Raw genomic sequence first — 144,179 nt, 5'->3', positions numbered from 1 at the left:
AACCTAAAGATGTTCTCCAGGCAAAATAACAGGAAACAAATCCATCAGCCCATAAATACTGACTCTATTTCAACTGATGACCCACAATGTTTTTTAGAAAAAGAAGAATGTTTTTGGCTGTTTTAAGTCTTCTTCCATTTGCATTAGGCTACAGAAATTAAAGTTGTGCCACATATGTATTTTCACTTGGTTTTTCTTGCATCACTCGGTAAGGAAAGAATTTCCATTTGAAAACAAATAGTTCAGTCACTTTTTTTTCTTTTGTGCTGCACAGCGAAGATGTCAGGCACGTAGGCAGTCAGTCAGCCAAACAGTGTTATTAAGTTTTGTGCAATGCTTCAGTTTTCCATAAAACCATAATAAAGGATCTGTTTTATGGATTCTCGTCAGGATGTTAAGCTATATCCAAATTACAGTTACAGTTCAGCTCATTAATTTTGGGGCATTATAATAGTTGTCTCCTGTGTGTTTGTGTGTGTGCATCTGTGTGTTAAACTGACTGGTCTCTTAGTGTAGTGCTTCAGTTCTTTTCATTTATGATCAGCTTGCAGAGGCGAGCTTTTTTTGTTGATTTGTTTGTATCAATATGTAATTAGAAACCAAGAGCCACTGTAGTCTGGCCCAGGTGTGTGTGTGCGTGTGTGTGTGTGTGTGTGTGTGTGTGTGTGTGTGTGTGTGTGTGTGTGTGTGTGTGTGTGTGTGTAATGCCATGAAGTTCCTTTATGTGCCATAATTATACTTATGAGGCACTGACAACAGCCCTGCAGTCACTGAAGTACACAAACACACACACACATCAGATGTGCGCACACGTATACACACTCTTTTTTCCACACATAAACACACACAGGCGGTTTGCTGGTTAATGGAGCTCTTCTTTTCTTTAATGAGCGTTGCAGTCGTTCTTCTCTCCACTGTCCCCCTCATTACCTCCGTCTTCACTCGCTTCTTCCCCCTCTTCTCTGCTCTTTTGCACCTGTGCCTCCCTCTTCATCTTTTACTTTTTTATTGTGTGTTACTTTCCTTCTTTCATTCATACTTTCATTTGATTGTCTCGAACAGCAACAGGGGAGCTCATGTGATGTGTTCCCCTGTTGCAGTTTTCTTCTTGCCCCTCTTCATTGGCTGTCTCAGTTCACAACCCAGTTGTCTTTCCTTATGTCTTTTCTCTGTCTCTCCTCCCTCCCTTCTTTCTTCTCACTCCATTACTCAATACAACAAATAGCATAGTGTCACAGCAACATAATTCCACTACTCCAACAATTGTGTTTTAATTTATCTAAATTATTATTAATAATAACTCTGTCAGGGGCAGCCATCTGTTCAGACATCTAAATTCTTAATCCTCCCTGATCCTGGTTCTTCCAAAGGTTTCTTTGTGTTACAAAGGGGATTTTTCCTTCCCACTGTCACCTTGCTCAAAGGTGGTCATATAACTGTTAGAGTTTATTGTAGGTTCTTTACTATATAAAATGCCTGAGGCAACTGCTGTGATTTGATACTATATAAATAAAATTGAATTGAATTGCCTTGTTCTTTACACAGAGAAGAACCTTTCTCCTGGCATCGCTTTCAAACATCATCATCATCCAGTCTTTTTCTAACTTTATTTTCATGAACTTTAACAACTTTAATGGCCTGTAGAATCTGAGATGTAGCCCTTGAATTTTCTGCAGTTTGTATGAGAAAACTCTGAGGTTTGCATTTGGGAGTTACACCAGGGAGTCCACTGAGGCTTACTTTTCAGAGGAGCTACAGAATCCAGAAGTGAAGATGTAAAAGTATTAACAAGATAATCAACCTCTGTGGGAGGTCAGTTATCTTTTTCAGGTAGCTGCTCTGCACTGTGTTTGCACAAGGCAATGTTCACAATAACAGTGGATGAATTATAATTCAACTTTTTAGAAAGACATTTTTGGTGATGAAATCTATTCCCCACTGCTGCGCAATTCAAAATTTACAATATCATAAATTTAAACGTTATTATAAAATGTTCAGTTTCTGTGCCATTTATCAGAACAAGATCTATGGTGTTATTAACCCTCGTATGGTGTTCAGGTCTGTGAGACCAGTTTTCAGTTTTTTTCAAAAGAAAAATTAAACAATTAATTATTTTTTCAACCTGAAATTCATTGGCTTTGGCTTATTTTCTGTGAAGAACATAAATCCAAACTAATTTTCAATGACCTCATACTGTACCTGCCCCCACGCATTTACATTACATACAAGGTGTTGGGGTCCACTGGACCCAGGTCTAATAAAAGTGTTGAAAGTGTAGGTCCTGTGTTCCCACACTCTGTCCTCCTCCTTTCTGGTGCTGCTGATAGTGTTTTCTTCCCCTCCTGCTCCGCACAAAGTTGCAGCATTGTTGAAAATTCAACTATCAACACCGTCTGCTCTGACATTCCCACACATTTTACCCTCTTTCTTGAGGGATCCAAGTTTTATTTTCTCATACCCTGTCCCACCTGCAAATTAGGGGCATAATACTATAAATAAGACTTTGCCAGTGTGGTTCTTTATCACAACTGATCAAGATGGCAAAAGATTATCTGCTGCGAGGGCCATCCAATTGATTTTGGAAGAGAGAGGGGCTTCTGATGATGATGTTGACAAAGAGGTTTCAGAATATTTCACATTTCTGAAAATTCAGAGTCTGACAGTGACTTTGAAGAAGAGGATGAGGTTGAGCACCATTTAGTAACAAAACGAAGACGAGTACCCCATCTGCAGCCAGCTCCAGGACCAGAACAAGCCCACCAGACAGCAAGTGAAGAAATATGGATGTCAATAACTGGTGAAATTGAATGGTCTTCTTGCACAAGAAATGAGCCACCCTGCAGAGCTGTTACTGTGATAAGCCAGGGCCAACACGACTGACAGTTACTCATGTGCAGGACATCAAGTCTTCATTTGAGCTTTTCATCCCAGATTCCATCCAGAGAATTATTCTGGATTGCAGTAATCTAGAAGGTACCGGTAGGCGTGTTTTTGGAGAGAGGTGGAAGGAGACCAAATTCATCTAAGAACCCCAAAGGCCTACTTTGGGGTTTTTATCCTTGCAGGAGTTTTCAGGTCCAAAGGGGAATCCACAGAATCCCTGTGGGATGCAGAAACCGGCAAGAACCTTTCCGTGCATCAATGTCTCTGGAAAACTTCCACAAAATTTCCAGGATTATCCGTTTTGATAACCGAGACGACAGACCAGCTCAACGGCAGAGAGACAAGCTAGCTGCCATCAGGACAGTGTGGGATAAGTGTGTGCACCACCTCCCCCTGTTTTACAACCCTGGGCCTAATGTCACCATTGATGAGCAGCTGATCCCATTTAGTTGTGAAACATATTGCTTCACGTGTAAATGTGTTGTCTTTCCACTCACTCCACTCGATTATAACATATTTTTTTTTATAATATTTTATAAAAAAAAAAAGAGAAGCACATCAATTCATAAATGTGATCTAACAAAGGTAAAGGGAAAAAAATTAACCATGTTTGCTGTTCATGTGGCTTGTAATTGGGATGAAGTAAACATCTGTTGAGTAATTTAACACAAAATTGTTTGATAGTGTTCATTTGGAAAGCCAAAACTCTAGCGGGTCCACCAGACCCATGAACACTGGCTGAGTAACAAAAATATGAACGCCACACAAGGGTTAAAGGGTAGGTAGGTTCTTTTACATTTTGAAAGAAGCCAATTGAGTCTAATAATATTAATATAATATTAAATAATTGATGAAATGTATTTCATTCTATGTGGATGTTAAAATAACCCACAATAATTATTTTATCACTAAATCAGATAAAAAGTTTAAGAAATCAGACAGAAAGAGTAAGGCAGAGTTAATCAAATTGTTGATCAATTATTAATTTATGTACTAGACTGGACTTAAAAGAGAGAGACATAATATTTAATAATATACATTTCACTGTTTTACTCTTTGGTGCACTTGTGGATAATATATTGTTCTTTGTAATTTCTTGTGTTTAAATCATTTTTTGCCAGTTTGTGGTTTGTTTTTGTTGGTTGAACAGATACAGTCTGTAAGGGGATGGGACTTTGGGGGGATGGCAGCAGGAGAGAAGCTGCAGAGAGGCATGTAATATGTCTTTCAATGCACATATTAAAAATATATGTAGCGTTGCTTTCTTCCATTTGCACAATATCTCTAAATTTATTACTGTTTAGGCTGGACGACTGTAATTCATTATTATCAGGAAGTCCTAAAAACTCCCTGAAAAGCCTTCAGCTGATCCAAAATGCTGCAGCAAGAGTCCTGACAGGGACTAGAAAGAGAGAGCAGATTTCTCCTGTTTTGGCTTCCTGTTAAATCCAGAATTCAAAATCCTGCTCCTCACATACAAGGTCTTAAATAATCAGGCCCCATCTTATCTTAATGACCTTGTAGTACCATATCACCCTATTAGAGCACTTCGCTCTCGCTCTGCAGGCCTACTTGTTGTTCCTAGAGTATTTAAAAGTAGAATGGGAGGCAGAGCCTTCAGTTTTCAGGCCCCTCTTCTGTGGAACCAGCTTCCAGTTTGGATTCAGGAGACAGACACTATCTCTACTTTCAAGATTAGGCTTCAAACTTTCCTTTTTGCTAAAGCATATAGTTAGGGCTGGACCAGGTGACCCTGAATCCTCCCTTAGTTATGCTGCAATAGGTGTAGGCTGCTGGGGGTTTTTCTTCATCACTATGTGTTAACAGACCTCTCTGCATTGAATCATCCATCCATCCATCCATCCATTTTCATCCGCTTTGTCCGGGGCCGGGTCGCGGGGGCAGCAGCCTAAGCAAAGAGGCCCAGACCTCCCTCTCCCCAGCCACCTCCTCCAGCTTATCCGGGGGAATACCAAGGCGTTCCCAGGCCAGCCGAGAGATATAATCTCTCCAGCGTGTCCTGGGTCTGCCCCGGGGCCTCCTCCCGGTGGGACATGCCTGGAACACCTCACCCAGGAGGCGCCCAGGGGGCATCCTTGTCAGATGCCCGAACCACCTCAGCTGGCTCCTTTCGATGTGGAGCAGCAGCTGCTCTACTCTGAGCCCCTCCCGGATGGCCGACTTTCTCACCCTATCTCTAAGGGAGAGGCCAGCCACCCTTCGGAGGAAGCTCATTTCTGCCGCTTGTATCCGCGATCTCGTTCTTTCGGTCACTACCCACAGCTCGTGGCCATAGGTGAGGGTAGGGACGTAGATCGACCGGTAAATTGAGAGCTTCGCTTTTACACTCAGCTCCCTCTTCACCACGACGGACCGGTGCAGCCTACGCATTACTGCAGCTGCAGCCCCAATCCGTCTGTCGATCTCCGGCTCCCTTCTCCCATCACTCGCGAACAAGACCCTGAGATACTTGAACTCCTCCACTTGGGGCAGGAACTCATCCCCGACCCGGAGTGGGCACTCCACCCTTTTTTGGCTGAGAACCATGGCCTCAGATTTGGAGGTGCTGATCCTCATTCCCGCTGCTTCACACTCGGCTGCGAACCGCTCCAGTGCGAGCTGGAGGCCCTCACCCGATGAAGCCAACAGAACCACATCATCTGCAAAAATCAGAGATGAGATTCTGAGGCCACCAAAGCGAAAGCCCTCCGCCACTTGGCTGCGCCTAGAAATCCTGTCCTTAAAAATTATGAACAGAACCGGAGACAAAGGGCAGCCCTGGCGGAGCCCATCACCCACCGGGAACGAGTCCGACTTATTGCCGGCAATGCGAACCAAGCTCTTGCAACGGTTGTATAGGGATCGAATGGCCCGTAGCAATGGGCCAGACACCCCATATTCCCGCAACACCTCCCACAGGACACCCCGAGGGACACGGTCGAATGCCTTCTCCAAGTCCACAAAACACATGTAGACTGGTTGGGCAAACTCCCATGCACCCTCAAGTATCCTGGAGAGGATAAAGAGCTGGTCCAGTGTTCCGCGACCAGGACGAAAACCGCATTGTTCAGAATCAGAATCAGAATGGGTTTATTGCCAGATGTTGAGGTTTACAACATTAGGAAATTGCTGCGGTGCTTCAGTGCAGACAATAAGAATTAAAGTGCTATGTAGAAAGAAAGATATGTGCATGAGATATACATGAGATATATACATGAGAATAAGAATTATGAGTGCTACGTAGAAAGATATATACATGAGTGCAGGTGGTGATCAGTGCCAGACATGAAATGATGCAGTGACACAGCGTAGGGTCATGTGTTAGTGGCGGGGACAGTCATGTGGTTATTGTTCATGTGTCCAACAGCAGAGGGGAAGAAACTGTTCTTGTGGCGAGAGGTTCTGGTGCGAATGGACCGGAGCCTCCTGCCTGAGGGGAGCAGGTCAAACAGACTGTGTCCAGGGTGAGAAGGGTCAGCTGAGATCCGGGCTGCACGCCGCAGTGTCCTGGAGGTGTACAGGTCCTGCAGAGATGGGAGTCTGCAGCCAATCACCTTCTCAGCAGAGCGCACAACACGCTGCAGTCTCTGTTTGTCCCTGATAGTGGCTCCAGCGTACCACACGGTGATGGAGGAGGTGAGGATGGACTCGATGATTGCAGTGTAGAATTGCATCATCGTCCGTGTTGGCAGGTTGAATTTCTTCAGCTGCCTCAGGAAGTACATCCTCTGCTGGGCTTTCTTGATGACGGAGGTGATGGTGGGCTCCCACTTCAGGTCCTGGGTGATGGTGCTACCCAGGAAGCGGAATGAGTCCACAGAGGTGATGGGGGTGTCAGTCAGGATGATGGGGGGGAGTGGGGCTGTGTGCTTCCTGAAGTCCACAGTAATCTCCACTGTCTTCTGGGCATTCAGCACCAGGTTGTTGTGGCTGCACCAGGACACCAGACGTTCAACCTCCCTCCTGTAGGCAGACTCATCCCCGTCAGAGATGAGCCCAATGACGGTGGTGTCATCTGCAAACTTGATTAGCTTGACAGACTGGTGGGTGGAGGTGCAGCAGTTGGTGTACAGGGAGAAGAGCAGAGGAGAAAGAACACAGCCCTGAGGGGAGCCGGTGCTGATGGTCCGGGAGTCCGAGACATTCTTCCCCAGCCTCACGTGCTGCTTCCTGTCCGTCAGGAAGTCAGTGATCCACCGGCAGATGGGATCAGGCACATTCATCTGGGAAAGCTTGCCTCGGAGATGGTCTGGAAGGATGGTGTTGAAGGCAGAGCTGAAGTCCACAAACAGGATCCTGGCGTAGGTTCCTGGGGAGTCCAGATGCTGCAGGATGAAGTGTAGGGCCATGTTGATGGCGTCGTCTACAGACCTGTTGGCTCTATATGCAAACTGCAGGGGGTCCAGGAGGGGGGCCGTGAGGGTCTTGAGATGGGAGAGAACTAGGCGCTCAAATGACTTCATGACCACAGATGTCAGAGCCACGGGTCTGTAGTCATTTAGTCCAGTGATCCTAGGTTTCTTGGGGACAGGGATTATGGTAGAGGACTTGAAGCAGGCAGGCACATGACATGCCTGCAGTGAGGAGTTGAAGATGCCAGAAAACACTGGGGCCAGCTCATTTGCACAGTGTCTGAGGGTGGCAGGAGACACACCGTCTGGGCCGGGAGCTTTCCGAGCATTCAGACTCCTAAACTGCTTCCTCACATCTGCTTCATGAATATGAAGAGTTGTGGTCGGAGGAGGTGGTGTGAAATCCTCTTTTGTGTGGGGTGAGGGGGCGGGTGTTGCAGGTGAACAGTTTGAAGGTGGTGATGGCTCTATGGAGGGGGGAGAGGTGGGGGAATGAGTGTCCAAAGTGTCTCTATTGTTGGGGCCGTTGGAGGTGTGAAGGCTGCCTGATGGCTCGTCAAAACGACAGTAGAAGTCGTTGAGGGTGTTGGCCAAGAGCAAGTCATCAGTGGAGTGGGGGGTTTTAGGCTTGTAGTTGGTGATATTCCTAAAACCTTTCCACACAGAGGCCGAGTCATTCTCTGAGATCTGCTGCTGCATCTTCTCAGAGTGCTGATGTTTGGCAATGTCCACTTCTTTAGTGAACCTGTACTTGGCCTCTCTGTAGCAGTCCCTGTCTCCGCTTCTGAACGCCTTACTCTTTTCCAGCCACAGCTTTTTGAGTTTAGGAGTAAACCAGGGTTTGTCATTGTTATAACTCACCCTGGTGCGTGATGGCACAATGCTGTCCTCACAGAAGTGGATATAGGAGGTGACAGTGTCCGTAAACTCGTCCAAGCTGTTAGAAGCAGCCTTCATTGTGTCCCAGTCTGTGGTCTCCAAACACGTGCGAAGCTCCTCCACAGCCTCGTTGCTCCACAGTTTTTTGGTCCTCACGACAGGTTTGGAGAGCTTCAGCCTCTGTCTGTACGCGGGGATTAGGTGGATCATGACGTGATCAGAAAGTCCGAGTGAAGCGCGCGGCACCGCGCGATAGGCCCCGCTGATCGTACTGTAACAGTGGTCTAATGTCCTCTCCTCTCTGGTCGGGCATTTAATATACTGCTTGTATTTCGGAAGCTCATGGCTCAGATTGGCTTTGTTAAAGTCCCCAAGAGCAATGATGAGAGAGTCCGGGTATGTCCGCTCCGTGTGGAGAATCTGCTCTGCGAGTGCGCACTGAGCTGCTTGCGCATCCGCGTCTGGCGGGATGTAAACAGCGGCCAGGATGAATGAAGCGAACTCCCGCGGAGAATAAAACGGTTTGCAGTGAATAAAAAGATATTCCAGAGAGGGAGAGCAGTGCTGAGCAATCACTGTTACATCTGTGCACCAGCCACTATTGATGTAGAAGCAGACACCTCCACCTTTGGTTTTACCGGAGAGAGCGGCCTGCCGGTCCGCGCGCAGCAGATGAAAGCCCTCCAGCTTGAGCGCGCAGTCCGGGATGTCCTCACTGAGCCACGACTCCGTAAAACATAAGACACAGGAGGAGGCAAAGTCTCTGTTCATGCTTCTCATCAGGGCCAGTTCGTCTATCTTATTCCAGAGTGAGCGTACATTAGAAAGGAAGATCCCAGGAAGGGCCGTTCTCAGTCCGCGTTTCCTCAAACGCACGAGTACGCCGGCTCGCTTACCTCTCTTTCGACGTCTCACTTTCCTGATCAGAGTCAGCAGTAAATCTGCCGCAGATGCGACAAATATTGGAAATAAATCCACAGGCGTTGTAGTCCTGCAGTTAAGGAGCTCTTCTCTGGTGTACGAGTATCCAGAGGAGTTCCCAGACACTCCTCCTGTATCCGAGGTTCGACTAATGGACGAACTCTCCTTTCCAGCACCCTGGCATAGACTTTCCCAGGGAGGCTGAGGAGTGTGATCCCCCTGTAGTTGGAACACACCCTCCGGTCCCCTTTCTTGAAGATGGGGACCACCACCCCGGTCTGCCAGTCCACAGGTACTGCCCCTGATCTCCACGCAACATTGCAGAGGCGTGTCAACCAGGACAGCCCTACAACGTCCAGAGCCTTCAGGAACTCGGGGCGGACCTCATCAGCAGCAGTATCAGTGACGTTTATATAGGTTTATATTAAATCAAGTGCCTTTTTACTCAATTAAATTTACTGCTCTTTTTATATTTTTTAAATATAAAAATATTGAATCATATCTGTTATTAATCTCTGTCTCTCTTCCACAGCATGTCTTTATCCTGTCTTCCTTCTCTCACTCCAGCCGTTCGCATCCAGCAATGTTCCAACAAAACCAGGCAGTAACAACTAAGGGATTTTGCCATGCTGTGCTGACTTGATCTCCAGGTCCATGCATTTGTGTATTTCCTATATTATTAATAAATACTAATTAATTCATCAAGTGAGGAGACCCTGTCTGTGATTTTCTCTGTGAAGAATGATGGCATGTTGATTTTGGGCTATTATGATCACAGCTTGCAAACCACCACTTCCTGAATGGCCCAGAATCCCTCTGATCATCATTATCTTCACTAGTTTTATGCGTGGCGTGGACAGAAGTGAGGGCAATGTTCTCTTTTGTAGCTGCAGTAGTTACCATGGCAGTGCATCTGTATCTTAGCCATCTTACCATCATTAGCTGATAAATATAGCTAAGCAAAAGCGCATCAGGCATGTACACTGCACACACGTACAATTAGTGCATGTCTACCTACTGAGCAATTTTGATACATGCCCCACAACCTGTTTGTCTCATTGCTGCCAACATTTGTCACAGCTGACTGAAAGTTAATGAATAGCAGGATACTAAAAAGTATTTATTCACTCAGATCAGGTGTCGTTTCCTTGTATTAATGATTAATCAAATAATATATTTCAGGCAAAATTCTACATTTTACATATTTTTTCCATTCAGGGCAGAATCAGCAGAGTAAGTTACACCGTGATTAAAACCATAATCAGTGATCAAGCAACACAGACAATTTGTAGAAAAATAACATCTGTTATTTGCCCTCACCTGCATTTTTACTAGCACACTAAACATATGAAATAATTGTATTGCAGTCTGTTATGATATGAGTGTAATGTAATGTGCACTGATTTCATCCATGTGGGGAAGTTTTCCATCTTAGAAATCCAAATAGCTTAGACTAACTGTTAGGGTGAATTGTTAAATGTTGCCATTGTTGTACTCAAAATTGTGAACCTTGTTTAAACTGCACGATCAAAGACATTCGTCACGATCGGGGGCGATCGTGGTTCTAGAGTTGGGCATTCGTCTTGTAATCGGAAGGTTGCCAGTTCGAGCACCGGCTCCGACAGTCTCGGTCGTTGTGTCCTTGGGCAAGACACTTCACCCGTTGCCTACTGGTGGTGGTCAGAGGGCCCGGTGGCGCCAGTGTCCGGCAGCCTCGCCTCTGTCAGTGCGCCCCAGGGTGGCTGTGGCTACAATGTAGCTGCCATCACCAGTGTGTGAATGTGTGGATGATTGTGTATAGTGTAAAGCGCTTTGGGGTCCTTAGGACCAAGTAAAGTGCTATACAAATACAGGCCATTTACATTCTTTTGTTTCTATTCTCCTCCTCTGCCTGTTGGAGGGTGGGAGAGGCAATGTGTTAACCGCAGGCACATTATATGTAAGGTTCTTATTTAGTAAAGAATGTTCACTTCCTGCCCTTTATAGGCTCACCTGTGTTTGTATATGGTGGACCATTAAAGGAGCTAAGCCATATATGAGGGGTGAGGGGAGATGACCCTTTGTGATCTGCAGGAAGGCCCCCCCCCCACACACACACATACAGTGCCTTATGACGCACCACAGGGGTTTTACAATGGGTGTTTGTGAAACTGTTTGTCACTGAATAAAAGGTGGCAAGGGGACACTGGGAATGGGAATTGTCTTGGATCGGGTGAGGAGCTTCCAGCTCCAAAAGCCTGATCCGATCAGCTCCCCTTGCAAGTTGAAACCGATCGATCTCTGTTTGTCTTGCTTTGTTCACGGGAATAAGTCTCTGAACCGGCAGGGCCTGCATATTCTGTTCAATGTTATCATGTTTAGTTTTTTGGGTTTGTTTGTTTACTTGTTCCTGTTTTTAACACTAAGATTTCGTTGTTTGTTGTATTCTCTGGCTTCTAGATTTGTTTCCTTTATTAGAATACAGTGAATTTTAGTTTTGGTAATACTAAAGCTTTTTCCCTCGTTTATCACGGGTGTTAAGTTCTAAAAATAACCCGCGATAGGTGGAATCCGCGACGTAGCGAAATTTATTTTTGACAATTATTATAGATGTTTTAAGGCTGTAAAACCCCTCACTACACACTTTATACACTTTTCTCAGACAGGCAGGAACTGTCATGGTCCTGGGTCCCCTGACCCAGCGTTTTTAGTTCCTTGTGATGTTTGTATTATTGTACTTGGTGTGAGTTTCTATGGTTTCTAGTTTCGATCCCTTGCCCTTCATGTTTCTCTATGTCCCCTCTGTTCTGTGTAAGTCTGTGTCTGCAGGTTTGAGTTCCCCTCTGTGTCTCTCGGTTCTTAGAGTCCTCTGCCTTATGGTTTATGTCTCTGTGTTTCTTAGTTGCTGTCTCCACTGTGTCAAGTTTGCGTCTCTGTGTGATACTTCCTGTTTTACTTTGAAGGTCCGTGTCTTATGTGAATGCGTCCTGCTTTGCTTGTCTCGTCAGTCCTGATTTCTCCCAGCTGTGCCCTCCTTCTGTGTCTCATTCCCTCGTTATCCCTCTGTGTATTTAAGCCCTGTGTTTCTCTTTGTCAGTGTTGTAGTCTCCCTCATGCTGTGTGTGATTCTCCCCGTGGTTCCTGGTATACTTTATGTTTAGCTTTCCCAGTTTAGTTTAGTACTGTTTTTGTGTTTCACCTTTTGCCAGCATTAAAGCTGTGTTTTTGAGTTTACGTTTTGTCTCCGTGAGTTTGCGTTTGGGTCCTCTCCTGCCTGCCACACAGCCGAAACATGACAGGAAGATTTTAATACTTTTCTCTCTTGTTTAAACCTCTTCAAAGTTCAAACCTTTGTGGAAATATAAGTCCAGTATTATAGAATGATACCAAAGATCAAACCCTGTTTTCAGGTCCAGAACATGGGAATAGAGCAGCTGCGAGAGAATTCAACATTAATGAATCAATGGTACGGAAGTAGAGGAAGCAAGAAGAATGAGTTGAGTAAAGTTTGACTTATCTGACTGTTTGGTTTCACTTAATGCGCCTTATAATGCTTTGCCGTTGATACTGTTGTGTTTGTTGTCTTCTGCTAGCGAAGATTTATGTAAATTTGACAAGCTGGACGTATTCTGTACTGTACAGGAGACACAGCACGAGATTGGCTGTAGACCATTTTCAGTCAATCAGGACGCAGAACACAATCACAATGCGCTGTAAAAAAAAAGCCACAAACAAACAAAAAAAAAAAACATGCAAAATTGCACCAAAAAAAAAACATCTGCGAAACAGCAAATAACTTTGTTATTTCTGTTTCCCCTGTGCTCTTATCATGTTGAGCATTAGTTTCTTGTTTCCGTGGTTACCAGTTTTCTCATGGGTTATATTCTGTTCTACCTGATTGTCTACACCTGTGTTTTATTTTTCCAAGGTGTCTCCACTCTGATTCCACATCGGTTATCCTTTTGTGTCTATATAGCCTCAGTTTACTTTTCTCCTTTGTGAGGTGTTATTACGATCAGTCGTAACAGAGGGCAACTGTTTTGTTTGTATTTTTTTCTGTTCCTGTGTGTGTGTGTGTGTGTGTGTGTGTGTGTGTGTGTGTGTGTGTGTGTGTGTTTTTATCCGTTAATATAAAGGCATTCTGTTTTACATCTGCCTATGTTTGGATCATCAACCTGCATCATAACATGAATACTGAATTTTTAACTTATGACTAGGAATACTATCATAATACCCATAATAGTATTTACAATATATGTAGCCAGGTGAACTAGTACTACGCATAAAAAAGATTCAAGAAGGGGTGACTGTGTTTTTAACTGCTTGCCTGTCTACCAGAGGTATTTGTAGGGTTGTCATGGTGATGACTAGACCTCGCATTTTGGGGGTTTGCTGTCCCATTAAGAGCTGCCCTAAACCAGAGCACGCATGCACTTAAGCTTGCGTCCCGTTGTGAGCGGAAGCATTGGACAGTTAGAGGTTTGCAAAAGCTACACATAAGGGTTCTGAACGTGCGACGGGTGTATGTTTAATGGTCACGTGCTGTGAGAAGGACTGAAAAGTGGGTTGGCAGGGGAGATCACTTGCTGCGCATGTACTTGTCCTAGCACAGTGGCTGTGTAGAGAAACCAAAGTCTCTACTGTTGTCTATACTGTTTGAATTTAATGTGCACATATGATAGTTACTGTTGTTAAGTTCATTACCCTGAGGCTCAACACAAAGAGCGAGGGTGAGTGTTAGAGCTACACTCCAGAATGGGAAGCATCTATGAATACACCAGGAAGATGTACTCAAGAGCTGAAGACAGAGGTGAACAAGAACAAGTAGAAGTATCATGGCAGTCCTTTGGGATGTACTACGGACAGACAGTAAAAAGTGGCTGAAATTAAGATATCCTACGAGTAGCTAGAATAAAAACAGCTAGCACAGGGTACAGAACAGGGGTTCTGATCATGGCATCACAGGAACATCACTAAGTACAAGATCCAAGACAGTAGTCTACCACAGCAGTAGATCTCCACTTGTAGACTGTGGAAAGGTGTATATAATAGCAAGATGTAATATGTAAGTAAGTTTAGGGATGGGTATCGTTTAGGTTTTATCCGATACCGGTGCCAAACCGGTACTTTTGAAACGGTGCCGGTGCTTGAACGGTGCTCGAAGAATAGAGAACACAAACTTTCTCCAAAAACCTCTCATGTTCAGCTGTTTTTTTTGTAAAAAGATAACAATGTTAGCCTTTTCTGCAGCTATGGGGCATATATGGTATCACTCTTGGCTGGAAGCAGTGCTTAAACAATGGAAAAAACACAAACTTTGTCCAAAAACCGCTCATGTTCAGCTGGTTTTTTGTAAAAAGATAACAATGTTAGCCTTTTCTGCAGCTATGGGGCATATATGGTATCACTCTTGGCTGGAAGCAGTGCTTAAACAATGGAAAAAACACAAACTTTGTCCAAAAACCTCTCATGTTCAGCTGTTTCCCAATTTTTCTTTGGTCATTTTAGCCTTTTTGGCCAGGGTGAAGGGAGTATCTGCCATCAAACAAGAAGACAGCAGCATGTAGCTATGATGATGTTTGCTAGTTCACCTTACATGCATTAATGTAATAACGTGGTTAGCCTACTCAACGTAAATTACACACGAACAACATTAAGCTACTCACGCAGAGAAGAACGGTGGCTGCTGCTGCATCATCATCCATCATCATTTCTGCTACACTGGCAGGGCTAGGGGCCAGGACTCTCCTCTTCGGGTTTTTGGGGGATGTTGCTAACTCCGGGTCAGCTAATAGGCAACCCACCCGCAGTAGATGCCATAATGACACCGGATACTGGTACCCATCCCTAAGTAAGTACAGCATACACTAAAAGACACAACCAAGTGGCACACAACTAACCACCCGTTTAATTAAAATTTACCATGTCCCAATGGGAGACACCATCAAAGGTGGTTAGAACAACAGGGCTAATGTCCTGTGGGACTTCAAGTTCCACACTGACAAATAGGAACTGGCCAGCTAACTATGGAGGACCACAAGAGCAACGCGCATCGGAATAAAGATTTGTGCTTAAATAATGAATTGTAGAATAAATTCTGCATTTGTAAATTCATTTTTGAATTCCAATTTAATAAACTGCATTTCAAAAACCTTTTGAAACCACACATAATGTTAGTCGACAAAGAACAGAAGCTGCAGTTGTCATAGATGTGGCAGTAAAAGGAAATATTAGAAAGAAGCATAAGAAAACAGAAGTATCAAGGGTTGAAGAAACAGCTGGCACAGATGTGGATGGTAAATAAAAAAAAAAGGTCCAAAGTGGTCCCAATTCAATACACTGGGGGAAGTCCAGTTTGTTATATTAAGTATCGAACTTGCAACACAAACCAGAAGATGGAGACCGGCCAAGATTTGAACTTTATCACTAATAAGTTTATAAGACTATAGCGTTGTCCTAAGAGTTTTCCACAAAGTAAGGTCCTTCAGTTTTCTTTTTTCTCAGTAGCCTTAACCAGTCATACAAGGCATCATGCAAGTTTAGGTTTTTCCACAACCAAATGAATATCTTATTAACCTGTGACTGCTATCATTATGCATGTTTTACTTGAGATTCACACTTTAGGTTGGTCCACGTTTTAATTTACATTTGCAGCTGTAGACTTGTGAATATTTCACACTAAATTTTCTTGGTATCAGTAAATTTACAAGAAATATTCACAAGTGCACATTGAGTTCAGTTAAAAAGATCATGGGCTGTCACATCTAAGTTTATGTGGTGAGTCATGCATCTGCAAGGTTTTCTTTGGCACTTGAATATTTTTTTCTTTCCTTCTGCATAGAGCAGGTAACTTCTGTGTTTATCTGACACTATCTGACACACAAGAGTGTCTTTTCTGTACAACCAGCCAGCCACAATATGTTATTAAGCATTGCTTCAGTATTGTAAGAAAATAATAAAACATTGAGTTTATCGACTGCATTCCAGTTGCAGAGCATATGTCCATATTCTATTTGCAGTTCTTTTCTTTATGTGGTTGGATGCTTAAATGATTGGATAGATGGTTGGTTGGCTGTTATGCACTGCAGATCAGCACTATTGAGTTAGTTGAATCTGGTAGAATCTATTCTAGTTCTCTAGAATTTCAAGTGAATGTGCAAATAAAGCTGACACTATCAGCCGGCTGCACACCTGGAGACACAGAAAGAGAAGGGGTGAGAGAGAAAAGGTAGAGACGAGGAGAGAGGGGTGAGATGATGCTTAATGTGGTGTGTAATGCTGTTTTTCTGTCTGTGATTGGCTCCATTTAACCCCAAGCAACCTTCTCTCTCGTCCCCTCCCCACCTCTTCACTAGCCAGGTGGATCACTGTCTGAGCTGCTGCCAACCTATAGGCTAAACAGATTGTATATTAGGAAGCATACTTTTGCAGTTATCTCAACCTGCTTTTGAGCAGATATTCATTTTTATCTGTCCTCACCCATTCACTGTTACCCGACCATGCTGTGTCAGCCACATCTGCTACAAATCAGCACAAACCAGAACCCATCATAGGTCACACAGAGGGAGAGTTGGATAAGTGGAGCATAGAGGAAGAAAGGGAAAGGAGCAGCAGAAATAGAAGCTAAGAAAAGATTCCAACTTGTAACATTACACAGATCTATCAAGTGGGGAAATTTGTCCATATGAATCTCAGTAACACATATGGCATCATAAACATTTAACACCTAGGCTAAAAAAGTGAAATACTGGAAAGAGACAGGTGTGGTATGCTGCAGAGCCATTCAATAGTGCCATGAGCAAGAAATCATGATCTGATAAGGTGGATTTTTTTCCCCTATACGTAGAGTACCCTGCACCGTCAGCAATCATATTCATAGTGGCTTAATATCCCAGGGAATGTGGGTGATTAAACATTCGTCATGCTGAACTGATCATTCGTAGCAAAATTTTAAATGGTCCCAAAAAGAAAGGGATTCCATTTTAAAATCTATCAAAAATATGCTCACAGCCAGAGGGCAGAAAACATAATGGTATCATGATAACATTTAAATTCAGCTCTGCTTGCCATAGAAACAATTATGGTTTTAGACAGATTTCAATGGAACATCCATGACTAGCTGCATATTGACAACTGGTGGATGGGGCCATAATAACTGCCCTAGGAGGTGAGTTCTTTTGTTTTTTACATCCATCTTGATACTAGAGTTATTGGTAAGGATACTCGATGCTACTTAGGGATGGGTATTGATAAGATTTTCATGATTCCGATTCCATTTTCGATTCTGTTTAACGATTCGATATCGATTCTTTTTTAAAAAGGAGAACACTAAGGTCGATTAGCTTAGAACTATGTTTTACATCTTCTCTTTGAACAAGATAGAAATTTAGGAGTAACATGGCCTTACAAACCCAGCAGTGAGATCTTAAGAGATCCATGTCAGGGCTCTGTGTGCGGGCAGGCGGAGAGGAGGATCCAAGCGCAGGACTCGAACACAGAATTATAAATCAGAACCTCAGCTTTTATTGCTGACATGAAAACCAAACGTGAAGTGACGTGAATACAGAAACCAAAGAAACACACAGGCATAATCTGAGGGTACGACACAACACTGAGCACAGGAAAACACAGGGCTAATATACACAGGGTGGTAATCAGCGAATGGGCAACAGGAGGGAGACAAAGCTGGGAGAGATCAGGGTTAACGAGACGGGGGGAACCAAGCTGCACACACTAACATAAGACAAAGACTTTCACAATAAAACAGGAAATATGAATTACTAAACAAGCACGCAGACTTGACACTGAGAGACAGACAGACAGAATGACACATGGAACGTGAACTAAACTAAACGTGAGATATAACCGAGAACAAATCCTTAAACAGAAACAAGAAACTAATAATAATAATCATCATTACTACGAGAATAAGAAAACAATCCATGAAGCAGAATTAAACCGAAATATAATAAACTCAAAATACTGGGTCCAACGGACCCAGAACCGTGACAATCCAGCCTACGGCTCTTCAATGGGGTGTCACTGGGTCCCCAGGAAAAAAAATTGTAAATGTAAAATAATAAAATAAATATTCTTCTGTAGCAATAACAAAGTATAACATAAATTATTCTGTAGCAATTACACAAGAATATCCAGTAATGTCCCTGCCTACAATTAAACACATTCACTTACTGAAAATCATCTGCTGTGGCAAATAGGTGCAAGCCTTTTACCACAAACTGAGTCACTGCTGGGTGACATTCGTCTGTCCTGGCCTGAAAGGAGACGCTACCGGTAGACTGCAGCGAGAACTGCCAGCATCTGAGCCAGACTCTGTCTGTCTCATCATGGTCACCTACACTCAACAAAAATATAAACGCAACACCTTTGTTACTGCTCCCATTCCCCATGGGATGGACGTAGAGACCTAAAATTCATTCCAGATACACAATATAACCATCCCTCCCAAACAGTGGTCACAAATCAGTCCAAATGTGTGGTAGTGGGCACATCTGCTATATTGAGATAATCCATCCCACCTCACAGGTGTGCCACATCAGGATGCTGATCTGACATCATGAGTAGTGCACAGGTGTACCTCAGACTGCCCACAACAAAAGGCCACCCTGGAATGTGCAGTTTTTTGCGCTATTGGGGGTCTGGGGACCCAGAACCGGTCAGTATCTGGTGTGACCACCATTTGCCTCATGCAGTGCAACACATCGTCGCATGGAGTCTATCAGATTGTCAATTGTGGCCTGTGGAATGTTGGTCCACTCCACTTCAATGGCTGTGCGAGGTTGTTGGATATTCGTGGGAACTGGTACACGCTGTCGTATACGCCGGTCAAGCACATCCCGAACATGCTCAATGGGTGACATGTCCGGTGAGTATGCTGGCCATGCAAGAACTGGGACATTCTCAGCTGCCATCTGCCCTGAACAATGTGAACCATGATTCATCCGTGAAGCGCACACCTCTCCAACGTGCCAGACGCCATCGAATGTGAGCATTTGCCCACACAAGTCTGTTACGGCGACGAGCTGGAGTCAGGTCAAGACCCCGATGAGGACGACGGGCATGCAGTTGAGCGTCCCTGAGACAGTTTCTGACAGTTTGTGCAGAAATTGTTTGGTTGTGCAAACCAATTGTTCCAGCAGCTGTCTGGGTGGCTGGTCTCAGACGATCTTGGAGGTGAACCTGCTGGATGTGGAGGTCCTGGGCTGGTGTGGTTACACGAGCTCTGCGGTTGTGAGGCCGGTTGGATGTGCTGCCATATTCTCTGAAACGCCTGTGGAGACGGCTTATGGTTGAGAAATGAACATTCAATGCACGGGCGACAGATCTGGTTGACATTCCTGCTGTCAGCATGCCAATTGCACGCTCCCTCATTGCTTGTGGCATCTGTGGCATTTTGCTGTGAGACAAAACTGCACATTCCAGGGTGGCCTTTTGTTGTGGGCAGTCTGAGGTACACCTGTGCACTACTCATGATGTCAGATCAGCATCCTGATGTGGCACACCTGTGAGGTGGGATGGATTATCTCAATATAGCAGATGTGCCCACTACCACACATTTGGACTGATTTGTGACCACTGTTTGGGAGGGATGGTTATATTGTGTATCTGGAATGAATTTTAGGTCTCTACGTCCATCCCATGGGGAATGGGAGCAGTAACAAAGGTGTTGCGTTTATATTTTTGTTGAGTGTAAATGCACAGTAATGGCAGGTTTGTAATAAGGCAGATCGCGCTAACATAATATGCACTGTTAGTTGATTATTTACCTGCCGCATTAACGGGAGAGGACGTGCAAACGTTACCGCTGCTGCTGGGTTGAGATTCACGAGTCCGGAGCGGAATTAAAAACACGACACTCATTTAAGGTCATCGCGTGTTTTGTGAGCAAATGCTTTTGCATATTCGTAGTGTTTCCTCCCTTAAATGAAATCTCTACTTTGCAAGTATTGCAAGTTGCCCTGTTGTCATCCGTTCTCGTAAAGTATAACCAAACTTTTGAGCGTTTGAGCCGCCGTGTTTCCTGTCAGGTAAATGACGCTCTGCAACGTGGTGACGTCATTCGGGGCGACTGGAATCGATAAGGGAATCGTTTGCAAAAATGGCAAACAATTCCAAGGAATGGAAACAGTGGGAACCGGTTCTCAACAAGAACCGGGTTTCGATACCCATCCCTGATGCTACTCAATTGAAAGTTGTCTTGACACAATGACCCATACCTTACACAAACTGGAATCATTTAATTTAACCTCGGTGCTGTATTTTTGCTTTTTAGTGCCTTTGAGGGCATTTTTAATAGAACTATCTAACCCATAATAATATAATACGCTTTGTGGTACCAAGCGTTTGTGATCCTGTAGCTCAGGAGGCCCAAATATCATCACTTTTGGCTACAAAAAGGCAACATGCCAAACAGCCAAAACACTGTGTAAATGAAAGCACTAGAGCTTCCTGTCAATTAAGAAAAATACTATTTACAGAACTAACCTTGAAGGTCCTCAGAGGATTGAGTTAAAACAGAAACCTTCAGTTACTTAATAGCTTAACTTGATAGCTAAGTCGAACCCTGAGCTTGTAAATCCAACAATTTTCAGCTTTAAAAGTAGTACGTCACGAATTTCAGAAAACACATTGTAAAATGAAAGCATTTTGTCGTGAGAAAGAACCCTTCACAAACAGAGAGATGTGTTTAGGGAAAATGTAATAAACGTTGTGGAATATTCAATTTGACAGCAACATGCTGCAGTTTATTTGCACACTGCCAGCAGTCTGGTTTGAGGACTAAAATATTTTTCTTTGTCTTCACTTCTTTCAACTTCAACCCCCACCCGCCCCTTCTCCATTCTCTTTCTCGCACCTCCTCCCTTTTCTCAGTAGAGTCGTGTAACAACATTGATTTGATTACTCTGTGCAGCTACAGTCTTTCTTTGTTATCATCCTTCATAAATGTTTAAAGAGCATTAAGGAGACAGAAACAGACCAGCTGGACAGAGGGGATATCTTAATGCTTACACGACCGTTTCTCTCTTCCCTTTAGAGATTAAAAGCTTTACTTTGTTTCTTCTGCCTGCTACTCATCTTTACTCATCATCATCATCATCATCCCTCTCTCTTCCTTTGCCATCTGAATTCTGGAGATTTATTTTTGTAGGTGATGTCTAAGTGATGTGGAGATAATGGCAGTGACGAAGCCAAGTAGAAAGGTATGGAGGAAAAAAGAGGAAGATAAGTGTATAAAAGATTCAGTAAAATGTGATTAGCATTTCAAATGAGATAAAATCATTTTATTATGAGTGGATCTATCATGCCAAATAATATATATATATATATATATATATTTATTTTTTTTTTTTTCTTGCCTGTCCCGTTTGGCTCTTTTGCATCAGAATTGTTGTCTAAAGGCAAAGAAAGATGCCCAACGGATTTACTTTACCAAACTGACCATCCCAGCCTTGCCGTAATGGTCCATTTGATTCACCTTTTATTGTTTATTTTATTTTCACTTACTGAATACGGGACAGACTTGACTGGGGGAAAGAAGGGGAGAAAGAAAGAGGGAAAGAGAAACAGCTGGGAAGAGGGACGGGGGAGAAGGGCAAAAGACAAAAACCAACAGAACGGGCAGAGAAAAAAAATGCATATATCAATCACCTGGATCACCTGCTGAGAAAGAAAAAAGAAAGCAAGCAGAAGAGAACAAGAGTAATAGAATAAACAACATCACAATGATATATGGGAATATGACAGTAAATACTAAATATTAAACATTATTGTGCAGCACATAAGATCAACAGAACACAGTGTGCTTTGAGGTAGGAGCCAAAAAGGGTGTAGTTTGTGGGTGTGATCACCCGTGTGTACACCTGTGAGCATGGACGCGCTTGTTTTTAAAAGGTTCCTTCATGTAATGATCTGCTAGAGGGTGTGGGGGGGCCACAGCCCCGTCCTCCAGGGCGTGAAGCAGGTATGGAGGAGATCAAAACTCCAGACATCCAGAGGCCCCCAGAACACAAGAGACCAAGGAAGACCAACAGAGGGGCAGCTGCGCCACTGTCCCGGAAAGAGCTGAGGAGAGTCCCAGATGAGGGCTCACTCAGCAGCCGCGGAGCAGAAGCCAGGGGGAGTTGCAGTGACGCGCCCGTGAGCTCCGCCGGCAGCCAGCTGCGCCTGAGTGACCGAGCCCCAGGCCGAGAGGCTGGGGGCACCCCACCTCCGAAGTGGCCCGAGCGAGCCCCAGGCTCCAGGCCCCGATAAGCGGCCGGCAAGGAGTGAGCCGGTGTGTACCTGGACGCCCATCCCCGGACACAAAGAACCACCAACGCACCGATGTCTGAGGGGTCCGCCACTGGCAGGGGAAGTGGTGATAGGGGGAGATAGGCCTCCAAACCTTGGAGGGCCTGAGATGTCCCCAGAGAGGTGGCGCCTGACACCCAACCTGACATATAGACACAGACATACAGGCACACACAGATACAAACATCCATTCCCACCCTCATGCTCTCATATGCACTTACTCCACACTCAACCAACGTGGAGACAGACATAAAGAGACGTTGTACACACGATCACACTCCCCAAGCGTACTCTACAAACCGGGTCTAGGTGCCCCCGCCCCTGGAGGGGGGAACTGCACCCAGACCCAGGTGGTGTTTCCCTTTTCCCTGCGGTGGGGGGAGGCAGACCGCCCCGACTCCGCAGCAGCAGGAAGGCGCCACACTCCAGACCGCAGTCGGATGGCCAACTCCTCCTCCTAGTCCTAGCCCCCCTGCTCCAGCAGGTCGCAGAGAACGGGGGTGAGAGAAGACTCCAAACCTCCCTCCACCCGCTCATTGTAATGTTGATGCATGTGTGTTCTAAGGTGCATTTAAAACCCAGGAGGGCATGGAGCTACCTGCCAGAGAGCAGCAGGTAAGCGCATGGTCCCTCCTGCTAGCCCTCAATGTCTACGTGTATTTAAAATTGAGAGGTGGGCAACGATGCCAGGGGTGGGGTGTACACCCTGATGGTACTTTGGACTCCGTGTATCGTGCCCACCCCCAAGATCCTATATGTATGTGTAATGAGAGTGTGAGTAATGTGAATGTCTAAGTTGTGGGATAAAATTGAGGCAGAGGCAGCCAGAAGGGGACAGAGGGGGGGGGGGGGGGTAGCCTCCTCTGCACCCTGGTGACATACCCCTACTCCAAGGCCCTGCATGTGTGGGTGGTTGTGGTGGAGCGGGAAGAGGGAGGCAGCTGGAGATGGGGAGGGAAGGAAGGGAGGGGCAAGTGACCCCTCCCTGGGGCCAGCTCCCCCGCTGACCCCAGTAGGCACCCCCATACTCCGCGACCCGCCAGGGAAAGGGGGCCCAGGCCCATCCAGACCGGGCCCAGTGCAGCAGCGCCGCCCGGCCCCACAGAGCCCGGGACAGTCCACCCAACCCCACCACAGAGAAAACTGCACCCACCCCACCATCCACTCATCTTCCAGACTACATAAGACAATAAACACCCAGGCTGAGATCTTCCTCCACCTCTCCTGTATCTCCCCCTCCTGCAGAGGGAGCTCCTGAGGAGAGGAAAGCTCCTGCAAGATGTGACAATCTCCCCCACCAGTTGAAGAGCCCCCCAGGTGGCTCGACGCACCGGCGGCACCCTGCTCCAGGGCTGGGCCCCCATGCACCCACCCGCCCACAACCCCGGCAACACACCAACCAGGACCCAAGCCCCCGAGGCCCGGTCCGGGTCCCAGCCCAGAGACGGAGCGCCCCCAGAACCTCACGCCCATCCCGGACCCACCCAGGGGCAGCCAGGCTACCAGGTCAGTAACCACGTCCGTCAGCACAGACCCTCCCCTAGCCCCGCTGCACGCAGCCGCGAGGAAACAGTCACCGGAGAGCCAACAGAGCCCCTAACCGGACATGACCGCTACCCCGGGTGAGCCCCCCAAGGAAGATGCCTCCGGGGAACCCCCCGACGCCCTAAGCCTGTCCCTACCCCCACACCAATCACAACAGTGAAGGCGGGACCAAACTATGACCCCCCACCCCCACTAGGTGATGGAGCTGATCAAAGGAGCCCAGAGCAATTGATCTGATGTGGTGGCAGAGGCTGTATCAAGACTAATGTAATCTAATAGATAATTTCTATATTGGTTAGAATTAAGATTATTTTTATTTTTCCAGTTCATGAGGACTGTTTTCTTGGCTATGCATAGGGCAGTGAAAACCATATGGGCGATATTCTTTTCTGAAGTGACATTATCTAAGCTGCCCAACAAACACACTAAGGGGGAAGTTGGAATGTTACATTTCAGACACTTTGATAAGTCTTCACATATCTCGCGCCAAAACTTCTGAACTGGTGGACAGAACCAAAGAGCGTGGATATAATTGTCCGGTGAATTGGTTTGGCAGTGTGAGCAGTTGTTGGTAGACGTAAAGTCCATCTTGAACATCCGATGACCTGTATAGTGCACTCTATGTAATATTTTGTATTGAATTAATTGAAGACTGGGATTTCTAATTAGATGAAAGGTTTTTAAGCAAATCTGAGACCAGAAGTTTAGGTCTAAGTTAACTGATAAATCTGCTTCCCATTTTGCAATAGGAAGTGATATTGATTCATCTGTTTTAGAAAGCATTCTGTATATTTTGGATAGTAATTTGGGGGTTTTAAGAGTAAGAAATTGAACCACACTTGGTGGTGTTTGTAGTTCAACTTGACCCGGTTTAAATTTCTTTTTTACTATGGATTTAATTTGTTGATATTCTAAAAATCTTTTCTTGTTGATCCCATATTGTGTAACTAGTCCGTCAAATGAAATAAATTCTGTTCCTTCTAGTATATGTTCTAAATATTTGATTCCTTTATCACTCCAATCTGAAAAGTTTATCATATTATTGTTTTGTAATATGTCAGGGTTGTTCCAGATAGGTGTACGTTTGCATGGGATTAATGAAGACTCCGTCAATTTTAGAAACTCCCACCATGCTGTCAGAGAAGAGCTGATGTTGATGCTTTTAAAGCATTCATGTCGTTGGATGTTTGAGCTGATAAATGGTAGGTCTGAGATCTCTAGATTATTGCAGAGTGCTTGTTCTACATCTAGCCAAGGTTCATCTAAGAGGGTGTGTTTTAGCCATCCTGAGATAAACTGAAGCCTGTTGGCTAAGAAGTAGTGCTGAAAGTTAGGCAGTTCTAGTCCTCCTTTATCCTTGGTCTTTTGTAGTGTTTTTAAGCTTATACGTGGGGGTTTATTTTTCCAAAGGAATTTGGACATACATGAATCTAGAGATCTGAACCAATCTTGTGGCGGTTTAGTTGGGATCATTGAGAATAAATAATTTATTTTTGGTAAGACCATCATTTTTATAGCGGCAACCCTTCCCATGAGTGATATGGGTAGACATTTCCATCTAGCCAGATCATCTTCTACCTTCTTTAAAAGTGGGATATGGTTTAATTTAGTTAGATCTGCAAGCTTGGGAGAAACATTAATACCTAAATATTTTATATTTCCCGATTGCAGTGGTGTAGAAGAGGAATTATGGAAGGAGCATGCCAAATAATATTACAGGCACAATGCATTATGACTGCTGTGCTTGGAAATTGTTGTCTATACATTTTCTCCTGCTTATCTGTGTTAGGAGCAGCAGTCTAAGCTGAGATGCCAAGACTTCCGTCGGCTCAGCCACCTCGTCTAGCTCTGCTGGGATAACACTGAGGTGTTCCCAAGCCTGCTGAGACATCATCTCTCCAGTGGGTCCTGAGTCTGCCTTGAGTCGTTTCCCAGGTAGACATTCCTGAAAGACCTCATCCTGGTGTCATCCAGGAGATATTATTTCAGGGTCTTTTTAAAGTGCCTTGAGGCAACTATTGTTGTGATTTGTTGTGTCAGTCTGCCCCAGGGCAGCTGTGGCTACAACTGTAGCTGCCTCCACCAGTGTGTGAATGTGAGAGTGAATGAATAGTGGTATTGTAAAGCGCTTTGAGGGTCTTGAAAAGCGCTGTATAAATGCAATCCATTATTATTATTATTATTTGTGCTATTTGAACTGAATTGAACTGAATTCAGTTGAAGTCGGCATCCTGGTCCAACTGACTGAGCTCCACATCCAGTATCAGACACCTTTGGGAGCAAACTCATTTCTACCGTTTGCATGTGCACTTTTATTTTATTTTTTATTGTTGCCGTAGGCAAGGGCTGGAATGTAAATCAACCACCAAGCTTTGCTATAACACTTAGCTCTCTCTAACAAACCTGGAACATCAGCTGCAACTGCAGATGCTGCATCTTTCAGTCTACTGCTCCTTTCTTCCCTTACTTGTAACTAAGAATATATCATAATTAAACTATTTTACTTGGGCCAGCAATTTTTTCCCCATTTAGAGTGGGCAGTCTATGGCCTCAGGCTTTCAAGTAATAATTTTCATCCCAGCCACTTCACACGGTGCTGCAAACAGCCACAATGAAAGCTGGAAGTCGCCGTTTGAACTTATCAGAGGAGTCACATCATCTGCAAAAGGCATGACCCTAAAATGATCAAATCCAGTACACTTTGTACCTGGGGCTAGCCTAAATATTTTATTCATAAAAAATTATGAACAGACAAAAGGCAGCACTGGTGGAGTCCAGCACTCGGTTCAAATATCCTAGAGAGGATAAAAAAGGCATCAGTGTTTCACAACCTGGACAAAAACTGTGATATCACTTGTTCCCAGATCCTCGTCCTACAGAGGGCATGTCAGTGGGACTGGAGTCTTTGAAGTACTCAACCTTATTATATTCTCAGTTGCAGATATATATCCTGACTGTATACAGGAAGGCAAAAGTCATGCTCCATGTGGCCTGCCTAGTGTCCATCATTTGGTTTTAGGATTACCACCACGAAAGGTGATAATCAGCTGACAGTTAAACTCCTCTTTACACACATTGTTTGAAAGGTTAATAAGACTAAAAATGCACAGTTTAAATGACACTCCTTTTACATTTCTTTTTGCCATTCGAATCAGCCTTTTTTCTGTAATGTTTATTACATGTACACAGAAGTTATTCCAGTGTCCAAGGATCAAACATTTAATGGTGACCTTAGTGTAAAGATCTCCACTCTGGAAATTTTACTGGAAGGCAAAACCATTTCAAAGTGTAGTGTGTGTACGTTTGTGTGTGTGTGTGTGTGTGTGTGTGTGTGTGTGTGTGTGTGTGTGTGTGTGTGTGTGTGTGTGTGTGTGTGTGTGTGTGTGTGTGTGTGGGGAGAGGGCCAACAGGCAGTGATAGAAATAGGTTTCTATGTGTCTATAGGGAAAGGGGGGAGGAACTGATGGAGGTGGATTTGGATGTAAAGAGAAGCTGAGGCTTGAATTCAAACAGGGTCATTGGTGAGAGATGAGCCATGGAGGCGGAAAAGAAGAAGACTTTAAAATAAATGGATATGAATTCCTTCATGTAGACAGGATCAACAAGAAAGGAGGTGGGGTGGCACTTTACATTGATAAAAACCTAAAGTACAAAAGAATGGGAAGAATGACAACTGTTATTGATGGAGTGATGGAATGTTTATCAGTGGAAATAAGTATAGAAAAAAGGAAAAACCTAATTGTCAGTTGTATATATAGAACACCAGGATCTAAGATTGAGATATTTAAGGATAATATGGAGGACTTATTTACAAATATAAATCAGAAAAGAATGTTCATTTGTGGGGACTTTAATATTGACTTATTGAATCCAAATCATAATAAGAGTACAGAAGAATTTATTGATTCCATGTACAGCATCGGTTTATTTCCACTGATAACAAGACCGACCAGAATAACATCTCATTGTGCAACTCTATTAGATAATATATTTACAAATATAATAGAAGGAAAGATAAAAAGTGGGCTGTTAATCAATGATATAAGTGACCATTTACCAGTCTTTGCATCGTATAATTGCCATTATAAAGTGAACAACGATGGACATAAGATTATTTACAAAAGAATAAGAACAGAGAAGACCTTAAATTGTCTTAGAAATGAACTTTTAAAGCAAGATTGGAATATTGTGTATGAACAAACAGAAGTTAATAAAGCTTACGAAGGATTTTTAAGAACATTTAACACATTACTTGATAAAAACTGCCCAGTAATTGAAATCAATAGGAAACACAACTATGCAGGAAGACCATGGATGACAAAAGGACTACAAAATGCCAGCAAAAAAAAGAATACCCTATATCGAGAATTCATAAAAAAGAGAACAATAGAAACTGAAATGAAGTATAAAACTTACAAAAATAAATTAACTAATATAATGAGATCCTGTAAAAGAGAGTATTACATTAAAAGGTTAGAACACAATAAAGATAACACAAGAGATATATGGAATGTATTAAACAGAATAATCAAAAATGAATCAAGGAATAATGATTACCCTGGGTACTTTATAGAAGGGACAAGAAGTATTAATAACATGGAGGAGATAGTAAATGGCTTTAATGAATTCTTCGAAAACATAGGGCCAAAACTGGCAGAAGAAATAAAGGTTGATGGAATAGAAAGGGACACTGGTGAAAATATTGAAAGGAATAGTAGCTCAATGTTTTTAAGAGCAGTGGAAGAGAAAGAGATTTATGACATGGTTAGAGGACTTAAGAACAAAACCAGTACAGACTGGAATGATATTGATATGGTAACGGTAAAGACAGTTATTGATGGTATCGTAAAACCATTAAAATATATATTCAACTTGTCGTTTCAAAAAGGAGTTTTTCCACAAAAAATGAAAGTTGCTAAAGTTATTCCCATTTACAAAACCGGTGAAAGACATAATTTTACAAACTATAGACCAGTGTCAATACTCTCCCAGTTCTCTAAGATACTGGAAAAACTCTTCATAAAAAGATTTGACAGTTTTGTGGAAAAATATGAATTAATGACAGATAGTCAGTATGGGTTCAGAAACAACAGATCAACAGCTTTGGCACTGATAGATTTAATGGAAAAGATAACGGAATGTATGGATAATAAGAGGTATGCGCTCGGAGTTTTCTTAGATCTAAAGAAGGCGTTTGATACTGTTAATCATGAAATTCTATTAAAAAAACTGGAAAAGTACGGGTTTAGGGGAGTGGTTTTGGAATGGTTAAAAAGCTATGTAGGGAATAGGCAACAATATGTACAAATAAATGAATATAAATCTAATTTGATGGATATAGCTTGTGGAGTACCTCAAGGTTCAGTACTGGGTCCAAAAATGTTTATTATGTACTTAAATGATATCTGCAGAGTATCGGAGATTTTAAAGTTTGTAATATTTGCAGATGACACAAATATACTGTGTGCAGGTGGGGAATTGCCACAGGTTTTGGAAATGATCACACAGGAATTAACGATATTAAAGAAGTGGTTTGATATAAATAAATTATCATTGAATCTCGATAAAACCAAATTTATGTTGTTTGGAAACCAAAAGAAAAACATCGAAGTAGAAATATGTGTTGACAATGTATATTTAGAAAGAGTAAATGAAATAAAATTTCTTGGGGTGATCATTGACCACAAGCTCTGTTGGAAGCCACACATTACTTATGTTCGGGGGAAATTGGCACGGGGCATTGCCGTCCTGGGAAAAGCAAAGCATATGTTGGATCAGAAAGCACTGCACATTTTATACTGTGCTTTACTACTGCCATATATGAGCTACTGTGTAGAGGTCTGGGGAAACACATACAAAAGTAACACACAAACAATAACTATAATACAGAAAAGGGCCATTAGATTAATAAATAATGTAGGGTACAGGGACCATACAAATGCACTCTTTGTCAAAATGCAAGCTATTAAATTCCAAGACTTGGTGAAGCTTAAAACAGCGCAAATAATGTATAAAGTCAGAAATAAATTGCTTCCCAAAGAAATCTGTAAATTGTTCATAGAAAGAGAAGGTGGGTATAACTTAAGAGGGAAATGGAATTTAAAAATACAAAGTGCTAGAACAACTTTAAGAACTATGTCAATCTCAATTGCAGGAGTTAAATTATGGAACAGTCTAACAGAAGAAATAAAAGACAGTCAAAACATAAAACAGTTTAAAGTAAAATATAAAAACCTAATTTTAAATAAGTATAAGAATGAAGAAAACGGGGTTAACCCAGGACGGTAATGTTGCTGGAAATGGTGTTGCGGTTCTTTTTTGGTTGTTTTTTTGTTTTGTTTTGGTTTGTTGTTTTTCCATAACTTGTGTATCTGCAAATATACACATTCTGTATTTTTCATATGAAAGAAACTATACTGTGGTGGGGCTTGCTAATTTCTTGTTTTTGATTTATGTATGTTATGTTTTGTTTTACTTCATATGTTTATATGTTTCATATGTTGTTTGTTTAATTTAAGACAAAAAAAAATTAAATGAATGAGAGGTAAAACTTGAGGGGGTAGGGACAAATAAGTAAATACTTCAGCCTACTCCTTTTCAAACAAATAATGGAATGATATTTTGTAATGATTGTGAAGGCACATGTTTGAAATGTTTGAAATAAAAATGAACTGAACTGAACTGAACTGAACTGAAAATACTCAGCACTAATTCTAGAGCTGCTGCTCAGAATGACAACTTTGGAGCAGACATGACATACACGCATGCATGCACATGCAGACAAACAAGATTAGAGGTCTGTATTTGAGTCTCCTACTCACTAACATATAAAGAATCTTGCCTGTGTTCAGAGTCCAGTCTTTCTGTCAGCAGCTTGTCACTAGCAAAAATCAGAACCGACTGGCTGCTCCTCAGCAAAGAAACCCACCTGATTATTTAATAAGCCTAACAATGGACACGGAGCTTTGTGTGTTTGTTCTGGTAGTTGTATTGGTGTAAGGACTGCTTATGTTTCTGACCCAGACAAACGGCAACTTATTAGTTTGATGTTCAAAAGCTTGTTTGGGTGTTTAGGGCTGAAAGTTAAGTTAACCACCCATGACACAAATAAATGCTCACTTTTCTACTTTGTATCACAAATGACTACAAGACAGTATTTATTCAGCTGAAACCCACTTTATGAAAGCTTTTATATTTCCTCTTCCAAACACCTGGGGTTCTATCGTTGTGAATCAATGGCGCATGGCACAGACGCACAGGGCGTGGCAAGTGATTTGTGGTCATTTTTATGACCTGAGGTGCACAGTGTTGCAAACAGCATGAGATGCAGTGATAATGCATTGATGGGTTTTGCTTTTATAGGCGGGAGAAAGTGATGATACGACTGGTCATCACCACACAACTTATAAAATGAAGCTACCTGACATCGTCCGAGTGCATTAAAGACATTTAATTATCTTTTATAAGATAAGATAAGATAAGATAAGATAAGATAACCTTTATTAGTCCCACACGTGGGAAATTTGTTTTGTCACAGCAGGAAGTGGACAGTGCAAAAGTTATGAGGCAAAAATTAGAATACAATAAGAATAAATACAGTACACAACTGTACAGAATAGAATAAAATACTATATACAGTAGAATAAAATAAAATAAATATACAATAAGATAAAAATAGAATACAAATACAAATACTATATACAACTGAGTAAAAATACAACGATGACAGAAAGGATTATTGCACTTAGTGTTATTGCACATGTATGGATGTGTGTGCTTGATCAGTTAAAGTCTTTATTATGGAGTCTGACAGCAGTGGGGAGGAAAGACCTGCGAAATCTCTCCGTCCCACACCGTGGGTGCCGCAGTCTCCCACTGAAGGAGCTGCTCAGTGCTGTCACAGTCTGCTGCATGGGGTGGGAGATGTTGTCCATCAGGGATGACAGCTTAGCCGCCGTTCTCCTGTCATTCACCACCTCCACTGGGTCCAGAGGGCATCCTAGAACAGAGCTGGCCCTTCGGATCACCCTGTTCAGTCTCTTCCTGTCCCCAGCAGAGATGCTGCCGCCCCAGCAGACCACACCATAAAAGATAGCAGAAGCCACAACAGAGTCATAGAAGGTCTTCAGGAGTGGGCCCTCCACTCCAAACGACCTGAGTCTCCGCAGCAGGTACAGCCTGCTCTGCCCTTTCCTGTAGAGGGCCTCTGAGTTATGAGTCCAGTCCAGTCTGTTGTTCAGATGAACACCAAGGTACCTGTAGCTGTCCACAGCCTCAATGTCCATACCTTGGATGTTCAGTGGTTGCAGTGGAGAATGCTTGTGCCTGCGGAAGTCTACCACCAGTTCCTTGGTTTTACTGGCGTTGATCTGGAGGTAGTTCAGCTGGCACCAGTCCACAAAGTCTTGAGTCAGTCCTCTGTACTCCTTGTCGTCCCCATCAGTGATGAGGCCGACTATTGCAGAGTCATCAGAGAACTTCTGCAGGAAGCACTGGGTGGAATTGTGGGAGAAGTCTGCAGTGTAGATGGTGAAGAGGAACGGAGCCAGAACCGTTCCCTGTGGGCCCCCGTACTGCAGACGACCCTGTCCGACACACAGCCCTGAGTCCTCACATACTGTGGTCGATCGGTGAGGTAGTCCAGGATCCAGGTAGTGAGGTGATGGTCCACTCCAGAGTTCACCAGCTTGTCCTTTAGAACCGAGGGAAGAATGGTGTTGAAGGCACTGGAGAAATCAAAGAACATGATTCTCACAGTGCTTCCAGCGGTCTCCAGGTGAGCGAGGGAACGATGTAGGAGGTGAATGAATTATATTTGACTCTGTACATTTAATGAGAGTGTATTGTGGATGAAAGTAATTTACACCATATACATATAGGTATGTGGCTTCCTGAATATATGAGTGATGTCACTATCACGTCTTAAAAGTTCTTTCTTTCTTTCTTTTTATTCATATCAGAATGATTATTTTTAATGAGACAGATTTAGCCTCACTGAAATCTTACAGGAGTGAGGTGGCTGTGGTTTGTTGAGTTGGGGGCTGCTGTTGCCCTCCTCCTCAACTATGTCTGTGAGAGCAGATTTTTGCCCGGCTCCAAGCTTGACTGACATCTGCTATGTATTATATGCAATAATTTTTGATCTTCCTTCTTATGGAGTTATTGCTCTGAAAGAAAGTATCATTTATTTCTTCTAAAAAAAAATCAAGGTATATTATACACGATGGTTTTGAACAAATAGTCACTCCAGGCTCCCATGTAAACGCTCCAGCGTTTCCTGGCTCTGCTGGGTGCCAGGCGGTTCTTGGGTGCCTAGGTCCCTGTTCTCAGCTCGTCCCAGGGTGACCGGCCTCTGGCGGGGCCAGATGCCCGTCGCCTCTGCTTTCCTAGGACTCTCGTCCTTTGGCCGTGGGCACCCCATCTGGGGCCTTTCTCCTTTTTCCTGCTGGGATGGACACACAGTTGTCACCATGATGTGTGGTCTCACATCTTCAATGCTGTTGTGGATTGGATGGCCCGGATCTCCTGGGTCTATCCCTGAGGGGGCATCAATACAGCTTCTCACTTTCATTATCAAGTATATTTTGTGAGAAAGACACATAAACAGACACTTAAACACACACACACACACACACACAGAGCAGATGAAGATTGATTTATCCATCTCTGTATTTTCATATTTTTCTGTTCCCAGTACTGTTTTTTTTTCTTTGTGCAGCAGTTGGCGATACATCATCCTTTTTCCTCCCCCTAACTTCCTCCCCCTGCCCATCAGCTTAGTATTGTCACACTACAGATATACTGTAATAACTGAAATAACACTAATAGAAATTAATAAAATAAAGACACAAGAGTCAAGGGGAGTCTACAGAGAATTTATAGAGCTCATCTGAAAAAAGCAAAAAGTGTTTTTCAAAAGCTGTCAGACAAGACGGGATTTAAAAAGGAGGAAGAAAAATAAAATTATGTCATGGTGGCTACGCCCAGTTTTACACAGACTATTGTTTTGAAGGCATAGTTAAAGAATAAGAGACTTCATGTGATCCTTGGAAAGTCGGTGCGAGTATAACAATACTACTATATTACTTTCAGTGTTTGCATATGTGCTTGTTTTCATTTATGCCGAGATCAAATGAGTTTTTAGACAGACGAGTGTTTTCATCAGTCCCACACTGACAGCTTCTATTAAAAACACCCTTGGATTCATTCTGATCACAGTTTGACAGGAGTAATTTCCGTGGCATGCAGGATGAAGAGATGGAATGCAGACACAACTTAATTTAAACATTTTAATGTCTTTTTTTCTACTGAAGAAAAAAAATGTAGTTACTTGCTGCATCAAAGCCATATAAACATGTAAAATCTTAGCTTGTAAATAGCAGCTTCAGTACAAATCATTCACAGCTTTGGGTTGAGCTCAGCAGTGTCTCTCATTGTTGGTGAAGACAATATTTCAGTTAGTTGAATGCCCTAATAAAGGTATTGTAACTGAGGTTTGGAGCTTGCTGTATCAGGCCATTTGTGGTGGCTGCAATCTGTCCTGTACTTAAAACTATAGCCTGAAGGAAAATCTAGATGCATCTAAAGTCGATTGAAATAACAGCAATCCCCGCATGCTGCGCTTGTGCATCATAATGTATGTGCATTCTTATTACTGTGGCCATATGGCTGAGCAAATGTGCCAACTAGCAACTTTGTATCACTCTTCGTTTGGAGTTTTGATCAATGCGCATTTTTTCAGATGCATAAAAATGTTATTTCATCATCATCCATCTGTATGCTCTGCATGTAGCCTCACATTTTGCAAGTTAGTGTGGTTGTCAATCTTTTTATCCCCCAGGGGTTATGTATTGCCCATGTTCACTGAAATCCTCATGTCGCCACATCATTAAGCATTTTCAGACGTAATATATTTACACTGTACGATTTCTGAACCTGAAAACACTGAAATCACATGCAGTTTGTTTCATTTCCAAAGCTCGTACTTCTATTGTCAAACACTCTTCAGCTGTTAATGCTGAGATAAAGCACCTCATGTCATCCATGCTGAATGACATATTTCAGTGCTGCGATGTTCTTTGACATAACTCAGCTGCAAATTATGGCAAAAAACAACTAACAACACTGTGAGCTCATTTTACGTGATGCTAGACACTTTAAACATAAATCAATGTTGCCAAATGGCTGCTCTCTGGGAGTTTAAGTTTAACCTGATAAAGTGTGACACATACATTCACTTTCATTTTAATGCTCCCACACTGCCAAACCTACTCTAACACCAAACAAGCTGTACCCACAGCCCCTCCTTTATGAGAAAACAGCAAGGATGAATGACAAAAAATCTGTGTGGCGCATTTCAGGTGCAAACACAGGCCTGACTGTCGACGGTTCTTACAGAATAATCTATGTCTAGCATAATTGTTAGTTAATTATACACTGTAAACCCCAACAGTCTACCTGACTTATAAAGTTTGTGGATATAACAATTAAAATTCCTCACAAAGTTGAAACAACTTAAAACTTTTCTGTTCGGTTAACGATTCAAACAGTTATAATTGTACATGGCTTAGAAGTTAAGAGTAAATACTGCTTTCTTAATTATGATTTTTGAGTAAATGTTTTTTTCCGAGCTCCGCATGTGGACGTCATGACGTCATGACGTCTTCTCTCTAACCTGAACGATGTTGACAGAAAATTCTGTTCAATATGGCTGCCCTTCTCGAGCGACTGGAGAACACATTTGGAGAAACTTGTAAGTAAAACGGAACCTTCGTTATGTTTATTTTTTCCGTAAAAAAGCAAGTATATTAATATGTTGCAGCCAATAACTTGCGCTGTTGTGTTAAAAAGCACAGACCCAGGTGGTGAATAGTTGTTCGCGGTTGTTCGCGCTCTTTTTCAAACATAGATTATGTCGTCAGTTTTACAGTTTTAACCGATTAAAACACAGTTTTACGAAGAATCACACATAAAGAAAGGGTCTTAGTGATATTTTAACGACCCCTTGCCAACGCAAGAAAGTTGGCGTTTTTACAACAGCAGCCTCACTGTTCGGCAGGTTTTGTTTTTTTTTTCTTCTCATTAGCATCATTCAAAAGTGACTTAGCTAGCAGTGGCAACTTCTATCTAAAACAATTGAAATATAGCAAGGTGTTGTATATTTAGTGTGCTGATAAGGTTTTCAATATTTTTATTTTTTCTTCCAAGGCTGAAGGCCAAAGACAAAAAGACAGAAGAAAAAAAAATTCAGACTGCAATTAATTTCAGGTGGAGACAGTAAACACAGGTGAGTTGAAAGATCTATTGAAGAAACCATTCATTAAGTCCCTTAAGGTGAAGATTTCATATATTGATAATGATAAAATTAACACAAATTAAAAGTTTCACTGATAAACACACAATTTTTCCTTGCTTTGAACCCCATGTTCTATATTACGGAGCCCCCCAGGGGACATGGGAGAAAAAAAAAATTAGGGAGGAAAAAAAAAAAATTAGGGAGAAAAAAAAAAATTAAGACGGACTTTTGCGAGATCTCGCAAAAGTATTGCGAGATCTCGCAATAAGTATTGCGAGCGCTCGCAAAAGTATTGCGAGATCTCGCAATAAGTATTGCGAGTGCTCGCAAAAGTATTGCGAGATCTCGCAAAAGTTTTAGCCGCATTCTTCGGAGGCCGCCAGCTCGAAGCCGACCGGGAGGTCGAGGCACGATGTGCCGGGAAAGCGGTGTTCCTCCCGGCTGTAGTAGGTCTCGACCGCCCGTTAGCTTCGAGCTAGTGGCCGCCAGCTCGAAGCCGACCGGGAGGTCGAGGCACGATGTGCCGGGAAAGCGGTGTTCCTCCCGGCTGTAGTAGGTCTCGACCGCCCGTTAGCTTCGAGCTAGTGGGTGTCAGATCTCCAAAAACGTCGGAGCTCTTTTGCAAATATGTGATGTCTTGTAAACCGAGCAGGTATCTGACATTTACACAACTACATTCACGCCTCAAAATATCTTAAAAGTGTATTTTGTGACCCAGAAAGAGTAATATTACAACTAAGTAGCTGCCGCCATTGTTGGAGTTTTGCGAGATCTCGCAATACTTTTGCGAGCGCTCGCAATACTTTTGCGAGATCTCGCAATACTTTTGCAAGCGCTCGCAATACTTTTGCGAGATCTCGCAATACTTTTGCGAGCGCTCGCAATACTTTTGCGAGATCTCGCAAAAGTCCGTCTTAATTTTTTTTTTTCTCCCTAATTTTTTTTTTTTCCTCCGTAATTTTTTTTTCTCCCATGTCCCCTGGGGGGCTCCGTACTATATAGATCACAGCTCTGATCTGGAGAACACTATTTTAAAATACTGTGTAGGGTTTTTGTCAAATGATTAAGAAACATACTCTCTGTCACAAGAGACAGAAAGGTTGTATCTTAAAAGAAAAGTCTCCAAAATTTAGTAGAGTCTGATGTCATGTAGTTTCATAAACATGTATTCTCCCCAAAGAATGACACCTGAAAACTTTGCGTTAAATGAACTTTTCTTTTCCCTTTTTAGGAGGCGCCTGATATCAACGTGAAACGCACTGCAGTACTTCGTGCCCTTCCTGTATACCTGCGGGAGGAGGACCCAGAATTCTTTTAGACATGTAATGTAAGTGTATTTTTGCATTACTTAAATTCTGCCAGTAAGATAAAATGCTATGGATTTTTTTAAATACAATTTAATACCCTAGCAGCTACCAAATTGTACAAACAAAATACCCTCTCTGTAGAAAACCCACACACACACAGGTCAGGAGCAGGGCACAGGCGTATCACAGCACTATGGCTATGCTGCAGGTGGCCCAAAAACCAGGCTGAAGTCAAGATTTAGTTTCTTTTTGAGATAAAGTCATGAAATAAAAAATTACTTTTTTTTTTAGAAAAATAATAAAAATACAAATTATGTAATGCAAGAAGCTAACACGTTAATGTACATTTTTCAAAAAAAGTAGAGTACCCTAACTCGTTACAAAGTAACCCACTACACTGCTGAATGTTTTGCTAGATTACAGGTCATGCTTGTCACATTCTCTCAAACCAACCTTACTTATTTAATTGGGGCGATCGTGGCTCAAGAGTTGGGAGTTCGCCTTGTAATCAGAAGGTTGCCGGTTCGAGCCCTGGCTCCGACAGTCTCGGTCGTTGTGTCCTTGGGCAAGACACTTCACCCGTTGCCTACTGGTGGTGGTCAGAGGGCCCGCTGGTGCCAGTGCCCGGCAGCCTCGCCTCTGTCAGTGCTCCCCAGGGTGGCTGTGGCTACAATGTAGCTGCCATCACCAGTGTGTGAATGGGTGTGAATGTCTGGATGACTGAATGTGTAAAGCGCTATACAAATACAGGCCATTTACCATTGATACTGTGTCTATTCCAGGCGCACGCATTGGATGAGTCGACCCTCATTGACACTCCAGTTGCCCTTCTCACAGTGGTTACCGACGGCGCTTCCCAGTCCAGTCCATTTTACTTCCTCAAGCATGGCTGTTTTGGTGAAAGGCGACTAGGTGATGCGTGATATTCCCAGATTTGCAAATGCATTTGCTTTATTGTTTGGCTTGATCTATGCTCTGCATTTAGACTACCCCAGGAAGCTGGTTCACACATTTGCCTTAGTCCAAAATATCTTCATGGGGCTTGATGACGGCAAACCCCTGAAACCCCTGCCTACATGCTCTTAAGGAATATAAGGCAATGTTTGTTAGGACACGCACTCTGTTACTGAGCACTTTGTTTGAAGCACTTTAAGCACTTTAAGTTTACTACAGGCTTTGGGTGGATTTAACTCCATCAGTTTACCTAATTTTCCTATACTTGACTGCCTTATCTGGTTATTTGGAAGCTGATCGTCTTTGTACCCATTTTAAAAAATTGTTTTTCATTTCTATTTAAAAAAAAGTGATTAGTATTTGACTTTTTGTTTTGCATTTTTGTGTATTTTGAGAAAGATGCAATTAGGACTGATGTCGTCCTTTGTGAGTTTATAAAAAGATAAATGTTCTACACAGAATTTATAATGCTCACTTTATGGTGCCGATGTCCATGTTAGTTGTTTTATAAAAACATTTGTGATGTTTTTAAATTTTCATGAAAAAATGTTAAATAAACAAAATGTAAAGTAACTGAATTTCCGTACTTTTTTTTTTTTAGTAGTCTACACTCACAACATAAATATCTTTTAATTAATAATCAGATAATTTGAGTTTAGGTTGTAATATAATTGCATTGTGTTGCATCAAAATAACAAACTACAAGAAACACAAAAATATTGAAATTAAAGTATACAGTCTTTGAGTAAAGCTCAATTAATAAAATATAAAATATAATTTAAAATTTTTAGGTTAACAATAAATACAAATTTTGAGTACCCCATACTTAGAAGATATGAGTTTTTGTACTTAAATCTTTTGAGGTAATCAGTTTCCACAAAAGTTTTAAGTTCAGTCAACTTGTTCGGGTTTACAGTGTAGCTGAAGAAGAGTTTTTAAAACATCTGCAGCATAATAACATTACCTGGCAGTGTAGCTATCACACACAGAATCACAGCATTACAGATATCTTGAGGCATGCTCAGCCCTCCAGCTAAGAAAATCCCAGAACTCTCTACAGCATTTTGAGTAGTAGAAACATTTTGTCACTCATCCAAGAAGAAGAAGTCACTTGGATGAGTGATGAAACGTTTCTCCCACAGATGAACAGAATCAACTTATGGGAGTTTAAAATGGCCTGTATTTGTAAAGCGCTTTGGGGTTCCCTAAGGAACACTAGATTCAGTCACACACACATTCACGCACTGGTGATGGCAGCTACATTGTAGCCACAGCTTCCCTGGGGTGCACTGACAGAGGCGAGGGTGCTGGACACTGACGCCACCGGGCCCTCTGACCACCACCAGTAGGCAGAGGGTGAAGTGTCTTGCCCGACGACACAACAACCGAGACTGTCGGAGCCGGGGCTCAAACCGGGAACCTTCCAATTATAAGACAAACTGCCAACTCTTGAGCCACGATCGCGAAGTTTCTTGCCTTAGTTAGTTGTAAGGCAATGAAGAAATAATAAGGAAACATTTAATTCAATTCAATAATAATAAATAAACATTGTTCTCTCTCTAAATGTCTAATTTACCCTGCCCTAACTAAACTAATAAGCTCCTACCTAAGACTGATTATCGATTTATTGACTCAAAGTGATGTAAAAACAGCAGTTAGCAATGATTCTACGTGATTCCCACATCCAGAGCTGGAAAGCTCAATTTAAGCTCCCAGGAACGAAACAAGGCTATGGAGCAATTGGAGCAGCTACAACACCCACATCACTGCTGTAGCTGTAGCTCAGGAGCTAGAGCAGATCATTTACTAATCAGAAGGTTGGTGGTTTGATCCATGTCAAATATCCAGGATACTAACTCAAGTTGCTCTCTGCTAATCAGAAGGTTGGTGATTCAATCTCTCCAGTCTTTGCAAGCCAAATATCCTTGGGCAAGATACTAACCCCAAGTTCCTCTCCAATGCATTGGAGTATGAATGCGTGTGCATGTTAGATAGAAAGCACTTACTTAGAGGAGCATAGAAAAAAGCACTTTTCTGAATAGGTGTGAGTAGGTGAATCAGGGAAGTTGTGCAAAGTGCTTTGAGAGCTCAGATAGAGTAGAAAAGTGCTATATAAGAACCATTTATCTTATTCCTCCAGTAACTCCGTACCTGTCCTGGATTGGCTCCCAGGTGGTGCTCAGATGTGAGGGAATCCCAGCTGCTGCACTCCTCCTTCTGTTTAGTAACTCTGTGTGACTATTGATGGGTCCTGCTCGTCCGTTTTGATTCTGTGGAGGTTGCCATGTTTCTTTATTCTGATCCTCAAACGGAACTTATCTCCTGTCTTTTGAGAGGGTTCCCTCTTCAACAGAAGCCTTCACTGTCACTTCTTGCCACAGTTTTTGTCAGCTTGAGTCGTGGACTTCTCAGACCCTCTTGTGGCACCTTCTGTGTAAGGGAAGAGTGATCAGTTAGTTAGGCAACTGAGTTCTCCATCAGGGTGTGCTGGCTTCTGTTTCTGCTCCTCACAGTTTAGTGGGAGAGGAAGCTTCACCTCCTGGGTTTGTTACCTCAAACTGACACTCAGGCTGAGGCAAACCACTGCACCTGAGAGGACACACAAAATTCTACCAGATTTTCAGGTCAGGACCCTAGTACAGGAAGTCTAAATCAGCTCTCTGTTTAAAAAGTCCTAACCTCTGATCCTGAGTCTTACCCAGTAAGTAGGACTCATTCTTATATAATGTTTTTTATTCTCCCGAAGCAAGAGCTATTCACACTAAAATGGATTAACACTTTTAAAAGGTTTTTAACTTTTCGTAAAGGGCAAAAAAGGAATATCCTGAATTTAAACTTCTTTAATGCAGGATATGTTATTAAAGCAGTTTAACAGGAGCAAAGAAAAAGCATAATCAAATATTAATAATCGCATCATAATAATCAAGTCACCTAAATTTTACTTAGCATTTGCTCAGAGTGAGAACCAAATATTGGTTGTAGTCTTTGGATTGTTACAGTGTTACAGAGATTGGAGAGGAGAACGGGCACATCCAGGCCTGAAGATGCACATCTGCTGGTTTAGGTACAACCCAATCGGAAAGGAGTCAACTCTGGTAGGAAACAATGAAGATCCAAATCTTCTTTGAGTTATACTGTAACGTGGTAAAAACGCATGGAAAAAAAATCATAAAAGCAATGTTTTTTTCAAGAGTACTTATGGGGACTAGAAAGGGGGAGCATGTTTCTCCTATACTGGCTTCTCTTTACTGGCTCCCTGTTAAATCCTGAGTTAAATTATGCTCCTCACATACAGTAGCAGATCTTAAATAATCAGGCCCCAAAAGTGCATGGAACTAAAACATTTTTAACTCAATCCCTCCTCCATTTCAGGGGCTAAAAGTAATTGGACAAATTAAATAACTCAAAAGAAAATGTTCATTCCTAATATTTGGCTGAAAGCCATTTGCTGGCAATGACAACCTGAAATCTTGAACTCATGGACATCACCAAATGCTGGGTTTCCACCTTTTTAAGGCTCTGCCAGGCCCTTAGTCCGGCTTCTTTCAGTTGCTGTTTGTTTTTTTATACACTGTAGATAAGTGCGTGCAGTTATCAGAGGATGCTGAATGTTAAGTCCCCATGAAAGAGGCAGGGGCCCACATCAGGGCGGGGCTGTTCAAACAAAAGACCACACATCAGGTTCTCACCAATTAACCAAGGAGGAAATTATGATCCAGACTCAAGTGATAGATCAACAATTATTCTGTCACCAGTGAACAGTTCTGATAGCAACGGTTCATGTAAGTAAAAAAAAAAAGTAAATAAAAAACAAAACAAAACCTAAAAAACAAAAACAAAAATTGAAAAAACCCTGTTCCTTCTATTATGTTTCTCATTATTGTGTATAATCCCTGCTCTTATGCCTATTTTTACTACTTTGCTCTGTACAGTGTCCTTGAGTGTCCTGAAAGGCGCTTTTAAATAAAATGTATTATTATTATTATCCATCCACCCGCTTATCCTTTTCAGGGTCGCTGGAGCCTAGCTGTCATAGGGCGAGAGGCGGGGTACACCCTGGACAGGTCGCCAGTCTGTCGCAGGGCTAACATACAGGGACAGACAACCATTCACACTCACACCTATTGACAATTTGGATTATCCACTTAACCTATCCCCACAAGGTGCATGTCTTTGGACAGTGGGAGGAAGCCGGAGTACCCGGAGAGAACCCACGCAAACATGGGGAGAACATGCAAACTCCACACAGAAAGACCCCGGCCTGATGGTGGAATTGAACTCAGGACCTTCTTGCTGTGCGGCAACAGTGCTAACCACCGTGCCACCTTGCATAACTACAGGGAGTGCAGAATTATTAGGCAAATGAGTATTTTGTCCACATCATCCTCTTCATGCATGTTGTCTTACTCCACGCTGTTTAGGCTTGAAAGCCTACTACCAATTAGGTGATGTGCATCTCTGTAATGAGAAGGGGTGTGGTCTAATGACATCAACACCCTATATCAGGTGTGCATAATTATTAGGCAACATCCTTTCCTTTGGCAAAATGGGTCAACAGAAGGACTTGACAGGCTCAGAAAAGTCAAAAATAGTGAGATATCTTGCAGAGGGATGCAGCAGTCTCAAAATTGCAAAGCTTCTGAAGCGTGATCATCGAACAATCAAGCGTTTCATTCAAAATAGTCAACAGGGTCGCAAGAAGCGTGTGGAAAAACCAAGGCGCAAAATAACTGCCCATGAACTGAGAAAAGTCAAGCGTGCAGCTGCCAAGATGCCACTTGCCACCAGTTTGGCCATATTTCAGAGCTGCAACATCACTGGAGTGCCCAAAAGCACAAGGTGTGCAATACTCAGAGACATGGCCAAGGTAAGAAAGGCTGAAAGACGACCACCACTGAACAAGACACACAAGCTGAAACGTCAAGACTGGGCCAAGAAATATCTCAAGACTGGTTTTTCTAAGGTTTTATGGACTGATGAAATGAGAGTGAGTCTTGATGGGCCAGATGGATGGGCCCGTGGCTGGATTGGTAAAGGGCAGAGAGCTCCAGTCCGACTCAGACGCCAGCAAGGTGGAGGTGGAGTACTGGTTTGGGCTGGTATCATCAAAGATGAGCTTGTGGGGCCTTTTCGGGTTGAGGATGGATCCAGGCCGTCTTTGTTACTTCGGAAACATGGCTCGAACAATTTCTCTTCAACGACGTAATCCGATAACAACCGATCTCTTTACCCGTCGGCTTCCACAGTTACAACAATACAACAGCTTCTTGTCATTTTTGTGTTTCTTTTTATTGCTGTATAACTGATTTCAATTGAAAGCCTACGTGCGCTAGTACCTCTTGCCACGAGTTCCCAGAATTCTTTGCGGTTTTACCCCTGAGTGACGTCACATTTTCAATCTCTATTAAAAGGAAGTTTTTCCCGCTGTCACCAAAGCACTTGCTCAGAGGGGATAATTTAATTATTGGGATTTTCTCTGGGGTTTTTTGTATCATGGTAGGATCTTTGCCTTGCAATATAAAACACATTGAGGCAACTGTTGTTGTGATTTGGTGCTACATAAGTAAAATTGAATTGAACCAGAATTCTATTAGAAGTCATTATGAAAGACCGGACACATTGGCAGTCAAGATAAGGAAATGTCATGTTGTTTATTTATTATTCACAGGTGAACACAGCAGAGGCGTGGAGGAGTTCATACCACACATTCGGCACATTCAGCAAGGCAAAATGTCAGTGACTAATCAGAAATAGAAATCCTTCATGCAGGGACACATAAATGCCCCAGGTCAGAAACACTTTTTCACCAACACAGTTTGAAACTTCTGTCACTATCAGTCTATAGATCTCTATAAACTGGTGTTTACTTCTGTTTATTTGCCTTTTTCTTATCTGTATGCAGGAAAGCCTGCTTGGAATTCATGTGCCTATGAAACGGTCAGTAACAGTCCAAACATTTGAAAAGCACAGGAAGTATCAGGACGATCAACACTAAAATGCTTGAGAGTTGGGAAAGCCCTGTGGTAATGCACCTCCTTTATTCTGGCACTTTACTTTAGGTAGGGAGGAAATGTCAGTTTGTGTGGAGTGTTCTTAGCCCTCATCGATGTTCTTTAAATAAAGTATGTTTATCACTACCTGCTCACCTCCAGGGTCCAAGCTTTAGTTTGGAATTATCCACAGAAAAGGTTTACATTTGACAAAATGAGAGAGAAAGACCGATCCATCTAATTTGGTTTAAAATGGAGCACTGTAACAAAAAATAATTTCCCCCAGGGATCAATAAAGTATTCTGATTCTGATTCTGATTCTGATTGCCTTCATGCTGCTGCCTCTTCTCGGAGTGACAACTTAGGGTTGTCACTGTGTGTGTGTGCGTGTGTGTGCGTGTGTGCGCGCGTGCGTGCGTGCGCGCGTGTGTGTGCGCGTGCGTGCGTGCGTGCGTGCGTGCGTGTGTGTGTGTGCGTGTGCGTGTGCGTGTGTGTGTGTGTGCGTGCGTGCGTGCGTGCGTGCGTGTGTGCGTGCGTGTGTGTGTGTGTGTGTGCGTGCGTGCGTGCGTGTGTGTGTGCGTGTGTGTGCGTGCATGTGAGCATCATCGCCTCAATCTCCATGACAATGATATCCTATTCAGCTAGGCACCTGCCAGGATAAGAGGTGAGTGTGGAGGAGTTCAGTCAGTCAACCAGGGAAAAAAAGCATCAAAATGGCCACCCCACCCTCACCAGGTGTTGGTATACTGAAAAGGATCAAACTTCCAAAAATTCATTCAGCTAAATTTACCCCTTGAAGTCACCCAGGGTGCAGAAACTGCAGTAGCCATGGCAACACATTGCAGACAGTGACCAGATTGTGCAGCTGTGTTGAATGGGAAAATAAACATCATGCTTAAGAGACAATACCACTACAGAAAACATCACAAACATCAATTTATCTGTGATGCAGGGAAGTTTCACAACGGTGTATGTGCCTATATGGACCTGTGACCTGTTTATAGGACAGGTTTTTTTGTTATCTGGTAAAAGGATGACTCGACAGACGGAACCAGTCTGAAGCAAGCCCTCATTGAGGAGCAGCGATTCCACAGTTCCAGTTAATTGGATGGCGAGCCAACCCAAAAGTGAACAGGATTTGCTGAGGTTTTATTTCAAGCCAAAGTTTCGTTCCCATTGAAGCTTCAGATACCTGCAGGACTACGAACTTTCTTCCTTCATCGGAGTGTGGTAGGACAAACATTAAACAAACTGAACGGGCCCCAACGATCCATCAGTTACCAGACATTATTCACTCATACATTTGACTCAGAGAAAGCTGTATGCGCGCACTTTTATTTAGTTTGTTATTTTGGGGGGAAATATTTTGTATTTTATTTCATTGCTTTCATTACATTTGTTGCAGCTGCTGTGTGTCAAATATAACAAATTTGTGAACAGTCTACTGTGGTATGGTCTCTCTTTATTGGTGTTTATACCTTGGTCGATCCTAGATTATCTGATATTGTCTAGTGGGAGTTCGGTCATTCTTAATAATAATTCGTAAGTTGGGTTACACAAGACAATAGAACAGCAGTCCCCAAACTTTTTTGTGCCATGGACCGGTTTATGCCCGACAATATTTTCACGGACCGGCCTTTTAGGTGTCGCGGATAAATACAACAAAATAAAACTAGTACCGGTACCGAAAAAAAGAAAATTTATTCATAACACACGTGAAAAGACCCAGGAAAACCGAGTTAACGATAAAAACGATAACAAAATAACGCTGAAAACCGATAAAAACCCTGAAAACCATACATTTCATACCTGACCCTCAACTCTCACGGCCCGGTACCAAACGACTCACGGACCGGTACAGGTCCGAGGCCCGGGGGTTGGGGACCGCTGCAATAGAACATACCCTAAATGCTTAGTGGTTTTGCTGAAACCATATTATGCAGTATGAGTGGATACGGCTACTTTAGCAGAGTTCATTTTTAGCTTTTTAACATTGGTCCATATTATTAAGAAATAAGTAACCTACTCTTACTTCAAGGATACTAACTAGTATGTCTTTTATTGAGGATCTGAGTGATCCATGAGTGATCAGTCTTGATTTGGTAAGGTTTAGGCAAGTAATTTGTACTTTAATTTGCATTTAAAGGTTAAAGCATTTCAACTATTTGGCTTGGTTTAGGAAATAATCATAGTTGAGATGATGGAAATAAGACCATATAAACCTCCAACCTTTACACAAAAGTGGATGTGTTGCTGGGAACATGCCAACACTCAACACATTTTAACTCTTGAATATCCAACTGACTTATTTCCAGGCCACCTACCGCCACCATTACTGAGACTAACAAGCTGATCTACACCACGGCAGCAGTGATCACTGAGATGCTTAGCTACAAGTTGAACAGCCACAAGGAGTAGTACCCTCCACGGAGAAGGAGACTAGAGGCCAAAATCAAGGTAGCACAGAGGGAGGTTAGCCAAATATCGAAGCTGCAGAAAGGTGCAATGCAGAAGGTGCCTAAAAAGTACAGCAAGCTGTCCATACCTGAGGCCTTGGAAAATGCCAAGCAAAGACTCACAGCCTTGACCAGCCGCTTGAAGAGGTACACCACAGAGATAGAAGGCAGGACAATAAACCATCTGTTCTGCACAGAACCAGCCAAGGTGTACTCTCAGTGGCAGGGGAACAATATGAGAACAGCACCACCAAGGCTGGAGACAGAGCAATACAGGAGAAGGACACAAACCATAATGGCAATGCTCAGTGGCTAGTGGATGTAAGAGCAGACCACAGCAACCTCCCTGAACAGGGTCCAGTAACCATCACAGTGGCAGACACCCAAGAAAGGGTCTCCAGTATGAAGAGTGCTGACATGGTTCCTACTAGCAGCACAAATGAACCAGCTACTAGTCGATGAGAGACACCCAGAATGGCTAACTGAAGGCCAGACAGTCCTGGTCCCCGAGGACACCCAGAAGGGACTGGTCCTATCCAACTATGGGCCAATAACCTGCCTCAGTACCAAATGGACGCTCCTGTCAGGCATCATAGAGGCTAAGATGAACAGGCACATGGGTGGCCTTGTTCATCTTCACTCAATACATGAGTGGGGCCCTGAAAGCAACTGGCAAGAATACCAGAGGGGCAAAACACCACCTACTGGCAGACCGAGCAGTCAGCTGAGACTGCAAGACCAGAGTGACCAACCTGTGCACTGCCTGGATTGATTACAAAAAGGCCTATGACTCAATGCCCCACAGCTGTATCCTGGAATGCCTAGAACTATACAAGATCAACAGGACCCTAAGAGCCTTCATCAGGTACTCAATGGGGATGTGGCGTACAACACTAGAGGCCAACTCCAAGCCCATAGCACAAGTCACCATCAAGTGCGGGATCTGCCAGGGAGATTCTGTGTCCCCATTGCTGTTCTGCATAGGCCTGAACCCCTCAGTGAGATCATTAACAAGACTGGCTACGGATACCGACTACGGAACGGAGCAGTTGTCAGCCACCTCCTGTACATGGATGACATCAAGCTGTATGCCAAGAGTGAACGAGACAGCGATTCACTGATCCCTACCACCACAAGATATACAGCAATGACATCGGAATGTCATTCGGACTGGAGAAATGTAGTCGGATGATAACAAAGAGAGGGAAGGTAGTCTGAACTGAGGGGATCAAACTACCAGAAGGCAACATTGCAGACATAGAGGACAGTTACAAGTACCTGGGGATCCCGCAGGCAAATGGGAACCATGAAGAGGCTGCTAGGAAAGCTGCAACCACCAAGTACCTGCAGAGGGTCAGGCAAGTCCTGAGGAGTCAGCTGAACGCTAAGAACAAGATTCGGGCCATCAACATGTACGCCCTGCCCGTGATCAGGTACCCTGCTGGGATAATAAGATGGCCAAAGGAGGAGATAGAAGCCACTGACATCAAGACAAGGAAGCTCCTGACCATGCATGGAGGGTTTCACCCCAAGTCCAGCACCCTGAGGCTGTACGCTAAGCGGAAGGAAGGAGGCCGGGGACTGGTGAGTGTCAGTACCATAGTCCAGGAAGAGGCAACGAACATCCACGAGTACATTAGGAAGATGGCCTCAACCGACCGCATGCTCAGTGAATACCTCAGGCAGCAGAAACCAAGAAAAGAGAAGGAATCATCATGGCAGGATAGGCCCCTGCATGGTATGTACCACCAGCAGATAGAGGAGGTCGCTGATATCCAGAAATCTTACCAGTGGCTGAACAAAGCTGGACTGAAAGACAGCACAGAGGCACTAATCATGGCAACACAGGAACAAGCTCTAAGCATGACATTGATAGAGGCTGGGTTCTATCACACCAGGCTAGACCCCAGGTGCAGGCTGTGTAAAGATGAGACAATCCAGCACATAACAGCAGGGTGTAAGATGCTAGCAGCAGGGCATGCATGGAACGCCATAACCAAGTGGCCGGCATAGTGTACAGGAACATCTGTGCCGAGTATAACCTGGAAGTCCCGAGGTCAAAATGGGAGACGCCCCCAAAGATGGTGGAGAATGACCGAGCTAAGATCCTGTGGGACTTCCAGATACAGACGGACAAAATGGTGGTGGCTAACCAACTGAACATGGTGGTGGTAGACAAGCAGAAGTAGATGGCAGTAGTGATCGATGTAGTGATACCGAATGACAGCAACATCAGGAAGAAGGAACACGAGAAGCTCGAGAAATACCAAGGGCTACAAAACACCATAGTGGCAAACCTAACGCTACCCCTGACATCACTGGTGACCTGGTGGATGGTAAGAATTCAAGAGTTTGTGATTATTTAATGTTTAACTTTTTGAACCAGGCTGTGAATACAGCTTAGCAGTAAAAACAAAGAAACTTTAGCTGTTTGTGATTGTCAGTGGCATCTGTGTATGTTTCCATAGTTTGCATAAGAATCTGAGACTTCCACTGCATGAAGAAACGTTTTTGCGATGATTTGGTTAATTTGATTAAATTTACTCCTATGGGAGGACTTTGTATGTAAATGTGATAATAATATTTTTTCTCATTGGGTACACTATAGAGAACTGGATTTAATGACATTCACTAAACATGTCTGAGCATTTACGTCGATTCAAGCAATCTGGTAATCTAGTTACGCAGAACATATGGCTGAGAAGTTGAACTTACTATTGCCACATATTATTGCTCACTGCTCCAAAGAGCACAATGAGTTTTACATGTATTTACATTACATTTATAGATTGAATAACACAGCTTTTTGCTGATGGTCTTTCAGGTTTTGCTAGATTAAGCTAAAATGTTTCTCACTTCAACACATTTTGACTAAGGTGGCCTAAATTTAAAAAAAACAACTTAATGAATCTTTTGTGTGTGTGGGTTTACCATTTTCATTTTCAAGTTTTCCAGTGTCTAAGAATCAACATTCTGTTTTCATTGCAGCATAACTGGTTTTAACATGAGATCTTCAAGAGACAAGAATCCCAAACCCTAACCACAGCTAGCTGTTGAAAAATATCACCTCTGGAAAGATGCTCTATCTCCAAAGTGACTTCTGTTTTTCAGGGCACTCCTGAAGTCAGTGTAACAGATATTAAAAAGAGGAAGAACTGTGGGCAAAAGGAATCTCAGTTAGGGTGTTACTGTGTTGATGCATCTTTGTTTATGTGTGTGTGTGTGACTGAGAAATGCAAGAAGCGTGTGTGTGTGTGTGTGTGTTTGAGTGCTCTGATGCATGTGTGTGTTAAGTGAAACAGGAGGGTTCAGGCTTGACAGTCACGCACAGGCACACCTTGCCAGTCCCATCTCTCACTCACGTTTTTCTCCCTGTCTGCCTTCATCATATTCCACTCCTCCTCATCGTTTTTCTGCTCCTTCTTCCCCTTACCTTCGTTCCTTTCGTCTTTTGCACTTCCACTGTATCTCTTTTTCACCCACTTTATGCCACCGCTTTATCTCACTGGATAAAGCTTTCTCTGCTCTGGAGTTTGTTTTGCTCTCTGCTCTGCCTTTATCTTTCATTTGAATGCTGTGTATTTGCAGAAGCAGAGGAAGAGAGAGAGAGAGAGAGAGAGAGAGAGAGACAGCATCCCCATGTCAGGCCAATGATGGATTAGAATACTAAAATACTGAAGAGAGAAAGCAGGCACACTAGAAACTCAAATCTGACATGGTGTGTGTCTGTGTGTGCACACACATTTGTCCATGCAAATCTACTGCTTGGTAATAGAACAATAAAAAAAAGCGCTCCTTTCCATGAACACATCCTCCTCTAGTCCTCTCTCACCCTGGAGGCTTGTGTCGTATTGCTCTCTCTCTTCCTCTCAAAGGTGATTTAACGCATGACTTCTCTGCTTGTTTAGTACATATTATTGTAAATCACCAGTGTCCAGTCCATCCTCTGCCTCTCTTTCTCCCTCTTGTCATTCCATCATCAGGTATCTATCTTCACAACAAACAGCCGGAACAACAATTAAAATGAACAATGGGTTCCAGTAAAAGGATACTGCTCCAGCCTCTGCTAGCCACATAATTCAGACACCTGCTCCCCCCCAAGCTGATCTCAATTAACCCCTGCTATCAGGTAATGCAGAGGAAAATGGAGTGGAGTGGCTGTGAGGTCAAAGGAGACAGTTCATTGACTTTTGAAGTAATTTGCTTTAAACCACATGCTCAGTGTTGTCAATTTGAAAAGGAACATCTGGTAAGTGTAATCAAAGACTGATGTTGTCTTTGACCAAGGCAACAATATCCTCTTCTAGTATTTTTAAACCCATGTGGAAGAAATTTGGTGTTTGGAGAAGTTATTCTTGCTACCCAGCCCCAAGAAAGAAACATCAAGCTCAGCGCAGCAGGGAGTGGGAAATGAGACATCCACCCATGGAAATAGGAGCAGCAGTGTTTTCCGGTGGCAGATACATGGAGTGAACAGAACACTGACAGCTCAACTGCACTGCCATATCGATGATTTTCTGTAGAATCACAATAGTAGAGCAGCAGACCTTTGGTTGTGGAGGCGTTCAGGACAAGAGAGTATTTGCCATTAGGGCTCTTTTACCACTCCAAAGTAAGAACATAGTCTCACAACAATTTATGAAACTGTAACAGAATTGTATCTATTCATCGGTGCTTCTGGACAACTTCTTGGTTAGGACTAGAAAAAACTACCCTGTGACATTTAGGCAATAAAAAGGCTTAAACAAGAGGATTGTTTGTATTAAATCACAACAATTGGCACATTTTTCAAATCTTAATTTTTTTGTGATTGCTCATCATGTTATTATTGGGGTTTCTTAATAATATTGTAGGGTCTTTACCTTAAGATATTAAACACATTGAATTAGCTGTTATTGTGAATTACATGTAAATTATACTTGAATTGGTTACTAGGGTAATGTGTGCTTCTGTAAAGGCGTACAAAATACATGTTAAGTCTGCACACATGAAACATCATGTTTAAATGGTTAAATTTAAAGTTGTGTTGACTGCAATTAAAAATAGGGTCAAACAACAGTTTTTTGATGAGTGAATAAATGCTTTGTGTGATCATTACAAATTTTGCTATGAGACTTTTTTTTTCTTTTATCATTTTACCAAGTCCACCCTGGAAACAACTGCTTGTTACTTATTTCTGAACAAGTAATGTAACGTTTACTGCTTACTTAGCTTTACAGGTTTAACGCCAAAGAAAACTAGCTGCTACCGGTGGCTGATGTGAGCAAGTTAGCTAAGAACAGAGGGTTTGAGCAATATTGCATTGGCCTTTTTTGGGAAATCAAACAGTTGATCTAGGATTCAAATATTTATCAGACTGTTCTGTTAATGGAAAGCACAGATGAGGAGCTAAGATATAACTGAGTAAGATTAAAAAAACTCAGTGAGATAAAAAGGCTGTGGTCGTCACACATCATCTTAAAGATGACAGCTGATAATACCAGAAATTTTAGGTTCCTGTTACCTGAGTTACCTAATGTATTTACCCCTAAGCTATATGTCAGTCACTGATATCCTCCACTCTCATTTCAGGCATTTACCTCAAAGTTCAGCAAAGTTTTTCTTGGGGCCCATCCACTTTGCACTGTCAGTGATTATTTCACCGGTAGTAGCTCACAGGTCTCCTTGCCAGTGTGGACGTTGCTTAAGTAATGTGTTACTGAACTATATAGTAGCCAAATGACTATTTAAGCTAACTTAGAAAGAAATTAACCTTGCTAAGTTGTCAGGTCAGATGGATTTTTTTTCTGTTTTTTGTTGCTTGTCATTCTCTCCATGTGTTGGTTTAAATGTCATCTTTACATAAAAATGATTTGCTTCAGTCCATTCCCAGTATTTGATCTCAAGACACTGATTTTATATTAGCCAGCTTCTATATTACATTATATGTTAGATCTGATGTCTCACATGAAGAAATTTTAATTTTTTGAGTCTACATTTTGACTCACACATCTGAACCCACATCAAACAAAATTAATGGGCTGGTCTGTTTTTGACCCCCACAAAGGTTTCTATCAGTTCCCTCACCTGAACAATTACACTTCAAATAAGCCAGTTGTTTAAGGGAAACGTTTAAAGTGTTGAACAGCCTGGAGGCCGAAGACAAGGAAGGACCCCATCAGAGTTAACTGTAAAAACACCCCTTCTACATTAAACCTTTTGACCAAGGTAGCATTGACAACTTACAAAGGTTGCAGATTTGTTATATTCTCAGTGCTTAAGCTGTAAATTCGAAACAATGTTTGCTAAAAATCATCACATACAGGTAACAAATTCTGCGTCTTCTATAGTGATTTCAACTTAAGAACTTGCTGAGACTACACATGAAAAAAGGAAAATGTGCTGTGAATTGTTCATTTATATCACAGCAGATTCAGTTTAAGTAGAAAGCTGATGCTGGCCTGTTACTCATCTTGGAGAATAAACTCTTACTGAGCATATAAATTCTGAAATTCCAGCCTCAAATTTACACTGTCATTTTTCTTTATTTTAAATCTAACATGGTCAAACTTTTATTGAATGTTTTTGTCTAATCACCTGGGGAGCTTTTAATGTTTAATTAGGTAATTTTAGCATTTGTTAGGGTGTGGATGAATCCATATTTGAGTCAGAACAGTATATATACAGGGAGTGCAGAATTATTAGGCAAATTAGTATTTTGTCCACATCATCCTCTTCATGCATGTTGTCTTACTCCAAGCTGTATAGGCTCGAAAGCCTACTACCAATTAAGCATATTAGGTGATGTGCATCTCTGTAATGAGAAGGGGTGTGGTCTAATGACATCAACACCCTATATCAGGTGTGCATAATTATTAGGCAACGTCCTTTCCTTTGGCAAAATGGGTCAAAAGAAGGACTTGACAGGCTCAGAAAAGTCAAAAATAGTGAGATATCTTGCAGAGGGATGCAGCAGTCTCAAAATTGCAAAGCTTCTGAAGCGTGATCATCGAACAATCAAGCGTTTCATTCAAAACAGTCAACAGGGTCGCAAGAAGCGTGTGGAAAAACCAAGGCGCCAAATAACTGCCCATGAACTAACTCAACTCCCAGTCCTACTGCCAGTTTCTGGAAGACACCTTCTTCAAGCAGTGGTACAGGAAGAAGTCTGCATCCTTCAAGAAAAACATGATTTTCATGCAGGACAATGCTCACACGCGTCCAAGTACTCCACAGCGTGGCTGGCAAGAAAGGGTATAAAAGAAGAAAAACTAATGACATGGCCTCCTTGTTCACCTGATCTGAACCCCATTGAGAACCTGTGGTCCATCATCAAATGTGAGATTTACAAGGAGGGAAAACAGTACACCTCTCTGAACAGTGTCTGGGAGGCTGTGGTTGCTGCTGCACGCAATGTTGATGGTGAACAGATCAAAACACTGACAGAATCCATGGATGGCAGGCTTTTGAGTGTCCTTGCAAAGAAAGGTGGCTATATTGGTCGCTGATTTGTTTTTGTTTTGTTTTTGAATGTCAGAAATGTAACTAAAACTAAAAACTACTTCCAAAAACATTCAGCTTTGATATTAATGAGTTTTTTGGGTTCATTGAGAACATGGTTGTTGTTCAATAATAAAATTAGTCCTCAAAAATACAACTTGCCTAATAATTCTGCACTCCCTGTACAGCTGACACAGCAGCTTCATGAGAAAGACTGACCAGGCTGTGAGTGTTTGAGAAGTTAATTAACAATAATCCCATCACTTTTCCTTATTAATTTAACTCTAACATACTTTATGATGGACTGTTTCTTACATTGCACTTTTCTATTCAAGCACGCCGTACAGCATGCCTCCTTCACCGACATGCATATAAGCACCTGTGTTTTCTATCTAATATTCATACAGAACATTTTGATTACTAGATGACAGAGATGTTTTACTCTATAAAAGGACACCTTGTGAACATTTCAGTGGTACAACGTGCCAAGTTGTCTTTATACTCTGCAGTGACACAGCAAACCTGTGTTAAAGCTTCATGAAAATGCATAACTGAGACAGTGACTGGGAGGATAAATGTTTTATTACTTTTAGTATCCACCAAACTGCAGGCCTGAAAACGTGAACCCAACATCATTAACAATAACGCTTCAAAAATGTCCAAAATGAGTGGCACATTGTCTTTGTCAAGCTTGTATATGTGTATGGCATCCTCTCCTGTATTGCTGTTTTTATTGCCTTCTCACAGAACATCAGTAGTTGCTGTGCAGACCTCCTCAGTATTTAAAGATAAGAGCTTTACTCAGTCTCTTATCATATTTCACTGATTGACACATGCTTTGTCTAAGACCTTCATTAGGCCTTTGAGATTGTGTGTATGATTCCTAACAGTTGCATCTAACAGCAGTGCCTGAGGAAACGGAGAGGTTACAGTACCCCGCAGACCTGTCACCTCTCACTATGTCTGCCCTAAACCCTTCATTCTCTTTGTAGTCTGTTTCCTTGGCGACTTTACAAAACAAACCTCTTCCTCCTCCTCTTCTCTGTGTTTCCTTTAACATTCTGCAGAAGAAGAAAACAAGAAAAGCTCTTGTTTTCTGCTCTTGCATTACCCTTCTCCTGTTTACTTTATTATATAGAATTCTTGATTCCTGTCTTATTCTTTTCCCGCTTTATTCCAGTTGCTCTTTTCTTTCTTTTCTTATTTCTCTTTCCCTTCATTTCCTGTTGAGTCTTATTCTTTTGTCTGTCCTCAATTTTCCTTTATTCTCCTAGTTTATCCTTCTGATTTTTATCTCCCTACTTTTGGCTTTTTTACCCTACTTCATTTTTTTCCTTCCCCTCTTCCCCATTCCACGTCTCTCTTTTCAATTCCATCTTGCATCTTTCATGGACTTTATTCTTTGCTCTTCCTTCTCTGTGATTCTCTTTTAGTGTCCTTTTCTGTTTTTAATCCTTCCCTCTCCCTTTTTTCCTTCCTTCCTTTAGACTGTCTTTATCTCTTTTGTTTCCTCTTCCTTCCACTCCTCTTGTCTTCCCCTTTGCTGTTTCCTTTTTATCGCCTTTACTTCTTTGACGTCTATTCTTCTTCCTTGTTTTTTCTTTTCTTCAAACTTACTGTTTCTTTCATTACTTCTTCCTTCTGTTTTCTTTCTCTCATCTTGTCTCCATCTTCCCAACCATCTTTCCCCCTCTCCTTCCACTGTCTCCTTTCTTAGATCTGCCCCATCAGTGGCGCCCCTGCAGATGGAAGCTAATTTTACATGTTCCACAAAAATAGGAAATGAGAGAGGAAAAAAGTCGTGTCAGCAAGAGATTTATAAGACACAGAAAATCGAGAGCTGGCAATTCTCTACCATGTTTGTGCTCCAGGGCCAGTGATTTAGCTATCACTGCCTGGTAGCAGTGATAGGACACACACACACACACACACACACACACACACACACACACACACACACACACACACACACACACACACACACACACACACACAGCTCCTCCCCAGGAGGTCAGATGATAAAAAGATGTTGTTGCAAACTGATCATCAGCAACTAAAAACAAGACAAACATCAAACACAAAGACCACACGGGGACTCGGCCTTATTTCTCTAACATACATTTCTCTCTTTCCTACTCTCTTCATGTTTGTCCGTGTTCATGAACCTGCCAGGGAGCTTTTTGATTTGTTCTGCTGTTTTAGAGATCATATTGTTTCTGGTGTGTTGTTTTTATTAGCACTGCTTTATTCATATTACTGCCTGTGGCAGGGCAAAGGGGATGGAGCGATAAAGAAAGAGAGAGCTGCGTGGTCTTGATATATGGCAGGCAGCATGTGTGCAAATTGGGGGGGGGGACGTCTGTCCAAGCATCCAAGGCTGTGCTGATGAGGGTGGCAACATTACAGTGCAATTGTCAAAGTATAATGACAATTTTTGACAAAATGCAGTCCTTGCTTGATCCCTGCACTTGTATGCACAAACACACACATACTTGGCACTTGAACTGAGAGACAAGCGTGTAATTTATCATTCACTATGGCTGGAAAGCAGAGACAGTGGCAGAGCTACTGGGAAGGCTCCATTCATCACTGTGATAAAGTTTGACTTGTGAGTTGTATATGAAGACCTCTTTTCCCTTCAGTCATTGTCAGGATGACCCTTAGACAGGTAAGCCACAACCAGTGACACTAATCATTATTCATAAAGTTAAAAAACTAAACAAGTGACAACAACAAAACAGCTGTTATCATGATAAAAATATAATTAATTGATTTATGACCTGCTGTAATTTAGAAGTAAATATTTTAGTAATATTTGTGTAGCATATTAAATTAATATTTTTAACAGTTTTCTTACATAAGGGGAGAACTATTAGAGCCCCTGTGAAGAGTATTTCCCAAGCACTGTTAAACCAAGCAAGGAATTTTTAACACAGCTGTTCAAAACATCCTCGTTTATTTTGGATGCTTACATTATTTTACTTTGGACACAGAAACAAAAGTATTTTACAAAATCATTTTTCAACATTTTTTGGTTTCTTTGTTTTTTACCAGGGACAAAATTATTAACCCTTCTGATGCTAATAGTCAGTTGTGTGTCCTTTTTGCTGGATAAGAGCCTGCAACCATTCCTTAGTAGTAGTTTTGAACTGATCTCACAAACATCTATGAGCAATCCCAACCCATTCTCCTTTGGCAGATCGCTTGGGGTCCTCCAGATTTGATGTTCTTCTGGTATGGACCTGGGCCTTAGGTCCACCCTATAGGAGTATCAATGGGATTCAGGTCAGGGCTTTGCACAGGCCAGTTTTGGGTCTTTGTTTTGTTGGAAGAATGAGATGATGTATGAACCAGTTCCCGTTTTACTGCTGACAGCTTGAAGTTTTCAGAATCTTCATAAATCCTTCTTTCTTCATAATTATTTCCACTGTCACAAAATTCCCCAGATCCAGAAGCACTGAGGCATTCCCACAGCAACATACTGCAGAGACTGTTCTTTGGGTTGTAAGCCACTCCCTTCTTTTTCCAAACATAAGCAGCGTCTCTCTGGGCACAATTCCAGCATGCATGATCTTTAGCATACGTCAGTCTTGCTTGTAACTGTGTGTTCTGTAGTAGTGAAGTTTTTCTTGGCCTCTAACCTTGCGCTCCATTCTTCTGCAGTGTTCTAGTGATTGTCTACTTTGAGACTACAATAAGTTGTTTTAGACGCATCTCTCACTAGTTTTCTTTCTAGAGTCTTTGAAATCTTTTGCTTAACTGACAGGCTTATTCTGTACCGCGTGGCTCTCTTTAAATTTCTTCATTACACTTTTCAGTACAGTTCTCAACACTGTCAAGCACTCAAAACTCTGCATATCCATCTCATGCTTTATGGGCATCAACAGTCTAAAGTGAATTGTTTTTTGGTTTTGGTATCATAATTTCTCAAGTGACAACTCTTGTTAAAGTACAACATATACATTTGCAGATAATCCTCAATATTAACTTGATTTTTTCCGGTAGTAATTATGTTATTATATGCAAAAAGAAATACTTTATGCTTTCTAAAGAAAACTAGTAAGGAATGCTATGTTGAAATTCCATTGCTCTGTTAAAAAAGCACTTGGGAAAATTTGGACAAAATGTTACATTTTATGAGGTGGGGGTGGAGTGGTGATTGTGGGCTAAGAATTTTGTTTCAGGCATTTTGGTATGTACTAAGTATGCCTTTTATATACCAGTTCAAAATATTGTCTAAACTTTACAATTGGGTGTGTACAAAAGGACGAAAAACCGCTGCCAGAAAGTATTTGCTGAGACTACAACAAGCCACTTTCAATTTTTCTCTAGACCGGTGATATGAACAGCTTTATTATGCGTATTAATAAATGCATTATATGAACACCCTACCACAACTGGGATTTCTGTGCTCGTCAGACCTTTTACCTTCAGTCACATTCAGAAAGAAAAAAGAGGCATGTTTAGGTTAGAGGGCAGAGCGTGGGGATCGAGGGGTTCTACAGACAAATGGCAAAGTCAATTTTTTCAATTTTGGAATTATAATTTTACAGCAATGAATCTAAAATAGTTGTGTGTATGTAATTTCTTTCCATCCTCTGTTTTACAGCCAGCTGAGGGAAAATGACAGGAGAAGAAGCAGGAGTAGCATGGCTTTAGATGGGCCAGTGGTCAGAGATGTGGACCCCCCAGTCCCAGAAGAGCCTAGGTTGGAGACAGTAGCCCTCTCTGAGTAGAGCGGGATGACATCAAACTGGCCACCATCTGCACCCTCCTGCTCATCTTCTGTTTGTGTCAATTCCTCCTCTTCCTTACTGTCCAACACCTGTCGGGGAACAAAGTGTGAGTGAAAGTTATTGTTGCATTTTTTCTGCTTGGACATTTTCACATTTCACAGTGTTGAAAACAGTGCCACTCTCTGGGTCCTGGTGAGGAGGGGAACGTGTCAAAGCTTTTATGTGTTCTCTTGAGGTACGAAAATAGAATTTGAAACTCAAGAACTGAATCTATATTAATTATTTAAGCTATTAGCACATGCCTAATTACATTGTGTGTTGTTCTGTTTTGTTTGTTTGTTTTTTGCCATGTGCAACCAAAAACGTCTTTTGAGCAGCGCCCTGAGTCATTGCAGTGATATGGGTGCTAGTGCTGCTGGTTAAATCTAAGACCTATGTAAAGTTGCTTTACTCATAATATGCCACGAGCCTTCAGATGAAACTGCTACTGATCCTGGCCTGTTGTATGTATTTATATATATCTGACTGGGATTGTTTGAGTCTTTTTTAACATTTGATTATCTAGTGTGAAAATCAGAAGCTCCAAATAGGGCTGAGATGTGCAGCAGGTATAAACTGAGAGAAATTAAGTGAGTTAAGGTTAGGGCTGTGCGATATGACCAAAATCTCATATCCTGATATAAGACATTTATCGTCCTGACAACGATATAAATCACAAAAATGTAACATTTTCTGTAAATTCTGTGAATCTCGGGCAGCTCGACTTTCCTGACATGTATTGAGCTGGGCGTGCTGTAATCGAGTGTTTTAACCGATGAATGAAACAATACATTTTAAGACATAAGTTGTAACGGCTGCCGTTTTCTTTGTGAGTATTTATTACACAGCGTGCTGCGGGGAAAAGCCTGTTCTAACGTTTGAGTCTAAGGTTTATTTTTTTAGCACCTGACGGTTCTTTTTGCTTCTCATCCCTAAACTCTCCGCATACTTTTTCACGTGATTCAGTTTATTTTGAAAAGCCTCAACAGGATCTTGAGCTTTATTGTGAAACGAGCCACGCATTGGTTTTACCATCATTGTTGCTAATGACAACACATAAAAACAGACACTTGTCCATCAGTAGTGTGGTGATATTAAACATAAGAGAAAGAGAGAACTTTAAGAAATGAATATAGCCACTACAGTGACATCAAAACCATGAAAAAATATTGCTGTAAACAGTTTCAATTTCACGACACCACGAAACAAATGATAGCATGATAGGAAACGATAGATGTTTTTATATCGTCATCCGATATTTATCGTTATATCGAACAGCTCTAGTTAAGGTGGGTGCTGTAATGCTTTGAGGATGCAAGACGGAATGAGCCGAGGAGCGACAAGATGTGATGAAATAAGACAAATAACATATTAGTGAGTAGAGGAAATGATGAAAGGACACAAAGAAAAAAGGAGAAGGAAAGGAAGAGGATTTTGGGGAAGAAGTAGGAAGGGGAAGACACAGAGCATGAATAAATTCATGCTAATAAAGCCTAAGCGATGCACTGCTTCCAACCAACACCTCAACTAATCTGTTCACTGGAAGAGAGACAGGCAAACACAGAGAGCGAGCGAGCAGAGGAGGACAACCAAGACAGAGAGAGAGAGAGTTGGAATCCCCTCTTGTCCACTGGCCCAGATTATCTCTGGCAGTAGATGCATGCTGGAAGCTAGAGAGCCACAGCCGTGGCAGATTGTGGCCTTTCCAAGGTTACATTAGGCAGGGCCACAATTGGCTTGGACCACATTTATTGGTCAGTGACGGACAAGAGCAGCCGGGAACCATGGTTCTCAAAAGATGTGTTCTCACCACATTTCAGAGAGTGTGTTTATGTGTGTGCATGTGTATGTGTGGGGTGGGTGGGGGAGGGTGTGTGTGTGTGTGTGCATGTGCATGTGTATGTGTGGGGTGGGGGAGGGGAGGGTGTGTGCGTGTGTGTGTGTGTGTGTGTGTGTGTGTGTGTGTGTGTGTGTGTGTGTGTGTGTGTGTGTGTGTGTGTTTAGTGACAGAAATAGTGTGTCAGTAACAATCTGTCAGGACAAGGAAGGTAAACAGTGTTTGGTCAAATCTAAAAATAGACATAAATTAAAATGAAGCAGTAAGTAGGTAATGCAATCTGTGTAATTTCGTCTCAAACAGATGAAACCCATTTTACAAGCATATATTCTGACGGGGCGGCACTTTTTTTCTCACGGTTTGCACATGAGCACTGTGGATAGAAAAATGATGGGCGAGCAGCGTGTGCTGGCTCTGAGGTCAGTTACAATAAGTACTTTGTGTGGAAACAAAGCATTAGCGAGTAAATAAACGTCAGTGGTCCGCACTGTAGATTATTGTCCTCTTGGTCAACACCTTGGCCAACTGTGTGTGTGTGTGTGTGTGTGTGTGTGTGTGTGTGTGTGTTGGAGTGTGTGTGCTTCTGTGCGGATTATTTGTAGCAGTGGAGAATGCAAACATGGCGCACAGCCCAGGTCTTGTCTGAGGCCTTTAGTGCTTGGTTAGAAAGAAAGCAAATGTTTAGATGTCTGACTTCATGTATCACTTCTGGACCCAGAAATGGGATTTGTTATATCTGACTTTTCTCTGCTCGTTTTTTCCTGTGTTAGAAGATTTTCATTGTTTCCTATTGGACTTGGCTCCTCTCCTATTGAGTTATACCTACACAGAAGAAATAGGTGCGTTACATCTCATAAATAGCTCTTACAGATCACTCCAGCCTTTTAACAGTAACATACCTCCGGGGCTCACTGTTCAGGCCACTAAACTAAATCTAGAGCGGACCTGCTGGAACTGGTGTGGTAGATGACGCCTGCAGGGCTACTCGGGGCCACCAGTTTTTCATCAGTATAGGCAGGGTAGACATCCGGAGAATAGCGGCGGTTCCCTCAGTCCCCTGTTCCTCGCTTACATTCTAGCTCTGCACTGCTGACTGGGCCATACTCATTGGATCAGAGAATAGACTCTTTAAATAGAGAGCCAATCCAGATTAACTGTATTGGGTTTAGGGTAGTGTACAAAGTTTGAGTTGCCCCCAACGTGGTGTGAATGCTGGATAAAGTGTCATGTTCCTGAGCCTGGTGACTCAGTGTTTTGATTATTAATATTCGTTGTTTCAGTTAGTTTCTGGTTATATTTCAGTGATTTTTAGATCTCAGGTTTTGTTCTGTGTGTCACGTCAAATCAGTTCTGTTTTGTTGTCTGTTCTTTCCCGGTCTCTATATTTGTGTATCTCCTGTGTCTCCCCAGTCAGTTATGTCTCCGTGTCGTTGTTTGATAGTCTTGTCTCTGTTTCAGCCGTATCTCCTTGTCAAGTCTACGTCACCGTGCCTGTCTTATGTTTCCTGTTTTACTTTGATAGTCTCATGTCCTTCGTTCAGTGTTTTCACTTTTGCTTCCCCTTTGTTTCATCATGTCAGATTAGGTTCATATATGTCGCCCTCCATTACTCCCTTGTGTATTTAAGCCCTGTAATTTTGTTTGTCCATTGTTGTGTCGTTAACTACCTCTATGTCCTGTGTGTTATCTCTGTTCTCCTCAAGTCTCCTTGTAACTCCTACCTTCTTTTTTTCCCATTTTCTATTTTATTAATTCTGTGTCCCTAGCTTCCTAGTTTCCAGTTTAGGTTTTGTTTTTTTTGAGATGTCTGAGTTGTTGTCACAAGCTGCCTCTCTCAGTTCACCCCTCTTGTGTTTCAAGTCCTGCATTTGGGTCCTAAATCTTGCCTGCCACAGCATAAAAGAAACATTGGGTGAAAAGGCTTAGTAGTTGTAGAAAGTACTTTAAGTGCTCATCAAGCCCTCATCAAGAAGCTGCAGAAGAACACCAGAACTGTGAATTGGGAAGCAGGCAGAAATAACAGGATTGGGGCAACTTGCATGAGCCCGAGGACGACTGCTGGAGTTCCAACAGCAGGCTAACATCAATGGGTGAACACAAACCAAATTACTTTTTGGTTTGTGTAATTGTGTAACCCCCTGACCGTGGCTCAGGGGGTTGGGAAGCGTATCTGTAACCGGAAAGTTGCCGGTTTGATCCCCGGGCTCTCTGTCCTGGTCGTTGTGTCCTTGGGCAAGACACTTCACCTACCGCCTACTGGTGATGGCCAGAGGGGCCGATGGCGCGATATGGCAGCCTGGCTTCTGTCAGTCTGCCCCAGGACAGCTGTGGCTACAACCGTAGCTGCCTCCACCAGTGTGTGAATGTGAGAGTGAATGAATAGTGGCATTGTAAAGCGCTTTGGGTGCCTTGAAAAGCGCTATATAAATCCAATCCATTATTATTATTATTTACTTGAACTACAAATGGCACTTGACAGAAAAAGCCTAGATGATGAACAGCTTTAATGTTTTCCCTAAAGAGTTTAGTTTAATATGTTCCAGTTTACCAAACTGTTTGAAATGTTTGATTTGAGTAGAGATGCACCTGAGTGTGTAAGTGGGTGTGAGTATATATGTATATGCACACAGTACTATTATATTTTTCATGTAATTGCTAGGCTTAATTATTGTAAATAAATGTTGGTACTCTTAAACCAGGGAAAGTGTTATAGGAAGCCTTGATCTGTGGGTAAAAGGCAGTCGTCCTCCCTGCCTTACCTGGGCAAAGCATCCTTCTCTCCTAATCTGTTCACCTGCTGCTCATCTTTAATCAACTGTAATACTTAAGGACCAGTGCAGCCATCCAGACCAGTGCGGCCATCCAGACTCCGGGATATTATTTTAGAATGGTAAACGGTAAACATGACTCCCCGAGTTGTCACCCCGTGTTCTCCCGATTTGACTCAACTTCCTAGGGTCTATCACGACAGTCTTCAGCAAGGAGATGGCTCCTTCACTACCTCCCTACAGGCTATAAGACAGCTGCACAGGCCTTGTCCTGAGCTCCATTACCTACCAGCAAATTATACAATCTCTCCCGCCCTGAGAGGGAGTCTATGGAGAAATACATTATGGATTCCCTCACCGCTGGGATAATTTGACCATCTGCCTCCCACATAAGGGCTGGGTTGTTTTTTGTGGCCGAGAAAGATAAGACCCTCACTGAGTACCGTGGACTTAATCAGATCACAGTGAAAATTAAATATCCTCTTCACCCCAGTAATTCTGTCTTCAAACTCCTCCAGGGGGCCTCCGTCTTCACTAAACTGAACCTACGAAATCCTTACCATGTGGTTCGAATTCGTGAGGGAGATGAATGGAAAATGGCATTTAATACACGCCTCGGTCACTTCAAGTCTTTAGTGATGCCGTCCGGCCTTACTAATGCCCCAGCTGTCTTCCAGGCACTTATCAATGATGTACTCCGGGATTTCTTAAACTTGTTTGTTTATTTAGAAGAAATTCTTATTTTTTCTAAGAGTATGGGGGAGCACCAGGTCCATGTGCATCAAGTTTTGCATCGGCTCCTTGAGAACAGATTGTATGTGAAAGCAGAAAAATGTGAGTTTCATGTAACTACAGTATCTTTCCTTGGCTTCGTGTTTCAGGATGAAGACTTATCTGGAAAGAGTAAAAACCATGGCGGATTGGCCCACTCACACCACCTGAAAGCAGCTTCAGTGATTCTTGGTGTTTGCTAATGAGGGAGCCAAACATCCATTTGTTGTACTGACTGACCATAAGAATACACTAACCTCCTCAGCCACTGGTATTTCCCCTGTTGAGGTTGCTTTTGGCTATGAACCACCCCTGATCCCAGCCTTGGAGAAGTACCAGTTCTCTCGGTCCACCAACGTCTATGTTCTGAGTTACCCTTAGTTTCCTTTTGCACATATTTAAGCAATCATTATTTTCCTCAGTTTTGTGTTAAAGTGAAAAAAGTATCACAAAGTTTATTCTGCATCTCGCTGTCTTGCCGAAGTCCCACACTTGAGTCAAACTAAGTAAGCTGCAAAACACGACAGAAAGAGAGATATCTTAAGGGAGTCATGACAAAAATACCTATACATGTTGATGGGGGAAGGTAATGATGAATTAACCCACAAAGGGTTGGGAATCAACACCAGAGTGGCGTCCCCTCTTTACGAGAGGTGTCCCAGCTCAAAGCATGAAGGGGCCAGCACTTGACAGGTGTGTAGCTGACCTGTCTGGGTGGAAGTCAGCAGTTCTAAATACACTTCTTTGTTATTTAAATATGTCTCACTAAAGCTCTTCTGCCAACCGTGGCATTTAACCATTGTGAACATAAAACAAAGGAAATGTTAGAATTATGTTCCTTAATGTAAATGTTCTGGGAATTCCAGTGAAAAGATCTAGAATAATTACCAAACGTAAAAAGGAAAAGGCACAGATGGAGAAACCCATCTGTTGATTGTGGAAGATGAAAAACCCAAAAGATTTGTCTTCAATAATACTTTTTATTGTTCACATAGAAATTCACGTAAAAGAGGAGAAGCAATATTAATCTCTAATACTATTCATTTTGTGTGTGGAAAGGAAATTAAACACGATGAAGGCAGATACTTCATAGTTAAAGGACTGATGGACCAAACATTGTTACACTGGTGAACGTGTATGCACCACCTGAAAGTGGACAGAATCTTTTAAATCTCTGTTTGACGCTGTATCAGTGGAAAATGAAGGAATCTGTATATGTGGGGGATCTGAACGTAATAATGAATAGTAATATGGACACAACTAGCTACAGGAACCTGTTGCTAAATTAATTAGAAATGTGTGGTGATGGTCGTGGTCCCTGTGGCTGTCCGGCTCACTCTGCAAGGCTTCATGTGTTTTCGCTTTCGTTTTTGCTCACGCTCTCTCTACCTCTGCCTGGGCAGAGCTCACCACGGGCTCTCGCCTTTGGCCCATGCACCTGCAGGCAATTACACACCTGAGGCTCATTATCCAGCAGTTTCCTGGCCACTACTTAAGGTGGTGGCTCAGAGTTTCTCGTCGCTGGACTGTTGTAAAGACTCACGTTAGTGTAACCCTGGGTTTTATCAGCGGATGAGCTTGCTAACCTCTTTTATACTACATGCGCTGACATCCTTAACTCTGTGGCACCTCTGAGGATTAAACGTGCCAAATCCTCACAACCCTGGCTAAATGATACTACTCGCGCCCTCAGGCGTGAATGTCGTCGTGCTGAAAGAAAATGGAGGAAAGACAAACTCCACGTCTCTCTGGACATCCTCCATAATTGTCTATCTAAGTATCAAAAGTCTGTTAAAGCTGCCAAATCTGCCTTTTTGTCTAGCATTATTATGACTAATAGCCACAACCCCCGAGCACTTTTTAATACTTTTAACTCTGTGGTAAACCCTTGCACTACCACTTATAGGGATGCTTCCACTGCTCTTTGTGATAAATTCTTAAAGTATTTCTCTGATAAAATCTCAGCTCTAAGGGCTTCTCATCCATCTCATCCATCATCAGTTTTAGACCCAGTTCCAGCCTCTGAATGCTTGACTGTCTTTCAACAGTTTGACCCAGTGTCTTATTCTGCTTTAAAAGATATAATTGATCATCTCAAAATCTCTGGTTCCCCGCATGATATTCTTCCTTCTCGTTTCTTTAAGGAAGCTTTACATGTTATTGGTCCTTGTAGCTTATCTCTGCTGAATGCATCATTGTCATCAGGTTGTGTACCATCTGTCTTTAAGCATGCTGTTGTGCAACCTATTATGAAAAAGAAAAATCTTGACCCTAATGGTCTCACTAACTACAGGCCGATCTCCAAACTCCCTTTTATTTCCAAAATATTGGAAAAGGTAGTTCTAAAACAACTTCAGGCCTTTTTAGATGCAAATGGTATTAATGACAAGTTTCAGTCTGGTTTGAAACCTCGCCCCAGCACAGAGACAGCCTTACTTAGAGTTTTTAATGATCTTCTTTTAACTGCTGACTCTGGATATTCTGTGGTCGTAGTTTTACTTGACTTGTCTGCTGCTTTTGACACGGTTAACCACAACATTCTTCTATCAAGACAGGAACATGTTGTTGGTCTCAAAGGTTTTATCTTGGTTTAAATCCTATCTCTCAGAGAGGTCGTTCTCTGTTGCTATGGGGCAACACTCCTCGGCTTCCACCCCTATTTATTGTGGTGTGCCTCAAGGGTCCGTGCTCGGTCCTGCTCTTTTCTCTTTGTACATGTTGCCCTTGGGATTCATTTTTAGTAAATACAACATCTCCTTTCACTGTTATGCCGATGATATCCAGATTTATTTACCTTTGAAATCTGATGTGACTGCTTCTTTGCAACCTCTGTTCAACTGTTTGCATGAAGTTAAAATTTGGTTATCACATAATTTTCTTACATTGAACAAGAATAAGACCGAAATCATAGTCTTTGGTAGTCACACTCCGCTAGACCAGTTAGCTGATGCCCTAGGCCCTCTCGCTAGCCATCTTTCGTCCACTGTAAGAAACCTCGGAGTGTTCCTGGGGGGCTCTTTTAAACTCGAGAAACACGTCTCCACTGTGGTAAAAAACAGCTTTTACCAGTTGCGTCAGATTTCCAAAGCAAAGCCGTTCCTTCCTTTAAAGGACCTTGAAAAGCTTATCCACGCATTTATTACATCCAGATTGGACTACTGTAACTCCCTCTACTCGGGCCTCCAACACTCCTCTCTTTGCCGGCTTCAGTTAATTCAAAATGCAGCTGCGCGTCTTTTAACAGGTACGAGAATTCATGAACACATAACTCCAATTTTAGCCAAATTACATTGGCTCCCTGTTAAATATCGTATAGATTTTAAAATGCTTTTGTTCACTTTTAATATTTTGAATAATTTAGCGCCCAGTTATCTTTCTGATTTACTCCATTCATACAATCCCAACAGAGCACTTAGATCGTCCAATCACAGGCTCCTAGCACAACCTAGGACTCGAATGAAGTCGAGAGGCGACCGGGCCTTTGCATCCGTGGCACCCAGACTCTGGAATAACCTCCCCGTTCATATTCGCACTGCCGAGTCGATCCAGTCTTTTAAATCACGTCTTAGAACTTATTTTTTTACTTTGGTTTTTGATTCTGTCTAGTTGGCTGTTTTAGCTTGTTGCGTTGTTACCTATTGTTTGTTGTCCTCTTTTATTGTTTGTTTTAACTGTCTCATGTTTTTATTGACTGTGAAGCACTATGGTCAACACTGTTGTTTTAATATGTGCTATATAAATAAATTTTGATTTGATTTGATTTGAGTTTCTCTTGTGTTTTCCAAGCGTTATTTAGTGTTGATTCTACTTCGTCTGTCTGTAAACAGATTTCCCTAGACCTGTCTCTTGGGCATTTCCTTTATTCCCTGGAGTATTTCCCTGGCAGTGTGGCGAGTGTTGCATGGAGCGTGTTGGAGTACGTGAGCAGAGCAAGAGTGCAGAGCCCCCTTTCCTCCCTACCCTCGGATCCCCGGAGTCCCAATTCACTCCCAACACTTTGTATATAGTTCATTTGGTGTTTGTAAATAAAACACTCCATCCATCTGCTTCTGCTTATCCTTTTCAGCGTCGCGAGCTGTCATATGGCAAGAGGCAGGGTACAGCCTGGACATGTCGCCAGTCTGTGGCAGGGCTAACACAGAGAGACAGACAAACATTCACAATCAAACCAATGGGCAATTTAGAGTTTCCAGTTAACCTGTCCCCACTAACTGCATGTCTTTGGACTGTGAGAGGAAGCCGGAGTACCCGGCGAGAACCCACACAAACACGGGGAGAACATGCAAACTCCACACAGAACAGATGGTGGAATTGAACTCAGGAATTGTTGTGCAGCAACAGTGCCAACCACCGTGCCACCGTGCTGCTTAAAAACAAGAGACTGTTAAGTTGAATCTTTCCGTCTACCCTGGAGTGCGTTCAGTCAGCATGACAGGAAGAAATGATTTATCGATGGGTGGAGAAATTGCCACCCTCTCCAAAAGAATTACACCCACTACTTAGTAACCCCTTCTGTTAATTCTAGAATAGACTACTTTTTTACACAAAGACAGAATAGGGATAAAATTCGAGAGTGCGTCATCGGGGTATCGGATGATTCAAATCATAGTACCATGTGCTTAAAGCTTAGGTTGAAAAGTGCAAACAGAAATACAATTTGGAGGGTTGATGTCAGAATATTGAACAATCCAGAGATATTTAAAGAAATCAAGGGGGAGATAAAACAATATGTAGAAGAAAATGATGATGATGATAAATTAGGACCAAAAGCCACAAAACTACTGGCAATTAACAACATTAACAACACCACATTATCAACTTCGACACAAATCTAAAGAAGAAAAAAATAACTGGACTGTTGCTCACTGACTCAATGTCCTCTTTTCCAATGAGAGCAAATTTTGCATCTCATTTGTAAACCAAGGTCTCAGAGTCTGGAGGAAGAATGGAGAGGCGCATAATCCAAGACACTTGAAGTCCAGTTTCCACAGTCTGTGCTGATTTGGGGAGTCATGTCATCTGCTGGTGTTGGTCGACTGTGCTTTATTAAGTCCAGAGTCAACACAGCCGTCTACCAGCACATTTTGGAGCACTTCATGTTTCCTTCTGTAGACAAGCTTTATGGAGATGCAGACTTTTATAGCAGGACTTGGCACCTGCCCACACCGCCAAAAGTACCAAAACCTGGTTCAGTGACCACGGGATTACTGTGCTTGATTGGCCAGCAAACTCTCCTGACCTGAGCCCCATAAAGAATCTATGGGGCATTGCCAAGAGGAAGAGGCGAGACATGAGACCGAACAGAAGTGCTGAAGGCCGCTATCGAAGTATCCTGGTCTTCCATAACACCTCAGCAGTGCCACAGGCTGATAGCATCCATGCCACGCTGCATTGAGGCAGTAATTCATGCAAAAGGGGCCCAAACCAAGTACTGAGTACATATGCATGATTGCACTTTTCAGAGGTCCGACATTTAACATCGTTGTTTTATTGATTTCATGTAATATTGTAATTTTCTGAGCTTTTGAAGTTGAGGTTTACAAAAGCTGTAAGCCATGATGAACAAAATTATAACAAATAAAGGGTTGAAATATCTAGTGTTGCATGTAATGAGTCTATATCATATATTAGTTTCACCTTTTAAGTTGAAATAAATGGACTTTTGCATGATATTCTCAATTTTTCAAGTTTCACCTGTAATAGGGAAGGGAGTCGAGAACCGGTTCCAGCAGCCCAATTCTCCGGCATTGTTAGTCTGCCTGGGTATCAGTCCCACTTATCAGTTCTCGCACGCTCGCTACAAACAGCTGATTTCAGTTTGTGTGCTGGAGGAGGAAAATAGTGGAGCACTATCCAGCGAGGATATGGACATTACTTTTATTTTTATTGCACAAAAGAATGAAAGTGCGCTGGTAAAGTGGAGACTGCTCCAGGTCAGGAACAACTGCATTATGCTATTAATGCAACTTCACAAGCTCTTCGCAAACACTGGCACAGACAGCATGCTAACGCTAAGCTAGCCAAGAATGCAGAGTAAACGCAGACCCCAAACCCAGCATCGTGACAAAGTGCTGAACTTCAACAGGTAACATGCTGATGAGGAGTCAGGCCGCAGCCTCCTGCCTGTTCATGTTTCTAAAGCAGAATCACCGTGACTATCACTCTAAAGTGTCTTTGTGCTGGTTTCCATCTTTCCTGTGTGCTGTCGGCTTTGTGTTCATATCTAAATACTAAGTGAAAAATCCTGCGTGTCCTCAATAGTGTGTTTCAGATAATTTTACAGAGTAACATGAGAGTAACATAACGAGTAGTATAACAAATGTCTTTTTTCGGGGTGTAATTAAGTAACGTACTGCAAGAAAAGTGAAAAGTTTTAAGACATGTATTCTGTGTAATATGTGTAATATGTGCAATTACTTTCTTGAGTAATGACCACACTGACCATAACAAAGAGGGGAAACACCTCCAACGTGCACAAACATTTGACCACACAGCATGTAATTAATTTGCATGAATGTAATGTCTTTGATATGCTGCTTAGGGATGGTGGTGACTCTCAAAGTGGAGTCAATGAGAATCGATAAGGAATCAAATCAATAATTGATATCGATAATGGAATTGGAATTACTAAAGTCTTATCAGTTTCCATCCCTATATATTAAACCACTGGCTCAGATGATTAGGCAAGATAACTCAGGGATCAAAATCAATAACCAAGTACTATTAGTTTATTCACAGACAATATCATGATATGTTTAACAGACCCAGTTAATTCCTTTTTTAAATTAAGGCAAGCATTAAACACATTAGGAAAATACTCAGGTTACAAGATAAATATTAAAAAGATTCAACTTCTATTATTCACTTGTATCCAAGACCAAAAGCTCCAAGAATTGAAAATAAACTGGAATGCAAACAAACAATATCTAAGTTTTTAGTTATAAACATAACTGAAAACTTAGCGTCCTTATACCAACTACGTTCCAATTGACTCAGACATACAAAAAGATCTTGATAGGTGGAATACATATCCTGTGAATCTAGCAGCACAATTATTATATTTATGTTTAACCATGCCAAGCACCACAAGCACATTTTCATAGATGGGATAAATTTCTAGATTTATTTGGGAAGGAAGGAAACCCAGGATTCATTACAACATCACTGCTAACTAAGACTGAAGGAGGGATGGCTCTTCCCTATTTAAAAAACTATTTTGATGCAGCTCAGTTACACATTCTGGTATATTAATGTAATACAGAATACACCAAATAGAAATAGAGACCTCCATATTCAATTTTCCAATCCAAAGAAGTATTGGGGAGAGTAAGATCAAAGTTTCAATAGAAGAAAATTCTAATCCTATAGTCAGATTTACTCTAGAAAAATGGTACACGGTAGTAAAGCTTCTAAAGCTGGAAATGGATTTATTACTATTAAAATGGATATTATACGACAACACATTCATACCAGGAAAATTAGACTCCAGCTTAAATGGTTGGCACTAAAGGGGATTACAGCACAATTACTCATAAGCTTCCAATATCTCAAAGACACATTTGACCTCATGAGCCAAGATTTCTATAGATATCTAAATATATTTATATATAGATACGTGTGAGAGTATTATTTGAGATACAAGTGGCACAACAGTGTAGCTCACCCATTTTGAGGACCCCCATGATGGTTTTTCTTGTGCTAAATTGAAAGATTTAATAAATACTGAAAGGATATTAGCTTGATTTTTACAGGCCAATAGTTTTAAACCAGTAAAAATGGAGGACTAACACAATAACTGAGGTATAAAAGCCCAGCAACAGAGATAACCACATAATAAATAAAAGCGTGACAGTGATTTGATGGGCTTAGACCAAAGATAGCAAGAAGGCTTTAGGATAAGTCTGAAAGGTAATTTAAAATGTGGCAGCAGTGATGAGCGGTGATGAGCTTTAGCGTACTCACAATGTTGTTGTGCTCAGGCAGGTGGTTATTCTTCAGCAGCTCATCCTTCTGAACCAGCGGGGAGGGTCTAGGCGCAGGAGGTTGGGTGATGTCTGCAGGCAGCAAGCCGAGGCTCCCCATCCAGCTGATGGAGTTACCTGCTTGGAGAAACAAGCACATCACTCCCTCTGTTTGTGTGTGTGTGTGTGCGCGTGCACAGGTCTGCAACACTCCATCTGTGTAGGCATGAAAAAACATCTATTTGGCAGCTTTATTGTTAGAGCAGTTGGCAGATAGATAAATTACAATGATTTAAGGACAATACATTGATTTATAGATCCAGGCTTTAGTGTTTAGATGTTTATGGCCATTGTGTATGGACACCATTATTGAGAGTTCTTGTGATTGAATGACAGCTGACGGGGCTTTTCACACCCTACAAACCTGCAGAGACAATCTGTAAAACTCTCCTGACTGCTAAGGTTGCAGCATGTAGCTGCCTTTTTAAAAAAGGTAGAGCTCAGTTCATGCTGAGTAAGCCACTGCTGGAGACAACCACCCAGACTGATCCAGCAGACAGTGTCACAGTCATTTTTCCCTTTATTTCCTTTGATCTGAATCTTGATATATCTTTGATAGTAACACACATTAATGCTGTTTTCACAATTCCTCAGATGCATTATTTAAAGCAGACATTATCAAAATAAATTGTGTGTCAAGTCTTTAAAGTGTGTCTATTTTCAAACCATCCCAGAAATATAAACACTTGCATGATTTAGTGTAAAAGACATCTGCATTTGCATGCAGAGCATCATGGGACACCATTAAACCATAAGCTGTTACTTTTTATATATTTTTAGGCTACATTAGAAAAATTGGCTGCAAAGTGTAGCTTATGCTACCTCATGAGGAAATGTTTTTAAAGTAAGATTCATCAAAGCAGTCGTTTTCTTTCTGACAAGTAGGTATGCATTGGACTGGCCTAGTTTTCATTCATTTATTTGATAAACAGCATTTTTTGCTGTTGCATTTTCATTTTATTTCATGTAAAATATTTAATTTATGTATCATGGCTGTCAAACATTTTAAAAACAAAAATTAAAGAATTATATTGTAAACAGTTTAGACGAGGGGTAACAAACAAGTTAGTCAAACTTGTTACATCCTGCTATTTGGAATGAAAAATGACTGCTGTATATGAAACGTATGTACTGTAGACTCACGCAGGCAGCTGTTGTGGGTGAAGATGCGCTGCAGTTTCAGACATTCCTGCCACTGGTTGCCACTGCCTTCACAGTTGCACCACAGCGACACATCTGCAGAGCTGTTACTGATGTAGTTGGGCGTCATGATGGTACCTGTGGTTTTAAAAGGTCAAGGTGTTGTCACAGAAACTTCGCTGTGGGCAGATCAAAGGTTCTGGATTTTACATTTTAATGATTATCAATCTTTGAGACTATGTTCTAAGATACTTTATGCATTTATTGGCTTCTACATAAAGTTTTACTTAGAACGATTGAGCACGAAATTGAAACTGGTTTTGTCTTCTGCAGAACAACATAACAACCACTTAATGACCTTCATTTAAAGGACCAAGGGATATTGAAGTTCTGCAGATCCTAGAGTTTTCTGGCACTACCTTGTCAATTTTTAAGCCACAATTTTGCATTTTGGAAGTTAGCTAGCACTTTAACAGGCAGTAAAAAACACAACTCAGTGCAAAACACACACACAAAGAACATTTCAACATGTGATACATTACTTTCCATTTGTTCTGATAGATATCTTAATACATTTAATATCAACATTTTTGGAGCCCTCGTGTAAGTTACTTAACAGGCAAATATAAACTACTTTGGAATAGAACATGGATAGAAATAACAGAAGCTAGTATCCATCCCTCAGTTTAGAATACAATAAGGTTTTCACTACAGACACGTGAACAAATATTGTAACACGTGTCTACGATTCAGATGTAGTTTTCTGGGATCATGTTAAAACTGGCACAATACTGTAAGATTAATAACAAATGTAACTTATTTGATACTGCTCTTTCGATGTATATCTTCTTTTTAAAGGAAACCAATCTGTAAGTGTGGGTTTGTACCGCTGGCAGGCTAGCTCGGTTTGTGCCATGAGACTTTGAGAACGATCATAAACTAGTGTCTGTTCAAGCCAGCATGGCCATAGTACTGATGTGTCAGAAAAGGATTAAAGAGTGAGCTCTTTGTATGTGTTTGTGCCTGGGACTGCTGTTTATGTAGAATCATGGCCTTATTTCTCTGATTAGAAAGAACAAAACCTACTGAACAGGAAGCCAAGGTCATAACTTAGGCTTACTGAGAGAGAAAGAATGTGAATGCTTAGTTTGGAGGGAGGCCGAAGCTATAAGAATGTGAGAAACAGTCAGACACTGTATTGTATGGAATATTGATTAAAGAGGTTGTTGATTGAGCATTAAATGCCGAGTGTTGTTCTTCCTTCAGTCCAAAGATGAAAGAGTTGGGGTATTTAACAACATGCACATTTGTGACGTTGTGCTACTAATCAGCATAATAACCAAACCCCTAAAAGTGATGATGAGACCCGGAAACCGAACTTTCAAGCAACGGTGAGTACACTAGCGTAGATAACACCAGGTTGTGTGATAATTTGTGCTGTAAGAACATCTCTGCCCCCATCAAGCTCGCCCAAATCACCAGAACACAAACATCATAACAAAGCCCAGGAGAACCAGATTGGTTGCAACCAATAGCAACGACGAGGAAGCTGACAACACCATTGTACTACGTGAGAAACATGCATGACAGCCTGCGCCAGTGTCCAATTTAAATATGTAAAATGCTTCAACTTTAATGGTCCCAGATTTTCATCTCTGCTTTTTGCAGATGATGTGGTTATGTTGTCTTTATCTGGGGGTGACCTCCAGCTCACACCGGAGCAGTTTGCAGCCAAGTTTGAAGCAGCGGGAATGTGAATCAGGACCTCCAAATCTGAAGCCATGGTCCTCAGCTAGAAAAGGATGAAGATCCCACTTTGGATTGGGGACAGGTTGGCGCCCCAGTTGGAGGAGCTTAGGTATCTCGGGGTCACATGTGACGGAATATGGTGGCAACAGATTGACAGACGGGTTGAGAAGTGATGGGGACACTGTACTACTCTGTTGTGGTGAAGAGAGAGCTTACTGTAAAAGCGAAGATCTCGATTTACTGATCAATCTACGCCATCAACCTCACCTATGGTCACAAGCTTATGGTAGTGACTGAAAGAATGAGATTGCAGCAGATGAGGTTTCTAAGGGTGGCTGGTTAGAGTGAGGAGTTGAGACATTTGAGAGGGGCTCAGGGTAGAGCTGCTATTCCTCCGTATCGAAAGGAGCCAGTTGATGTGGTTTGGGCATCTGACAAAGATGCCTACAAGGTGCCTCCTGGATGTGGTGTTCTGGGCATGTCCCACTGGAAGGAGGCCCATGGGAAGACCTAGAACATGCTGGAGAGATTACATGTCTCAGCTGGGATGGGACGGCCTTGATGCTTCCCCCGGATAAGCTGAAGAAGGTGGCTGTGGAGAGGGAGGTCTAAGCTTCTGTGCAGCTGCTGCCCTGTGATCCGGCATGGATAAGCAAGTAAATAAATGTCTGTAAATTTTAATGTTTCAAACACTATTGATGAGATAGATTACAACATCAAGAGAGGGACTGTAGAATGCACATGTTTTTAAAGTGTCGGATGGGACAGGTTAAAACACTCACACTCAGACTCGTTACCTTTTCTTTTTCCTCTTTTTCATTGTTTTGTCCATACTGTGTGTTTCATGATTCTTGTTTGTTACACTTCAAAAGTAACTAAGGGCTCTATGTTTTCTAAATTTCTCTGAAACTGTAATAAAAATGACAAACGAGCCAAATCCGACACTTGCAGCCTTCTATTTTTTGGTAAGGCAGTAGGCTTTTTCGTCTTTTTTCCCTCCTTCCCCGTGTGTTTAGTACCTATGAGTCCGGCATAGGCTCGGAGACAGAGGCCTGCTGAATCTTTCAGGCAGCCGCTGGCTGTCAGATGAGACGGCTGGCAGTTATTGAGGAAATCAGCCAGTCTGGACCTGGCAACAACACAAACAAACAGTCAATATCAACATTAAAAGCAGGCAAGACTAACTTACACAACACCTTCTTATGTATAATAAACTTAGCACAAAAAATAAGAAAATTTTTCTTTGGCTGATTATTTCTTTGCTGTAGCAATACTTCTTAGTAAAAAATCATCTGTCTTTAGGAAGCCTGTTCATTTCCCATTAAATGGCGTCACATTTGTAAAGAAAATGCATTTATGGTTTGAGCAGTTGAGTATATGGGTTGCACCCATGAAAAGTTTGCCAAATATTATCTGCCAAATACTAAACAGCTTATTCTGTTATTGACTCTTGTTTTGATCCTCTGTTACTGTAGACACCAGCTGATGATCAGGTGTTTGATTGGCACCTCAGTAATAGCACCTCTGAACGTGGACCCTGCTACAGCAGTCAGTTGGTGTCTCCTTCAAACATGCCATGTTTGATAGACGTGGACAGGGCCCATGCGTAGGGCAATTTCAAGCAGGTGTTCCACAACACCAAGCTTCAATTTTATTTGGAGTGAGCCCTAATACCATCTCCAAATAGAAGTTTCACGTCCATATATATGGGGGATGTCAGAGACACGCTGCAAAGTGGGCCACTCCCAAGAAGACAAAGCCAAGATTGTCAACTCTCACCACCTAGGACCTTCTACAGATTTACAGTCAAGGTTTGCAGGACAACATGACTGATTTCTCTCTAATTGCACACAGCCAATCTGTGATTTCAAAAGGGTGCCAGGAGGCCTGCTGATTGACCTTCACAAGGCAGGGATAGTTCAGTAGGTGGAGTGGTGGCCCCATGATCGGAAGGTCGGGGGTTCGACTCCACTGAACGGTTACCCTGAGGTACCCCTGAGCAAGGTGCCGTCCCTACACACTGCTCCCCGGGCGCTGCATTGGTGGCTGCCCACTGCTTCACTGGGTGAATGGGTTAAATGCAGAGGAGCAATTTCCCTATGGGGACTAACACACACACAATTTGTGCTGGTGTTGGCAATGTGCGCACTGGAAAGTGAACATGTGGAGAAATTTTATGTGGCATGATGAGTCCAGATTCTGCCAATGGCAGAGACGATGCAGAGAATGCTATATTGACTGCTGGAACAATATGGTAACCACTGTTGGTGCAGGCAGTGTAATAGTGCATCTCCCTCACTAAAGAAAAACAAGGGTTTCAATCATTGGATGCATAGCAGTGAAAATGTATGCTATGCCTTCTGATGATAGTCCCTAAGGGAAGCATGTATAATCTAAACAGAATTGGTCCTAGCACTGAACCCTGTGGAACCTCAGTGTGTGAAGAGGACTCTCCATTTACATGCACAAACTGGAGTCTATTAGATAGATATGATACAAACCACTGCAGCACAGTACCTGTAATACCTACAGCATGTTCTAATCGCTCTAATAGGATATTATGGTCGACAGTATCGAACGCTGCACTGAGGTCTAGCAGGACAAGCACAGAGATGAGTCCACTGTCAGAGGCCATAAGAAGATCATTTGTAACCTTCACTAAAGCTGTTTCTGTGCTGTGATGAGCTCTGAAACCTGACTGAAACTCTTCAAATAAGCCATTCCTCTGCAGATGATCTGTTAGCTGTTTGACAGCTACTCTTTCAAGGATTTTTGATATGAAAGGAAGGTTGGAGATTGGCCTATAATTAGCTATAAGCTGTTATGCCTGTTGTACATAGCTGATTAAAAGAGAGGCTGATCATGTTTAAGACTGAAGCATTAATCAATAGTAGGACTTCTTTGCGCAGCTGCTAGTTTTAGTCTCTATAAGGAGGTTGAAACCACCCACAATAATTGTTTTATCTGAAATGAGCATTAAATCAGATAAAAAGTTTGAATTCAGACAAAAACTCTGAATAAGGCTCAGGTGGTGACAACAAATGAAATTGCTTTTTAAGTTTTCCAGCTAGGGTGGACAAGGCTAAACATTAGGAATAAATGAATGAATGTAAACTGTCTGGGTCTTTGCTTGATTAACAAGCTGGAGTGCAAAACTTCTGCACCCCCGTCCTGTGACAATTACATTTAATCTTCCTAGAAATGCAAGTTGCTCCAAAGTGGATGGATGCCATCTCTCCTAAACAGACCAGATTTCCCCCAGAAAGTTTACCAATTAGCTATAATGCCCACATCCTTTTTTGAACACCACTCAGACATCCAGCAATATAAGGAGAACATGCAGCTAAATGTGTCAGTCGTTATCGGACAGCATAAGGTACGCATAAGAAAACTACAGTGTCTGAAATTGTTTTGCTAAAGTTACACACGATCCAAGATTAATTTCAGTCAACTTTGATTGACATGACCAGGTGTCATTACTGCTGACATGAATTATAATTTTCTGGAATTTAATTTTACCCTCAGCCAGCAGTTTTAAATTTCCCTTAATGTCCCCTGCTCTGGCCCCTGGAAGACAATTCACTATGGGTGTTGGTCTCTCTAGCTTCACATGTCTTCAAACAGAACCATGTGTAACCAAGTTGGGGACCAGGAGGAGTTGAGCATTAGAAGTGCCAGGCTGTTGTCATTGTCTATGGTTTTTTCACATGCTACTGAGGCCCCTGTTTGTTCCATCCATCAGCCATCCATTTCCTGATGCTTATCTGAGTTCAGGCAGCAGTCTCAGCACAGAAGCCATGACATCCCTCACCCAGCCACCCTTTTCAGGTAATACGGACATTCTCAAGACAGCTGAGAGATAATATCTCTCCAGGAAGTCTTGGGTCTGTCCTGGGCCCCCCTCCTGGTGCAACATGCCCAGAACACCTCACCTAGAAGGTGTACAGAAGACATTTTAGTTAGATTCCTGAATCACCTCAACTGCGTAGATGAGCAGCAGCTACTCAGTCCCTCTTGAATGACTGAGCTCCTCACCCTTTGGCTGGGCTGTGGCTGGGCTCTCTTTCTACACTTGTATTCACAACCTCATTCTTTCAGTCACTAATCAGAGCTCATGACCATAGGTGAGGGTAGGAGCCTAGATTATCTGGTGAATGAATAGCTATGCTTTAACACTCAGCTTTCACTTCACCACAACAGATTAGTACAGCACCTGCATCAGTGCAGACACCTCCCCGATCCATCTGCCTTATGTTCCACTCTAACTCATGAACAAGACCCCGAGATACTCGAACCCCTCCACTTAGGCCAGTAAGTTGTCCCTGATCCAGAGTATGTATGCCAACTTTTTCCAGATCAGACTTGGGGGTGCTAATTCTAAATTCTCAGGCCACCAAAGTGGAGAAACTCCACTACTTGGCTGCCCTTTACATGCTGTTCTATCCATAAAAACTTTGAACAAAATCAGTGACAAAGGGCAGCTCAGGGGGAGTCCAGCAACCACCGGAAATGAGTCCTACTTACACCCCATACTCCCAAAGCACCCCCCACAAGGGACCTGGGCAAATGCCTTTTCTAAGTCCACAAAATGCATATAGACCACTTGGGCAAACATAAACCCTTCTAATATCCTTAAGAGGATAAAGAGTTGGTCCTGTGTTCCACGACCAGGATGAAAACAGCATTGTTCCCTCTGAATCCAAGGCTCAACTAACAGATGGACTTGCCTTTTCATTACTCTTGCATAAACCTTCTCAAGAAGGCCAAAGAATCCCACTGTAGTTGGAGCACACCCTCCAGCCCCCCTTCTTAAAGATAGGAGCCACCACCTGAGCCTGCATATTCAGAGGAACCATTTGAGACCTCCACATGACAATGCAAAGATGTGTCAGCTAGGACAGCCCTACATCAACACTCTTCAAGAACTTTCATCCACTCCAGGGGGCCTGCCACTATGCAGTTGTTTAACTACGTGAGTGACTTCACCCCAGTGATTAGCGAGTTGTCCCCCTCCTCCTCTGCATCAGTGCCGCACTCCGTTGGCCTGCCAGTACCTGTCAGCTACCACTGGAGTCCCACAGTCTAACACAGTCACAGTCTTTAAGCCCAATAAAATTCCTTCAACCTGATGGCTCCCTTCACCTCTGATATCGACCATCTGGTTCTGGGATTGCTGTCACAGACACTAACAACCAACAATCTTTCAGTTGCAGCTGTTTGCAGCAGCCTTAGCAGTGGAGGTGCAGAACATGGTCCACTCAGACTTAATGTTGCCGGCCTCCCTTGAAATGCAATTGAAGCCAGAGATGAAAACAGAAGATCTTGATGACTGTGGCAGACATTCCCAGTGCACTGGTACACCAGGTCTGTCCAACATTTCCTCCCACCACCTGATCCAACTCACTATCAGGTAGTGATCAGTTGACAGCTCAGCACCTCTCTTCACCCAAGTATCCAAAACATGCGGCGGCAGATCTGATGATACGATTACAAAATCAGCAGCTGTTCTGCTCTACTAGAACCCTAACTTCAGTGACTGGATGAAGATGACAGACAAGACCTGTTCACAGACCCAAAGCAACCCACTTGTCTTTATACATACAAGTATACCCACTGCTGCCTGCCACCTCTCGCTAAGGGTAACTCCAGAGTGGAACAGAGTCCAACCCCTCTCTAGAAAACTGGTTCCAGATCAGGTAAGCCAGACTATATCTAATTGGTTTCTCCGAACCTCGCTCAGCCTCCTTCCCCACCAGCGAGATGGCATTCCGTGTAACACAAGTCAGTTTTGGAAGCTGGGGATTGAAGCACCAACATCACCACCTATGACTGCCACCCCATTCTGGACAAAGTTTGCAGAACCCTTGAATTGTTATGCTGCATAGAGATTGTATGAATCACTGCTCACCCAGGATCTGCCACGGAGACCCTACCAGGGGCCCTGACAACATAACTCCTGGGATCAATGGGACACACCAACCACTCTATTGCAATAAGGAGTCAATTTATAGAAGGAGGACACAGGGATCATAATTTGTTAAACTGCTAGTATGTCTTGCTCCTTCAGATTTAAATTATCCAAACCATTAAACAAAATGAAACAAGAGTCAATTGCTGAATAAAGTGTTTGGCACTGGAAGCAAAATATTTCATTGGCTGAAATATAGCCCCAAACAAAGCCTCCATCAAGTTTTACAGATAACTGTAAGCGCTCACTGTTAAACCTCTCCTGACCTACTTCATATACTTCATACTGATATACTGATAAAATTGGCAACAGGTCTTCAATCCCAAGTTTTTGTTTTTTGGTTTAACTCTTTACGTTGAAATCGTATGTAATTTGGTATTTCTTTTGGGTTTCTTTCCTTAAGAATGGCTTATTAACTGCAACTCTTCCACTGAGAGCATTACTGACGAGGTTGGATCCGAGAGTAGACAGATCAACTTAAGACCCAGATGCATCTCTCAGGTCCTATGTCAGATCTTTGCAGGATTCCCCCCCCCCCCCCCCCTTTTTTTTTTCCTAAGGACATTTCATATACTGCCTATCTACTCTAGATAGGTTGTTTTACATCTGCTGCTGTTTTTGTCCTCTACTTGTCAAGGTTCCTCAGATTTTATTAAGGTCAATCTGCACACTGTGCTAAGATACACTGAGTTTTGGGCTAATAGCGCTTTGGGAATCATTTAGTTGGTGAAGAAATGTATTGAAGTGCTCAAAGACACTAACTAAAATGTTTCTTTGGTAATCATTTGTTATGTATAGACATCACTGGCTCGTTCCTTTTCTTTGGTGACTGTTTTTGTTTGAAAAATACAGAGGTTAGCATTAAGTGGCAAAAACTGAAAAATACTTTCCTCTGAAAATGGTCAGGTTCAAGTACTGGACAGAAATATGCAAATACATCAATGGATGTCCAAAGAAAAGCTTCAGAAAGCCTGGGGAAATATTGCTCAAGATCACTTTAAAAATTACAAAATATTCTGGCTCACTGAAAGCAAAATATAAAGAAAGTAGGGATGGCTCACAGTACTGTTCATCTGCCTCTACACTTTATGTCTAACCTGCAAAGGTCGTCTCGGCGACAGAAGCTTTGCTGGTGGAGGCAGTTCAGTTGCAGACCTTCTTTGTCGTGGTAGGAGCAGGAGGGTACAATGGTTTTCCTTCTCCTCTCACCACACAAGGTATCAGTGCAGCGGCAGAACAGGACACCCAGGCTGTACTCTTCTGGCACCCGCTCCAGAAAGCGACGTAATGATCGGTGGCATTTGTGTTGGTTACATCTGTTGGTACCAGGCATCGGCTTTGTGCAGGCTAGCACGTATTCTGATCGTAGGTTACCACACTTTTCGTACAAGCCACAGTCTTGTGCTGCCTTCAAGCACTGGTTCTCACCACCCAGTTGCATGAAAGATGAGGCTGGGGGGGTGTCAGAAGAATAGACCAAGAGAAGATATTCATTCCTAGGATTAGCATACTCTTTGACTACATTCCTCAACACATCAGTTCATACCTGGGATTTTAAATCAGCATGTAATTGGATCTGGCTTCCAAGCACTTTTTGCAAAAACATGAAGGCTATATCATTTCTATTAGAGAACAAATATCAGAGTCCTGCACAGTTTTAACAAGCTTGATTCAGTACAGAAGCAAAACCATTACCTGAAACTATAATCCAAGCCCGGCCATTAGTGATCACACATTTAGGCCATTCTCAGACATTCTCAAAGTTTTGTGTGCTACTGAGCTGAATTTTATAGGCGGTTCCCCATTGAAACAGTCAGCATGTCTGCATTGGCCAGGCTTGTTAATAGCAGCAACTGGTGCATGCATGTTGCTTTTGCTTAATCATATGTGATGGTAAAACACTTAAAAGTAAAGTGGGGAAAGGAAAAAAATAGCAGTTTTAGATTGACATTACAAAATGAAATAATACAGTGGGTAAAATGCATATTGAACATGTTATCAATTTTCAAAGTGAAAGTGTTTTCATTGCTCAGGAATGAAATGAAATGAAATGAATGAATGAATGGAATTTTGCATGGTAAGTGTGCATCCAGGCCATGGCAGTTGAATACATTACTTATTGTTTTCTTTAAAACAATTGTAACTGGTGATTCCAGATTTTTCTGTACCTCTCCACAAGTGGTCCTTGGCTCGTGAACAATCCTTTGATAATTCTTTTCACTCTTCTGTCTAAAACCTTGGCTACTGGTTGTGACCAGTTTATGGTGAAATTATGTTCTTTCCACGTCTGGGATATGGTCCAAGACTGCTTGCTGGAACCTTCAGGAGTTTAGAAGTCCTTCTGTAGGCCTTGAGAGAGCCATTGTTTTGTTCTCTGTTTGCTGACAGATTTCAGCTGTGTCATGACTTTCCATGCCTTTTTATACCTCCCTTTCTTCATGTGTTCAAGACTATAATAATAATAATAATAATAATAATAATAATAATAATAGAAAGCACTGTGGCACACTGTTGCCTCACAGTAAGAAGGTCCTATATTCAGTGTTCGCCTTTCTGTGTGGAGTTTGCATGGTCTCCCTGTGATTGCGTGGGTTCTCTCCGGGTACTCCGGCTTCCACCCACAGTCCAAAAACTTGCAGTTAAGCCCCTTTTCCATTCGTAACTACTCAGATTGACTCGCCAGGGTTTTCCTTTATGTCATATTACCTGGTACCAGGTACATTTTTAGTACCTGCTCGGCCGGGGTTCCAAGCAATCCAACCAGGAACTAAAATGTGACATGCCAACGATTTCCTGGTCACTCGATGAGTCATGAGAGCGTCTCGTTCACAATAATTAAAAACGCCATTTTTGAAACCTGGGAACGAGGGAAATGGCTACAGAAAAATCGCAGTGATTACCTGAGGAATTGGAGGAAAAGCCACAGAACAAGCAGCAGGCACATTCTTGCCTCATTCGTGCCACCTTTGTTGTACCGTTCGTGTTGCATATTAATTAAATCACGAGGCACCCAGGCTATGACAACAAGCATTCACTCTGGGTTGTAATGGAAAACCAGTTGATCCGAGTTCATCCGAGTCGTGGTGTTTCAATGTGTCTTCACCATGTCTTGAATTCTGAGATTTAGCAGATGGGGGAACCCATCTGCAGCAAGTTTGTCAGGAGCTAAGCTAGAAGCGACCAAGGGTACCACATTCTGCTCTTCACCAGTTAAACATACTACAATTTCAGTACAGCAAACTACCCAGTTTGTAATATAACTGTTGTCTAATATAAACCTTAAATTATTCTCATCTAATGTGCTTTTGAAGACATTTTAGAATAAGAAACATCCAGATAAATTCAGCAACATCTCATGTACATATCCAATATCCGATTTAAAACCTTGGATAGATTAGAACATTATATATAAGCTTCAAATGTTTAGCTTATCAAACTTGCTGAGCAGTCTTTAACTTAGAAAATAATCTTCAAAGAATGCACACATTAATTTGTTTAAAGGTTACTGTGAATATGCTCCACTTCTGTAAAACTATCTAGATGCTGAAATACCTTAAGCACAACTTCATATCTGAACATATCATATGTGATGAAAACACAATTGCAGGCAGGATCGTGTGGTGGCTTAACTGTCTCTGTGGTATCAGAGACAAAGAAAATGAGAATGGAGCTCATAAAAATTAAAATTGCTTGACAATATTTTGTATTAAACTGCCAGTCAGATTTAATTGCTCATTAAATGAAGGTGCCTGAATCCCAATCTAGATCATTCTGGGTTATTTTAACTCCTGCATATACACAAAATAAATGATAATACCCTATATATATACTCATACCATATAAATAATACTTATTACTTTCCTACATTAAAGTTTTTCTAATTTGATTCAAATGAATGAAGTGGTATCTAAAATTAATAAATAAAAATAAAATTACATTTACAGCTAGAGAACACTATAACATCTGTTATTGGCACGAATCTTGCCTGTGATCCAAAGTTCTTCTATTTTCTGGTAACATTTTTGGTTTGGATACAGGATATGGACTTTTGAATGGGTCGATATCAGCATGCAGCGTAATGCTGCTTGGGAACATTTACAACATTTCAGTCTAACCTGTTGTTTCTCTTTTGCGATGCTCGGTCGCTGCAGAAATTTCTAAGTAGTATGTTGTTTTTATGGAGGAAAACTGGCCCAAAGTTCATTTTTGTGATGAGGGAAATTTAATTTAGCTAGTTCAGATGAGAAATAAATATATTTGGGGGAAATCTGGGGAAAGATTTTGTGAAGTGAGAATGTGAACGACATCAATCATTCAGGAGTAGCGGTTTGGTCTCTTACTGATCTACATGGCAAGTTGAACAATAAAGTTTATCTTAAGCTCTGTCACAAACAAACAGCTTGTATCCACAGGCTGAACTGGAAGAACAACAGAGAGGCTGTACACAAAAGGGGATAAGCAGGTGCTTCAGTGTGTGCAGCTAAACGATGTGTAATGTGTTCTGTGTAAGTTGGTGTGGTTACAACTACTGTAGCAAAATAATTTCCCAAATGTGGGGTAAGTATTACTCATTTGTCATGTATATAAGATTGTCCTATGCTGTAAATTATGGGATACAGTTTTTTTTTTTAAAGGTGTAAAATTAATCACAGTAATTCTTCTCACCGAGTACTAGTACTCTTTAAAAAAATGACCCTCTGAATCTACAGCAGGTAAAATAAGTAGATAAATAACATAATATAGTTAATAATATATTTCTAACGATACTACTGACATGAAATTCTCATCAGATGTCGATAACAAAGTAAATAAAGACCTACACTAACACAAAGAAAACAGAAAAAACAGAAAAATTTCAAGACTGATTGATTTCAAGACCTTCGCAACCTTATCGTTCTAAAATATACTGATGGCATTGGTTATAAAATAATTTCTAAACTAATGAAGCTTCCAGTAAGCATTCTTGGGGCCATAATCCAGATGTGGAAAGAACATAATTTCACCAAAAACCAACCACAACCTGGCGCTCCTAGCAAGATTTCGGACAGAGAGAAAAGAATTATCAGAAGAGTTGTCCAAGATCCAAGGACCACTTGTAGAAAGCTACAGAAAGACTTGGAATCGGCAGGTCCAATAATCTCAAAGAAAACAGGTAAACCTCCAGGGTGTCACCACACAAGACTCACTTTCTGAAAAAAGCATATTGAACCTTTTTTTAAGTTTTAAATTTAACTCTTTGAATGCCATAAAATACACCATATCTGAGGCACTTGCTGGTCAAAAGGCACTTTATAACACCATATGAACAGTGATGTTTAGAAGTAGGTACATCAAAGTGTGGGGCTGTTTTCCACCACCTGACACTTCATATAAGTGAAGGAAAGATGAATGTAAAAATGTACCAAGACATTCTTGATAAAAAATCTGATGCCATCTACCATGAAGATGAAAAATGTGGTTTCAATTGGTTTCAGAGAAAGAAGATAAAGCTCCTAGAATGGCCCAGCCAAACATATGACCTGAATCCAATTCAAAATCTATGGAAAGAACTGAAGAACTGAGGTCATAGAAGGGACCCACCGAACTTTCAGGCTTTGGAGACTGTTAAGGTGGAAGAATGGGCCAAACTCAGACCTGAGCAATGTTTGCACCTAGTTTCCCCATATAAAAGGCGTCTTGAATTGATTACCAATAAAGGCTTTTGTACGGAGTATTAAACAACTCTCCGTAAGCATGTTCATTTCTCACTATAGCACTTCATTTAATTTATGGACCTCTATGGTTTGATTTCTTTGAATGTGTGGATTGGATGGGCTGTTACCAACATCAGATTTCATAGCACCTTTAGAAATATATTTACTTGGAACATGTTCAATACTTATTTTACCCGGAGTAGGCTGGGATTCCTCCCCTGGGAACCTTGAGTATGTTTCTTATCAGTGTTATAGCTACCTATTAGCTTGAGACATTTGACAGTTTATGCTCTTTTGGATATGTCCAAAAGTAATCACCAGTTTTTTTAGGATATGTTTTTCATAACAATAAATGCCTGTTGCATGTCTGTTCCATTCAGATAAGTAGATGCTGGGACATTTCTGGATAAAAGAAAATATGCAGCTGAACAAAGGAAACCGACCTAACACCACTAATGTGAGTGCACACTGAAAACCCTGATGGTGAAAATATTGTTGATGTAAATGGACTTAGAAAAGCAGAGATTAGAAAAAAACAGTAAAAGATCAGTGTCACTACATGATATTGATTGATATATACTTAACAACATCTCTGAGGCTTAGTGAGCCATTGATCTGCTTCACTGCTATAGACATCTATGTCATTAAAAACTCAATGTGCAAGTCCACAAACTCAATGTGGTTAATCGTGAAAAAAAGACTGCACAAGTGACCATGTGCTTATCAGTGTGTGTTTTACCTGCCACTAACGAAGCCATGTGTGTATCCACAAGCATGTCGTCATATGGAGATGTTTCCAGCTCCTCCTCCCCTGGAGACAAAGGAACACACAAACATTAGCAAACCTATCTGTCTGTTTATGATAAGGCAAACATATTTAACCTCCTAGGACCTGGCGTCCACATATGTGGACATCACATTTTTGTTTATTTAGACCCAAATACTCAATTTTGCTCTACAAGGGCCTGATGTCCACTTACGAGGACATTATACTACCACTGTTCTATCAAAATTTTAAACGAATATCCTCATTTGTGGCTCTCATTTTTCTTAGAAACAAAAATTGGGTAAAAATCTGGTAATTCTTTGTTTTTACATTCATCGGGCCCCAATCAGCCCAAATATCAGAGAGAAATTAAAAATGCTGCTGTGGAAGAGTTGGGGTCTTAGGAGGTTAAAAGAAAAACTTAGGTAATGCATGGAAATGATATCGGAATTCCCCACTTATATTCATACATCTGTTTTCATTATTAAAGGTTTTAATTAATTACAGATTGCCGAGGAAAGAAATTGGCTCATGCTTACTGATTGGTTTTAGGTTAACTCTGAGGTTGTTCAGTTTAACTGAAGTGCCACAGTCCTACACCTTTACTTCTAATTCACTTAGAAAAAGTCCTAAGTCAAAAAGAGACCCACTGAACTGGGAACACCAATAACCATGATGTTTATCCAGGGCCAGGTCACAGAAGCAGAAAAACCTAGACTCGCCCTCTCCAGCCACCTTCTCCAGCTCACGCTCATCCATCCAATTCATTATTCTCATGCCAGCTGAGAGATCTGACCGGTTTGTCATGAGTCTACACATGGACTCCTAATGGCAAAGTCTGAAAAGCCAGGGTGTGGGCCACCAGGGCCTCCACCTTTGACTGCTGTCTAACGCACATCACAGCCAACCCCTGTGGCACCTACTGTGAGCCTGCAGGAGGGCAGGCCCATTTTTCCTTTTCAGGCTCGGCCAAAAGAACGAGCCATTGGGCGCTTTCCCACGTACTCCCTCACCAGGCCTGGTTCCAGGATGGAAGCCAGTTTACTCTGTATCAGGCAGCTGGTTGATATTAACAATTGTAGGCCTGATGATAATATGGGGATGAAATAAACATATTTGACACAAACAGAATGGTAACACAAGGCAATGAAAGGCAATATGACATAATGTGGTGTAATGTAATGTACATATAATATGCATTATAATGTTTCATGAGGATGTAGATGGTTCACTTAAGAAATACAAAATGACGGTTTCATATTAAGTAACACTGAAGGGCTTTTTTTAGACTGTTGGTCTCCCTGTTGCAATTGGCTGGGATGTGAGGGGGGAAATGAATAGGAAGGAAGGGAAGAAGAACACAACAGCTTCTGAAGATGTTGACACAATTCGCTTGGTTTAAGAGGGGTAACTTATAACAGAGAGATTAATAACAATTATCAATGTGTGTGAATGTTTGTTAAGTCCAGTGTTGGGGAGTAACGGAATACATGTACCGCCATTACGTATTTAGAATACAAAATATGAGTAACTGTATTCCGTTACAGTTACCGTTTAAAAGGGTGGTATTCAGAATACAGTTACTTTGTTGAAATAAATGGATTACACTGCGGTACTTTCCTGTTTCATTTTGTCGCGGGTCAGGACTGTTTGGGTTTTGTTTGACAGCTACGTTCTGTTGTTCCAGGCGGCAGCGTTACGGTTGCCATGGTTACAGGGCGACGCTCTCTCTCTCTCTCTGCGACTGTGTGTTTCCTGGGTGAGAGAGCGCCTTTTTGTTGTTGTGCTAAGCTAACAGGCAGAATGCTACAAGCATAGCTCTAAAGAATGTAGCATCATGGGCAGTGTAGTCCGTGCTGCAGGGAGAATGGACTGCCATACACGTTATGTGTCTGTGAGCGCGAGGAGGGAGAAAAAGGGGAGTGGAAAGGTACGAGTTGTCATCGAGGAAAAACGGGAGCTGGAAGCATGTAAATATAATAATAACCACTTCAGCCAAGAAGAGAGCCTGACGAGCCCAGTTGTAAGTAAGCTGTTAAGACTCGACTGTACACCGTGTTCGTGTTTTCCTCCGAAAACAATAAGTTCCGTTGGAGCAGCCTTTCAACGCCTCTCTCTCTCTTTCGCAAGAAAAGTTGACCCACACAAATCTCCTTAAAACAAATGCAATGCAAAATGTTGTTCGCTGGATTTACATCCGCAAAGAAGACTATTACAAAGCAATGGTTCTGTCCTGACATTTGTATGGAATCATTCTGGAGACGATGTCTTATCCGTGTTATTGGTTTTGAACATACCACAGCAAAATTAAATAAAGCTCGACCCACAACTGTTGACGCTTGGAAAATCTTCTCATCCAGAGTTATCTCCTGGAAGAGGCAATAATTGGTTTTAACTTTGTGTTTTTGTGTCTTTTCTTTGCTGTCCCTATGCCTTGTTTGCTAATGTTTGTTTTGCTACTGCAGTTTACAGTTATGCTGTATATGTCTGTACCCCCCCCCCCCCCCCCAACCCCGTTTTAAATCAATAAAATGTTGATCACAAAAAAAAAAAAGTTGACCCACACAACAAAGTAAAGCTAGTTTTCGGCTACGAGCCGACAGGGACCCCGCCGTATTAGTCAGAGGTCCCTTTACTACAGTTCGGAGTCGCGGACCTTCAGTAATAGTAATAAATCACACAGCAATAGTACATTCACGTTGTTGTAAAAAGCATGATAATATATTAAGTAATCCAAAGTATTCAGAATACGTTACTCTCATTGAGTAACGTAACGGAATACGTTACAGAATACATTTTGGGGCATGTATTCTGTATTCTGTATTGTGTAATGGAATACATTTTAAAAGTAACCTTCCCAACACTGGTTAAGTCCCACTTCAGAGAACCATACTGCAGTGGAGAACTGTTTCCAGGTGAGACCTAAGCAGCTAGCACAGATTGCTTGTCTGCTCCATGGGCTCAACTATAAAGAACTTTTGGTGGACTGTTACAGAGTTGCAAGCATAGAAGTACACGCTATCATCACGAGGAGGCAAGACATGCGAGTCCTGCCTGATAAAAGCTAATACCCCAGCTGAAAATAACGGGTATCACAACCAGAGATGGGCAGTAACGCGTTACTGTAATCTGATAACTTTATTCAAGTATCGAGTAAAGTAAGGGATTACTATTGCAAAAAAGGTAATTAGATTACTGTTACTTTCCCGTAAGAACGCTACATTACTGCGTTACTAAAACTGTGATTTTTTTGCGAGAATGTCTCATGACAGTGACGTAAGCAAGTGCGACGTTCGTGACAACAGCTGTGTGCAGATCAACAATGGATCATATATCGAGTGCGGAGCGAGTATGAGCGTGCAGCGTTTAAAGCGTGGAAGTACTGACCTTATTTTGAGTTTGATTCCATAAAAAGTGACAAAAACATTAGTGTCCGCTGTGCGTGGGAAGAAAACTTCTTTTTACAGCGAAAAAACCCCTAAACTTCCAAACAAGCACCGAGTAGCTACGACGTGATGGGAAACTCACAGAGAAACTCACGGATTCTTCCACTGACTGCTGCGGCTCACCTGCACCAGGGTAAACCTCCGCCTACCCCGCTCCTGCTTTACAGGTGAAAATAGAGCAACAGGACCGCTGAGTCTTTGACTTTATTTATTTTCTGCTGTGTTTTACTTGCATCTATTTGAAAGACTGAGTGTAAACACAAAAAATATTTTATTTTATGAGCTGGAATGTGCAGAAAATAGGTTTAAATGTTAAACTAATTTCTTCCAGTCAGAGAATATTGCATATAATTTAATATTTGCTTGATGCAAAAAGTTAAAAGATTAAACCTAATAAAACAAGTTTAAAAAAGAGACTTTTCCATTTCCATTTTTCCAAGAATAGGTTAACTTGAGTTCATATGCATGTAAAGGTAGACGAGCGAATACTTTTGGCAATACAGTGTAGTAAGACAGACAAACATCTGACATTTGTATCATAAAACAAACAAAGAGGATAAAAAAATCTAGGATATGTTATTGAAGACAGAAACTTTATTATTTTATTCTAAGAACGTTTATCAAAATACTGTAATTGTTCAGACATTCTGGCAGAGGACATGTGGAGACCAATCCACATGGTTTAATTTTACCAAATTTTACCAAAATGATGTTTTTTATTTTGGTTGAAGAAAAAGAAGAACACAAACAAGAAGAGCCTAAAGAAACACTCTAGAGTCTATAGAGATCATCTGACAGTGAATTAGACTCAATCTCAGAACAAAAGCAGGGATGTCTGGAGAGGGAATTAGGGACAGGTGCCCAGGACAACAATGATTTGATTCAGAGACGTGGTTAACCTCCAGAGAAAACCAACACCTATTGCACTGGTTAACATCCCTGGTTTGGACATCAAGGTCATGAACAGGTATGAATTCCTGGGTGTTCACCTTAACAGTGAACGGCACTGGTCACATGACACCCATGGGCAGTTCACTGTGTCGTAACAAGTCTTCAGTAATGTCTTGCACACCCCAAGAGACTTTGATGGTTGCCTGCTGGGCAAGTGGCAGCACAGAGGGGTAAAGGAAAAGGCTTGTGCTGCTCCTGACTGCGAGAAGAAGATTGGTGCAGAAGGGCAGCTCTGTCTGGCCAGCTCCCAAAACTCTAAATAGCAGATGTGTGGAGGAGGATGTTAGCCGAGCTAACGTGCATTATGGACAACACCTCTAACTCCTGGCACGAGACTGTTAGAGCCACAGTGCTATCGCGTCCTGACAGCATTCAGACTATATGATACATGATAGATGATAGTTCTGTTTATTATTCATTTTTGTGTATTGTGATTGACTATGTGCTTCACATGTATGATCGATTGGTTTTAAAACTTAAGAGCCTTCTAGGATGAAGGTGAAACGTCTCTGAGAAACATACCAGAAGGCAAAATTCTAGAAATGCTTGTCCCCAACAATTTTGGACATATGTCACTGAAAAACTGTCATGGAAATGCAGCTAAAGAAATTGAAATCTGAATTTCCTCATTGGTCACAGTTCACACTCAAAGACATGCCTCTAATGTTCCTGTTGCTGTATCAGCAGACCTGCTTCTAAGCCCTATCACCACAGTATGCTTCTCACCACATTTTGGACCTGGCTCTGGGGCTCACAGACACTTTGCTACCCAGCCAATCATCTGCATCCTGATGCAGACGGGACATCGCCAATCCTTTGCTATTTCGCCTTTTCAGGCGGAAGAGGGCTACTGTCTCTCTGCTTCTCACCCTGGTCAGAACCTGCCTCTTCACCTAAGTCTGAGGACATCAAGGTGCTAATGATGCTGAGTTTTCTGTTTATGAGTCTTCAGTAAGCTTGGTGGTTCGATCCCAGTATGCTCCAGTCTACATGCCAAGTGTCCTTGGGTAAAATACTAACCATGCTACTCTCCAATGCATCCATCAGAGTATGAATGCATGTGAATCTTAGATAGGAACCACTTAGAAACAGCGTACTTTGGACATACTTCAGTCATCCATGGGTGAATGTACAAGTAAAGTGCTTTGAGTGGTCAGAGTAGAAAAGCGCTAAATAAGAACCAGTCCATTTACTTTCCTGAGCAGCAGATATAAAAAGTGAATTTTCAGCCTGTTAATATAAAGACTGGTTCCATCTGTCTTCCTTCTCTCACCCCAACCAATCACAGCAGATGGCCCCGCCCCTCCCTGAGCCTGGTTCTGCCGGAGGTTTCTTCCTGTTAAAAGGGAGTTTTTCCTTCCCACTGTCGCCAAAGTGCTAGGGCTAGTGCTATGGTTGTTGGGCTTTTCTCTGTATGTAGGCTCTACCTTACAATATAAAGCACCTTGAGGCGACTGTTGTTGTGATTTGGCGCTGTATAAATAAAACTAAAATGGAATAATTCCTGTGGCCACAAACACAACAGGTGGTGAAAGATTATATAATATAATGCAATGTGATGTATATAATTTCAAATTAATTATAATATTTTATGAAGACATAGTTTGTTCATTGAGAAATTTGAATATTGTGGAAACTTGAAATGATTTGACATTAACATTGAAGGTAACTGAGGTAAAATTCTTAGTTGGGTTTTTTTGTTTGTGTGTTTGTTTTGAGTGGTCACATCTGCTGACCCTCTACCTACTTTGCTATGGAAGCTCAGAGACTTTGAATGGTTCCTCTACAGGAACTGTGCAAGCCCAAGGAGACTGTGTGCCCTGCTGAGCAGTCAGAGTCACCAGCAAATTTAGTGATGACACCTCAGATGTCTCTTTAGGGTTGACACATATACTAATTGGTGTTCTCATCTTACCCCACATACAACACATCACTCAACATGTGTGGTCTATGCATCCATTATTTTAACGACTATAGAAGCACAACCATGAAAGTCATTTCCCTTCATCATATTACTGCTCTTTAGGTCTTCTTGATGTTTCTTGTACTGAATTGCAAATCATATTGTACACTTAACCTTTTATTGAAATCAGCCAATAACACATCCCTCTGTCATATAAAATCTCATCAATATGGACAAAATAAATGACAAGATATGACCGACAGGATACCACATCCAAAGTGATCATGAGCCCATGTTATTAAAAGCTACTTCTGTCCACTTGTAAAAGCCATTAGCAGAGCTGTAATTGACTAGTGGACCAGGCGCTTGTTCCTGCAAATTATTTAAGCGCATTCCAAAGTACAAGTTCAATCAAAAATGTAATGGCATGTAAAGTGTTTATGTATGTAAATCCTTTTCCAGGCTATATATTTATGGTAATGACATGCTAGAGCAGCCTAGTAGCATAGGGAACTGAAGAGTGTGTAATTACACTAATGCTCCACTGACTAATAGGCCACAGGGGAGGTGGAGTCCGTAGGCTTGTGTTAGCTCACTTACTGATGCACAAATCCCACCAGCATAGAAGATAGACTCCTGTGAGTCTGTGTGTTCAGACTGAGGAGTCTTTAGCAGGGCTTCATTTGTACACAAGACTGGTTTGGGATTATGACAAGTTTGTTGGTTAAAAAAGAGATTCTGTCTTGAATAAAAGGGCTAAAATTAGCAATGACTGAATATAGAGTAGTCGCTAGAAAGTCTTTTTATAACATAAGAAAGTACATCGATGCATATGGTTGCCTGAGTAAAAAAAGAAAAAAAAGTATCAACAGTGTGTCAAAATACTGCTGCTAATGATCTTCTATGTAACCTGTCAGAAACAAGGATGTAGGTGCTGTTATTTGGTTAGTGAGCATAAAATCTTGAGGCATGATGTTGATGAGTAGACTCACACACAGATATATTGAAAACACTGTAATATCTGACAATTATACCTACAATGTAGATTCAATCATTACATACAAAATGTGTAGCGAATGTGATATAATAGTAGCTTCTATATCACATTTACCTTCCACACTGGCATGCCTCCACTATACCTAATATATATGTCATACAAAAATAATAAAGCACAAGCTTTAAATGTACTTGAGACTTTTGAAGTATAAAGATAGCCTTCAAAACAGTACATACTATATTTTATGAATGTGAATGGAAACGTTGCAAACAGTAATGTGCATGCAGAGGCAATTCTCTACTGTGGCAACAAAACAAACCTATATAAATACATGAAAGGCCAGAAAAAAAAATAAAAGCTTTTTCTTGGAAACAGCAGGAAAAGAAACAATAACAAGAAATTCCACAGACAGACCCCGACCGCCAGCGTAGAGACAGATGCCACTGTTCCAGTCCTTCCAGAAATGCAAAGAATATCCAGGTAGCTCATATAGTGGTCAAAGTAATCTCTTAGTAAATGAACTGATGCTTTTATAGCACTTTTCTACTCTCCCAGAGCACTTGTCACGCTTTATACGACATGCCACACTCACACAAGCGCTTTCTTCTATGCTTTAAGGGCTTACTAGCTAACATTCACACACATTCATTTCTGAAGCATTCCGATGGATGCATCAAAGAGCAACTTGGGGTTAATGCCCTCTCCAAGGATCCCTGGCTCCCCCATGCAGACTGGGGGAGTCAGGGATCAAACCACCAACCTTCCAATCAGTAGATGACCTGCTCTACCTCCTGAGCTACAGCCATCCGATTAACTCATCTGAGGGCACTGCTGGGACATTAGTCATGATTCAGGTTGTTCTTTCAACATTACTTAGTGTCACTGATCATCACAGCTGTTACTTTAACAAACTGATAACTGATTTAGACTATATTCACAGACCCATCCATCTATTCGTTTCCACTTGTCCTTATCAGGGTCATGGGGGGGCTGAAGCCTACCCCAGCGGATAATATAGAATCACCAAATAGCCTAACCCCATTAACTGCATGTCTTTGGATTGTAGGAGGAAGGCAGAGTACCAGGAGAGAACCCACATAAACACAGGGAGGACATGTAAAAAGGCCTGGAGTCAAACTCAGGACCATTGCTGTGAGCAACAGTGCTAAACACTACACCACCATGGTGCCCTATATTGAGACATTTAAATTATATATTCAGCCCACTGAATTGTGTTAAATAAGTTACTTTATTCCAGCGTGTCTTGGGTCTGCCCTAGGGCCTCCTCCCAGTGGGACATGCCCGGAAAACCTCACCCAAGAGGAGCCCAGGAGGTATCCTTGTGAGATACCCGAACCACCTCAGCCTGCTCCTTATATTTTTTATTAAATCTAATAAAATTAATTTATTGGATTTGAAAATATATACCTCAAATATGAACCATGAATCATGTCTGAATATATTAACCCTTTATGTTGACTGTTTATCTTATTTATAAAATACATTTAAACTGGTATAATACCAAGTAATTTTAAGTTCCAGGTCTCAGAAAAACCCAAAATATTTGAAAATCTAAAAGGTATTTTTTAAATTATTTAAAATACATTCAGGTCATTAAATTTTAAATTAAGTGGTAATGATTCATCTCATAAATCTTCTCCTCTAAACAGTTAGAACTATAAGTATCACTGTTGGTATCTGCAGTACTGGTCCTGTATTTACTTGCTATTGATACCAAAATACGTAGTGTCACTCAACACTATCAGCTTCAGCTGGATTAGTCAGCATACTGTTAAACTGAAATGACCACACCCCTAATTTTAAACCTTATGCTATCCAAAGAGTTTAGTTGAGCTTTAGATATACACCTCCAACACGATCCAACCACACTGACCTGGCAGCAGACGAACCCTCCAGTATATGCGCAGGCACAGCTCCTCCTTACGGAAACCACGCTGACATTTGCAGGTCAGTAGAGAGGGGTGTTTGGCTAGCAGGGCATCCCGCCTCTCCACGCACTCAGATGCCAACTGTTCTGCCTGCGGGGACACCGCTGCATCTTCTGCACATAGCTCCAAGCCTCGATACAATGCCTCGCACGTGGGTTCAACGGAGCACACACGATGAGCTTCAACACAGTCGATGGTGGGGGCAGGGAAGTTAAAGATGGATGCTGAGGATGGCAACACACCTAGGAAAGCAAAAAAGTTAACATCAGATACACTGCATTACTATGCCGTGACAAGGTCTTAGAGAAAATACTTACAGCGTATACATATAGTGACTTGAATAGCCAGCAAACTATTGCAGCTAAGATAAGATAAGCTAAATGTTAGCTTTACTGTTTGCACTGTTATACACTCAACAAAAATATAAACGCAACACCTTTGTTACTGCTCCCATTCCCCATGGGATGGACGTAGAGACCTAAAATTCATTCCAGATACACAATATAACCATCCCTCCCAAACAGTGGTCACAAATCAGTCCAAATGTGTGGTAGTGGGCACATCTGCTATATTGAGATAATCCATCCCACCTCACAGGTGTGCCACATCAGGATGCTGATCTGACATCATGAGTAGTGCACAGGTGTACCTCAGACTGCCCACAACAAAAGGCCACCCTGGAATGTGCAGTTTTGTCTCACAGCAAAATGCCACAGATGCCACAAGCAATGAGGGAGCGTGCAATTGGCATGCTGACAGCAGGAATGTCAACCAGATCTGTCGCCCGTGCATTGAATGTTCATTTCTCAACCATAAGCCGTCTCCACAGGCGTTTCAGAGAATATGGCAGCACATCCAACCGGCCTCACAACCGCAGACCTCGTGTAACCACACCAGTCCAGGACCTCCACATCCAGCAGGTTCACCTCCAAGATCGTCTGAGACCAGCCACCCAGACAGCTGCTGGAACAATTGGTTTGCACAACCAAACAATTTCTGCACAAACTGTCAGAAACTGTCTCAGGGACGCTCAACTGCATGCCCGTCGTCCTCATCGGGGTCTTGACCTGACTCCAGCTCGTCGCCGTAACAGACTTGTGTGGGCAAATGCTCACATTCGATGGCGTCTGGCACGTTGGAGAGGTATGCGCTTCACGGATGAATCATGGTTCACATTGTTCAGGGCAGATGGCAGCTGAGAATGTCCCAGTTCTTGCATGGCCAGCATACTCACCGGACATGTCACCCATTGAGCATGTTCGGGATGTGCTTGACCGGCGTATACGACAGCGTGTACCAGTTCCCACGAATATCCAACAACCTCGCACAGCCATTGAAGTGGAGTGGACCAACATTCCACAGGCCACAATTGACAATCTGATAGACTCCATGCGACGATGTGTTGCACTGCATGAGGCAAATGGTGGTCACACCAGATACTGACCAGTTCTGGGTCCCCAGACCCCCAATAGCGCAAAAAACTGCACATTCCAGGGTGGCCTTTTGTTGTGGGCAGTCTGAGGTACACCTGTGCACTACTCATGATGTCAGATCAGCATCCTGATGTGGCACACCTGTGAGGTGGGATGGATTATCACAATATAGCAGATGTGCCCACTACCACACATTTGGACTGATTTGTGACCACTGTTTGGGAGGGATGGTTATATTGTGTATCTGGAATGAATTTTAGGTCTCTACGTCCATCCCATGGGGAATGGGAGCAGTAACAAAGGTGTTGCGTTTATATTTTTGTTGAGTGTATGTTTACTCTTTTGTGGAGCACAATTTTTTCTGATAGAGAATAAAATGTTGAGTGGCGCACCACAGCTAATAAGCAACAGCACCTTCTTCTGGACTCAGTCACTGGCTTTCTGCACCCTCATAGGTTCATACTCTCAAGTTAGAACTGTATTTTCCGCACTATAAGGCGTATGCTTTCACTTTCATATTAGTGCATCAGTGCGCCTTATAATCCAGTGCGCCTTGTGTATGAATTCTGGTTGTGCTTACTGCAGTGTTGCCAACTCCTCAGTAAGGAAAATCGCTATTGGCTGTCCTAAAAGTCGCTAGAAGTCGCTAAATGACGTCATTTGCATAATTGGTCATGCTAATCTAATTGTAACCTATGTTGTTGGAGAGAGAAATAACATCGTGGAAGAGACATAAAGTGAGTAAAAAACGTCCTAAATGCATTTAGAATTTATTTAGAACTACAAATTAAATTTCTTTTAGCAATTATTGTTTTTTAATGTCACAATTCCAACCCTGCTCCTTATCTGGGCATGGACCGGTAAAAGTAACCCGAAATTGGCACTCTGGTGGAGTTACTTTGTGTGTGTGTGTTTATAAGTAGTTTTAAACCTCGTGATCCACAAAACAGCACAACAGTAAAAGAAGAACTGACTGCGTTACAGTCAGTGCGGGAGCAGCGGCTTCGCTCATGTGCGATTCATTTGCAGTTCGGACGCATAGGTGTGAACATCTTCTGCCCTGACAGCAGCTGGGGGTGGACTATCCTCCGCCCGTGAGCACTTTGGAACGGGCGAGGTACCCACGGCAGCACCCGCTGCTTGTTGAGAGTAAGAGCGATACCCGCTTTCACGTCAAAAGTCGTCATAAATAAGTCTCCAATAACACCAGAAAAAGTCGCCAGATTTGTCGCTAGTCGCTTTTTAGAAAAAAAGTCGCTAAGGGGGTCTGAAAACTCGCTAAATATAGCGACAAAGTCGCTAAGTTGGCAACACTGGCTTACTGACCTTGAACCAATTTTATGTGGTACACGGTGCTCAAAAATCTGTCAAAAATGTTTTAGTACGACTTTGGTAAGCTACAAAGCCGCATCGCTTCATGGATTGCTGGAGCATTACAGCTACTGTAGTCATGGGTCTTGCTGAGTAATCTGGGTCCTAAACTCCGTTCACCTCAGGTCTCAACATCAAACGAACACTGCAGCATCACTGAGAGTTAAAAACTGTCTAAATTCTTTCATCTTTAATAAAATGATCAGCGTTCCTGCTTTACCAGTTGTAACAATTAAGTTTAACATCCAGGCAACCATGAAGACAGAATTTATTAAATTTAACGGAGTTAGGAGTTAGCAAGAAGTTAGCTCGCTAGCTTCCACCTAAACATGATATAGCATGTTCTGACTGAGAGTTTTCCGAAAAATTCAAACGTACAGCTCTGCTATCACTTCCAACATAAATGACGACAGAAAACTAAACAGCATGACGTTTGTAGGGTTACTGAAGTTGGGCTAGCTGGTATAAAATGATGTCGACGTGATCACTAGCAATGCAGCTATGTTAGCATAACATCAACACAGTGAAGCTGGAGGATGAACGCCAGCTTTTTTCCACTCGATAAAAGTTAACGTGGGGGTTCCCGATGGTTAGGGACAAATGCAATTGTAACCCTAGTAACTGCATGTCTTTGGACTGTGGGAGGAAGCCAGAATACCAGAGATGCAGATAGCCACAGCAAGATGGCAGGGTCGAACTCAGAACCTTCTTACTGTTTGCACCATGCTGCCAGGTAGGAATATTTCAGTTTTGATTATTTCAATATTGAAAAGGCTGACCCTAGCCATTTTTATGCCACTCTCCTCCAAAGTTTTAGAACCCAGGAAACAAAGAAAATATGAATTACTATACAAAAATAAGTATAAAACCTATACACCGCAAAAACTGGAAGCAATTTGGTTATTTTAAGCTGATAGTTGGTCAGTTGTGAAAATTCCGGGTTCCAGTTGCCTAGTTAACCCTTTAACATATATGTTGTACATTAATTCTGCACTAGTATTGGTAGTGATAAAACTTTTACAAATTTAGGACCGGTTGCCAGTCTGGGCTAAGACTCACACTTGCCAGCAATTTAAAATGACCAATTAACCTGACCACATGCATTTCGTTGGACTGTTGGAGGAAGACAGATGTGGTGAGGCGTGGTCGGCAGTGCCGTGTGGACGCACCTGCATGGCATCCGCAATCACGCCTGCAGTGTTAAAAACACGGGGAAGCATTGTGGAAGAATTGTGAAACTGCTATCAAATAAGCGGTTCTATATTAATATGTAACTTGACCTGTTAAGATGTTTTTGATTGAAATAGCTTTTGATTTCAGTAAATATGATCTTCTGATGCTGCAAATTCAACAAATGACCATTTTCAATTCTCTACAACCTATAAAATGTTTTGAAACTCTGTTGTGCGTAATAATTTGGAACAGTGCGTTTTACGATTTTTATTTGTGAAAAACACTGTTATCATTGGGAGGTTTGTTCAGTAACATTTGAATTATACTCTAATGGTTGATGACTCAAAAATTATGCTGACTGTCATTTGAATCGACTATTTAGGAAAATCAGAGGAAAATATCACTTACATAATAATTTGGAACTTGGTGTATGTTCCCTCTGTCACCATGTCAGCTATGTCATAGTGTTTCTGATGTCTCTGAGTCTGTGTCTGTGCGTACATGTCGTATTTCCTGTTTCACTTTGACAGTCTTGTGCGCTTGGTCAGTGTATCTAGTTTTGCCTTCCCTCATCTCATTATGTTTGATTTGTCCCAGCTGTGTTTCCTGCTGTTCCCCATGCTCCCGTGATCCTTGTTGCATCGTGCTATGTTTTCTCCTCTCATGTTCCTGAAAATATTCTAGCTCCTGGTCCTGGTTGGTTTCCTTCCTCAAGTTTCTTAGTCTCCAGGTTCCAGTGCCCAGTTTAGTTTCTAGTTTTTGGTTTGTTTTTTATATTAATGTTGTTGCAACATTTGAGGCTTTTATTTCTGAGTTGACTGCTTTTCTGGGTGCTCCACGTGGGTAAAGAAAATTCTGCATAATAATTTTGGCTTTGGAATGCAGTCTAAAAGTGAACTAGCACAAATTCTGTCTGCTGTGCTTTAACATCTAAGACAAACCACACCACAGTCAAACTGAAAGCGTGCTGAGAAGAATTCTCTGTGTGGTTGTTTGGTCTGCATTTGTGTAATAGGCATGATGCCAGTTGTCATGGACTAAGCACACAGTGACAATTTCACTCATCTGACTTTTAATAACTAAAGAATAGATTTTTCTGTCATTGCAACATTCCACCCCCTCTTTTGTTTTCTTACCTACTTGAAGAAGTGTACAATAAATGTAGGTAGGAATGGATGCTCTCCAAAGTCAGTCTTTCCTTTATGTATTATTTTCAAATTGCTCTTAAATTCTGTTGAATCCAAAGTTTTTCCAGAAAGAAATTGTTGCTTTCTGAAGTAAGATTGCTTCAATTTGCAATAGCAAAAAAAATAAAATAAACAAAAACAAAAACCTTGATGATCCACTGCTAAAATCCAATAACTGACACACGGGAAGTGCGACCCTCTGCCATCCTATAATGATGGCAGAAATGTCATATGGGGAGGTGGACGGGGGAATGCAGAGATAGAAAAAGGGAGAGATGGCAGTGCAGAGAGCAAAGGATGTAGAAGATTGTGAGCGAGCATACCAGTGTGAACCTTGATGGGTTGGACACGTGCACAGCATGAAGCACAATCAGCAGCACCACAGGCACACGCGCATGCATGGGAGAACACAATATTGTATAACCACAGGGGAGGGTTTACAACACACACACTCATGCACACATACCTTTGAGTAAGAATATTGTGGTTGGGACAGCATAAACAGCCGTAATGAGAGACTTATCACATACACAGTACTTTTTTCAGTAATTAGTAATCTAACACATTACTATCTAATTCTAATTACTTTCTATCGTTACAATGCCGTTACCGTTACTAACAAGAAAATGCGATGCAGATGCGTTACTATTTTTCAACACACATACGATTGAAGCTGTCTTCAGCTTACTGGGAGCCAGAGGGCAAAACAATTGCACAAGTGCTGCTGATTGGCTGAGGAAGAAATAAGTAATCATGGCAAACCAATCACATGACCAATTTAAAGTGACATAGCAAAAATGACTACGGGAAGAAACTGTGTTGTCTAAAGAAAGCCCTCAAAAGCAAAAACAAAAGCCAATAAACCCTTTCCTATTGGTGGAAAAATGTACCGTGTTGACCAATCAAAAAAAAAACGACATGGCAACATGGCATTGGTTGTTCAGGAAGATTTTTTTTTTATTCTTTTGTTGAGGGAAGTTTTAGGAAGGGTGGCAGCAAGAGACAGAGCGAGAGAGGGAGGGAGTTTTGAGATGTGAGAGATTTGTGACGTTTAGCGTGTTTGGAGTGTGTAGTTAATGTTTTGTCTTGTGTAGTTAGTGTGTAGTGTTGTGGATAGTTTTGTGTTGTGTGTCAGAACAATGAGGTAACTGCTGCAATCGCTGCCAAAAAGCCACCATAAGCAGACAGCAGTGTAAACGGATAAACATTTTTTAAAGTAACGCAATAGTTACTTTTCGTAGTAATTAGTAACTTGTATAATATTGTAACTCAGTTACTAACTCAATTACTTGAAGAAGTAGCTAGTAACTATAACTAATTACTTGCCCAACACTGACAACTTTTAAGACCTGCTGACTCAGTGGAGGTTAAACACTGTCTGACGGGGGGCGTTTACTGTATTTACAACTTAGAAAATCAGTTTGGCTCAGATTAAAGTTAAGTCTCATAACTGCTGTTAGACGTTTAAACTGAACCATTTGCTGTTCTTTATTATTTGGTGTTCATATGTGTTGGATTTTTTTTTTAACGGAATTGAATTTTGAATCAAAACTAGCATTAACAATCTTTTTTATACAAGGAGGAAAGAGAAGTGTTGGGATTTATGTTTATCTATAAAACTAATGTCTCATAAATAGAATAACATATTTGTGTTTTATTTTTTACTGCACACAGTGAATTGTAGAGAGTTTGGAAGTAGACTGCTACCCTAATAGTAACAGACACCAGACCCCTCACAGGAACGGAGCCTCGATCATAAAGCTTCTCTTACAGAATGCAAGCTCCGTCTTTACACTGGACGACAAGAGATGGTTGCCATGGTAATGGAGACGCTTAGAAAGCTGCAGAAGAGGAAACCTGACCCGACATCACACCTAAGGCCACTCTAAACTGTTCTGACCAATCATATTAATACCACTTTTTGTGACATGCAATAAAAGAGTGTTTACTTCCTGGGTGCGGCAGCCTTTTGTCTCTGAGCCAGAGAGAGAAGGTCCATGGTGCCATGTAAAACTAATTTGAAATTCCAACTGTTTGGATAATAAATTGTGAAAACTTATAACTGGAGCATATTTGCCTTCTCTCTCATAAAAAGCCCTACAGAAGGTGCATTTCCACTGGGAGGAGCAGCGTCTGAACCAGCATGCTCCAGCCTGTCCAGAAATGATTACATCATCTGGTTCTTAATATTTATTCAACTGTATTCTAAGCACAAGCTGACTGTTAGAATTTTCAGAGTTCACAAAAATAAAAATAAAAAACAACCATCCATCTTCTTCCGCTCATCCGGGGCATGGTCACGGGGGCAGCAGCCTAAGCAGAGAAGCCCAGACCTCCCTCTCCCCAGCCATCTCCTCCAGCTTGTCCAGAGGAACACCGAGGCGTTCCCAGACACGCCGAGAAATATAATCTCTCCAACGTGTCCTGGGTCTGCCCCGAGGCCTCCTCCCGGTGGGACACACCTTACCCGGGACACGCCCAGGACCACATCAACTGGCTCCTTTCGATGTGGAGGAGCAGCGGCTCTACCCTGAGCCCATGGCTAAACTTCTCACTCCCCCCCGCTCCCTACTCCCATCACTCGTCAACAAGAGATACTTAAATTATTCCACTTGGGGCAAGAACTCGTCCCTGGCCCAGAGTAGGTACTCCACCCTTTTCCAGCTAAGGACCATGGCCTCAGATTGGAAGGGGCTGATTCTCATACTACCGCTTCCCACTTGGCTGCGAACCGTTCCAGTGCGAGCTGGAGGCCAATTATTTAACAAGGCTTGTTAGAAACTATGAAACACATCGTGCAGACTTCTGGATGTTAGAAGAAAACTAATAATTCTCATGAATAAGACTAAAGGCAGAAAGTCGGCCTTTATTTCTGAACATGTTAATAGCAATGTTGATAGCACCCCGAGATTTATATTATATTATCCATTCATTCGCGTCCGCTTATCCTTTTCAGGGTCGCGGGGGGCGCTGGAGCCTATCTCAGCTGTCATGGGGCGAGAGGCGGGGTACACCCTGGACAGGTCGCCAGTCTGTCGCAGGGCCAACACACAGGGACAGACAACCATTCACACTCACATTCACTCGCACATTCACACCTAGTGACAATTTGGATTAACCAATTAACCTATCCCCAATAAGTGCATGTCTTTGGACGGTGGGAGGAAGCCGGAGTACCCGGAGGGAACCCACACGAACACGGGGAGAACATGCAAACTCCACACAGAAAGGCCCCGGCCTGATGGTGGAATTGAACTCAGGACCTTCTTGCTGTGCGGCAACAGTGCTAACCACCGTGCCACCCTATTATATTATCTTTCTATTATATTTTATTTATATTATATCTGTACATATATTTATTCTTATAATTCTTGAATTCCTATTCTTATATTTTGCTTTGTTTCTTCGTTCATCAGCTGTGCAGCTAGTCTTACAGCAGGGTCCTGCTGAAAAACTGCAAAACACATGGAAACATGTTGATGATGGAAATAGCAGGTCTGCCTCAAGTCTTTGTGTTTCCCTAATGAGCATCAGTAATTAATCACAGACACAACTTTATTCCTTTTTCATGTTGGCTGAAAACAGTTTTACATATATGCTCTTATAACAGGACGCAGACACTTTAATTGCTGAGTCTATTCTTGAAGTTTGTTTGTATACCTGATCTTTACTCTCAAACCTTTAAACTGCAGCGGAGAGAATAAAAAACTGTCGGAGCAGGTTTGATCATTTTGATTAAAAATCGGCTGGAAACTCCACATTTTCACTCACTCTTTTATTTAAAGCATGTGTTAAGAGATTATATGATGGGGGAATCTTTTATATGAGCTGCATGTGAAGCCCTTTGTACTGAAGAGCAAACGGTCACATTGTCACAGGAAGATGCGTGCATTAATTTGGTTATTTATTAAATATATACAGTAAATGTTGTTCTGGTTGATTCTAATCGGCTGCTGAGTCTCTTACGCCAGCGTAAGGTTGCAGGGTCAGACAGGGTAGGGGCCACACAGGTTTATAACCTCAACCTCCTCGAGCGTGGAGAGAGGCTGAAACCACTTCTCTGGTGAGCCTGGTGAAGGAGAGACATTAGTTGGGGCATTCCCGCCTCCCTCCATTGTGATGACCATCTCACACAGGCACAGAGAGCGGATGTTGCTGCATTGCAACAGCGCTTTCCAGACGTTCCCCCCTCCTGCTTGGCTGTACGACTCTCATCGAGCACCATTTTGAAACGCAGCTTGGAGTGACGGTGCGTTCATGACCCGACAGGCTTCCTGAACATAAAAGGCAAATTGTTCAGAGGGAATTGGCTGAAATGCAGAAGATAGGTAGCCCCATAGTTCTTGTGGTGAAGAAAGATGGGTCTATACGGTTCTGTGTGGACTATCGCAAAATAAATAAAGTGTCACATTTTGTTGCTTACCCCATGCCCCGGGTCGAAGAACTCCTGGACCGGTTGGGCATGGCCCGGTTTTTCACAACGCTGGATTTAACCAAGGGCTACTGGCAGAGTCCCTTATCTGCAGAACCCAAGGAAAAAACAGCCTTCTCCACGGTTTGTACCAATCTGTCACACTTGCGTTCAGCTCGTTCAGAGCCCCAGCCGAGTGCTGCAGCCACACAATGCATTGCTGCCCCCTACTTGGACGATGTTATCATCCATAATGACACCTGGGTGGAGGGTAAATGAAGTTGGTGTTCGCCCTCTGAGAGGTGAAAGTCAGCGGAGGTTATGCAAGTTATGGTGGCACCCACGCTTTATCGGCTGCACCTGAGCCCGACTGCTTGCTTGCTATGATACTGGGCTGGGCAGACATCTCCAAAATCTGGATGGGCTGGATGGGCCTGGGCCCCCTTTCCCTGTCGGGTCGCGGAGTATGGGGGTGCCTACTGGGGTCAGCGGGGGAGCTGGCCCCAGGGAGGGGTCACTTGCCCCTCCCTTCCTTCCCTCCCCATCTCCAGTTGCCTCCCTCTTCCCGCTCCACCACAACCACCCACACATGCAGGACCTTGGAGTAGGGTTATGTCACCAGGGTGAAGAGGAGGCTACCCCCCCCGTCCCCTTCTGGCTGCCTCTGCCTCAATTTTATCCCGCAACTTAGACATTCACATCACTCACACTCTCATTACACATACATATAGGATCTTGGGGGTGGGCACGATACACGGAATCCAAATTACCATCAGGGTGTACACCTCACCCCTGGCGTCGTTGCCCACCTCTCAATGTTAAATACACGTAGACATTGAGGGCTAGCAGGAGGGGCTATGCGCTTACCTGCTGCTCTCTGGCAGGTAGCTCCATGCCCTCCTGGGTTTTAAATGCACCTTAGAACACACATGCATCAACACTACAATGAGCGGGTGGAGGGAGGTTTGGAGTCTTCTCTCACCCCCATTCTCTGCGACCTGCTGGAGCGGGGGGGCTAGGAGGAGAAGTTGGCCGTCCGACTGCGGTCTGGAGTGTGGGGCCTCCCTGCTGCTGCGGAGTCGGGGCGGTCTGCCTCCCCCCACCGCAGGGAAAAGGGAAACACCACCTGGGTCTGGGTGCAGTTCCCCCCTCCAGGGGCGGGGGCACCTAGACCCGGTTCGTAGAGTACGCTTGGGGAGTGTGATCGTGTGTACAGCGTCTCTTTATGTCTGTCTCCACGTTGGTTGAGTGTGGAGTAAGTGCATATGAGAGCATGAGGGTGGGAATGGATGTTTGTATCTGTGTGTGCCTGTATGTCTGTGTCTATATGTCAGGTTGGGTATCAGACACCACCTCTCTGGGGACATCTCAGGCCCTCCAAGGTTTGGAGGCCTATCTCCCCCTACCACCACTTCCCCTGCCAGTGGCGGACTCCCTCAGACATCGGTACGTTGGTGGTTCTTTGTGTCCGGGGATGGGCGTCCAGGTACACACCGGCTCACTCCTTGGCGGCCGCTTATCGGGGCCTGGAGCCTGGGGCTCGCTTGGGCCACTTCGGAGGTGGGGTGCCCCCGGCCTCTCGGCCTGGGGCTCGGTCACTCAGGCACGGCTGGCTGCCGGCGGAGATCACGGGCGCGTCACTGCAACTCCCCCTGGCTTCTGCTCCGCGGCTGCTGAGTGAGCCCTCATCTGGGACTCTCCTCAGCTCTTTCCGGGACAGTGGCGCAGCTGCCCCTCTGTTGGTCTTCCTTGGTCTGTTGTGTTCTGGGGGCCTCTGGATGTCTGGAGTTTTGATCTCCTCCATACCTGCTTCATGCCCTGGAGGACGGGGCTGTGGCCCCCCCACACCCTCTAGCAGATCATTACATGAAGGAACCTTTTAAAAACAAGCGCGTCCATGCTCACAGGTGTACACACGGGTGATCACACCCACAAACCCTTTTTGGCTCCTACCTCAAAGCACACTGTGTTCTGTTGATCTTATGTGCTGCACAATAATGTTTAATATTTAGTATTTACTGTCATATTCCCATATATCATTGTGATGTTGTTTATTCTATTACTCTTGTTCTCTTCTGCTTGTTTTCTTTTTTCTTTCTCAGCAGGTGACCCAGGTGATTGATATATGCATTTTTTTTTCTCTGCCCGTTCTGTTGGTTTTTGTTTTTTGCCCTTCTCCCCCGTCCCTCTTCTCAGCTGTTTCTCTTTCCCTCTTTCTTTCTCCCCTTCTTTCCCCCAGTCAAGTCTGTCCCGTATTCAGTAAGTGAAAATAAAATAAACAATAAAAGGTGAATCAAATGGACCATTACGGCAAGGCTGGGATGGTCAGTTTGGTAAAGTAAATCCGTTGGGCATCTTTCTTTGCCTTTAGACAACAATTCTGATGGCAAAAGAGCCAAACGGGACAGGCAAGAAAAAAAAAAAGAAAAAAAAAAAAGACATCTCCAAAATCATCAAAGCACTTTTGCAAATAGGCTTTATTTTAAAAACCAAACACATGTTTGAAGATTCAACCACTCCATTAAGTGCATTTAGTGACACACAAACAGGGTATATTTCGAACTACAGCTTAGTTAGTTTCAACATTTCTATTGTTGGTGCTGAGAAATACCCAATGAAAGAATGGCCATCAGGCCAAAGCAATGGTTTTGACTCGATCATCGCTAGCCCTGCTCCCTGGCTTTGATGACTGAGACTGACAAATAAAATTAATTCATGAACACAGCCCCGAGGCCAGGAGTGCCAAAATGAATTAAATAAAAGGTCATTAAATAACTAGCTAAATGTGTCAATAAGTAATTTATTAAATAAATAATTAATTTATTAAATGTGTCATTATTTAAATAAAACAGGAAATAAATAATTTTATAAATGTTTTAAATAAAATGAGTGGGCATTTAAATATTGATATATTTCTTTAATTAATTCCAATTTTAATTAATTAATGAAACATTAAATGAATTATTTAACTCTTTAAAGCCAGTCGGAGCGGGCACGCTCCGTTTTGCGTAACTATTTTTAAGTCCCCGTAGAACCGGAACCACTTAAGCAATAATTTTTTTTTGCATATGAAACCGGAGGAGTCGTACTTACATCTTGTGCCATCAGCTTGCCCTAGGTCACAGTTTCCTTCCACATAAAACTTTGCAAAAATATCGCGCTTGCAGCAACAAAAACATAATATTCCAGAAACACGCTTTGCCGATCCGATCAGCTGTTCAAAACACGTCCTACGTTGGAATAGACGTCAGCGCGAACTATCGCATAGCCGTTATTTTCCTGGCCAAAACAGGAAGTGATGTCATTTTGTGGAAAATGTAGGGTTTTTTTTTTTTTTACTTCAGGGCCTTATAAGCCTGTACTGGTGTTTTTAAAATTCATGTTTGACTTTATGCTTTTCTGAAGAGTTTCTGAGATGCTTAGAACTCAAATTGCACTGCTGGAAAGTGCTTTACACAACTTGTACATTCACACAAGCACTTTCATATACACTATTTCTAAATGCTTCCAATTTAACATTCACACACCAATGCCTGCATCAGAGAGCAACATAGTGTTAGCATCGTGCCCTAGGATATTTGCCCAGGATGCCCAAGGATGCCGTCTGGGATCGACTGCTCTACCACCTGAGCTACAGCTACCCCTGAAGCAAATAAGGGCTGGGATGCAGATGCTCAGCCATGAAACTAAATCCCATGAAGTTCTCTATCAGTGTTATTGAGTTAATAACACTTAGGCCACATGCAGTTTTTAGGCATGTAAATATTGACTGAAAGTTGGTGCCTCTGTGCACTACGTACCTCAGCATCTGCTGATCCTTTTCTGTAATATTAGGTTAGCTACCGCTTTGTGCTGACTAATTGTCATTCCCATTTGATCCACATTGTTATAATACCACTAACAATTGATTGGGGAATATTTAGTAGTGAGGAAAGGCATTGTTGCACAGATGGTATCCTATCGGCACCATGCTGAAATTCACTGAGCTCCTTAATAATAATAAAACTACTACTAATAATAATAATAACTTTATTTATAAAGCGCCTTCAAACAAAGTGCTGTACAACTATTTGAACCTAAAGAGATAAATAAAATAAAAGTGATACATAGCAATACAAGTAAAAAACACAATACAATTTAAAAATGGTAAAAATTTAAAAACTAAGAGCCATAGAATTAAGACATGTAGGATGGGGTGAACAACTGTGTCTTCAACTTAGTTTTAAAAACCTCCGCAGAGCATGCCTGCCTAATATCTTGAGGGAGGTTGTTCCACAGACACGCGGCACAAAAAGAAAAAGCACGCTCTCCATTTGTCTTTTTTTCTGACCTAGGAACCTTTAGAAGGCCAGAGTCCTGAGATCGTAGAGCACGGGATGGAACATAAAGGTGTAAAAGGTTGGAGAGGTATGAAGGTGCCGTTTAAAGCCTTGTAGGTGAGCAGCAGGACCTTAAAATCTGCTTGAACCTGACAAGGTAGCCAATGAAGAGATCTCAGTGCATGGGTATTGTGCTCAAATTTTCTAGTTCTTGTTAAAATGCAAGTAGCTGCATTTTGCACCATCTGTGAAACCCATTCTTTCACAAATGTTTGTAGGAGCAGTCTGCATGCCTAGGTTGTTGATTTTATACACCTGTGTTCATGGATATGATTTGAACACCTAGATTCAATAATGTAAGTGAATGTGAATAATTACTTTTGGCAACATGGTATAGACGAGGTCAAGCAGGACACTTTTCTTACAATTCCAAAGAGTCCAAAGAGTCGTGCTGACAAATTTCTCTCTTAGCAGCAGCTTTCTCTGTATCATGTAGACCAGATGCAATTATATCCAGCCTGTGAGATAATTTCATGCGTCAGTTATTAATGGCCCCTCCAGTATGTGGGACATCAATCTTTAGCCCTGCTGAGAATTCATGCAGGCAGAGGTGGGACTATGTTTTGATGGGCCCACTATGTGGTCAATCACATTAAAATACAGACTGGGCTCACACTGTTATGTGAAAGAATGAAGGGGACAGATGTTCCAAAGACAGCAAATGTAGTGGTGCAGGTCAGGTGTGCAGAGAGGCGGGGAGTCGGTGGTCTTCTAAAGTCTTTGTGGGGCCCTCGCTATAACACGCTTCACTTTTCTTCACTTTTCTTTTTTGCATGCTTTTTTTTGTTTGTTTATAGCCCATTCTGTTCTGCATCCTGATTGGCTGTAGACCATTGTCAATCAATCTCGTGCTGTGTTTCCTGTTTAGTACCGAATGCGTTCATCTTGTCAAATTTACATAAATCTTCAATCGCTAGCAGTGTGACTCTGAAGTGCTGCACTGTATGTTTGTAAGATTCCTCCAACAAACACAACAATGTCGACGAAACCTTTTGCACTGTCAAAGGCACCTGTGGTTGCACCCAAAAGGCAGAGGAAGATGATAACCACCGCACAAAAAGTTGGACTTCTGGACAGGCTAAAGTAAGGTAGAAGTTAGCGTATTTTTCAGATTATAAGGCGCATTAAGTGAAACAAAACAGTCAGATAAGTCAAACTTTACTCAACTCATTCTTCTTGCTTCTTTTACTTCTGTACCATTGATTCTGGACCCGAAAACAGGGTTTGACCGTTGGTTTCATTCTATAATACTGGACTTCTACGAAGGTTTGAAGTTTGAGGGTGTTTAAACAAGAGAGAAAAGTGTGAAAATGTTCATGCCTATCTGACAAAAGTGTGTAAAGTGTGTAGTGATGGGGTTTTACAGCCTTAAAACATCTATAATGACTGTAAAAAATAAAGTTGGCTACTTCGCCGATTAATTTTAGAACGTAACTCCCGCGATAAATGAGGGACCACTGTACATACAAAGTGTCTTTGATTGGCAGAGATGCAGAAATGTCTGTATGTAGCACAGAGCCATGGCTCAGTGTCTAAATGCATTTCACAGGCTTGAATATGCGCTTGAAGCCATTTATAATTCTTAACTCAACACAAACAAGCACAAGCAGAAATTTTAGAGAGAGTCATTGACCCACTATTGATCATGTGCTTCATCACACGAGCCAAGATGTGAAAAAGGACGTGAGTCCTTATCTGCACTGTTTTCAGGTAAAACGATTGCGAGACCTTGCCTCACTGTATCATCTGTCCAAAATGTAAACATTAGTATCCTCGAAAGAGTGACCTTTATCTTTAGAAGCATCTTTAGATACAGCTGAGGCCTGTGGTACTCATTACATTTACATGCTATTTTGATAGACTATCAGCAAGTAAAACAATTATGATATGAATGGAGGATGGGAAAGAAGAAAATAATTTGGAAAGCATCTGATTGTCTTAATTTTTCAGCATCACAATGATCCCAAACCCACTGCCAATGCAGGTCAAATAAAATACCTGCAGAAAAAAAACATAGTGGGGTATTACCAGTGATCGACTGGTCTCCCTGAGCCGCGGTCGACACATTATTGAACCAGAATGGAATTATCCTGACAGACAATAGAACAAAAGGCAGCCAACATCCAAAGAAGAGCTGTGGCGTGTTCTCGAAGAAGACGAGAGAACTATTCCTGAAGCATTCTTAAAGGAATTAAAAGAAAGCTTGCATTAGAGAGTTTAGGTTGTGCTAAACAATAAAGTTTCTCGTGTCTAATATTGACTTTTAAGTTTGTTAGAATTGTATCTAATTTAATTTAATAAATGGCTGCCCCATTGACTATTTTCCTAACAAAATATTAAAAAATTATAAGAGGCTCAGACTTTTGCACAGCAATATATTCCTTTGGTACCACTCAGAGTCCTAACGAAGAATTGCAGCTGCTTGCCTTATAATTTATTAGCAGGAACTCTGCAGCAGGTTTCAGTATATAAGTTTTAATAAGTTTTAGTTCTCTCCAAATTTGATTTGCTTAACCATTTTGACTTTTTCAAATTAAATTCCAACCTTGTGATATATCACAGTTCTTTTTCTAGTCATCCTTAAAGTGTTAATTCAACTTTCAAGGTTTCCAGCTTTTCTAGAGCTTCCAAAAAACCAAGTGAAGCATTGTCCCCAAAGTTGGGAATATGCTATTTCAGTTAAATTATTTTTCTCTTGTTTCAATCAGGTCTGCTGAAAAAAAATGAAAATATGGTGTTTTGACCAGGAGGAGGCCCTGAGGCAAACCCAGGACATGCTGGAGAAATGATCTCTCTCAGCTGTCCTGGGAACGCCTTGGTGTTCCTCCTGGAAAGGCTGGAGGAGGTGACCGGGGAGAGGGAGGTCCGGGCTTCTCTGCTTAGGCTGCTGCCCCCGTGACCAGGCCCCGGATGAATGGAAGACGATGGATGGATGAAAGTTGGCATAATCTTCCATTATGGTCCACTTTAATAAAATACTGCAACCAATAAAGACCTAAAAATATATCCTTATATCGATGCATCCCATGACTTTGGCAAAATGATACCAATCAAAACTCTCTATTAGCCTTTCAAACAATAATCAGTTCTCCCTCATGCATAACGAAAAGGCCCAGTCATAGCTGATGGAAGATGGAAAGGAGCAAAGAAAGACTGTTTTCAGCTTGTGATAAGAGAACATCTAAGAATCACTGCGTGGACTTTGGCTCCCTGTTCTGTGCTTCCTTAGTAACAGCTTAAGCTGAAGACCAATAACTGTAGTCTGACCGTTTAAGAAAGCAAAAACTTTACCATATTTGTAAAATTAGTTCTGCAGCACGAGAGTGGGTCAACATATCTATCGTATCTGTGGGAGAAAGAGTAGTTTGCAGAAAATCAACAAAATGAGCTGAGCTCTAGTTCTCCTTTGGTTCCTCTCACCATCCCAACTCTATCCTCATTTTAAATGAACCAGAATTAGTCTTACAGAACTCAATATGTCACCTGAAAGATCACATTTTAAAGAGACTTGGAGAGACTGAATAACCAACCCTATACATTCTCATTTCCCTTCACTCCTTGTTCATGAATAACTTAACAGGGGAGCTGTAATTAGTGTAATTATGATCTGAGCACAAAATAATGGATAATGTGTGAATGGTTGCAAAGTTCGCAGACAGTGATGAATGCCTTTTTCTTTCCATTCTGCAAAGGAAGTCCCACTGTGTCGCTACTGATCCCAGTTTGTGTTTCATAAAAGCATGAATGTTGATGGACTGTGGTTTTCACAAGAAAAAAAGCAGGAAAGGGGTGAGTCACTCGCGGCCAATGAAACGACTGCTGGGGAGGTTGTGATAGCAAGCTTTAAGTGAGTAATACTCCGCTAAACCTATATTAAACCTATACTGTGAATGAGCGACAGGATGTCAGTCACACTGAATTGAAACTAAAAACTCATGCTGACAACGATCACCATTCCTTAGAGAATCAAGAGGCAGCAAGAGACGAAAAGAAAGTCGAGAGTAAAATAACAGATGAAAAATAGGGAAAAACTCTTGAATTCCTGTGAAAAAAACACCAGTTGTTCCTCAACTATGTAAATGTGCTTAAAAATGAAATACAAGCTCGTTTCTGTTGCCGTTAATTTTGTACAATCATAATTTAATAAACTGCTGAAATATGAATGCGCTGTCACAGATCAAATTTGAAATCAACCAAAGCTTTATTCACAATGAAGACAGCAGTGACTGATTATTATCCAATGGGAGTTTACTAATTAATAAGAATATTCTTTTTAGTAGTAATAGTATCAGTTAAATCAACTAACATAGAGTTTTTCAAAACTGACCAGTCAAAGTAAAAAAAACACTAAACTGCATACTGCATCCAGTAGAATAGAATAGATTCATCTTTAACCAACTGATTCAATTTATAGCTCTTTTTCACTCATGCTTACAGGGTCAGCTCGGCTCACATACAAAAGACGTCGTGGGACTTTAGACCACAATGCTATAATGATAATATAATAATAATATAATAACAATACTACTTAAAATAATATTGTAATGAAAACTGAAATAGAAAACGTTGAGTCGTGTTGAGTTAAGCCAGGTTGCATTGAATCAGAATCAGAATCAGAATCAGAATACTTTATTGATCCCTGGGGGAAATTATTTTTTGTTACAGTGCTCCATTTTAAACCAACATTAAGACAAGACAGACAATACACTAACTAAGAATAGTACAATATATACATATATATACATACATACATACATAAGTCACTCATAAATAAATAGTTGGAAAAGAAAATCAAGCCTGGTAGGTAGTAGTGGACAAGGGCTATTATTCTGTCATTAAAACAAATCAACTGAAAATGAATCCTGGCCAGGTCTCTCTTGTTAATGACATTTAAATCTCAATGAAACTTTTCACCTGGATGAAGGACAATAAAGGAAGTATGACTATATGAGACTAGAATGGAAGACATTCCTCTTCCAAAAGTCCAGCAACTGGTCTCCTCAGTTTGTAGATGTTTAAGGAGAATTGTTAGATGGGGATGCTACAGTGGAAAGATGGGCCCTTTCCTAACTTTTCTGAGACATTTTGGTGCCATCAAATGCAAAACCAGTTAATATTTTTTCTAAACTTTTCTTACAATTCTGAAACATTTTTCTCACTTTAAACATGTGATGTGTTTTCCAGGTCCTACTGTGACTAAAATATGGGTTTATGAGATTTACATATCAATGCACTCAGTTTTGAGTTACATGTTAAACCGAGTTTATTGGAATGTGTAGGTACTGTATTTGCCAGAAAACAAACCCTTTGTGTCTGTCCGAAGGGTGTTTGAGATTTCTTGTATTGGCAGATCCAGGATCAATTGTATACTTTCTACTTAACACTGATTTGTTTTTCCTCGAAATTGGACTTTTATGTATGTTTGTTTTATGTATGAGGTGCTGCAGCAGTTGGCTGAGCATGTTTGTGTGATGTTTGGCAGATTTTTATTCCAGACGCCTTTCCTGAAACAGCTGCCCAAGAGATTTGTGGCATCACTCACCACGGCGAGCGTTGTGGTGCTGGGTCTGTGAGCCAGTGTTTCTGCATTTGGACATTTTGAATCTGGTTGAACTTATATTCTAAATTTAGTTAAATTCTCTGAGTTTTTCTTGTGCTTGTTAGTTCTGATTAGATCATTTAGTTCCGTTTGCATTTGTCCTTTAGATGTCGCTCCTTCCTGTGTTCCCTGCATTTGGTCTGTCATGTCTATCCTGTTTTATTTTGATAGTCCCTTGTCCAGTGTTCAGTGTATTCAGTTTTGCTTGTCTGATTAGTCCAGCTGTGTTTCCCAGCTGTTTCCCACCCCCTCGTTATCCTCTATGTATTTAGTCCTCTGTCTTCCGCTGCCTGTTGTCAGATTGCTCATCTTCCCTTCTGTTTCTAAGTCTCAGAACATGAAACCTGGAACATTAAAAACCTATGTTTTAGATCTCATGTCTCAGGTTTTAGATCTTTACGCTCCATGTACTTAGTGCTTAGTTGTTTTTCCCAGTTTAGGTTTTGATAGTTTAGTCTTTGTCTCCCATTTGCTTTTGGTTTGTGTTTCATACAGCCATAAATAAAGGCTCGCTTTCAGTTAAAGTTCGGTCTCTAGCATCTGCATTTGGGTCCACTCTCTCTCCACTCCATACTGTCCGTCAGCGCAGTACTGCAAATATTTGCATAATTATTTAGCTTATTACCAATCCTATGACATACTCAGTGCCAGTTATCTTAAAATTGTTATTTACAGAGATGAGGCAAGGAGTAATATTGGCAGTCAAAAAATTACAGCTGTCAATGAGAGACGGATTATTATTTTTACATAACAAAAGTAATATGATGACAGGCTTTATGTAAACTATTTTACATAAAGCACATAACTGTAGCTGCCTCCACCAGTGTGTGAATGTGAGAGTGAATGAATAGTGGCATTGTAAAGCGCTTTGGGTGCCTTGAAAAGCGCTATATAAATCCAATCCATTATTATTATTATTATTTTGTAATTTGACAGTTTTAAGTCTTGTATTATAACCTTCTTTTTCCTATTTTAACTGCTCCCTTGATGAGATCACCACAACATATCATCTTAGTCCATCTCACACTATCATTATTACACCGACACTCTCCTTCACTACACTTCCTATTTTCCTTCTGCCCGGCTGCTCCACCTACCTTGCCCTATACATCCACTATTCTCCTCTGTACAGATACAGCCATTTAAAATAGCTGCCTCTTCGCTGACAGGACCATGGTGGATGTGTGACGGATTCTTGGCTGATGCGTGATAGTGATAATATCACCTTGTGAAGTGGACGATGAAACCATTTAGAAAACCAGTGGTAATGTCTTGTGTATTGACCATGTAACTTAGTATTTTATAAAGTAATTGATACGTTATGACTTCAAAAGATTCTGTGTATAATTCACATTTTGTGGATATGAATTAAACATTGCTGTTGCAACATTACTGTTGCTTTTGTATTGTGTTACAGGTGCGTAAACATTACAAATGGGTCATTTTGGCCCGTTGGTTGGTAACTTTTAGACAACACAATGCAAGAGGATTTCGTAAACAGAGCCTTTGTGTGTTTTGTATGACTTACACACACACAGGTACTTAAAATTCCCCTCTCGCCCCTGCAGGCGGTCTACTCTTCAAGCCCAGGTCCTCTACCAGAGGTCTGGGTCCTCCCACTCGACTTGCTTGGAGCTCACTGCACCAAGTGTTCCAATTAGCACTAGGACCACTGTTACCTTCACCCTCCACATCTTCTCGAGCTCTTCTCTCAACCCTTGGTACTTCTCCAGCTTCTCCTGTTAGTTTTTCCTGATGTTGCTACATCTACATCTATCACTACAGCCATCTTCCTCTGCTTGTCGACCACTACTATGTCCGGTTGGTTAGCCATCATCAGTTTATCTGTCTGTACTTAGAAGTGCCACAGGATCTTAGCTCCATCATACTTAGCCACCCTAGGGGGATTTTCCCATTTTTACATTGGACATCTAGGCCATACTCGGCACAGATATTCCTGTATATTATGCTGGAATTGGTTATGGCGTTCCATGTATGCCCTGCCTGGTAGCATCTTGCACCCTGCTTTTATGTGCTGGAGTGTCAGGGGGCATCTTTACACAGCCTGCACCTGGGGTCTTACAGTTACAAGTTACAGCTACAAGTTTTGCCTGTGGGAATCCCACAGGCAAAACTTGTAGCTGTCCTCAATATCTGCAATGTTGCCTTCTGGTATTGTGAGCACCTCAGTTCTGACTACCTTCCCTTCCTTTGCTAGCATCCGACTACATTTCTCCAGTCCGAATGACATTCCAATGTCAATTGCGCCATTCGTAGTCAGTATACATAGCTAATCCTGTCAGTAATGTCACTGAGGGTGTTCAGGGATATGCTGAACATCAGTGAGGACAGAACATCTCCTTGGTAGATCCCACACTTGATGGTGACTTGTGCTACTGGCTTGAAGTTGGCCTCTAGTATTGTTCACCACATCTTCATTTAATTCCTGATGAAGGCTCTTAGGGTCCTGTTGATCTTGTACACTTCTAGGCATTCCAGGATCCAGGTGTGGGGCATTGAGTCATAGGCCTTCCTGTAGTCAATCCACAGATTGGTCTTGCAGTCTCGGGCGACTGCTCTGTCTGCCAGCTGCTGGTGTTAAACTCCTCTGGTGTTCCTGGCAATTCCTTTCTGTACCACGCTCATGTATTGAGTCATGTGCCTGTTCTTCTTAGCTGCTACGATGCCTGACAAGAGCTTCCATGTGGTACTGAGGCAGGTTATACCTTTTGGGGATCCTTGGGACTCAGGACTGTCCAGCCTTCAGTTATCCATTCCAGGTGTGTCTCATCCATTACCAGCTGGTTCATTTGTGCTGCCAGACACTCACAGAGTGCAGTCAGCTTCTTCAGCCAGTTGGTGTGAATCATGTCAGAGCCTGATGCTGTCCAACTCTTCAATGCTGGAGACCCTTTCTCGGATCTTTGCCACTGTGATGTTCACTGGATCCTGTTCAGGGAGGTTGGTGTGGTCTACTCTTAGATCCACTAACCACTGAGCATTGTCGTTATAGGTTGGGTCCTTCTCACATATGCTCTTCCAGTATTGCTCCATTTCAAGCCTTGGTGGTGCTGTTCTCATATTGTTCCCCTGCCACTGAGAGCACAGCTTGGATAGCTCAGTGGAGCAGGGCTGGTTTATGCTCTTGCCTTCTATCTATGTCTATCTACAGTGGGGCAAAAAAGTATTTAGTCAGCCACCGATTGTGCAAGTTCCCCCACTTAAAATGATGACAGAGGTCAGTAATTTGCACCAGAGGTACACTTCAACTGTGAGAGACAGAATGTGAAAAAAAAAATCCATGAATCCACATGGTAGGATTTGTAAAGAATTTATTCGTAAATTAGGGTGGAAAATAAGTATTTGGTCACCTCAAACAAGGAAAATCTCTGGCTCTCACAGACCTGTAACGTCTTCTGTAAGAAGCTTTTCTGTCCCCCACTCGTTACCTGTATGAATGGCACCTGTTTGAACTCATCATCTGTATAAAAGACACCTGTCCACAGCCTCAAACAGTCAGACTCCAAACTCCGCCATGGCCAAGACCAAAGAGCTTTAGAAGGACACCAGGAAAAGTATTGTAGACCTGCACCAGACTGGGAAGAGTGAATCTACAATAGGCAAGCAGCTTGGTGTGAAAAAATCAACTGTGGGAGCAATCATCAGAAAATGGAAGACATACAAGACCACTGATAATCTCCCTCGATCTGGGGCTCCACGCAAGATCTCATCCCGTGGGGTCAAAATGATCATGAGAACGGTGAGCAAAGATCCCAGAACCACACGGGGGGACCTGGTGAATGACCTGCAGAGAGCTGGGACCAAAGTAACAAAGGTCACCATCAGTAACACACTACAACGGCAGGGAATCAAATCCCGCAGTGCCAGACGTGTTCCGCTGCTGAAGCCAGTGCATGTCCAGGCCCGTCTGAAGTTTGCCAGAGAGCACATGGATGATACAGCAGAGGATTGGGAGAATGTCATGTGGTCAGATGAAACCAAAGTAGAACTTTTTGGTATAAACTCAACTCGTCGTGTTTGGAGGAAGAAGAATACTGAGTTACATCCCAAGAACACCATACCTACTGTGAAGCATGGGGGTGGAAACATCATGCTATGGGGCTGTTTTTCTGCCAAGGGGACAGGACGACTGATCCGTGTTAAGGACAGAATGAATGGGGCCATGTATCGTGAGATTTTGAGCCAAAACCTCCTTCCATCAGTGAGAACTTTGAAGATGAAACGAGGCTGGGTCTTCCAACATGACAATGATCCAAAACACACCGCCCGGGCAACAAAGGAGTGGCTCCGTAAGAAGCATTTGAAAGTCCTGGAGTGGCCTAGCCAGTCTCCAGACCTCAACCCCATAGAAAATCTGTGGCGGGAGTTGAAAGTCCGTGTTGCTCGGCGACAGCCCCAAAACATCACTGCTCTCGAGAAGATCTGCATGGAGGAATGGGCCAAAATACCAGCTACTGTGTGTGCAAACCTGGTAAAGACCTATAGTAAACGTTTGACCTCTGTTATTGCCAACAAAGGTTATGTTACAAAGTATTGAGTTGTATTTTTGTTATTGACCAAATACTTATTTTCCACCCTGATTTACGAATAAATTCTTTACAAATCCTACCATGTGGATTCATGGATTTTTTTTTCACATTCTGTCTCTCACAGTTGAAGTGTACCTCTGGTGCAAATTACTGACCTCTGTCATCATTTTAGGTGGGGGAACTTGCACAATCGGTGGCTGACTAAATACTTTTTTGCCCCACTGTATGTTTCCATGTTTGAAAACTGAGCAGTTGCCTGAGAGTGATTTATAATACTCAAGCTGGGAAATCAGACAAGGACTAAAATGTAAGAACTTTCAGTGTTTGTTTTCACCTTCAGCCAAACCATCCTAGTGTATGTGTCTGTACATGTGCACATATGTTCCACACAAGCCCCTCCATCCCCCGCCCCTCTCCTAGCCTTGGCTTTGAAGCCCACTACACACACCATCCTCTCGCTCAGCATGATGGCAGACAGCAGATCAGATCATTCTGTTGAGTTTGTGCGTTGGGGAGTCTGTGAAGATGTCACTACATAGGGTGGAGTTTCTGTTCCTGTAATTCCTGTAGTTGCTCCATTTAATATGCTCAAATAGAGTAGAAAACCGCTAAATAAGAACCAGTCCATTTACCATTTAAATGGACGTGTACTAACTGTCTCTCACTGTCCTGCAAGTGAGTCCATCATTCTATTGGTTCATGACAGCAGGAAGAGAGAATAAAAGAAACAATGTGGAAGAGAGCCAGAAAGCAATAATGATGATTAAATGCAGAGTGGTGTATGAAAATAGAGAGAGTGAAAACAGGTGTGCGAAGAAGAATGCCTCATTGCATTGAGTTGACCTCAGAAGTAGTTTATTGCAGTTTAACCAAGGGAAGGGTTCAGAGTCACCTGGTCCAGCCCTAACAAGCTGTATCAAAAAGGAACGTTTTAAGCTCAATCTTAAAATTAAAGTGGCAGTCTGTCTGGACTCTGGGTTTAACAGGGAGCCAATGAAGAGAAGCCAACATGGGGGACTCTCTTCTAGTCCCTGTCAGTGCTCCCACTGCAACATTCTGGATCAACTGAAGGCTTTTCAGGGAGTTTTTCACCGCATCCTAATAAAGAAATACAATACTCCCGAGGAGCATCTTCCTTGGAGGGCTCAACCCGGGGTAGCAGTCATGGCCTATTAAGGGCTCTGTTGTCTTAGGTGACTGTTTCCTCGTGGCTGCGTGGGTTACTGACCTGGTAGCCTGGCTGCCCCTGGGTGGGTCCGGGACGGGCGTGAGGTTCTGGGGGTGCTCCGTCTCTGGGCTGGGGCCCTGGCTGGGCCTCGGGGGCTTGGGTCCTGGTTGGTGTGTTGCCGAGGTTGTGGGCGGGTGGGTGTATGGGGGCCCAGCCCTGGTGCAGGGTGCTGCCAGTGCATCGAGCCACCTGGGGGGCTCTTCAACTGGTGGGGGAGGCTGTTACATCTTGCAGGAGCTCTCCTCTCTTCAGGAACTCACTCTGCAGGTGGGGGAGATACAGGAGAGGTGGAGGAAAATCTCAGCCTGGGCGTCTATTGTCTTGTGTAGTCTGGAAGATGAGTGGATGGTGGGGTGGGTGCAGTTTTCTCTGTGGTGGGGTCGGGTGGGCTGTCCCGGGCTCTGTGGGGCCAGGCGGCGCTGCTATGATGGGCCCCGGTCCGGATGGGCCTGGGCCCCCTTTCCCTGGCAGTGTGGGGGTGCCTACTGGGGTCAGCGGGGGAGCTGGCCCCAGGGAGGGGTCACTTGCCCCTCCCTTCCTTCCCTCCCCATCTCCAGCTGCCTCCCTCTTCCCGCTCCACCACAATCACCCACACATGCAGGGCCTTGGGGTCACTAGGGTGCAGGGGAGGCATCCCCCCCTCTGTCCCCTTCTGGCTGCCTGTGCCTCAATTTTATCCCACAACTTAGACATTCACATTACTCACACTCTCATAACACATACATATAGGATCTTGGGGGTGGGCACGCTACACGGAATCCAAAAGACCATCAGGGGGTAAAACCTCACCCCTGGCCTGGGGGTCGCTCGGGCTACTTCGGGGGTGGGCGACCCCACATCTGGGACTCTCCTCAGCTCTTTCTGGAACAGTGGCGCGGCTGCCCCTCTGTTGGTCTTCCTTGGTCTCTTGTGTTCTGGGGGCCTCTGGATGTCTGGAGTTTTGATCTCCTCCACACCTGCTTCATGCCCTGGAGGACGGGGCTGTGGCCCCCCCACACCCTCTAGCAAATCATTACATGAAGGAACGTTTTAAAAACAAGCGCGTCCATGCTCACAGGTGTACACACGGGTGCTCACACACACAAACTACACCCTTTTTGGCTCCTACCTCAAAGCACACTGTGCGCTGTCGATCTTACGTGCTGCACAATAATATTTAGTATTTACTGTCATATTCCCATAGATCGTGATGTTGTTTATTATGTTGCTCTTTTTTTTCTTCTGCTTGTTTTCTTTTTTTTCTTTCTCAACAGGTGATCCAGGTGATTGATAGATGGATTTTTTTGTCTGCTTATTTTGTTTGTTTTTTGTTTTTTGTCCTTTATCCCCGTCCCTCTTCCCCGCTGTTTCTCTTTCCCTCTTTCTTTCTCCCCTTTCTTTTCCCCAGTCAAGTCTGTCCCGTATCTAACAAGTGAAAATAAAATAAAATAAAATAAACAATAAAAGGTGAATCAATTTGGTAAAGTAAATCCGTTGGGCATCTTTCTTTGCCTTTAGACAATAATTCTGATGGCAAAAGAGCCAAACGGGACAGGCCAAAAAATAAATAAATAAAATACAATAGTCCTTCATAAAAGTAATACATTCATGGAACTAATTTTTCAGCATCACTCTGAGACAGGATGTTTCTAATTTTAGAGGTATTGTACAAATGAAAGAAAGCAGTCCTACATATTTGTTTAGTTTGCATGTCGAAGGACATATCTTGGTCAAAAATGATTCCAAGATTCCTCAAAGTGTTACTGGATGACAATGTAATGCCAGAGGAAGCATCTGGTTAGATACCATGTTTCTAAAGGCTTTTGTGTAGGGCTCCCCTTCCTCCTTGCAGTCACCATCTGCACTCGGACAATTTGCTCAGGGAGAGCTTACAGTGGCTGAGCTAACTTTGCCTGCACCAACTTAGCAACTTGATTTTCAAGTGTGTCTCGAAAGATTCCTTTTTGATAAAGCATATACTTAGGATTGGATCCAGTGAGCCTGAACCATCCCTTAGTTATGCTGCTAAGCTCAGGCTGGTAGGTGAGTTTCAGTGATGCAAATAATAAACAGACATTTACACAAACAGATTTTAGCTGAATGAATTTTAATTTAATGTCAGTTCCACATATATCCTTTTAGAATTAACATATGCAAAACTTGTATGTGCAGGCTGGCTTTGCAAGGCCTCATCCAATTAACAGTAAACTGCAGAATTATTCCCATTCTTCCTGTGTTTATTCTGTGAGTTGCCTTAGGGCTATTGATGTCTTAGGGTTTTGTGCTTCATGCGGCTAGGAAAAAGGTGGAGATGATAAAAAGTTGTGTTTCCACCAAACTAACTGTGTTTAACTGAGACTAACTAGAGATTGTGGGTCCATCCACAGGTCTTAAGCCAGGCTCTAACGCATCTGTTATTGTGATAGCAGATGGGCTGGAGGTCAGACCGTAGCTGACCTGGGATCAGCCCAGCTCTCCAACCACAGAGAGCAGCAATCCCTTCAGGGAGCACTAACTCACGTTCGACATTGAGTTTGGGTAAGGACCCCCCCCCCCCCCCACACACACACACACACACACACACACACACACACACACACACACACACACAAATTCACAGCACTGAAGCTACTGCTGTTTACACACTTCATGCACAGACACACACACACACACACACAACCAAGCAGAAGCCAACACACCATCTGCCGCCCCTGTGTTTGAGTTCCAAATCCCAGTTATCAACAAAACACACAGAAGACCTCCAAACTATTCCCTTGGATAGACCAGAAGAAGAACTCTCACACACAGTCACATATGCGCACACTGCACACACACCTCTGCATCCAGATCAGATGGAACCAGGCGGATGGAGTCCAGGTAAGTTGCTCATTTTTCATTAAATGTGACAGAAGAAGTGAGATGGGTTTTCTTACTTCTTTCACAAAGTTCATTCACCTCACACATTTCTAATCCTCTTCATCTCTCTCCCTCCTCTGACCTGGGATGATCTCCTTTCCTTCCTGCTCTGAGCTGCTTTTTTTTCACACTTATCATCAAAGCAGGTTTACGATGCACATTTCACTGGCCTCATTGCTCTTCATAGACGTCATCATCTGTCACTAGAGATCAATACTGATAAGAAATTCTCTCCGTGTCTCTCTCTTGCTCTGTGCCTACTGGAAGGACTCCTGTTGCTCAAAGAACACACCCCTGCAGTGCTGGGAAATCATCAACGATAGGTGAAAAACACCTGACACTAAGTGTGTGCGTGCACATGTGCAAATTATAGAAGTCTACAGCACAGCAATACCAGCATTTGAAATATCTCACTTGTGCAGCACCCAGTGCTGCTTCTACAATAAACAATAATTAAAGGTTTAACATTCATTTTACGTTAAAATTGCGTGCACAGCAACAGACGACCAAGTCTGACAATTTGTGCAAATGACACTAAGAAAGGAGTTGCTCTCTCTTTAACACCAACAGTTTCTAAACATCACAACACAATTTTAACTCGTCTGATGCAGTGCAAAAAATATAGAAACTGCAAAGTATACATAGGACAAAAAAAGGTAGTGCACAACAAAAATTAAAACAACAGGTAGTGCCGAGCTTCTGGTGAGTTTGGACCATGCTGAAAAGAGTGTTAGATTGACTTTCACTGTTCCTGTCTACTTCCTGGCAGACCTTACTCAGCTTCAATCTGGGGCTCTTAAAAATACACAAAAACTGTATTATCCTCTTAACCCTGTCTATTAATATTACAGACAGGCAGGAATGATAATATTTACTGCCTACCTACTCCATTAATATTAGTGTGGTATTCTGAACCACAGCTGCGAGGCAAAACAACCATCTTGATTGTGCTTCGATTCTGATTTTTTAAATTTTGTACAGTTTCTGAAATCTTCCACTTTTTTTGCTGCTACAGTGACACAGCACATTAATGATCAAGGAACTGACCTCCCAGACCATTGTCCATTCGGTGGGTGAGGTTTAGGTATTGTGCAAATGTCCTGTTTATAAGGTTGGAAACCTGCAGTCAGCTGAGACTGAAGACGTCACCTGGATGATGATGAAATGTTTCTCCCACTGAAAACGTCCAGATGAACAGAATCAACCTTTTGGGATATGTGCTGTATGAAATGATACTACAGTAATGTTACTTACAGTGACAGTGCACTGCCACTTCATTAGGTACAGCTGTATTCATTCTACAGTAACAAACTTTTTGCTGAACCTAATCAGACTGCAGGCTGCCGGTTTAGGTTTCTTACATGCTTCAACTCTTATGTTCACATAATTTTTACTGTCTTTCTCTGTTTCTCAGTATGATCATACAGTATGGGTAACATTCACAGTCTCTGCCATTGTATTAAGTACACTTTTTAGTTGCATGTGAAGAAATTGCTGAACTTAGGATAATTTTGACATGTCTAAAGTTTATGCTCTGTGATGGCTCTATTGTTTTTAAGGGGGTTTAGAAGCAATTACTTCGTGTCATTTACTGGCTCAGTGACACAGTTACTCTGACCATCTGTTACTGTTGTCTGCTGAAGGTCGCCAGTTTGTGTACCATGACATTCTTCTCAATATGAACTAACATTATGAGTAACATAAAGACTTTATTAGGTACACCTGTTTTCACTCTACAGCAACAACCTGTTTACCTGCAACTTTTTACTGCCACCAACAGCGAGTCGGTAGAAAAATCCTGCTGCAATTCCTCCACAAATTGCACGTTTTAGTTGCTAAATGCTAACTGGTTAAAGTTACGTGTTCAACAGGCAGGTTAACATTTATGATAGTTGTTTAAAACTTCAATGCTATTGAAATAGGGGTTTCATCTGAAATTAGACCATTTGTAACATCTTTAGCACATTTTCTGCTCGGACCTACATAAAAAGCGTACATATGAGCGCTGTGAAATAGCACTGTAAAATATTAGCTTCACATAACAAATGTGTGCAAAAGTTTTAGGCAGGTGAGGGGAAAAACTGCTGTAAACAAAGAACGCTTTCAAAAGTGGAAGTGTCCTATCCACAGATCCTCTGTGTCGTTGAGCTGGTGGTACCATAGGAGGAAACAATTTCTGCCTCAAATTGGCTGGCAGAGGGTGGGGTGCAGGGGCTTTGTTGCCAGTACAACAGCAGAACTGCTTAGAGAGAATGGGATCAGAGGACAGGCGCAACGGCAGGCTATAAGAGAACTAGCTAACACTGCTGAGAGGACCAGTCACTGGCTATGGTTAAAAATGGCTGACATCACTTGGGCAGCTACGGCAGTCAGCTAACCGCGAGAAAAAAGAAAATATTCTGCTCTTCTCTGCTCTGCTCTTCTTCCCTTTTCTGGGAGGCAGTGGGGGAGGTGTGGGAAGCCGGATCGGGCGCCCCCCTTCCGGCTCTGCGCTCTTCTATCTTGTCCCTCTTGTCTTACTTCTCTCTTTCACCTTTTCTGTCCCTTTGAGGAAGTGAGGCTCCATAAATGCTAAAGGGGTGAGTATTATTTCTCAGTTGCAGTGAATAGATTAGAAAGAATAAGAGAAATAACAATCTAAGATAAACCAGTGACACACTCCAGGGCCTGATCAACCCTGGCAGAGCCTCCTTGGATGAGGGTGTCTGGTGATAATGGCCAAAACACCCGATGAATCCAAGGTCCACTACTGATGATGTGTCCCAAATGTTAATATGATAACCTAGATCAGATCTCTAATCCCCCCAAAAAATGGCAGATGAGCTTGGGTAAAAGACCCAACGTTGAGGCACACCATGATGTGCGCTGCTGGTAAAGTTTCCGGGCTGCCTTTCCTCATAACAACCATCCCTCAAGATTCTCACCATGTAAAGCAAAGCATTGTCAGGGACTACAACATCTAGTCCTTTTCCTGAATGTGGATGTAGGCTTCCTCACATCCTTCGGTCTCTTCACTTAATCCCAGACACACTCAATGATGTTGAAATCAGGGCTGTGTGGGAGCCAAACCATCACTTCCAGTACTTCTTTATGCTGAAGATAGTTCTTAATGACTTTGGCTGTGTGTTTGGGGTCGTACATTTGGGCCCAATAAACAATCATTTATATTTGTGAAAGCTTTCTTTGTTTACAGCATTTTTTCACACCTGCCTAAAAATTTTGCACAGTGCTGTATATATATAGAGATTTTTTTTTCCTTTTGAAAAAATGGTCCGTTGACTCACTCTCAAATCATTCTTTTGTATATCAAAATATTAGTTAAAACCCTGAAATTGTTAACGAATTGATTTGGTACAGGTGCAACAAACAAATACGAATTATTTTTCCTCATATTTGCTAGTTAAAATATGAGGGGAAATCCTTCAAGCCCTCCTACAAAAAAAACAATACGCATTTCACATTGGAAAAGACAGCTACTGGCAATTTCTGAATTGTATGTAGTTATATTTCACAATGATGCAAAATAAAGCATGTAGAATACTTTTCAACATTAATTTCTTAGTAACATAAATAAAGAAAAAGCTATTTTCATTCAACTTCAATGCTGGATTAAGGATATAGGATAAATTGCATAACAAGAAAAATATTAATAGATTGTCAAATCCAAATAAAACTAAATTCTGGACTTTCTACATGGCACTCTAATTAGAAAATAGAAAATAATTGTTATTAAATATGTGCAGATTTTTCGCTTTCAAGCACTAGGATATCTCAAATCATCAAATCAAATTTTTAGAAGATTTTTTGTTAAACCTCCATTTGGCATAAAAAATTAGTGTTCAAAGTCTGGATACACGACTACCATACTACGTGAAGTAACTGCTGAAAATCTACTAGTGAATGCAGCATTACAGACAGTCTGTACTGCAAAAATCAAACCAACCAACCAGCTGATCTACACCACGGCAAGAGTAGTCGTTGACATGGTTGGCTACAGGATGAACAGCCACAAAGAGCAGGACCCTCCATGGAGAAGAAGACTAGAGGCCAAGAGCAAAACAGCATGGGGGGAAGTTAGCCAACAATCAGAAATGCAGAAAGGTGTGATGAATGGGTGCCCTATTAACCCGCTCAGTTTTCTGCCATTTTCCGTCAGAACTGTGTCATTCCTCTGTCTATGTGCAATCTCACTGAGGAGCTTAGCTCATGTTTTCACTCCAACTGCCACACTGTGGCTCCGCTGAAAACCAGGAGGCCTGAAACTAAATCTGAACCCTGGCTGTCAGACACGAGTGCCGCAGAGCTGAGTGCAAGTACAAAAAGGACAATCTGCAGGTGTCACTTCAAAGGGATTGCTGAAATCATTATCAGCAACCAGTGAAAGATGGCAAAAGAAAATAGTTATCTGCTATTATTCTGTCAAACTGTGACAAACCTCACGTTTTATTTAAGACGAATGCCTCACGGAGAGTTTGCATTGAATCCTCTCCTGCTGTTTGTGAAAGCTTCTCTTTTTTTATTGGTGAAGTCATTTCCACAAAGACTCAGATCATCTGCTGATGACCCCTCAGTGTCTGTCCCCTGTCCTGTTGTTATCAACAAGTTTAAGCCTGTGACTTCGTTCTCTTTACAGGAGATTGATGATCACTTGAAACCATTCGGTTCATTAAATGATGCTGTACCTTCTTATCTATTTAAAGAGGTGTTTCCCACTGTAGGGCCATCTGTTCTAGCAGTGGTCAATAGCAGTCTGCCTTTTTGGAATAACATTCTAGAGGTTTTCCACTCTGGTTTCAGAACTTAATACAGCACTGAAACCGCTCTTTTACGAGTTTTAACAACTGCTACTGACTCTGGCGATTGTGTTGTTCTTAACCTTTTAAATTTAACTGTTGCATTTGACACAGTGGATCTTGAAATTTTACTCTCTTGTTGGGACCAGATCATTATTATCAGGAAGTCCTAAAAACTCCCTGAAAAGCCTTCAGCTAATCCAAAATGCTGCAGCAAGAGTCCTGACAGGGACTAGAAAGCGAGAGCAGATTTCTCCTGTTTTGGCTTCCTGTTAAATCCAGAATTCAAAATCCTGCTCCTCACATACAAGGTCTTAAATAATCAGGCCCCATCTTATCTTAATGACCTTGTAGTACCATATCACCCTATTAGAGCACTTCGCTCTCGCTCTGCAGGCCTACTTGTTGTTCCTAGAGTATTTAAAAGTAGAATGGGAGGCAGAGCCTTCAGTTTTCAGGCCCCTCTTCTGTGGAACCAGCTTCCAGTTTGGATTCAGGAGACAGACACTATCTCTACTTTCAAGATTAGGCTTCAAACTTTCCTTTTTGCTAAAGCATATAGTTAGGGCTGGACCAGGTGACCCTGAATCCTCCCTTAGTTATGCTGCAATAGGTGTAGGCTGCCGGGGGATTCCCATGATGCACTGGGTGTTTCTTCTTCACTCACTATGTATTAACAGACCTCTCTGCATTGAATCATACAGTGGGGCAAAAAAGTATTTAGTCAGCCACCGATTGTGCAAGTTCCCCCACTTAAAATGATGACAGAGGTCAGTAATTTGCACCAGAGGTACACTTCAACTGTGAGAGACAGAATGTGAAAAAAAAAATCCATGAATCCACATGGTAGGATTTGTAAAGAATTTATTCGTAAATTAGGGTGGAAAATAAGTATTTGGTCACCTCAAACAAGGAAAATCTCTGGCTCTCACAGACCTGTAACGTCTTCTGTAAGAAGCTTTTCTGTCCCCCACTCGTTACCTGTATGAATGGCACCTGTTTGAACTCATCATCTGTATAAAAGACACCTGTCCACAGCCTCAAACAGTCAGACTCCAAACTCCGCCATGGCCAAGACCAAAGAGCTTTCGAAGGACACCAGGAAAAGTATTGTAGACCTGCACCAGACTGGGAAGAGTGAATCTACAATAGGCAAGCAGCTTGGTGTGAAAAAATCAACTGTGGGAGCAATCATCAGAAAATGGAAGACATACAAGACCACTGATAATCTCCCTCGATCTGGGGCTCCACGCAAGATCTCATCCCGTGGGGTCAAAATGATCATGAGAACGGTGAGCAAAGATCCCAGAACCACACGGGGGGACCTGGTGAATGACCTGCAGAGAGCTGGGACCAAAGTAACAAAGGTCACCATCAGTAACACACTACAACGGCAGGGAATCAAATCCCGCAGTGCCAGACGTGTTCCGCTGCTGAAGCCAGTGCATGTCCAGGCCCGTCTGAAGTTTGCCAGAGAGCACATGGATGATACAGCAGAGGATTGGGAGAATGTCATGTGGTCAGATGAAACCAAAGTAGAACTTTTTGGTATAAACTCAACTCGTCGTGTTTGGAGGAAGAAGAATACTGAGTTGCATCCCAAGAACACCATACCTACTGTGAAGCATGGGGGTGGAAACATCATGCTATGGGGCTGTTTTTCTGCCAAGGGGACAGGACGACTGATCCGTGTTAAGGACAGAATGAATGGGGCCATGTATCGTGAGATTTTGAGCCAAAACCTCCTTCCATCAGTGAGAACTTTGAAGATGAAACGAGGCTGGGTCTTCCAACATGACAATGATCCAAAACACACCGCCCGGGCAACAAAGGAGTGGCTCTGTAAGAAGCATTTGAAAGTCCTGGAGTGGCCTAGCCAGTCTCCAGACCTCAACCCCATAGAAAATCTGTGGCGGGAGTTGAAAGTCCGTGTTGCTCGGCGACAGCCCCAAAACATCACTGTTCTCGAGAAGATCTGCATGGAGGAATGGGCCAAAATACCAGCTACTGTGTGTGCAAACCTGGTAAAGACCTATAGTAAACGTTTGACCTCTGTTATTGCCAACAAAGGTTATGTTACAAAGTATTGAGTTGTATTTTTGTTATTGACCAAATACTTATTTTCCACCCTGATTTACCAATAAATTCTTTACAAATCCTACCATGTGGATTCATGGATTTTTTTTTTCACATTCTGTCTCTCACAGTTGAAGTGTACCTCTGGTGCAAATTACTGACCTCTGTCATCATTTTAAGTGGGGGAACTTGCACAATCGGTGGCTGACTAAATACTTTTTTGCCCCACTGTATCTGTTATTAACCTCTGTCTCTCTTCCACAGCATGTCTTTTATCCTGTCTTCCTTCTCTCACCCCAACCAATCACAGCAGATGGCCCCGCCCCTCCCTGAGCCTGGTTCTGCTGGAGGTTTCTTCCTGTTAAAAGGGAGTTTTTCCTTCCCACTGTCACCAAAGTGCTGCTCATAGGGGGTCATATGATTGTTGGGTTTTTGTTGGGCTGTATAAATAAAATTGAATTGAATTGAACCAGTGCATGAACATCAAGGGCATAGCCCTGGAGTTATTTAGATCCGACTTAGCAGATTGAACTTTCTGTGGTCGCCTTGGTGACTACAAATACTCCTCCACTCCTTTTCAGGGCTCAGTTTGATTATTTTCATGAACCCAGATTTTTGTCCTTCTTAAAAAGAATGAAGCATATTCTGCTAGATTGCTGCTCAAGTGTCTTGAAAACATAAAGGCCTGGATGGCTCTCAACTTTTTAAATTTTAATGAGAAAAAGTCAGAAGTGATGGTGTTTGGTGATAACACTCAACCTGGGTTCCTTTGTTCAGTACGTAGAGTCGACTGTCACAAACCTTGGGGACGGTGGAGCGTAAAGCTCCTGGTGATCTGAGATGGAATGAGCCTTTATGAGGTGTTTTGACAGTTCAGTAAAGTCTTGCTAAGTGTTCTGAACATCAACTACTGGTCAAATCTTTAACTGCTAGTGGGGGGGGGGGGGGGGGGGGCTGTGTGCCTGCCCCTCCATAGTGGTGCTATGTGATGTGACAGCTAAAGGAGGGAAAGAAACTAATGAATGTTTGTTTTGTTTTGTTTTTGTACAGTCCAATAACACAAACTAAGCAACCCAACGAGGCAACAGTAAAGAAACAACTCCCCTGTTTTGCAACGTAAAGTTGGTGTTTTTGTCAATTAAGTCTGGTGAACTGTAGCAGCTTCACTTCCTTGTTAAAAAGAAGCAGATCAAGAAGTGAAAATGTCTTATATACAGTGCTCAAGTCATGATGACTCTTTTAGGTTACTTCGGGGCGCCACAGAAGTACATTGCTTTAGGTTTTGCGCCAGCTGCCACTGCTCTCTGCTCTCTGCTTGGGAAAGTGCCTACTGTCATCTACTGGAGTTAACAAATTGTGTGGATCAAACTCACACATAACTGACTGAAAATAGTTTACCCAGTGAAAGTATTATTATTTAAACCATGTTTTTTTAAGTTTTAAATGTTGATGAGAAAAGGTGATGGTGTGTGGTGATAACAGTCAGACCCCATTTGTTGATCTGGGGTCTCAGTACATGAAGCCAACTGTCACAAACCATGGGGTTAAAGTGGACGCTGAACTTCAGTTTGAGAGTCAGATCATGGCCCTGATTAAATCGAGCTTTTTACAAGTCTTGTCGGTTTTTAAACCTCTTCTTAAAACCCTTCTTCTCCATGGCCTGTAACATCTGTGATAAGTTGATTGTGCTACAGCTCGTGATTTTTAAATATAACCTATGCAAATTAATGAAATCCTTAATTTTTTAAAAATAAAATAACAATAATAATGTATTGTTCCTTACAACACTGAAAATACTACAAAAATATGGAATTATGTAGCAGAGAAAATGATAAATAGTTGTAAGTAGGTCTTATATTTTAGATTCGTGAAAGTAGCCACACTTTGCTTGGTTGACAGTGCTGTTAGTGACCCTCGGCCTTCTCTCAATGAGCTTGATGATGTAGTCACTTGAAATGGTTTCACTTCACAGGTGTGAAGGTGTCAGGGTTCATTTGTGGAATTTCTTGCCTTCCTAATGAGATTGGGAGCATCAACCCTATTAAGAAGACAACAACACTCCATCGTTACTTTAGGAACTGAAGGTCAGTCAGTCTGGAAAATTGCTGAAACTTTGAATGTGCAGCCGCAAACACCATCAAGTGATATAATGAAACTGGCTCACATGAGGACCGCCCCCGGAAAGGAAGTCCAAGAGTCACAAACATACCTCCAGGCTGTGTAAGGGCTATTTGATCAAGAAGGAGAGTGATGGAGTGCTGCACCAGATGGCCAGACCTCCAAAGTCACCTGACTTAAATCCAACTGAGATAGTTTTGGGATGAGATGGACCACAGAGTGAAGGCAAAAGTACCAACCAGTGCTCAGCATCTCTGGGAACTCCATCGAGACTGCTGGAAAGCCATTTCAGGTGACGACCTCATGAAGCTCATGGAGAAAATGCCAAGAGTGTGCAAAGCAGCAATCAAAGCAAAGGGGGCTGCTACGAAGAATCTAAAATATAAAAGTTATTTCACACTTTTATGTTTGCTGCATAATTCCATATTTGTCCATTCATAGTTTTGATGCCTTCAGTGAGAATCTATAATGATGCCATGAAAGTAAAGAAAAACCATTAAATGAGAAGGTGTGTTCAAACATTTAGTGTATATACGTGTACACTACCAATCACTTCATCCTAAAACAACTGAGATATATTTTCTCTACATAACTCCATCGCTCGCTCATCTTTCCTGCACTAAACTGATTTAAAAAAAACATAACTCGACATAATAACAAGTAATTTTATTTATAATTGATATAAATAAAATAACTTGACATTTCTCATATCTGAAAGGACACCCTCCTCAAATGTGTTTCTAACCCTATAATACCCTCAGTATCATATTTGATACACGAGTTTCTGAGACCTGTTTCATCAGCATGATCAATACTTTCCATCATTTCAAAATTTTATGGACTAAACTCTTTTTTTTTTGTCTAAAATTAACATTGTTGTTAAATAAAAGTTGCCAAAAATACAAAATGTATCAAATGCGATACACAAATTATATAATAAATATATAATAAAAATATATCATACACAACATAATATAGCAACAAAAAATGTGGATTTTGTTATTAAAGGTTAATAAACATCTCAGTTCCAAAAAATCTGAATTTTCAGGCTATTTTTTGATGGGTTGAGTCTTACAGGGATAATATTCCACAAAGATATTCTGATGAATTTTGTGAAAACTTTGTGAAAACAAAAGATTATAACATTACAGAGGTTGACTAAAATCATTATATGTCCACACCATGTGCAAAAGGTTATAAACATTCAGTATTTCCGTTTGATACAGCAGTAATCTAGCACCGCCTACAAATGTAAGATATTCTAAAGCAGCACAAAGCCCTGTTGTTCTGCAGTATCGAGGGGTTAAAAATTCTCCAAGTATTTCCTGATGAGAGCTTCATTTAAAAAAAGTATCCGTATCAGTTTATGCCTTCAAGAAAAAACATACCAGCAGTGTATGTGGGCCCTGTCATACACCCTCCTACTATTAAAAAAAATAAAATGCACACAAACACACATATCTGGGTGCACACACACATATGCGCATTTCTGACATATATATTGACTATATATAACAACTATGTAAACAACAACTATTTAAAACTATGGATTACTATGACAAAAATATGAATAGAAACCACTCATATAGCCAGAAATGCAACTATCCTGCAAAAAATGTTAAGAAATTTTAAAATGTGACTGGAAAGATACACAAACTAAAGCTTCAAATTATTTGTGCATATTGGACCTTCATTCATTGAAGCAGTTCAGCAGAATGCTCAGTTCAGTTTAAGCAGTTTTTATTTATAGAGCCAATTAAAGCATTTTACACTGTGAGGTGAAATTCAACTGAACTCTAACGTCTAACTGAAACTGATTCGTCATCCTGTTACCTTCTAGATGATGTCAGGAATTTCCCACCTTTAGTGTTATCTTACAGCAATTAACTGTTCAAATCTTGTCCCGCTAACAGCCAAATATGGGCTCATTCACACGGAGGTGCTCACAGAAGTTCACATTTTCACAATCTGATGAAACAACAACCAAGTTCTATACAAAAAGCATGATATAGAACGTGTTTAGAAAGCTCTTCTGCACTGTTACCCAGTGAAGACAGGCAGTGTATTTACACCTTTGTTCTATGCAGGCTTCTCCGCTTTCCCTAAACTAAACTACTGTTTAGCTACATGTGATTTTAACTTTACCTACACGCATAGTTTCTGCTGGATGCATTTGTGTAAAATGTAGTTAAATTATTCATTATGTGCTATCTATGGCTTTTTTCATTTTGATAAAAGTATATCACAATATCCAAAGCTAAAGACTAAAGACCAACTTTAAAATCTTACATATATAAGATTTAATATGACACTATAATTTGAACCTCTATATCTCTTATAATATAAATAAATTTCATTCTAATTTGATCCTTATAGGAGTCTGATGTATATCAGTCTGTGGGTTTACGGGTCAATACTGTGACTATCAGGTATTTTTTGCCTTTCAAAACGCCTCTATGAAACTTCAATTTCTTGCTTGAGCTAAGAGAACAGAAACAAAGCCAAAAACTGAGTTTTTTAAGAAAAATAAAAGCGAACTAGTATTGAGGATTAAGTAGTGGGCAGCATCCGCATCCATATTCAGACAGTCTTTCCATCGCTGATGTTCAAAACAATGAAACTGACCAAGCGAACCCAAATCTTCGCATCGAAGTTATGCAAATGCATAATAATCATTAAAACAAAACAACAGAGGCTCGCCGAACCAAAATGTGAGGCTATGAAATGACTTTTCACTCTCCATTCTCTTCTCCATTTCACTTTGGTGACAAAGAGCATCTAGACAAAGACTGTTGTGTTTTTCTTCAGGTGTTTCCCTGAAGAGTTCTCTCTCTTGTGACAATAATTAAACCACTGGACCTACCTGAGAGGTAAAGAACGAGCGCAAATCCGTTCAGAATCATGGTGGTCTTGTTCGGGCCACCCATTGGCGGACGGGGAGGGGGGAATTAAAAAGGAGGATGTGGGACGGGACGCGGTGCGTTCTCGGCTAGTCCGTGGTGCGTTCTCGGCTAGTCCGTGGTGCGTTCTCGGCTAGTCCAACAGCACCGCTCAGTAAGACACACAGCCCGCTGCTACATTTACCGCACTGACACTATCCGTGCGTCCCCTGTTCTCTGCCCTGCGACGAGAAAGTCCTTTAAGTTTCAGTCTCCAGAGAAAAGAAAGGAGAAGCCTCGGAGGAAGGTCTCGGTGCAAAGTACGCGCCAGCGAGAACGCTCCGAGAGGGAGATTGTGACTGCTGTTGTGCCAAAGGTTCGCTTTCACGCAGCTCTGCTCGGAGAATTCAACTGGATGGAGCAAATGTGACTGGGCTACAGCTGTGCACACAGACAGTCATAACGCGGCTTCGTTTGGTCCCGGTGCATTCTGCGATCACAATGCTGACAAACGGCGGATGTTGGGGTTATAAACTGGTGATATCCCTCCTCCTACACCCCCTGAGATCATCATCATCATCATCACCACCACCACCTTTAGGAACTGGCGGATGAAAACAGTCCTTTACTTAGGTCATTGTAAAGAGGGTAGTCACGCTGTAAACTGCTTTTCCTATTTCTGTAACCACCAAACACTGCGCACAGCCTCAACTCACTTTGGCCCAGCGACATTTATTCTCAGTTCTAATTATAAAATCACAAACATGCGCATTTACACTAACATCACTGAAGTAGTCAAATATTCGACCGTTTAATAATTTGGATGCTAGAATATCTACACACCAAAAAAAAAAAAAAAGACAATTGATGCAACTTTCGACCATAAGAATTAGTTCTGTAGAATTAGATCACGGAAACGGTTTTGCATCCTGTAATGACTACAAGGACATCATCACAACACTAACAGCCTCAGTGCCGTGGTAGCAACAATCTATAGACTAGAGAGAGAAAATTAATCGCCAAAGCCAGTGCTGGGTCTTACAGTTTTAAAGAAAATGTTAAAAGAAAAGAATTTAAATGTAAACAAAACAAAACAAACAAGCAATAAAAAAACCTTCTTCACCCACCAGCTGTTCTTGATCCACACCTGCCATGGTACTGGATCTGTGACCCAGTGTTTTGCGTTTGTTGGTTAATTCATATTTTTGACTTTTGTTATTTCTGGTTCTGGTTATCTTTGTTTCTTAAGTTCTCAGCGATATTAGTTCCTCCTCCCTCAGGGTTTCTCTTAGCCTTTATTTGTCCCGGTTCTGGCCCTTTTTGCCCCAGGATGTTGAGTTTTTTTGGTATTATTCTGTATTATGTTTATGTTCTTTTTCACTATTTGTGCTGTTTCGATTATTATTGTTTCGGTTCAATTCTTACACTTACACTTAGATTCTTAATTCACACACCATGAAGTTTTCTGTTTTTGATTTCCATCATTCCTAGTTCTGTGCGCCTTCTTTCCTAGTGTTTCTGTTACATACATACATGTATACAGCAGTATACACAGTATACAATGTGCCGGAATTCTGTTTCACCCTAAGCTCCCCATGGTGCATTTATAAGTATATAAAATATATATCTCCAAGAGATATAAAACTAGAAATTACAAATAAATAACATGCCAAATTTCAGTAAAATTAACAGACACAAAGGTACTAATGACTAACTATACAATACTATAATGATAACTATACAATACTAAATGTACGATAAACAAAAACAGGACAGAGCCAATATGAAGTGGATTGTGTCATGATATTGAATACCAGGTTCAAGTTATTGTCCATTTCTAGTGTTTTAGTTCTTAGCTTCTACTTCCCACATAGCAAAATTGGTATGGCCTAGATCTGGCCCACACAATGTGCTTACACATGGCCCACATACCGCAAAGAATGACGGCCCTTTGGTGGCCCAGATCTGGTTTGCCAGAGGTGGCCCACACATGGGCCAGCACAAGGCCAGTTGCAGAAACACTGGTGGTCCTATGCTGGTTTCAGCCCCAGATGTCAGTCTAATGTCAGGTGTCAGTTTTGGCCAGCGGTCATAGGTCCCTTCCAATAATATGACGCAAAACTGGAATAAAATGTATCCATGGACTAGAAAACATTATTAAAGAAGATATATGTTAACACAGCCCAAACACCAACACCAGCTAAAAGCAAAAAAAAGCTTTATACTCTACCTATTCAGGTGAGCATCCAGACTAACTAATGAAAACGAAAACACAACTCTCCACACAAACAAACATACAACAACATTAGAGCACATAACAAACATATACATATTTCCAACACATACTATAAACAAATCAATAACATAAGCTTCAGCCATTTCTATCTAAATTAAAACCCTTCTTAACCATACTCCCCTAACCTGGGCACACTGGTCTGCTCCAGGAGCTCACAAGCAGGTGATTGAGCTGCTCTTACTCTTTAGCTCCACATTCTGCAAGAAGCAACCAGGACAGGTGAGTACTTTTACCAATTCTGTTAAATAAAAAATGAATGCCTGAAGGAGGAGCTTACGCTCAGCTAGGCACTCCCCTATGCTAACTGGAGAGAGCGTCGCAGATACAATACAACTAAACAAACGACTGGCAAACAACACACCAAAACTTATTAAATTTACTAATTGCTGTTAGTAAATTTATTAACAGCAATTTCCGCCAGCGCACCTCTGGCAGAGGTCAGAGGCCAGCGCGCCTGCACAGTCTGCATCTTCACACTTTTCTACCACACCACACAATCACTGGCCATTTTCCGGGCCATTAACTGCAGAGCTTCGCCTGCACCGGTCATCTGAAGGCAATTGTCTATGGTGTGAAGCACCTGAAACTACGGATACTGGATGCCTGTGCTGGCATTTCTCCTGCGGTGTTGCTATCAGTGTGTGAAGAGTGGGAGAAGAGGGTTGCATTGACAATCCAACACAATGGGCAGCACATTGAACACATTTTATGAGTGGTCAGAAACTTGTAAATAAGTCATGAAAGAATAAAGTTACGTTGAAACCAAGCACACCATTGTTGTTCTTGTGACATTACCAATAAGTCTGATGTGTCACATGACCCTCTTCCTATTGAAAAAACAAAAGTTGTATCCAAGATGGCCGACTTCTAAATGGCCACCATGGTCACCGCCCATCTTGAGGAGTTTGCCCCTCACATATACTAATGTGCCACAAACAGGACTTTAATACCACCAACCATTCCCATGTTATTACGGTGTATCCATATAAATGGCCCACCCTGTAGATCACCTTCAGATCCCCTCGCAACCGCCTCAAAGGATCAAAGATTTCTTCACAAACCGGCCTCAATCCATTAAGCTCGGCACCCATCTCTCAGCTCCACTCTCATACTGTACACCATCCCACTCAACCATCATCATCTAAATGTACTTGTATATTGTTCACATGTTGAAATAAAATTACCAATCAATCAATCAATCAATCAATCAATCAATCATCGGTAAGTATGCCAGTGATACCACTTTGACTGGTCTCATCTCTGATGGAGACAAGACAGCTTACAGGGCAGAGGTAGAGAATCTGTCCCACTGTCGCACTCAGAAAATAACCTGAAACTGAATGCCCTCAAAACAAAAGAACTCACCATGGACTTAAGGTGTCATGGTCTGGGTGGGCACCTGCAGGTCTCCGACAGCGGCCCCTCCTCCTTTGGGCGGAGTTCGGTTGCTCCTCCCTGGCTGACCACCTGTGAGCAATCATGCCAGCAGTATATCAGACCTGCGCTCTCAACCATTCATCGCCTGAGTATCTGCTATCCCCATGTCAGTCGAGTGGAGCATCATAACTCTGTCAGACGCTGTGTGATGTCTTACTTGTTTTTCTTGTCCTCAGAGGTAGCACCTGGAGTGGAGATCTTGTCTCCCTCACTCCCGCCTTCCTGGACCTGGGCCGCCTGCTGCTAACACGACGTGGCCTGCCGGCCCACCACTCACTTGCCTGCCTCCCCACGCTTCGACCGCTTCCGGGCTTCCGCCCCACCTGTCACCTCCACCTGAAACCAAGTAAGGCAACTCAATTCAACTGTGGAGGATCGTTGATTGTCTGCTGGATCCCACTGACCGTGATCTCCTCTTATTCCAGTGCCCCGGCCCCTACCTAGTCCTGTTTCTACCTCCCCGCTGCCTCTGCTGTTCAGCCGTCTCCTAGAGGTGTCTAGGTCACCCTCATTATCGTAGATAATCCTACGCGCCACGAGTGTGGTGGCGCCGCTTTGCTTTTGCTTTTGTTTGCCTGTGGGCGGAAATAAATCATTTGTTCCCTACCGTCTCGCTTCCGGGTTGGTTTCTGCACCTGTGTCCATCTTTGTTCCCTCGTGCCGCTGGGCCGTGACATAAGGAGGTGCAGACAGGTTCACTCTTCTCTCATTATAAATGGAGAATGGATGAAATCCATCAACACCTTCAGGTTTCCAGGCAGCCATATCACCACCGATCTCACCTAGACCCACAATGCCACGCCCAGGTAAAGAAGACCCTTCCCACGTGTCTTGGGGAAGAACAACCTGGACCAGAAGTTGCTGCTTCAAACCCAACCCTGAATTGAATAAGGGGATGTATGGATGTATGTATGGATGGGTGGACAGATGGATGGATGGATGGATGGATGGATGGATGGATGGATGGATGGATGGATGGGTGGATGGATGGATGGATGGAGTTCATCACATATAATATTGTGTTATTATAGATAAATTTACCCAGTGGTAAATGAGGCACCCTAAGATAAAAGTCAAACCATTTGCTCCTATAAATTATGTATGATTCAAATATATATTTATGCATGTACATGATTGTAGAGTCAAGTATTGCTGCCATAACTAGGCCAAGACCCATAACAGATTTTGCACTAACCAACTAACCCACTAAAGCTACCAGTCTTTGAGGATCTGAATTAACTTTCAGATAAAAAATAAATAAACAAAAAACCAATCTGCTGTAAAGTCTCTTTTACTCTGCTAGAAACACAGAACAAACCCCAGGAATACCAGTTCAATCAATGCAATGAATTTCACTCTTATTTATAATAATATTGAAGGAATGTCCATGTCTCCTTTATTAGCCTATGGGACAATAAGCTTTAATGTTTAACTAGATCCCGTTTAAAGTTTCAGAGCTCTAATGTGCAGCCATTACCTTAGAAATAAACAGCAAAATCTGCTCAGGGCAAAAACTTTTAACTGGAGTTTAAATGTTTATTGTGTGTGCTGAATGACCAGATTTACTGAAGAATTTTCTCTTTCTGTTTGCTGATAGTAAATTGTGTTTATTCTTAATCAAACATGTAATCAAAATATAAGTCTGATTAATATGTTAAATAAGAAATAAAGTGCAGGGATGGAGAAGATGTGTCGCCAACCCATCATTATACATGATTTTGAATAAGAGTAATGATATTAAGCATTCAAGTGTTGAACACAAAACAATAATTCATATTTTCCTGACAGTCAGTTATGCTTAATGCTGATCAAAATATAATCAAGTATATAAATATAAGTATGTCTAAGTTTAACCAACATAACAAAAAAGAAAATATAAAAGATAATGATTCTAAAACTCAGAAGTATCTGAACTATTACCGTACTCTCACACATTTCTAGGTTTTATTTTAGATTCCCTTTCAAGCATTCAAGTGAATCATAAAATTCAACAATTAAACAACAACTACAATTTGGAATTATTAAACATCCTGATAATGTGCAGTACTCTTCAGTAAATTATGTTTGTGTTCTCATAACACTAACTCTCACCCACTGAACATAAATCATGACAAAATTGTGACTTAGCGTGATGAGCAAGCAATTAATAAAACAATATTTTATGCATCAAATACTGTGATTAGCATCCTCAAAAGTAAACATCTATAACCCATGAATGAACATGAGTACAATAAGTAATCACTCTCGCTGCAAACATTTTACACAGAGGGTAAGTTTGCAGTGGAGACACGTGGAACAACATTAATTTAGCCGGATTTTGGCAGCTCTGCCTAACATTCATCTCACTGTTGTGACTTCACCTGATAATGTCTGGAATTGTGTTTGTTTGTTTGTTTGTTTGTTTGTTTGTTTGTTTGTTTGTTTGTTTGTTTGTTTGTTTGTTTGTTTGTTTGTTTGTTTGTTTGTTTGTTTGTTTGTTTGTTTGTTTGTTTGTTTGTTTTAAACAACTTTTATTAAGCTTTGCTTCAGTAACAGAGACTAATCAAGCAAAAGGCTTATTTTTGGTTTTTGGAGGTTTTTTGTTTTTAGTTACTCCTAACAACAAATGTTAATGAACAACTTCCTGTAGATCTTCATAATAAAACCTCCTGCTAGGCACAGCAGGAAGTGGAGTAACCAAAACCAGTTGTTTCACGCGATCACTTATTGTAACAATAAAATAAAACAAATAAAAGAATGATTCCATAGCTCAACAAATCACTTACAAATGATCTCTTATTTAAACCAAGTTCTCCAGCTGTGACTGTTGTTATGAACAACACAGAAATGTGTTAACATGATTGGATGTCACAACGCGTGAGGCCAGATGTCATCTCAGAAGATGTGACCTCCAGTGATGGAGAGGGAAGAAAGGCTGAGCAGGTATAAAAGTTAAGTGAAGAAGTGATGCAGGATTCTTCTGTTTTGTCCTGTGAAATGAGAGATTGGACCTAAGGCATTCAGTCTTTTTTCTTATCAGAGGGATCAGGGAAGACACCTGGATCTTGAGGCAATTAGAACTGGGTGAGTCCTCCATCTGAACTCTGCATTGTCTGCTGGGTAACACTCATAGTATCAGAGATTAGGACTTTTTAAACAGAGAGCCGAACCCAGACTTCCTGTACTGAGGTGCTGGTCCTGCAGCAATTTTTGTCACCATTTGATTGCATCTCTGGAGTATAGCAATCATTTTCTGTGTAAGAAAAGTCGTATGATCTGTGAAATGTCTA

At 42.0% G+C, this 144,179-nt stretch overlaps 1 protein-coding gene across 2 annotated transcripts; it reads right to left on the bottom strand.

The window, feature by feature from the left end:
- Positions 1–55,877: 55,877 nt before the first annotated feature.
- gfra3 (GDNF family receptor alpha 3) lies at positions 55,878–137,733 on the bottom strand. 2 transcript variants are annotated; one of them, XM_085414628.1, is made up of 8 exons: positions 137,162–137,733; positions 97,031–97,327; positions 87,813–87,884; positions 82,478–82,832; positions 76,432–76,541; positions 73,667–73,801; positions 72,465–72,604; positions 55,878–59,176 (listed from the first exon to the last, which is right to left on the bottom strand). In XM_085414628.1, exons 1-8 carry the CDS (start codon positions 137,223–137,225, stop codon positions 58,955–58,957), a joined length of 1,395 nt encoding a protein of 464 aa, XP_085270754.1. In that variant the 5' UTR covers positions 137,226–137,733; the 3' UTR covers positions 55,878–58,954. The 2 variants fall into 2 exon arrangements, with proteins under 2 accessions (XP_085270754.1, XP_085270762.1); XM_085414636.1 differs by having other exon boundaries at positions 72,465–72,601; positions 137,162–137,729.
- Positions 137,734–144,179: the final 6,446 nt, after the last annotated feature.

This window comes from Rhamphochromis longiceps, linkage group LG2, assembly GCF_057381845.1.
Source record: "Rhamphochromis longiceps isolate RC_006_pf linkage group LG2, R_longiceps_female_GT1.1, whole genome shotgun sequence".
Taxonomy (NCBI): Eukaryota; Metazoa; Chordata; class Actinopteri; order Cichliformes; family Cichlidae; genus Rhamphochromis; species Rhamphochromis longiceps.
The sequence above is the reverse complement of the archived record's forward strand: the minus strand, read 5'-3'. Positions and strand labels throughout refer to the sequence as shown.

Coding starts and splice junctions, on each gene's coding strand:
- gfra3 (XM_085414628.1), bottom strand. CDS start 137,225: ATGGGTGGCCCGAACAAGACCACCATGATTCTGAACGGATTTGCGCTC. Junction 87,885..97,030: donor GAGGGTTCGTCTGCTGCCAG/GTCAGTGTGGTT, acceptor CTTTGTCTCCAG/GGGAGGAGGAGCTGGAAACA. Junction 59,177..72,464: donor TGCCTGAGCACAACAACATT/GTGAGTACGCTA, acceptor GTTCCCCGACAG/GTGTTGGACAGTAAGGAAGA.